The following is a 144,179-nucleotide window of genomic DNA, read 5'->3' on the forward strand; positions in this document are numbered from 1 at the left end:
TAAACAAAAATAATCAAATCGAAATGAAAAAAATGGAATCGAATCGAATCGAATCTAAGAAAATCAAATCACATCGAATCGATAGAAATCGAATGGAATGGAATCAAATCGAATCGAAAAAAATCGAATCGAAACGAAAATAATCGAATCGAAATGAAGATAATCGAATCGAATCGAAAATAATTGAATCGAAACGTAAATAATCAAATCGAAGTGAAAATAAACGAATCGATTTAAAAATTCGAATTGAAACGAAAATAATCGAATCGAATCAAAAACAATCGAGTTGAAACGAAAATAATTGAGTTGAAACAAAAATAATCCAATCGAAATGAAAATCGAATCAAAACGAAAATAATCGAATGGAATAAAAAGAATACAGTCAAAAGAAAAATAATCAAATCGAAATGAAAAAAAAATGGAATGCAATCGAATCGAATTGAAGAAAATCAAATCGCATCGAATCGATAAATATCGAATGGAATGGAATTGAATCGAAACGAAAATAATCGAATCAAAACGAAGATAATCGAATCGAATAAAAACATAATCGAAACGAAAATAAGCGAATCGAAACGAAAAAAATCGCATCAAAACGAAAATAATCGAATCGAAACCAAAATAATCAATCAAAATGAAAATAATCGAATCGAATCGAAAATAATCACATCAAAACGAAAATAAACGAATCGAATCAAAAAATTCGAATCGAAAAGAAACGAATTGAATCGAATCGAAAAAAATCAAATCGAATAGAAAATAATCGAATTGAAATGAAAAAAATCAAGTAGAAGCGAAAATAATCTAATCGAAACCAAAATAATTAAATGGAAATGAAAATAACCGAATCGAATCGAAAATAATCAAATCGAATCGAAAATAATCAAATCGAATCGGAAATAATGGAATCGAAACCAAAATAATCAAATCGATATGAAAATAATCGAATCGAAAATAATCAAATCGAAACCAAAATAATCGAATCGAAATGAAAAAAATCAAGTAGAAGCGAAAATAATTGAATCGAATCGAAAATAATCTAATCGAAATAAAAATAATCAAATCGAAACGAAAATAATCAAATAGAAACGAAAATAATTGAATCAAAAAGAAGCGAATTGAATTGAATCGAAAAAAATCAAATCGAATCGAAAATAATCAAATCGAAATGAGAAAAATCAAATCGAATCAAAAATAATTGAATCGAATCTAAAACAAATCTAACTGAAAATAATCAAATTGAATCGAAAAAATTCGAATAGAAAAGAAACGAATTGAATCGAATCGAAAAAAATCAAATCGAATAGAAAATAATCAAATCGAAACGAAAATAATCAATTGAAATGAAAATAATCGAATCGAAACCAAAATATTCAAATCCACATGAAAATAATTGATCGAATCGAAAATAATCAAGTCGAATAGAAAATAATCGAATCGAAATGAAAATAATCAATCGAAACGAAAATCGAATCAAATTAAAAATAATCAAATCGAAACGAATATAATCTAATTGAATAGAAAATAATCAAATCGAGACGAAAATAACCGAATCGAAATTAAAATAATTGAATCGAAACGAAAATAAATAATCAAAACGACAATGATCGAATTGAAACGAAAAAAAATCAAATTGAAACACAAAAATAATCGAATCGAAAAGAAAAAAATCCAATCGAATAGCATCGAATCGAAAAAATCGATTCGAATTGAATCGAAAATATCGAATCGAAACGAAAATAAATGAATCAAAACAATAATGATTGAATCGAAACGAAAATAAATGAATCGAAACGAAAAAATCATGTAGAAGCGAAAAAAATCAAATCAAAAATAATCAAATCGAAAATAATCAAATAGAAATGAAAATAATCGAATCGAGATGAGAAAAGTCAAATCGAAATGAAAATAATCGAATCGAAACGAAAATAATCGAATCGAAAAGAAAATAAACGGATCGAATCGAAAAAATTCGAATTGAAAAGAAACGAATTGAATCGACATGAAAATAATCGAATCGGATAGAAAATAATCGAATCGAAACGTAAAAATTCGAATCGAAAAGAAACGAATTAAATCGACATGAAAATAATCAAATCGAATAGAAAATAATCGAATCGAAACAAAAAAAATGAATCGAAACGAGAAAAATCGAATTGAAAAGAAAATAATCGAATCGAATCGAAAAAATTCGAATACAAAAGAAACAAATTGAATCGACATGAAAATAATCGAATCGAATAGAAAATAATCGAATCAAAACGAAAATAATCAATCGATACAAAAATAATCGAATTGAAACCAAAATAATCAAATCCACATGAAAATAATCGAATCGAATCAAAAATAATCAAATCGAAACTAAAATAATCAAATCGAATCGAAAATAATCAAATTGAATAGGAAATAATCGAATCGAAATGAAAAAAATCAAGTAGAAGCGAAAATAATCGAGTTGAAACCAAAATAATTAAATCGACATGAAAATAATCGAATCGAAATAATAAAATAGAAACGAAAATAATCGAATCAAATCGATAATAACCGAATCGAAATGAAAATTATCGAGTCGCAACCAAAATAATCGAATCGACATGAAAATAATCGAATCGAAATGAAAATAATCGAATGGAATAAAAAGAATAGAATCTAAACAAAAATAATCAAATCGAAATGAAAAAAATGGAATCGAATCGAATCGAATCTAAGAAAATCAAATCACATCGAATCGATAGAAATCGAATGGAATGGAATCAAATCGAATCGAAAAAAATCGAATCGAAACGAAAATAATCGAATCGAAATGAAGATAATCGAATCGAATCGAAAATAATTGAATCGAAACGTAAATAATCAAATCGAAGTGAAAATAAACGAATCGATTTAAAAATTCGAATTGAAACGAAAATAATCGAATCGAATCAAAAACAATCGAGTTGAAACGAAAATAATTGAGTTGAAACAAAAATAAACCAATCGAAATGAAAATCGAATCAAAACGAAAATAATCGAATGGAATAAAAAGAATACAATCAAAAGAAAAATAATCAAATCGAAATGAAAAAAAAATGGAATGGAATCGAATCGAATTGAAGAAAATCAAATCGCATCGAATCGATAAATATCGAATGGAATGGAATCGAAACGAAAATAATCGAATCAAAACGAAGATAATCGAATCGAATAAAAACATAATCGAAACGAAAATAAGCGAATCGAAACGAAAAAAATCGCATCAAAACGAAAATAATCGAATCGAAACCAAAATAATCAATCAAAATGAAAATAATCGAATCGAATCGAAAATAATCACATCAAAACGAAAATAAACGAATCGAATCAAAAAATTCGAATCGAAAAGAAACGAATTGAATCGAATCGAAAAAATCAAATCGAATAGAAAATAATCGAATTGAAATGAAAAAAATCAAGTAGAAGCGAAAATAATCTAATCGAAACCAAAATAATTAAATGGAAATGAAAATAACCGAATCGAATCGAAAATAATCAAATCGAATCGAAAATAATCAAATCGAATCGGAAATAATGGAATCGAAACCAAAATAATCAAATCGATATGAAAATAATCGAATCGAAAATAATCAAATCGAAACCAAAATAATCGAATCGAAATGAAAAAAATCAAGTAGAAGCGAAAATAATTAAATCGAATCGAAAATAATCTAATCGAAATAAAAATAATCAAATCGAAACGAAAATAATCAAATAGAAACGAAAATAATTGAATCAAAAAGAAGCGAATTGAATTGAATCGAAAAAAATCAAATCGAATCGAAAATAATCAAATCGAAATGAGAAAAATCAAATCGAATCAAAAATAATTGAATCGAATCTAAAACAAATCTAACTGAAAATAATCAAATTGAATCGAAAAAATTCGAATAGAAAAGAAACGAATTGAATCGAATCGAAAAAAATCAAATCGAATAGAAAATAATCAAATCGAAACGAAAATAATCAATTGAAATGAAAATAATCGAATCGAAACCAAAATATTCAAATCCACATGAAAATAATTGATCGAATCGAAAATAATCAAGTCGAATAGAAAATAATCGAATCGAAATGAAAATAATCAATCGAAACGAAAATCGAATCAAATTAAAAATAATCAAATCGAAACGAATATAATCTAATTGAATAGAAAATAATCAAATCGAAACGAAAATAACCGAATCGAAATTAAAATAATTGAATCGAAACGAAAATAAATAATCAAAACGACAATGATCGAATTGAAACGAAAAAAAATCAAATTGAAACACAAAAATAATCGAATCGAAAAGAAAAAAATCCAATCGAATAGCATCGAATCGAAAAAATCGATTCGAATTGAATCGAAAATATCGAATCGAAACGAAAATAAATGAATCAAAACAATAATGATTGAATCGAAACGAAAATAAATGAATCGAAACGAAAAAATCATGTAGAAGCGAAAAAAATCAAATCAAAAATAATCAAATCGAAAATAATCAAATAGAAATGAAAATAATCGAATCGAGATGAGAAAAGTCAAATCGAAATGAAAATAATCGAATCGAAACGAAAATAATCGAATCGAAAAGAAAATAAACGGATCGAATCGAAAAAATTCGAATTGAAAAGAAACGAATTGAATCGACATGAAAATAATCGAATCGGATAGAAAATAATCGAATCGAAACGTAAAAATTCGAATCGAAAAGAAACGAATTAAATCGACATGAAAATAATCAAATCGAATAGAAAATAATCGAATCGAAACAAAAAAAATGAATCGAAACGAGAAAAATCGAATTGAAAAGAAAATAATCGAATCGAATCGAAAAAATTCGAATACAAAAGAAACAAATTGAATCGACATGAAAATAATCGAATCGAATAGAAAATAATCGAATCAAAACGAAAATAATCAATCGATACAAAAATAATCGAATTGAAACCAAAATAATCAAATCCACATGAAAATAATCGAATCGAATCAAAAATAATCAAATCGAAACTAAAATAATCAAATCGAATCGAAAATAATCAAATTGAATAGGAAATAATCGAATCGAAATGAAAAAAATCAAGTAGAAGCGAAAATAATCGAGTTGAAACCAAAATAATTAAATCGACATGAAAATAATCGAATCGAAATAATAAAATAGAAACGAAAATAATCGAATCAAATCGATAATAACCGAATCGAAATGAAAATTATCGAGTCGCAACCAAAATAATCGAATCGACATGAAAATAATCGAATCGAAATGAAAATAATCGAATGGAATAAAAAGAATAGAATCTAAACAAAAATAATCAAATCGAAATGAAAAAAATGGAATCGAATCGAATCGAATCTAAGAAAATCAAATCACATCGAATCGATAGAAATCGAATGGAATGGAATCAAATCGAATCGAAAAAAATCGAATCGAAACGAAAATAATCGAATCGAAATGAAGATAATCGAATCGAATCGAAAATAATTGAATCGAAACGTAAATAATCAAATCGAAGTGAAAATAAACGAATCGATTTAAAAATTCGAATTGAAACGAAAATAATCGAATCGAATCAAAAACAATCGAGTTGAAACGAAAATAATTGAGTTGAAACAAAAATAAACCAATCGAAATGAAAATCGAATCAAAACGAAAATAATCGAATGGAATAAAAAGAATACAATCAAAAGAAAAATAATCAAATCGAAATGAAAAAAAAATGGAATGGAATCGAATCGAATTGAAGAAAATCAAATCGCATCGAATCGATAAATATCGAATGGAATGGAATCGAAACGAAAATAATCGAATCAAAACGAAGATAATCGAATCGAATAAAAACATAATCGAAACGAAAATAAGCGAATCGAAACGAAAAAATCGCATCAAAACGAAAATAATCGAATCGAAACCAAAATAATCAATCAAAATGAAAATAATCGAATCGAATCGAAAATAATCACATCAAAACGAAAATCAACGAATCGAATCAAAAAATTCGAATCGAAAAGAAACGAATTGAATCGAATCGAAAAAAATCAAATCGAATAGAAAATAATCGAATTGAAATGAAAAAAATCAAGTAGAAGCGAAAATAATCTAATCGAAACCAAAATAATTAAATGGAAATGAAAATAACCGAATCGAATCGAAAATAATCAAATCGAATCGAAAATAATCAAATCGAATCGGAAATAATGGAATCGAAACCAAAATAATCAAATCGATATGAAAATAATCGAATCGAAAATAATCAAATCGAAACCAAAATAATCGAATCGAAATGAAAAAAATCAAGTAGAAGCGAAAATAATTGAATCGAATCGAAAATAATCTAATCGAAATAAAAATAATCAAATCGAAATGAAAATAATCAAATAGAAACGAAAATAATTGAATCAAAAAGAAGCGAATTGAATTGAATCGAAAAAAATCAAATCGAATCGAAAATAATCAAATCGAAATGAGAAAAATCAAATCGAATCAAAAATAATTGAATCGAATCTAAAACAAATCTAACTGAAAATAATCAAATTGAATCGAAAAAATTCGAATAGAAAAGAAACGAATTGAATCGAATCGAAAAAAATCAAATCGAATAGAAAATAATCAAATCGAAACGAAAATAATCAATTGAAATGAAAATAATCGAATCGAAACCAAAATATTCAAATCCACATGAAAATAATTGATCGAATCGAAAATAATCAAGTCGAATAGAAAATAATCGAATCGAAATGAAAATAATCAATCGAAACGAAAATCGAATCAAATTAAAAATAATCAAATCGAAACGAATATAATCTAATTGAATAGAAAATAATCAAATCGAAACGAAAATAACCGAATCGAAATTAAAATAATTGAATCGAAACGAAAATAAATAATCAAAACGACAATGATCGAATTGAAACGAAAAAAAATCAAATTGAAACACAAAAATAATCGAATCGAAAAGAAAAAAATCCAATCGAATAGCATCGAATCGAAAAAATCGATTCGAATTGAATCGAAAATATCGAATCGAAACGAAAATAAATGAATCAAAACAATAACGATTGAATCGAAACGAAAATAAATGAATCGAAACGAAAAAATCATGTAGAAGCGAAAAAAATCAAATCAAAAATAATCAAATCGAAAATAATCAAATAGAAATGAAAATAATCGAATCGAGATGAGAAAAGTCAAATCGAAACGAAAATAATCGAATCGAAATGAAAATAATCGAATCGAAAAGAAAATAAACGGATCGAATCGAAAAAATTCGAATTGAAAAGAAACGAATTGAATCGACATGAAAATAATCGAATCGGATAGAAAATAATCGAATCGAAACGTAAAAATTCGAATCGAAAAGAAACGAATTAAATCGACATGAAAATAATCAAATCGAATAGAAAATAATCGAATCGAAACAAAAATAATGAATCGAAACGAGAAAAATCGAATTGAAAAGAAAATAATCGAATCGAATCGAAAAAATTCGAATACAAAAGAAACAAATTGAATCGACATGAAAATAATCGAATCGAATAGAAAATAATCGAATCAAAACGAAAATAATCAATCGATACAAAAATAATCGAATGGAAACCAAAATAATCAAATCCACATGAAAATAATCGAATCGAATCAAAAATAATCAAATCGAAACTAAAATAATCAAATCGAATCGAAAATAATCAAATTGAATAGGAAATAATCGAATCGAAATGAAAAAAATCAAGTAGAAGCGAAAATAATCGAGTTGAAACCAAAATAATTAAATCGACATGAAAATAATCGAATCGAAATAATAAAATAGAAACGAAAATAATCGAGTCGCAACCAAAATAATCGAATCGACATGAAAATAATCGAATCGAAACGAAAATAATCGGATGGAATAAAAAGAATAGAATCTAAACAAAAATAATCAAATCGAAATAAAAAAAAGGAATCGAATCGAATCTAAGAAAATCAAATCTCATCGAATCAATAGAAACCGAATGGAATGGAATCGAATCGAATCGAAAAAAATCGAATCGAAATGAAAATAATCGAATCGAAATGAAGATAATCGAGTTGAATAAAAACATAATCGAAACGAAAATAATCGAATCGAAACAAAAAATCGCATCAAAACGAAAATAATCGAAACCAAAATAATCACACAACATGAAAATAATCGAATTGAATCGAAAATAATCACATCGAAACGAAAATAATCAGATAGAATCAAAAGTAATCAAATTGAAACCAAAATAATCGAATCAAATCAACAATAATCGAGTCGAATCGAAAATAATCGAATCGAAATGAAAATAATCGAATCGAATCGAAAATAATTGAATCGAAATGTAAATAATCAAATCGAAGTGAAAATAAACGAATCGATTTAAAAATTCGAATTGAAACGAAAATAATCGAATCGAATCAAAAACAATCGAGTTGAAACGAAAATAATTGAGTTGAAACAAAAATAATCCAATCGAAATGAAAATCGAATCAAAACGAAAATAATCGAATGGAATAAAAAGAATACAGTCAAAAGAAAAATAATCAAATCGAAATGAAAAAAATGGAATGGAATCGAATCGAATTGAAGAAAATCAAATCGCATCGAATCGATAAATATCGAATGGAATGGAATTGAATCGAAACGAAAATAATCGAATCAAAACGAAGATAATCGAATCGAATAAAAACATAATCGAAACGAAAATAATCAATCGAAATGAAAATCAAATCGAAGCCAAAATAATCAAATCCACATGAAAAAAATCAAATCGAATCGAAAATAATCAAATCGAAACTAAAATCATATCGACATGAAAAAAATCAAATCGAATTGAAAATAATCAAATCGAAACTAAAATCAAATTGACATGAAAAAAATCAAATCGAATCAAAAATAATCAAATCGAAACAAAAATAATCAAATCGAATCAAAAATAATCAAATCGAATCGAAAATAATCAATCGAAACGAAAATAATAGAAACGAAACCAAAATAATCAAATCGACATGAAAATAATGGAATCGAATCGAAAGTAATCAAATAGTAACTAAAATAATCGAATAGAATAGAAAATGATGAAATCGAAACGAAAATAATCAATCGAAATGAAAATCAAATCGAAAACAAAATAATCAAATCGACATGAAAAAAATCAAATCGAATAGAAAATAATTGAATCAAAACAAAAATAATGAATCAAAACGAGAAAAATCGAATCGAAAAGAAAATAATCGGATCGAATCGAAAAAATTCGAATTGAAAAGAAACGAATCGACATGAAAATAATCGAATCGAATAGAAAATAATCGAATTGAAACGAAAATAATCAAATAGAAATGAAAATAATCGAATCGAAAAGAAACAAATTGAATTGAACCGAAAAAAATCAAATCGAATTGAAAATAATCAAATCGAAATGAGAAAAATCGAATCGAATCAAAAATAATTGAATCGAATCTAAAATAAACAAATCTAACTGAAAATAATCAAATCGAATCGAAAAAATTCGAATAGAAAAGAAACGAATTGAATCGACATGAAAATAATCGAATCGAATAGAAAATAATCAAATCGAAACGAAGATAATCAATCGATACAAAAATAATCGAATCGAAACCAAAATAATCAAATCCACATGAAAATAATCGGATCGAATCGAAAAAATTCGAATACAAAAGAAACAAATTGAATCGACATGAAAATAATCGAATCGAATAGAAAATAATCGAATCAAAACGAAGATAATCAATCGATACAAAAATAATCGAATCGAAACCAAAATAATCAAATCCACATGAAAATAATCGGATCGAATCGAAAAAATTCGAATTGAAAAGAAACGAATCGACATGAAAATAATCAAATCGAAACGAATATAATCTAATTGAATAGAAAATAATCAAATCGAAACGAAAATAACCGAATCGAAATTAAAATAATTGAATCGAAACGAAAATAAATAATCAAAACGACAATGATCGAATTGAAACGAAAAAAAATCAAATTGAAACACAAAAATAATCGAATCGAAAAGAAATAAATCCAATCGAATAGCATCGAATCGAAAAAATCGATTCGAATTGAATCGAAAATATCGAATCGAAACGAAAATAAATGAATCAAAACAATAATGATTGAATCGAAACGAAAATAAATGAATCGAAACGAAAAAATCATGTAGAAGCGAAAAAATCAAATCAAAAATAATCAAATCGAAAATAATCAAATAGAAATGAAAATAATCGAATCGAGATGAGAAAAGTCAAATCGAAATGAAAATAATCGAATCGAAACGAAAATAATCGAATCGAAAAGAAAATAAACGGATCGAATCGAAAAAATTCGAATTGAAAAGAAACGAATTGAATCGACATGAAAATAATCGAATCGGATAGAAAATAATCGAATCGAAACGTAAAAATTCGAATCGAAAAGAAACGAATTAAATCGACATGAAAATAATCGAATCGAATAGAAAATAATCGAATCGAAACAAAAATAATGAATCGAAACGAGAAAAATCGAATTGAAAAGAAAATAATCGAATCGAATCGAAAAAATTCGAATACAAAAGAAACAAATTGAATCGACATGAAAATAATCGAATCGAATAGAAAATAATCGAATCAAAACGAAAATAATCAATCGATACAAAAATAATCGAATCGAAACCAAAATAATCAAATCCACATGAAAATAATCGAATCGAATCAAAAATAATCAAATCGAAACTAAAATAATCAAATCGAATCGAAAATAATCAAATTGAATAGGAAATAATCGAATCGAAATGAAAAAAATCAAGTAGAAGCGAAAATAATCGAGTTGAAACCAAAATAATTAAATCGACATGAAAATAATCGAATCGAAATAATAAAATAGAAACGAAAATAATCGAGTCGCAACCAAAATAATCGAATCGACATGAAAATAATCGAATCGAAACGAAAATAATCGGATGGAATAAAAAGAATAGAATCTAAACAAAAATAATCAAATCGAAATAAAAAAAAGGAATCGAATCGAATCTAAGAAAATCAAATCTCATCGAATCAATAGAAACCGAATGGAATGGAATCGAATCGAATCGAAAAAAATCGAATCGAAATGAAAATAATCGAATCGAAATGAAGATAATCGAGTTGAATAAAAACATAATCGAAACGAAAATAATCGAATCGAAACAAAAAATCGCATCAAAACGAAAATAATCGAAACCAAAATAATCACACAACATGAAAATAATCGAATTGAATCGAAAATAATCACATCGAAACGAAAATAATCAGATAGAATCAAAAGTAATCAAATTGAAACCAAAATAATCGAATCAAATCAACAATAATCGAGTCGAATCGAAAATAATCGAATCGAAATGAAAATAATCGAATCGAATCGAAAATAATTGAATCGAAATGTAAATAATCAAATCGAAGTGAAAATAAACGAATCGATTTAAAAATTCGAATTGAAACGAAAATAATCGAATCGAATCAAAAACAATCGAGTTGAAACGAAAATAATTGAGTTGAAACAAAAATAATCCAATCGAAATGAAAATCGAATCAAAACGAAAATAATCGAATGGAATAAAAAGAATACAGTCAAAAGAAAAATAATCAAATCGAAATGAAAAAAATGGAATGGAATCGAATCGAATTGAAGAAAATCAAATCGCATCGAATCGATAAATATCGAATGGAATGGAATTGAATCGAAACGAAAATAATCGAATCAAAACGAAGATAATCGAATCGAATAAAAACATAATCGAAACGAAAATAATCAATCGAAATGAAAATCAAATCGAAGCCAAAATAATCAAATCCACATGAAAAAAATCAAATCGAATCGAAAATAATCAAATCGAAACTAAAATCATATCGACATGAAAAAAATCAAATCGAATTGAAAATAATCAAATCGAAACTAAAATCAAATTGACATGAAAAAAATCAAATCGAATCAAAAATAATCAAATCGAAACAAAAATAATCAAATCGAATCAAAAATAATCAAATCGAATCGAAAATAATCAATCGAAACGAAAATAATAGAAACGAAACCAAAATAATCAAATCGACATGAAAATAATGGAATCGAATCGAAAGTAATCAAATAGTAACTAAAATAATCGAATAGAATAGAAAATGATGAAATCGAAACGAAAATAATCAATCGAAATGAAAATCAAATCGAAAACAAAATAATCAAATCGACATGAAAAAAATCAAATCGAATAGAAAATAATCGAATCAAAACAAAAATAATGAATCAAAACGAGAAAAATCGAATCCAAAAGAAAATAATCGGATCGAATCGAAAAAATTCGAATTGAAAAGAAACGAATCGACATGAAAATAATCGAATCGAATAGAAAATAATCGAATTGAAACGAAAATAATCAAATAGAAATGAAAATAATCGAATCGAAAAGAAACAAATTGAATTGAACCGAAAAAAATCAAATCGAATTGAAAATAATCAAATCGAAATGAGAAAAATCGAATCGAATCAAAAATAATTGAATCGAATCTAAAATAAACAAATCTAACTGAAAATAATCAAATCGAATCGAAAAAATTCGAATAGAAAAGAAACGAATTGAATCGACATGAAAATAATCGAATCGAATAGAAAATAATCAAATCGAAACGAAGATAATCAATCGATACAAAAATAATCGAATCGAAACCAAAATAATCAAATCCACATGAAAATAATCGGATCGAATCGAAAAAATTCGAATACAAAAGAAACAAATTGAATCGACATGAAAATAATCGAATCGAATAGAAAATAATCGAATCAAAACGAAGATAATCAATCGATACAAAAATAATCGAATCGAAACCAAAATAATCAAATCCACATGAAAATAATCGGATCGAATCGAAAAAATTCGAATTGAAAAGAAACGAATCGACATGAAAATAATCAAATCGAAACGAATATAATCTAATTGAATAGAAAATAATCAAATCGAAACGAAAATAACCGAATCGAAATTAAAATAATTGAATCGAAACGAAAATAAATAATCAAAACGACAATGATCGAATTGAAACGAAAAAAAATCAAATTGAAACACAAAAATAATCGAATCGAAAAGAAATAAATCCAATCGAATAGCATCGAATCGAAAAAATCGATTCGAATTGAATCGAAAATATCGAATCGAAACGAAAATAAATGAATCAAAACAATAATGATTGAATCGAAACGAAAATAAATGAATCGAAACGAAAAAATCATGTAGAAGCGAAAAAATCAAATCAAAAATAATCAAATCGAAAATAATCAAATAGAAATGAAAATAATCGAATCGAGATGAGAAAAGTCAAATCGAAATGAAAATAATCGAATCGAAACGAAAATAATCGAATCGAAAAGAAAATAAACGGATCGAATCGAAAAAATTCGAATTGAAAAGAAACGAATTGAATCGACATGAAAATAATCGAATCGGATAGAAAATAATCGAATCGAAACGTAAAAATTCGAATCGAAAAGAAACGAATTAAATCGACATGAAAATAATCGAATCGAATAGAAAATAATCGAATCGAAACAAAAATAATGAATCGAAACGAGAAAAATCGAATTGAAAAGAAAATAATCGAATCGAATCGAAAAAATTCGAATACAAAAGAAACAAATTGAATCGACATGAAAATAATCGAATCGAATAGAAAATAATCGAATCAAAACGAAAATAATCAATCGATACAAAAATAATCGAATCGAAACCAAAATAATCAAATCCACATGAAAATAATCGAATCGAATCAAAAATAATCAAATCGAAACTAAAATAATCAAATCGAATCGAAAATAATCAAATTGAATAGGAAATAATCGAATCGAAATGAAAAAAATCAAGTAGAAGCGAAAATAATCGAGTTGAAACCAAAATAATTAAATCGACATGAAAATAATCGAATCGAAATAATAAAATAGAAACGAAAATAATCGAATCAAATCGATAATAACCGAATCGAAATGAAAATTATCGAGTCGCAACCAAAATAATCGAATCGACATGAAAATAATCGAATCGAAATGAAAATAACCGAACGGAATAAAAAGAATAGAATCTAAACAAAAATAATCAAATCGAAATGAAAAAAATGGAATCGAATCGAATCGAATCTAAGAAAATCAATCACATCGAATCGATAGAAATCGAATGGAATGGAATCAAATCGAATCGAAAAAAATCGAATCGAAACGAAAATAATCGAATCGAAATGAAGATAATCGAATCGAATCGAAAATAATTGAATCGAAACGTAAATAATCAAATCGAAGTGAAAATAAACGAATCGATTTAAAAATTCGAATTGAAACGAAAATAATCGAATCGAATCAAAAACAATCGAGTTGAAACGAAAATAATTGAGTTGAAACAAAAATAATCCAATCGAAATGAAAATCGAATCAAAACGAAAATAATCGAATGGAATAAAAAGAATACAGTCAAAAGAAAAATAATCAAATCGAAATGAAAAAAAAATGGAATGCAATCGAATCGAATTGAAGAAAATCAAATCGCATCGAATCGATAAATATCGAATGGAATGGAATTGAATCGAAACGAAAATAATCGAATCAAAACGAAGATAATCGAATCGAATAAAAACATAATCGAAACGAAAATAAGCGAATCGAAACGAAAAAAATCGCATCAAAACGAAAATAATCGAATCGAAACCAAAATAATCAATCAAAATGAAAATAATCGAATCGAATCGAAAATAATCACATCAAAACGAAAATAAACGAATCGAATCAAAAAATTCGAATCGAAAAGAAACGAATTGAATCGAATCGAAAAAAATCAAATCGAATAGAAAATAATCGAATTGAAATGAAAAAAATCAAGTAGAAGCGAAAATAATCTAATCGAAACCAAAATAATTAAATGGAAATGAAAATAACCGAATCGAATCGAAAATAATCAAATCGAATCGAAAATAATCAAATCGAATCGGAAATAATGGAATCGAAACCAAAATAATCAAATCGATATGAAAATAATCGAATCGAAAATAATCAAATCGAAACCAAAATAATCGAATCGAAATGAAAAAAATCAAGTAGAAGCGAAAATAATTGAATCGAATCGAAAATAATCTAATCGAAATAAAAATAATCAAATCGAAACGAAAATAATCAAATAGAAACGAAAATAATTGAATCAAAAAGAAGCGAATTGAATTGAATCGAAAAAAATCAAATCGAATCGAAAATAATCAAATCGAAATGAGAAAAATCAAATCGAATCAAAAATAATTGAATCGAATCTAAAACAAATCTAACTGAAAATAATCAAATTGAATCGAAAAAATTCGAATAGAAAAGAAACGAATTGAATCGAATCGAAAAAAATCAAATCGAATAGAAAATAATCAAATCGAAACGAAAATAATCAATTGAAATGAAAATAATCGAATCGAAACCAAAATATTCAAATCCACATGAAAATAATTGATCGAATCGAAAATAATCAAGTCGAATAGAAAATAATCGAATCGAAATGAAAATAATCAATCGAAACGAAAATCGAATCAAATTAAAAATAATCAAATCGAAACGAATATAATCTAATTGAATAGAAAATAATCAAATCGAGACGAAAATAACCGAATCGAAATTAAAATAATTGAATCGAAACGAAAATAAATAATCAAAACGACAATGATCGAATTGAAACGAAAAAAAATCAAATTGAAACACAAAAATAATCGAATCGAAAAGAAAAAAATCCAATCGAATAGCATCGAATCGAAAAAATCGATTCGAATTGAATCGAAAATATCGAATCGAAACGAAAATAAATGAATCAAAACAATAATGATTGAATCGAAACGAAAATAAATGAATCGAAACGAAAAAATCATGTAGAAGCGAAAAAAATCAAATCAAAAATAATCAAATCGAAAATAATCAAATAGAAATGAAAATAATCGAATCGAGATGAGAAAAGTCAAATCGAAATGAAAATAATCGAATCGAAACGAAAATAATCGAATCGAAAAGAAAATAAACGGATCGAATCGAAAAAATTCGAATTGAAAAGAAACGAATTGAATCGACATGAAAATAATCGAATCGGATAGAAAATAATCGAATCGAAACGTAAAAATTCGAATCGAAAAGAAACGAATTAAATCGACATGAAAATAATCGAATTGAATAGGAAATAATCGAATCGAAATGAAAAAAATCAAGTAGAAGCGAAAATAATCGAGTTGAAACCAAAATAATTAAATCGACATGAAAATAATCGAATCGAAATAATAAAATAGAAACGAAAATAATCGAGTCGCAACCAAAATAATCGAATCGACATGAAAATAATCGAATCGAAACGAAAATAATCGGATGGAATAAAAAGAATAGAATCTAAACAAAAATAATCAAATCGAAATAAAAAAAAGGAATCGAATCGAATCTAAGAAAATCAAATCTCATCGAATCAATAGAAACCGAATGGAATGGAATCGAATCGAATCGAAAAAAATCGAATCGAAATGAAAATAATCGAATCGAAATGAAGATAATCGAGTTGAATAAAAACATAATCGAAACGAAAATAATCGAATCGAAACAAAAAATCGCATCAAAACGAAAATAATCGAAACCAAAATAATCACACAACATGAAAATAATCGAATTGAATCGAAAATAATCACATCGAAACGAAAATAATCAGATAGAATCAAAAGTAATCAAATTGAAACCAAAATAATCGAATCAAATCAACAATAATCGAGTCGAATCGAAAATAATCGAATCGAAATGAAAATAATCGAATCGAATCGAAAATAATTGAATCGAAATGTAAATAATCAAATCGAAGTGAAAATAAACGAATCGATTTAAAAATTCGAATTGAAACGAAAATAATCGAATCGAATCAAAAACAATCGAGTTGAAACGAAAATAATTGAGTTGAAACAAAAATAATCCAATCGAAATGAAAATCGAATCAAAACGAAAATAATCGAATGGAATAAAAAGAATACAGTCAAAAGAAAAATAATCAAATCGAAATGAAAAAAATGGAATGGAATCGAATCGAATTGAAGAAATTCAAATCGCATCGAATTGATAAATATCGAATGGAATGGAATTGAATCGAAACGAAAATAATCGAATCAAAACGAAGATAATCGAATCGAATAAAAACATAATCGAAACGAAAATAATCAATCGAAATGAAAATCAAATCGAAGCCAAAATAATCAAATCCACATGAAAAAAATCAAATCGAATCGAAAATAATCAAATCGAAACTAAAATCATATCGACATGAAAAAAATCAAATCGAATTGAAAATAATCAAATCGAAACTAAAATCAAATTGACATGAAAAAAATCAAATCGAATCAAAAATAATCAAATCGAAACAAAAATAATCAAATCGAATCAAAAATAATCAAATCGAATCGATAATAATCAATCGAAACGAAAATAATAGAAATGAAACCAAAATAATCAAATCGACATGAAAATAATGGAATCGAATCGAAAGTAATCAAATAGTAACTAAAATAATCGAATAGAATAGAAAATGATGAAATCGAAACGAAAATAATCAATCGAAATGAAAATCAAATCGAAAACAAAATAATCAAATCGACATGAAAAAAATCAAATCGAATAGAAAATAATCGAATCAAAACAAAAATAATGAATCAAAACGAGAAAAATCGAATCGAAAAGAAAATAATCGGATCGAATCGAAAAAATTCGAATTGAAAAGAAACGAATCGACATGAAAATAATCGAATCGAATAGAAAATAATCGAATTGAAACGAAAATAATCAAATAGAAATGAAAATAATCGAATCGAAAAGAAACAAATTGAATTGAACCGAAAAAAATCAAATCGAATTGAAAATAATCAAATCGAAATGAGAAAAATCGAATCGAATCAAAAATAATTGAATCGAATCTAAAATAAACAAATCTAACTGAAAATAATCAAATCGAATCGAAAAAATTCGAATAGAAAAGAAACGAATTGAATCGACATGAAAATAATCGAATCGAATAGAAAATAATCAAATCGAAACGAAGATAATCAATCGATACAAAAATAATCGAATCGAAACCAAAATAATCAAATCCACATGAAAATAATCGGATCGAATCGAAAAAATTCGAATACAAAAGAAACAAATTGAATCGACATGAAAATAATCGAATCGAATAGAAAATAATCGAATCAAAACGAAGATAATCAATCGATACAAAAATAATCGAATCGAAACCAAAATAATCAAATCCACATGAAAATAATCGGATCGAATCGAAAAAATTCGAATTGAAAAGAAACGAATCGACATGAAAATAATCGAATCGAATAGAAAATAATCGAATTGAAACGAAAATAATCAAATAGAAATGAAAATAATCGAATCGAAAAGAAACAAATTGAATTGAATCGAAAAAAATCAAATCGAATTGAAAATAATCAAATCGAAATGAGAAAAATCGAATCGAATCAAAAATAATTGAATCGAATCTAAAATAAACAAATCTAACTGAAAATAATCAAATCGAATCGAAAAAATTCGAATAGAAAAGAAACGAATTGAATCGACATGAAAATAATCGAATCGAATAGAAAATAATCAAATCGAAACGAAGATAATCAATCGATACAAAAATAATCGAATCGAAACCAAAATAATCAAATCCACATGAAAATAATCGAATCGAATCGAAAATAATCAAATCGAAACTAAAATAATCGAATCGAATCGAAAATAATCAAATTGAATAGGAAATAATCGAATCGAAATGAAAAAAATCAAGTAGAAGCGAAAATAATCGAGTTGAAACCAAAATAATTAAATCGACATGAAAATAATCGAATCGAAATAATAAAATAGAAACGAAAATAATCGAATCAAATCGATAATAACCGAATCGAAATGAAAATTATCGAGTCGCAACCAAAATAATCGAATCGACATGAAAATAATCGAATCGAAATGAAAATAACCGAATGGAATAAAAAGAATAGAATCTAAACAAAAATAATCAAATCGAAATGAAAAAAATGGAATCGAATCGAATCGAATCTAAGAAAATCAAATCACATCGAATCGATAGAAATCGAATGGAATGGAATCAAATCGAATCGAAAAAAATCGAATCGAAACGAAAATAATCGAATCGAAATGAAGATAATCGAATCGAATCGAAAATAATTGAATCGAAACGTAAATAATCAAATCGAAGTGAAAATAAACGAATCGATTTAAAAATTCGAATTGAAACGAAAATAATCGAATCGAATCAAAAACAATCGAGTTGAAACGAAAATAATTGAGTTGAAACAAAAATAATCCAATCGAAATGAAAATCGAATCAAAACGAAAATAATCGAATGGAATAAAAAGAATACAGTCAAAAGAAAAATAATCAAATCGAAATGAAAAAAAAATGGAATGCAATCGAATCGAATTGAAGAAAATCAAATCGCATCGAATCGATAAATATCGAATGGAATGGAATTGAATCGAAACGAAAATAATCGAATCAAAACGAAGATAATCGAATCGAATAAAAACATAATCGAAACGAAAATAAGCGAATCGAAACGAAAAAAATCGCATCAAAACGAAAATAATCGAATCGAAACCAAAATAATCAATCAAAATGAAAATAATCGAATCGAATCGAAAATAATCACATCAAAACGAAAATAAACGAATCGAATCAAAAAATTCGAATCGAAAAGAAACGAATTGAATCGAATCGAAAAAAATCAAATCGAATAGAAAATAATCGAATTGAAATGAAAAAAATCAAGTAGAAGCGAAAATAATCTAATCGAAACCAAAATAATTAAATGGAAATGAAAATAACCGAATCGAATCGAAAATAATCAAATCGAATCGAAAATAATCAAATCGAATCGGAAATAATGGAATCGAAACCAAAATAATCAAATCGATATGAAAATAATCGAATCGAAAATAATCAAATCGAAACCAAAATAATCGAATCGAAATGAAAAAAATCAAGTAGAAGCGAAAATAATTGAATCGAATCGAAAATAATCTAATCGAAATAAAAATAATCAAATCGAAACGAAAATAATCAAATAGAAACGAAAATAATTGAATCAAAAAGAAGCGAATTGAATTGAATCGAAAAAAATCAAATCGAATCGAAAATAATCAAATCGAAATGAGAAAAATCAAATCGAATCAAAAATAATTGAATCGAATCTAAAACAAATCTAACTGAAAATAATCAAATTGAATCGAAAAAATTCGAATAGAAAAGAAACGAATTGAATCGAATCGAAAAAAATCAAATCGAATAGAAAATAATCAAATCGAAACGAAAATAATCAATTGAAATGAAAATAATCGAATCGAAACCAAAATATTCAAATCCACATGAAAATAATTGATCGAATCGAAAATAATCAAGTCGAATAGAAAATAATCGAATCGAAATGAAAATAATCAATCGAAACGAAAATCGAATCAAATTAAAAATAATCAAATCGAAACGAATATAATCTAATTGAATAGAAAATAATCAAATCGAGACGAAAATAACCGAATCGAAATTAAAATAATTGAATCGAAACGAAAATAAATAATCAAAACGACAATGATCGAATTGAAACGAAAAAAAATCAAATTGAAACACAAAAATAATCGAATCGAAAAGAAAAAAATCCAATCGAATAGCATCGAATCGAAAAAATCGATTCGAATTGAATCGAAAATATCGAATCGAAACGAAAATAAATGAATCAAAACAATAATGATTGAATCGAAACGAAAATAAATGAATCGAAACGAAAAAATCATGTAGAAGCGAAAAAAATCAAATCAAAAATAATCAAATCGAAAATAATCAAATAGAAATGAAAATAATCGAATCGAGATGAGAAAAGTCAAATCGAAATGAAAATAATCGAATCGAAACGAAAATAATCGAATCGAAAAGAAAATAAACGGATCGAATCGAAAAAATTCGAATTGAAAAGAAACGAATTGAATCGACATGAAAATAATCGAATCGGATAGAAAATAATCGAATCGAAACGTAAAAATTCGAATCGAAAAGAAACGAATTAAATCGACATGAAAATAATCAAATCGAATAGAAAATAATCGAATCGAAACAAAAAAAATGAATCGAAACGAGAAAAATCGAATTGAAAAGAAAATAATCGAATCGAATCGAAAAAATTCGAATACAAAAGAAACAAATTGAATCGACATGAAAATAATCGAATCGAATAGAAAATAATCGAATCAAAACGAAAATAATCAATCGATACAAAAATAATCGAATTGAAACCAAAATAATCAAATCCACATGAAAATAATCGAATCGAATCAAAAATAATCAAATCGAAACTAAAATAATCAAATCGAATCGAAAATAATCAAATTGAATAGGAAATAATCGAATCGAAATGAAAAAAATCAAGTAGAAGCGAAAATAATCGAGTTGAAACCAAAATAATTAAATCGACATGAAAATAATCGAATCGAAATAATAAAATAGAAACGAAAATAATCGAATCAAATCGATAATAACCGAATCGAAATGAAAATTATCGAGTCGCAACCAAAATAATCGAATCGACATGAAAATAATCGAATCGAAATGAAAATAATCGAATGGAATAAAAAGAATAGAATCTAAACAAAAATAATCAAATCGAAATGAAAAAAATGGAATCGAATCGAATCGAATCTAAGAAAATCAAATCACATCGAATCGATAGAAATCGAATGGAATGGAATCAAATCGAATCGAAAAAAATCGAATCGAAACGAAAATAATCGAATCGAAATGAAGATAATCGAATCGAATCGAAAATAATTGAATCGAAACGTAAATAATCAAATCGAAGTGAAAATAAACGAATCGATTTAAAAATTCGAATTGAAACGAAAATAATCGAATCGAATCAAAAACAATCGAGTTGAAACGAAAATAATTGAGTTGAAACAAAAATAAACCAATCGAAATGAAAATCGAATCAAAACGAAAATAATCGAATGGAATAAAAAGAATACAATCAAAAGAAAAATAATCAAATCGAAATGAAAAAAAAATGGAATGGAATCGAATCGAATTGAAGAAAATCAAATCGCATCGAATCGATAAATATCGAATGGAATGGAATCGAAACGAAAATAATCGAATCAAAACGAAGATAATCGAATCGAATAAAAACATAATCGAAACGAAAATAAGCGAATCGAAACGAAAAAAATCGCATCAAAACGAAAATAATCGAATCGAAACCAAAATAATCAATCAAAATGAAAATAATCGAATCGAATCGAAAATAATCACATCAAAACGAAAATAAACGAATCGAATCAAAAAATTCGAATCGAAAAGAAACGAATTGAATCGAATCGAAAAAATCAAATCGAATAGAAAATAATCGAATTGAAATGAAAAAAATCAAGTAGAAGCGAAAATAATCTAATCGAAACCAAAATAATTAAATGGAAATGAAAATAACCGAATCGAATCGAAAATAATCAAATCGAATCGAAAATAATCAAATCGAATCGGAAATAATGGAATCGAAACCAAAATAATCAAATCGATATGAAAATAATCGAATCGAAAATAATCAAATCGAAACCAAAATAATCGAATCGAAATGAAAAAAATCAAGTAGAAGCGAAAATAATTAAATCGAATCGAAAATAATCTAATCGAAATAAAAATAATCAAATCGAAACGAAAATAATCAAATAGAAACGAAAATAATTGAATCAAAAAGAAGCGAATTGAATTGAATCGAAAAAAATCAAATCGAATCGAAAATAATCAAATCGAAATGAGAAAAATCAAATCGAATCAAAAATAATTGAATCGAATCTAAAACAAATCTAACTGAAAATAATCAAATTGAATCGAAAAAATTCGAATAGAAAAGAAACGAATTGAATCGAATCGAAAAAAATCAAATCGAATAGAAAATAATCAAATCGAAACGAAAATAATCAATTGAAATGAAAATAATCGAATCGAAACCAAAATATTCAAATCCACATGAAAATAATTGATCGAATCGAAAATAATCAAGTCGAATAGAAAATAATCGAATCGAAATGAAAATAATCAATCGAAACGAAAATCGAATCAAATTAAAAATAATCAAATCGAAACGAATATAATCTAATTGAATAGAAAATAATCAAATCGAAACGAAAATAACCGAATCGAAATTAAAATAATTGAATCGAAACGAAAATAAATAATCAAAACGACAATGATCGAATTGAAACGAAAAAAAATCAAATTGAAACACAAAAATAATCGAATCGAAAAGAAAAAAATCCAATCGAATAGCATCGAATCGAAAAAATCGATTCGAATTGAATCGAAAATATCGAATCGAAACGAAAATAAATGAATCAAAACAATAATGATTGAATCGAAACGAAAATAAATGAATCGAAACGAAAAAATCATGTAGAAGCGAAAAAAATCAAATCAAAAATAATCAAATCGAAAATAATCAAATAGAAATGAAAATAATCGAATCGAGATGAGAAAAGTCAAATCGAAATGAAAATAATCGAATCGAAACGAAAATAATCGAATCGAAAAGAAAATAAACGGATCGAATCGAAAAAATTCGAATTGAAAAGAAACGAATTGAATCGACATGAAAATAATCGAATCGGATAGAAAATAATCGAATCGAAACGTAAAAATTCGAATCGAAAAGAAACGAATTAAATCGACATGAAAATAATCAAATCGAATAGAAAATAATCGAATCGAAACAAAAAAAATGAATCGAAACGAGAAAAATCGAATTGAAAAGAAAATAATCGAATCGAATCGAAAAAATTCGAATACAAAAGAAACAAATTGAATCGACATGAAAATAATCGAATCGAATAGAAAATAATCGAATCAAAACGAAAATAATCAATCGATACAAAAATAATCGAATTGAAACCAAAATAATCAAATCCACATGAAAATAATCGAATCGAATCAAAAATAATCAAATCGAAACTAAAATAATCAAATCGAATCGAAAATAATCAAATTGAATAGGAAATAATCGAATCGAAATGAAAAAAATCAAGTAGAAGCGAAAATAATCGAGTTGAAACCAAAATAATTAAATCGACATGAAAATAATCGAATCGAAATAATAAAATAGAAACGAAAATAATCGAATCAAATCGATAATAACCGAATCGAAATGAAAATTATCGAGTCGCAACCAAAATAATCGAATCGACATGAAAATAATCGAATCGAAATGAAAATAATCGAATGGAATAAAAAGAATAGAATCTAAACAAAAATAATCAAATCGAAATGAAAAAAATGGAATCGAATCGAATCGAATCTAAGAAAATCAAATCACATCGAATCGATAGAAATCGAATGGAATGGAATCAAATCGAATCGAAAAAAATCGAATCGAAACGAAAATAATCGAATCGAAATGAAGATAATCGAATCGAATCGAAAATAATTGAATCGAAACGTAAATAATCAAATCGAAGTGAAAATAAACGAATCGATTTAAAAATTCGAATTGAAACGAAAATAATCGAATCGAATCAAAAACAATCGAGTTGAAACGAAAATAATTGAGTTGAAACAAAAATAAACCAATCGAAATGAAAATCGAATCAAAACGAAAATAATCGAATGGAATAAAAAGAATACAATCAAAAGAAAAATAATCAAATCGAAATGAAAAAAAAATGGAATGGAATCGAATCGAATTGAAGAAAATCAAATCGCATCGAATCGATAAATATCGAATGGAATGGAATCGAAACGAAAATAATCGAATCAAAACGAAGATAATCGAATCGAATAAAAACATAATCGAAACGAAAATAAGCGAATCGAAACGAAAAAAATCGCATCAAAACGAAAATAATCGAATCGAAACCAAAATAATCAATCAAAATGAAAATAATCGAATCGAATCGAAAATAATCACATCAAAACGAAAATAAACGAATCGAATCAAAAAATTCGAATCGAAAAGAAACGAATTGAATCGAATCGAAAAAAATCAAATCGAATAGAAAATAATCGAATTGAAATGAAAAAAATCAAGTAGAAGCGAAAATAATCTAATCGAAACCAAAATAATTAAATGGAAATGAAAATAACCGAATCGAATCGAAAATAATCAAATCGAATCGAAAATAATCAAATCGAATCGGAAATAATGGAATCGAAACCAAAATAATCAAATCGATATGAAAATAATCGAATCGAAAATAATCGAATCGAAACCAAAATAATCGAATCGAAATGAAAAAAATCAAGTAGAAGCGAAAATAATTAAATCGAATCGAAAATAATCTAATCGAAATAAAAATAATCAAATCGAAACGAAAATAATCAAATAGAAACGAAAATAATTGAATCAAAAAGAAGCGAATTGAATTGAATCGAAAAAAATCAAATCGAATCGAAAATAATCAAATCGAAATGAGAAAAATCAAATCGAATCAAAAATAATTGAATCGAATCTAAAACAAATCTAACTGAAAATAATCAAATTGAATCGAAAAAATTCGAATAGAAAAGAAACGAATTGAATCGAATCGAAAAAAATCAAATCGAATAGAAAATAATCAAATCGAAACGAAAATAATCAATTGAAATGAAAATAATCGAATCGAAACCAAAATATTCAAATCCACATGAAAATAATTGATCGAATCGAAAATAATCAAGTCGAATAGAAAATAATCGAATCGAAATGAAAATAATCAATCGAAACGAAAATCGAATCAAATTAAAAATAATCAAATCGAAACGAATATAATCTAATTGAATAGAAAATAATCAAATCGAAACGAAAATAACCGAATCGAAATTAAAATAATTGAATCGAAACGAAAATAAATAATCAAAACGACAATGATCGAATTGAAACGAAAAAAAATCAAATTGAAACACAAAAATAATCGAATCGAAAAGAAAAAAATCCAATCGAATAGCATCGAATCGAAAAAATCGATTCGAATTGAATCGAAAATATCGAATCGAAACGAAAATAAATGAATCAAAACAATAATGATTGAATCGAAACGAAAATAAATGAATCGAAACGAAAAAATCATGTAGAAGCGAAAAAAATCAAATCAAAAATAATCAAATCGAAAATAATCAAATAGAAATGAAAATAATCGAATCGAGATGAGAAAAGTCAAATCGAAATGAAAATAATCGAATCGAAACGAAAATAATCGAATCGAAAAGAAAATAAACGGATCGAATCGAAAAAATTCGAATTGAAAAGAAACGAATTGAATCGACATGAAAATAATCGAATCGGATAGAAAATAATCGAATCGAAACGTAAAAATTCGAATCGAAAAGAAACGAATTAAATCGACATGAAAATAATCAAATCGAATAGAAAATAATCGAATCGAAACAAAAATAATGAATCGAAACGAGAAAAATCGAATTGAAAAGAAAATAATCGAATCGAATCGAAAAAATTCGAATACAAAAGAAACAAATTGAATCGACATGAAAATAATCGAATCGAATAGAAAATAATCGAATCAAAACGAAAATAATCAATCGATACAAAAATAATCGAATTGAAACCAAAATAATCAAATCCACATGAAAATAATCGAATCGAATCAAAAATAATCAAATCGAAACTAAAATAATCAAATCGAATCGAAAATAATCAAATTGAATAGGAAATAATCGAATCGAAATGAAAAAAATCAAGTAGAAGCGAAAATAATCGAGTTGAAACCAAAATAATTAAATCGACATGAAAATAATCGAATCGAAATAATAAAATAGAAACGAAAATAATCGAATCAAATCGATAATAACCGAATCGAAATGAAAATTATCGAGTCGCAACCAAAATAATCGAATCGACATGAAAATAATCGAATCGAAATGAAAATAATCGAATGGAATAAAAAGAATAGAATCTAAACAAAAATAATCAAATCGAAATGAAAAAAATGGAATCGAATCGAATCCAATCTAAGAAAATCAAATCACATCGAATCGATAGAAATCGAATGGAATGGAATCAAATCGAATCGAAAAAAATCGAATCGAAACGAAAATAATCGAATCGAAATGAAGATAATCGAATCGAATCGAAAATAATTGAATCGAAACGTAAATAATCAAATCGAAGTGAAAATAAACGAATCGATTTAAAAATTCGAATTGAAACGAAAATAATCGAATCGAATCAAAAACAATCGAGTTGAAACGAAAATAATTGAGTTGAAACAAAAATAATCCAATCGAAATGAAAATCGAATCAAAACGAAAATAATCGAATGGAATAAAAAGAATACAATCAAAAGAAAAATAATCAAATCGAAATGAAAAAAATGGAATGGAATCGAATCGAATTGAAGAAAATCAAATCGCATCGAATCGATAAATATCGAATGGAATGGAATTGAATCGAAACGAAAATAATCGAATCAAAACGAAGATAATCGAATCGAATAAAAACATAATCGAAACGAAAATAAGCGAATCGAAACGAAAAAATCGCATCAAAACGAAAATAATCGAATCGAAACCAAAATAATCAATCAAAATGAAAATAATCGAATCGAATCGAAAATAATCACATGAAAACGAAAATAAACGAATCGAATCAAAAAATTCGAATCGAAAAGAAACGAATTGAATCGAATCGAAAAAAATCAAATCGAATAGAAAATAATCGAATTGAAATGAAAAAAATCAAGTAGAAGCGAAAATAATCTAATCGAAACCAAAATAATTAAATGGAAATGAAAATAACCGAATCGAATCGAAAATAATCAAATCGAATCGAAAATAATCAAATCGAATCGGAAATAATGGAATCGAAACCAAAATAATCAAATCGATATGAAAATAATCGAATCGAAAATAATCGAATCGAAACCAAAATAATCGAATCGAAATGAAAAAAATCAAGTAGAAGCGAAAATAATTAAATCGAATCGAAAATAATCTAATCGAAATAAAAATAATCAAATCGAAACGAAAATAATCAAATAGAAACGAAAATAATTGAATCAAAAAGAAGCGAATTGAATTGAATCGAAAAAAATCAAATCGAATCGAAAATAATCAAATCGAAATGAGAAAAATCAAATCGAATCAAAAATAATTGAATCGAATCTAAAACAAATCTAACTGAAAATAATCAGATTGAATCGAAAAAATTCGAATAGAAAAGAAACGAATTGAATCGAATCGAAAAAAATCAAATCGAATAGAAAATAATCAAATCGAAACGAAAATAATCAATTGAAATGAAAATAATCGAATCGAAACCAAAATATTCAAATCCACATGAAAATAATTGATCGAATCGAAAATAATCAAGTCGAATAGAAAATAATCGAATTGAAATGAAAAAAATCAAGTAGAAGCGAAAATAATCTAATCGAAACCAAAATAATTAAATGGAAATGAAAATAACCGAATCGAATCGAAAATAATCAAATCGAATCGAAAATAATCAAATCGAATCGGAAATAATGGAATCGAAACCAAAATAATCAAATCGATATGAAAATAATCGAATCGAAAATAATCGAATCGAAACCAAAATAATCGAATCGAAATGAAAAAAATCAAGTAGAAGCGAAAATAATTAAATCGAATCGAAAATAATCTAATCGAAATAAAAATAATCAAATCGAAACGAAAATAATCAAATAGAAACGAAAATAATTGAATCAAAAAGAAGCGAATTGAATTGAATCGAAAAAAATCAAATCGAATCGAAAATAATCAAATCGAAATGAGAAAAATCAAATCGAATCAAAAATAATTGAATCGAATCTAAAACAAATCTAACTGAAAATAATCAGATTGAATCGAAAAAATTCGAATAGAAAAGAAACGAATTGAATCGAATCGAAAAAAATCAAATCGAATAGAAAATAATCAAATCGAAACGAAAATAATCAATTGAAATGAAAATAATCGAATCGAAACCAAAATATTCAAATCCACATGAAAATAATTGATCGAATCGAAAATAATCAAGTCGAATAGAAAATAATCGAATCGAAATGAAAATAATCAATCGAAACGAAAATCGAATCAAATTAAAAATAATCAAATCGAAACGAATATAATCTAATTGAATAGAAAATAATCAAATCGAAACGAAAATAACCGAATCGAAATTAAAATAATTGAATCGAAACGAAAATAAATAATCAAAACGACAATGATCGAATTGAAACGAAAAAAAATCAAATTGAAACACAAAAATAATCGAATCGAAAAGAAAAAAATCCAATCGAATAGCATCGAATCGAAAAAATCGATTCGAATTGAATCGAAAATATCGAATCGAAACGAAAATAAATGAATCAAAACAATAACGATTGAATCGAAACGAAAATAAATGAATCGAAACGAAAAAATCATGTAGAAGCGAAAAAAATCAAATCAAAAATAATCAAATCGAAAATAATCAAATAGAAATGAAAATAATCGAATCGAGATGAGAAAAGTCAAATCGAAATGAAAATAATCGAATCGAAACGAAAATAATCGAATCGAAAAGAAAATAAACGGATCGAATCGAAAAAATTCGAATTGAAAAGAAACGAATTGAATCGACATGAAAATAATCGAATCGGATAGAAAATAATCGAATCGAAACGTAAAAATTCGAATCGAAAAGAAACGAATTAAATCGACATGAAAATAATCAAATCGAATAGAAAATAATCGAATCGAAACAAAAAAAATGAATCGAAACGAGAAAAATCGAATTGAAAAGAAAATAATCGAATCGAATCGAAAAAATTCGAATACAAAAGAAACAAATTGAATCGACATGAAAATAATCGAATCGAATAGAAAATAATCGAATCAAAACGAAAATAATCAATCGATACAAAAATAATCGAATTGAAACCAAAATAATCAAATCCACATGAAAATAATCGGATCGAATCGAAAAAATTCGAATTGAAAAGAAACGAATCGACATGAAAATAATCGAATCGAATAGAAAATAATCGAATTGAAACGAAAATAATCAAATAGAAATGAAAATAATCGAATCGAAAAGAAACAAATTGAATTGAATCGAAAAAAATCAAATCGAATTGAAAATAATCAAATCGAAATGAGAAAAATCGAATCGAATCAAAAATAATTGAATCGAATCTAAAATAAACAAATCTAACTGAAAATAATCAAATCGAATCGAAAAAATTCGAATAGAAAAGAAACGAATTGAATCGACATGAAAATAATCGAATCGAATAGAAAATAATCAAATCGAAACGAAGATAATCAATCGATACAAAAATAATCGAATCGAAACCAAAATAATCAAATCCACATGAAAATAATCGAATCGAATCGAAAATAATCAAATCGAAACTAAAATAATCGAATCGAATCGAAAATAATCAAATTGAATAGGAAATAATCGAATCGAAATGAAAAAAATCAAGTAGAAGCGAAAATAATCGAGTTGAAACCAAAATAATTAAATCGACATGAAAATAATCGAATCGAAATAATAAAATAGAAACGAAAATAATCGAATCAAATCGATAATAACCGAATCGAAATGAAAATTATCGAGTCGCAACCAAAATAATCGAATCGACATGAAAATAATCGAATCGAAATGAAAATAACCGAATGGAATAAAAAGAATAGAATCTAAACAAAAATAATCAAATCGAAATGAAAAAAATGGAATCGAATCGAATCCAATCTAAGAAAATCAAATCACATCGAATCGATAGAAATCGAATGGAATGGAATCAAATCGAATCGAAAAAAATCGAATCGAAACGAAAATAATCGAATCGAAAATAATTGAATCGAAACGTAAATAATCAAATCGAAGTGAAAATAAACGAATCGATTTAAAAATTCGAATTGAAACGAAAATAATCGAATCGAATCAAAAACAATCGAGTTGAAACGAAAATAATTGAGTTGAAACAAAAATAATCCAATCGAAATGAAAATCGAATCAAAATGAAAATAATCAAATGGAATAAAAAGAATACAATCAAAAGAAAAATAATCAAATCGAAATGAAAAAAATGGAATGGAATCGAATCGAATTGAAGAAAATCAAATCGCATCGAATCGATAAATATCGAATGGAATGGAATTGAATCGAAACGAAAATAATCGAATCAAAACGAAGATAATCGAATCGAATAAAAACATAATCGAAACGAAAATAAGCGAATCGAAACGAAAAAAATCGCATCAAAACGAAAATAATCAAATCGAAACCAAAATAATCAATCAAAATGAAAATAATCGAATCGAATCGAAAATAATCACATCAAAACGAAAATAAACGAATCGAATCAAAAAATTCGAATCGAAAAGAAACGAATTGAATCGAATCGAAAAAAATCAAATCGAATAGAAAATAATCGAATTGAAATGAAAAAAATCAAGTAGAAGCGAAAATAATCTAATCGAAACCAAAATAATTAAATGGAAATGAAAATAACCGAATCGAATCGAAAATAATCAAATCGAATCGAAAATAATCAAATCGAATCGGAAATAATGGAATCGAAACCAAAATAATCAAATCGATATGAAAATAATCGAATCGAAAATAATCGAATCGAAACCAAAATAATCGAATCGAAATGAAAAAAATCAAGTAGAAGCGAAAATAATTAAATCGAATCGAAAATAATCTAATCGAAATAAAAATAATCAAATCGAAACGAAAATAATCAAATAGAAACGAAAATAATTGAATCAAAAAGAAGCGAATTGAATTGAATCGAAAAAAATCAAATCGAATCGAAAATAATCAAATCGAAATGAGAAAAATCAAATCGAATCAAAAATAATTGAATCGAATCTAAAACAAATCTAACTGAAAATAATCAGATTGAATCGAAAAAATTCGAATAGAAAAGAAACGAATTGAATCGAATCGAAAAAAATCAAATCGAATAGAAAATAATCAAATCGAAACGAAAATAATCAATTGAAATGAAAATAATCGAATCGAAACCAAAATATTCAAATCCACATGAAAATAATTGATCGAATCGAAAATAATCAAGTCGAATAGAAAATAATCGAATCGAAATGAAAATAATCAATCGAAACGAAAATCGAATCAAATTAAAAATAATCAAATCGAAACGAATATAATCTAATTGAATAGAAAATAATCAAATCGAGACGAAAATAACCGAATCGAAATTAAAATAATTGAATCGAAACGAAAATAAATAATCAAAACGACAATGATCGAATTGAAACGAAAAAAAATCAAATTGAAACACAAAAATAATCGAATCGAAAAGAAAAAAATCCAATCGAATAGCATCGAATCGAAAAAATCGATTCGAATTGAATCGAAAATATCGAATCGAAACGAAAATAAATGAATCAAAACAATAATGATTGAATCGAAACGAAAATAAATGAATCGAAACGAAAAAATCATGTAGAAGCGAAAAAAATCAAATCAAAAATAATCAAATCGAAAATAATCAAATAGAAATGAAAATAATCGAATCGAGATGAGAAAAGTCAAATCGAAATGAAAATAATCGAATCGAAACGAAAATAATCGAATCGAAAAGAAAATAAACGGATCGAATCGAAAAAATTCGAATTGAAAAGAAACGAATTGAATCGACATGAAAATAATCGAATCGGATAGAAAATAATCGAATCGAAACGTAAAAATTCGAATCGAAAAGAAACGAATTAAATCGACATGAAAATAATCGAATCGAAACAAAAATAATGAATCGAAACGAGAAAAATCGAATTGAAAGGAAATAATCGAATCGAATCGAAAAAATTCGAATACAAAAGAAACAAATTGAATCGACATGAAAATAATCGAATCGAATAGAAAATAATCGAATCAAAACGAAAATAATCAATCGATACAAAAATAATCGAATCGAAACCAAAATAATCAAATCCACATGAAAATAATCGAATCGAATCAAAAATAATCAAATCGAAACTAAAATAATCAAATCGAATCGAAAATAATCAAATTGAATAGGAAATAATCGAATCGAAATGAAAAAAATCAAGTGGAAGCGAAAATAATCGAGTTGAAACCAAAATAATTAAATCGACATGAAAATAATCGAATCGAAATAATAAAATAGAAACGAAAATAATCGAGTCGCAACCAAAATAATCGAATCGACATGAAAATAATCGAATCGAAACGAAAATAATCGGATGGAATAAAAAGAATAGAATCTAAACAAAAATAATCAAATCGAAATAAAAAAAAGGAATCGAATCGAATCTAAGAAAATCAAATCTCATCGAATCAATAGAAACCGAATGGAATGGAATCGAATCGAATCGAAAAAAATCGAATCGAAATGAAAATAATCGAATCGAAATGAAGATAATCGAGTTGAATAAAAACATAATCGAAACGAAAATAATCGAATCGAAACAAAAAATCGCATCAAAACGAAAATAATCGAAACCAAAATAATCACACAACATGAAAATAATCGAATTGAATCGAAAATAATCACATCGAAACGAAAATAATCAGATAGAATCAAAAGTAATCAAATTGAAACCAAAATAATCGAATCAAATCAACAATAATCGAGTCGAATCGAAAATAATCGAATCGAAATGAAAATAATCGAATCGAATCGAAAATAATTGAATCGAAACGTAAATAATCAAATCGAAGTGAAAATAAACGAATCAATTTAAAAATTCGAATTGAAACGAAAATAATCGAATCGAATCAAAAACAATCGAGTTGAAACGAAAATAATTGAGTTGAAACAAAAATAATCCAATCGAAATGAAAATCGAATCAAAACGAAAATAATCGAATGGAATAAAAAGAATACAGTCAAAAGAAAAATAATCAAATCGAAATGAAAAAAATGGAATGGAATCGAATCGAATTGAAGAAAATCAAATCGCATCGAATTGATAAATATCGAATGGAATGGAATTGAATCGAAACGAAAATAATCGAATCAAAACGAAGATAATCGAATCGAATAAAAACATAATCGAAACGAAAATAATCAATCGAAATGAAAATCAAATCGAAGCCAAAATAATCAAATCCACATGAAAAAAATCAAATCGAATCGAAAATAATCAAATCGAAACTAAAATCATATCGACATGAAAAAAATCAAATCGAATTGAAAATAATCAAATCGAAACTAAAATCAAATTGACATAAAAAAATCAAATCGAATCAAAAATAATCAAATCGAAACAAAAATAATCAAATTGAATCAAAAATAATCAAATCGAATCGAAAATAATCAATCGAAACGAAAATAATAGAAACGAAACCAAAATAATCAAATCGACATGAAAATAATGGAATCGAATCGAAAGTAATCAAATAGTAACTAAAATAATCGAATAGAATAGAAAATGATGAAATCGAAACGAAAATAATCAATCGAAATGAAAATCAAATCGAAAACAAAATAATCAAATCGACGTGAAAAAAATCAAATCGAATAGAAAATAATCGAATCAAAACAAAAATAATGAATCAAAACGAGAAAAATCGAATCGAAAAGAAAATAATCGGATCGAATCGAAAAAATTCGAATTGAAAAGAAACGAATTGAATCGACATGAAAATAATCGAATCGAATAGAAAATAATCGAATTGAAACGAAAATAATCAAATAGAAATGAAAATAATCGAATCGAAAAGAAACAAATTGAATTGAATCGAAAAAAATCAAATCGAATTGAAAATAATCAAATCGAAATGAGAAAAATCGAATCGAATCAAAAATAATTGAATCGAATCTAAAATAAACAAATCTAACTGAAAATAATCAAATCGAATCGAAAAAATTCGAATAGAAAAGAAACGAATTGAATCGACATGAAAATAATCGAATCAAATAGAAAATAATCAAATCGAAACGAAGATAATCAATCGATACAAAAATAATCGAATCGAAACCAAAATAATCAAATCCACATGAAAATAATCGAATCGAATCGAAAATAATCAAATCGAAACTAAAATAATCGAATCGAATCGAAAATAATCAAATTGAATAGGAAATAATCGAATCGAAATGAAAAAAATCAAGTAGAAGCGAAAATAATCGAGTTGAAACCAAAATAATTAAATCGACATGAAAATAATCGAATCGAAATAATAAAATAGAAACGAAAATAATCGAATCAAATCGATAATAACCGAATCGAAATGAAAATTATCGAGTCGCAACCAAAATAATCGAATCGACATGAAAATAATCGAATCGAAATGAAAATAATCGAATGGAATAAAAAGAATAGAATCTAAACAAAAATAATCAAATCGAAATGAAAAAAATGGAATCGAATCGAATCGAATCTAAGAAAATCAAATCACATCGAATCGATAGAAATCGAATGGAATGGAATCAAATCGAATCGAAAAAAATCGAATCGAAACGAAAATAATCGAATCGAAATGAAGATAATCGAATCGAATCAAAAATAATTGAATCGAAACGTAAATAAATCGAAGTGAAAATAAACGAATCGATTTAAAAATTCGAATTGAAACGAAAATAATCGAATCGAATCAAAAACAATCGAGTTGAAACGAAAATAATTGAGTTGAAACAAAAATAATCCAATCGAAATGAAAATCGAATCAAAACGAAAATAATCGAATGGAATAAAAAGAATACAGTCAAAAGAAAAATAATCAAATCGAAATGAAAAAAATGGAATGGAATCGAATCGAATTGAAGAAAATCAAATCGCATCGAATCGATAAATATCGAATGGAATGGAATTGAATCGAAACGAAAATAATCGAATCAAAACGAAGATAATCGAATCGAATAAAACATAATCGAAACGAAAAAAAGCGAATCGAAACGAAAAAAATCGCATCAAAACGAAAATAATCGAATCGAAACCAAAATAATCAATCAAAATGAAAATAATCGAATCGAATCGAAAATAATCACATCAAAACGAAAATAAACGAATCGAATCAAAAAATTCGAATCGAAAAGAAACGAATTGAATCGAATCGAAAAAAATCAAATCGAATAGAAAATAATCGAATTGAAATGAAAAAAATCAAGTAGAAGCGAAAATAATCTAATCGAAACCAAAATAATTAAATGGAAATGAAAATAACCGAATCGAATCGAAAATAATCAAATCGAATCGAAAATAATCAAATCGAATCGGAAATAATGGAATCGAAACCAAAATAATCAAATCGATATGAAAATAATCGAATCGAAAATAATCAAATCGAAACCAAAATAATCGAATCGAAATGAAAAAAATCAAGTAGAAGCGAAAATAATTAAATCGAATCGAAAATAATCTAATCGAAATAAAAATAATCAAATCGAAACGAAAATAATCAAATAGAAACGAAAATAATTGAATCAAAAAGAAGCGAATTGAATTGAATCGAAAAAAATCAAATCGAATCGAAAATAATCAAATCGAAATGAGAAAAATCAAATCGAATCAAAAATAATTGAATCGAATCTAAAACAAATCTAACTGAAAATAATCAAATTGAATCGAAAAAATTCGAATAGAAAAGAAACGAATTGAATCGAATCGAAAAAAATCAAATCGAATAGAAAATAATCAAATCGAAACGAAAATAATCAATTGAAATGAAAATAATCGAATCGAAACCAAAATATTCAAATCCACATGAAAATAATTGATCGAATCGAAAATAATCAAGTCGAATAGAAAATAATCGAATCGAAATGAAAATAATCAATCGAAACGAAAATCGAATCAAATTAAAAATAATCAAATCGAAACGAATATAATCTAATTGAATAGAAAATAATCAAATCGAAACGAAAATAACCGAATCGAAATTAAAATAATTGAATCGAAACGAAAATAAATAATCAAAACGACAATGATCGAATTGAAACGAAAAAAAATCAAATTGAAACACAAAAATAATCGAATCGAAAAGAAAAAAATCCAATCGAATAGCATCGAATCGAAAAAATCGATTCGAATTGAATCGAAAATATCGAATCGAAACGAAAATAAATGAATCAAAACAATAACGATTGAATCGAAACGAAAATAAATGAATCGAAACGAAAAAATCATGTAGAAGCGAAAAAAATCAAATCAAAAATAATCAAATCGAAAATAATCAAATAGAAATGAAAATAATCGAATCGAGATGAGAAAAGTCAAATCGAAACGAAAATAATCGAATCGAAATGAAAATAATCGAATCGAAAAGAAAATAAACGGATCGAATCGAAAAAATTCGAATTGAAAAGAAACGAATTGAATCGACATGAAAATAATCGAATCGGATAGAAAATAATCGAATCGAAACGTAAAAATTCGAATCGAAAAGAAACGAATTAAATCGACATGAAAATAATCAAATCGAATAGAAAATAATCGAATCGAAACAAAAATAATGAATCGAAACGAGAAAAATCGAATTGAAAAGAAAATAATCGAATCGAATCGAAAAAATTCGAATACAAAAGAAACAAATTGAATCGACATGAAAATAATCGAATCGAATAGAAAATAATCGAATCAAAACGAAAATAATCAATCGATACAAAAATAATCGAATGGAAACCAAAATAATCAAATCCACATGAAAATAATCGAATCGAATCAAAAATAATCAAATCGAAACTAAAATAATCAAATCGAATCGAAAATAATCAAATTGAATAGGAAATAATCGAATCGAAATGAAAAAAATCAAGTAGAAGCGAAAATAATCGAGTTGAAACCAAAATAATTAAATCGACATGAAAATAATCGAATCGAAATAATAAAATAGAAACGAAAATAATCGAGTCGCAACCAAAATAATCGAATCGACATGAAAATAATCGAATCGAAACGAAAATAATCGGATGGAATAAAAAGAATAGAATCTAAACAAAAATAATCAAATCGAAATAAAAAAAAGGAATCGAATCGAATCTAAGAAAATCAAATCTCATCGAATCAATAGAAACCGAATGGAATGGAATCGAATCGAATCGAAAAAAATCGAATCGAAATGAAAATAATCGAATCGAAATGAAGATAATCGAGTTGAATAAAAACATAATCGAAACGAAAATAATCGAATCGAAACAAAAAATCGCATCAAAACGAAAATAATCGAAACCAAAATAATCACACAACATGAAAATAATCGAATTGAATCGAAAATAATCACATCGAAACGAAAATAATCAGATAGAATCAAAAGTAATCAAATTGAAACCAAAATAATCGAATCAAATCAACAATAATCGAGTCGAATCGAAAATAATCGAATCGAAATGAAAATAATCGAATCGAATCGAAAATAATTGAATCGAAATGTAAATAATCAAATCGAAGTGAAAATAAACGAATCGATTTAAAAATTCGAATTGAAACGAAAATAATCGAATCGAATCAAAAACAATCGAGTTGAAACGAAAATAATTGAGTTGAAACAAAAATAATCCAATCGAAATGAAAATCGAATCAAAACGAAAATAATCGAATGGAATAAAAAGAATACAGTCAAAAGAAAAATAATCAAATCGAAATGAAAAAAATGGAATGGAATCGAATCGAATTGAAGAAAATCAAATCGCATCGAATCGATAAATATCGAATGGAATGGAATTGAATCGAAACGAAAATAATCGAATCAAAACGAAGATAATCGAATCGAATAAAAACATAATCGAAACGAAAATAATCAATCGAAATGAAAATCAAATCGAAGCCAAAATAATCAAATCCACATGAAAAAAATCAAATCGAATCGAAAATAATCAAATCGAAACTAAAATCATATCGACATGAAAAAAATCAAATCGAATTGAAAATAATCAAATCGAAACTAAAATCAAATTGACATGAAAAAAATCAAATCGAATCAAAAATAATCAAATCGAAACAAAAATAATCAAATTGAATCAAAAATAATCAAATCGAATCGAAAATAATCAATCGAAACGAAAATAATAGAAACGAAACCAAAATAATCAAATCGACATGAAAATAATGGAATCGAATCGAAAGTAATCAAATAGTAACTAAAATAATCGAATAGAATAGAAAATGATGAAATCGAAACGAAAATAATCAATCGAAATGAAAATCAAATCGAAAACAAAATAATCAAATCGACGTGAAAAAAATCAAATCGAATAGAAAATAATCGAATCAAAACAAAAATAATGAATCAAAACGAGAAAAATCGAATCGAAAAGAAAATAATCGGATCGAATCGAAAAAATTCGAATTGAAAAGAAGCGAATTGAATCGACATGAAAATAATCGAATCGAATAGAAAATAATCGAATTGAAACGAAAATAATCAAATAGAAATGAAAATAATCGAATCGAAAAGAAACAAATTGAATTGAATCGAAAAAAATCAAATCGAATTGAAAATAATAAAATCGAAATGAGAAAAATCGAATCGAATCAAAAATAATTGAATCGAATCTAAAATAAACAAATCTAACTGAAAATAATCAAATCGAATCGAAAAAATTCGAATAGAAAAGAAACGAATTGAATCGACATGAAAATAATCGAATCGAATAGAAAATAATCAAATCGAAACGAAGATAATCAATCGATACAAAAATAATCGAATCGAAACCAAAATAATCAAATCCACATGAAAATAATCGAATCGAATCGAAAATAATCAAATCGAAACTAAAATAATCGAATCGAATCGAAAATAATCAAATTGAATAGGAAATAATCGAATCGAAATGAAAAAAATCAAGTAGAAGCGAAAATAATCGAGTTGAAACCAAAATAATTAAATCGACATGAAAATAATCGAATCGAAATAATAAAATAGAAACGAAAATAATCGAATCAAATCGATAATAACCGAATCGAAATGAAAATTATCGAGTCGCAACCAAAATAATCGAATCGACATGAAAATAATCGAATCGAAATGAAAATAACCGAATGGAATAAAAAGAATAGAATCTAAACAAAAATAATCAAATCGAAATGAAAAAAATGGAATCGAATCGAATCCAATCTAAGAAAATCAAATCACATCGAATCGATAGAAATCGAATGGAATGGAATCAAATCGAATCGAAAAAAATCGAATCGAAACGAAAATAATCGAATCGAAATGAAGATAATCGAATCGAATCGAAAATAATTGAATCGAAACGTAAATAATCAAATCGAAGTGAAAATAAACGAATCGATTTAAAAATTCGAATTGAAACGAAAATAATCGAATCGAATCAAAAACAATCGAGTTGAAACGAAAATAATTGAGTTGAAACAAAAATAATCCAATCGAAATGAAAATCGAATCAAAACGAAAATAATCGAATGGAATAAAAAGAATACAATCAAAAGAAAAATAATCAAATCGAAATGAAAAAAATGGAATGGAATCGAATCGAATTGAAGAAAATCAAATCGCATCGAATCGATAAATATCGAATGGAATGGAATTGAATCGAAACGAAAATAATCGAATCAAAACGAAGATAATCGAATCGAATAAAAACATAATCGAAACGAAAATAAGCGAATCGAAACGAAAAAATCGCATCAAAACGAAAATAATCGAATCGAAACCAAAATAATCAATCAAAATGAAAATAATCGAATCGAATCGAAAATAATCACATGAAAACGAAAATAAACGAATCGAATCAAAAAATTCGAATCGAAAAGAAACGAATTGAATCGAATCGAAAAAAATCAAATCGAATAGAAAATAATCGAATTGAAATGAAAAAAATCAAGTAGAAGCGAAAATAATCTAATCGAAACCAAAATAATTAAATGGAAATGAAAATAACCGAATCGAATCGAAAATAATCAAATCGAATCGAAAATAATCAAATCGAATCGGAAATAATGGAATCGAAACCAAAATAATCAAATCGATATGAAAATAATCGAATCGAAAATAATCAAATCGAAACCAAAATAATCGAATCGAAATGAAAAAAATCAAGTAGAAGCGAAAATAATTAAATCGAATCGAAAATAATCTAATCGAAATAAAAATAATCAAATCGAAACGAAAATAATCAAATAGAAACGAAAATAATTGAATCAAAAAGAAGCGAATTGAATTGAATCGAAAAAAATCAAATCGAATCGAAAATAATCAAATCGAAATGAGAAAAATCAAATCGAATCAAAAATAATTGAATCGAATCTAAAACAAATCTAACTGAAAATAATCAGATTGAATCGAAAAAATTCGAATAGAAAAGAAACGAATTGAATCGAATCGAAAAAAATCAAATCGAATAGAAAATAATCAAATCGAAACGAAAATAATCAATTGAAATGAAAATAATCGAATCGAAACCAAAATATTCAAATCCACATGAAAATAATTGATCGAATCGAAAATAATCAAGTCGAATAGAAAATAATCGAATCGAAATGAAAATAATCAATCGAAACGAAAATCGAATCAAATTAAAAATAATCAAATCGAAACGAATATAATCTAATTGAATAGAAAATAATCAAATCGAAACGAAAATAACCGAATCGAAATTAAAATAATTGAATCGAAACGAAAATAAATAATCAAAACGACAATGATCGAATTGAAACGAAAAAAAATCAAATTGAAACACAAAAATAATCGAATCGAAAAGAAAAAAATCCAATCGAATAGCATCGAATCGAAAAAATCGATTCGAATTGAATCGAAAATATCGAATCGAAACGAAAATAAATGAATCAAAACAATAACGATTGAATCGAAACGAAAATAAATGAATCGAAACGAAAAAATCATGTAGAAGCGAAAAAAATCAAATCAAAAATAATCAAATCGAAAATAATCAAATAGAAATGAAAATAATCGAATCGAGATGAGAAAAGTCAAATCGAAATGAAAATAATCGAATCGAAACGAAAATAATCGAATCGAAAAGAAAATAAACGGATCGAATCGAAAAAATTCGAATTGAAAAGAAACGAATTGAATCGACATGAAAATAATCGAATCGGATAGAAAATAATCGAATCGAAACGTAAAAATTCGAATCGAAAAGAAACGAATTAAATCGACATGAAAATAATCGAATCGAAACAAAAATAATGAATCGAAACGAGAAAAATCGAATTGAAAAGAAAATAATCGAATCGAATCGAAAAAATTCGAATACAAAAGAAACAAATTGAATCGACATGAAAATAATCGAATCGAATAGAAAATAATCGAATCAAAACGAAAATAATCAATCGATACAAAAATAATCGAATTGAAACCAAAATAATCAAATCCACATGAAAATAATCGAATCGAATCAAAAATAATCAAATCGAAACTAAAATAATCAAATCGAATCGAAAATAATCAAATTGAATAGGAAATAATCGAATCGAAATGAAAAAAATCAAGTAGAAGCGAAAATAATCGAGTTGAAACCAAAATAATTAAATCGACATGAAAATAATCGAATCGAAATAATAAAATAGAAACGAAAATAATCGAGTCGCAACCAAAATAATCGAATCGACATGAAAATAATCGAATCGAAACGAAAATAATCGGATGGAATAAAAAGAATAGAATCTAAACAAAAATAATCAAATCGAAATAAAAAAAAGGAATCGAATCGAATCTAAGAAAATCAAATCTCATCGAATCAATAGAAACCGAATGGAATGGAATCGAATCGAATCGAAAAAAATCGAATCGAAATGAAAATAATCGAATCGAAATGAAGATAATCGAGTTGAATAAAAACATAATCGAAACGAAAATAATCGAATCGAAACAAAAAATCGCATCAAAACGAAAATAATCGAAACCAAAATAATCACACAACATGAAAATAATCGAATTGAATCGAAAATAATCACATCGAAACGAAAATAATCAGATAGAATCAAAAGTAATCAAATTGAAACCAAAATAATCGAATCAAATCAACAATAATCGAGTCGAATCGAAAATAATCGAATCGAAATGAAAATAATCGAATCGAATCGAAAATAATTGAATCGAAATGTAAATAATCAAATCGAAGTGAAAATAAACGAATCGATTTAAAAATTCGAATTGAAACGAAAATAATCGAATCGAATCAAAAACAATCGAGTTGAAACGAAAATAATTGAGTTGAAACAAAAATAATCCAATCGAAATGAAAATCGAATCAAAACGAAAATAATCGAATGGAATAAAAAGAATACAGTCAAAAGAAAAATAATCAAATCGAAATGAAAAAAATGGAATGGAATCGAATCGAATTGAAGAAAATCAAATCGCATCGAATCGATAAATATCGAATGGAATGGAATTGAATCGAAACGAAAATAATCGAATCAAAACGAAGATAATCGAATCGAATAAAAACATAATCGAAACGAAAATAATCAATCGAAATGAAAATCAAATCGAAGCCAAAATAATCAAATCCACATGAAAAAAATCAAATCGAATCGAAAATAATCAAATCGAAACTAAAATCATATCGACATGAAAAAAATCAAATCGAATTGAAAATAATCAAATCGAAACTAAAATCAAATTGACATGAAAAAAATCAAATCGAATCAAAAATAATCAAATCGAAACAAAAATAATCAAATTGAATCAAAAATAATCAAATCGAATCGAAAATAATCAATCGAAACGAAAATAATAGAAACGAAACCAAAATAATCAAATCGACATGAAAATAATGGAATCGAATCGAAAGTAATCAAATAGTAACTAAAATAATCGAATAGAATAGAAAATGATGAAATCGAAACGAAAATAATCAATCGAAATGAAAATCAAATCGAAAACAAAATAATCAAATCGACGTGAAAAAAATCAAATCGAATAGAAAATAATCGAATCAAAACAAAAATAATGAATCAAAACGAGAAAAATCGAATCGAAAAGAAAATAATCGGATCGAATCGAAAAAATTCGAATTGAAAAGAAGCGAATTGAATCGACATGAAAATAATCGAATCGAATAGAAAATAATCGAATTGAAACGAAAATAATCAAATAGAAATGAAAATAATCGAATCGAAAAGAAACAAATTGAATTGAATCGAAAAAAATCAAATCGAATTGAAAATAATAAAATCGAAATGAGAAAAATCGAATCGAATCAAAAATAATTGAATCGAATCTAAAATAAACAAATCTAACTGAAAATAATCAAATCGAATCGAAAAAATTCGAATAGAAAAGAAACGAATTGAATCGACATGAAAATAATCGAATAGAATAGAAAATAATCAAATCGAAACGAAGATAATCAATCGATACAAAAATAATCGAATCGAAACCAAAATAATCAAATCCACATGAAAATAATCGAATCGAATCGAAAATAATCAAATCGAAACTAAAATAATCGAATCGAATCGAAAATAATCAAATTGAATAGGAAATAATCGAATCGAAATGAAAAAAATCAAGTAGAAGCGAAAATAATCGAGTTGAAACCAAAATAATTAAATCGACATGAAAATAATCGAATCGAAATAATAAAATAGAAACGAAAATAATCGAATCAAATCGATAATAACCGAATCGAAATGAAAATTATCGAGTCGCAACCAAAATAATCGAATCGACATGAAAATAATCGAATCGAAATGAAAATAATCGAATGGAATAAAAAGAATAGAATCTAAACAAAAATAATCAAATCGAAATGAAAAAAATGGAATCGAATCGAATCGAATCTAAGAAAATCAAATCACATCGAATCGATAGAAATCGAATGGAATGGAATCAAATCGAATCGAAAAAAATCGAATCGAAACGAAAATAATCGAATCGAAATGAAGATAATCGAATCGAATCGAAAATAATTGAATCGAAACGTAAATAATCAAATCGAAGTGAAAATAAACGAATCGATTTAAAAATTCGAATTGAAACGAAAATAATCGAATCGAATCAAAAACAATCGAGTTGAAACGAAAATAATTGAGTTGAAACAAAAATAATCCAATCGAAATGAAAATCGAATCAAAACGAAAATAATCGAATGGAATAAAAAGAATACAATCAAAAGAAAAATAATCAAATCGAAATGAAAAAAATGGAATGGAATCGAATCGAATTGAAGAAAATCAAATCGCATCGAATCGATAAATATCGAATGGAATGGAATTGAATCGAAACGAAAATAATCGAATCAAAACGAAGATAATCGAATCGAATAAAAACATAATCGAAACGAAAATAAGCGAATCGAAACGAAAAAATCGCATCAAAACGAAAATAATCGAATCGAAACCAAAATAATCAATCAAAATGAAAATAATCGAATCGAATCGAAAATAATCACATCAAAACGAAAATAAACGAATCGAATCAAAAAATTCGAATCGAAAAGAAACGAATTGAATCGAATCGAAAAAATCAAATCGAATAGAAAATAATCGAATTGAAATGAAAAAAATCAAGTAGAAGCGAAAATAATCTAATCGAAACCAAAATAATTAAATGGAAATGAAAATAACCGAATCGAATCGAAAATAATCAAATCGAATCGAAAATAATCAAATCGAATCGGAAATAATGGAATCGAAACCAAAATAATCAAATCGATATGAAAATAATCGAATCGAAAATAATCAAATCGAAACCAAAATAATCGAATCGAAATGAAAAAAATCAAGTAGAAGCGAAAATAATTAAATCGAATCGAAAATAATCTAATCGAAATAAAAATAATCAAATCGAAACGAAAATAATCAAATAGAAACGAAAATAATTGAATCAAAAAGAAGCGAATTGAATTGAATCGAAAAAAATCAAATCGAATCGAAAATAATCAAATCGAAATGAGAAAAATCAAATCGAATCAAAAATAATTGAATCGAATCTAAAACAAATCTAACTGAAAATAATCAGATTGAATCGAAAAAATTCGAATAGAAAAGAAACGAATTGAATCGAATCGAAAAAAATCAAATCGAATAGAAAATAATCAAATCGAAACGAAAATAATCAATTGAAATGAAAATAATCGAATCGAAACCAAAATATTCAAATCCACATGAAAATAATTGATCGAATCGAAAATAATCAAGTCGAATAGAAAATAATCGAATCGAAATGAAAATAATCAATCGAAACGAAAATCGAATCAAATTAAAAATAATCAAATCGAAACGAATATAATCTAATTGAATAGAAAATAATCAAATCGAAACGAAAATAACCGAATCGAAATTAAAATAATTGAATCGAAACGAAAATAAATAATCAAAACGACAATGATCGAATTGAAACGAAAAAAAATCAAATTGAAACACAAAAATAATCGAATCGAAAAGAAAAAAATCCAATCGAATAGCATCGAATCGAAAAAATCGATTCGAATTGAATCGAAAATATCGAATCGAAACGAAAATAAATGAATCAAAACAATAATGATTGAATCGAAACGAAAATAAATGAATCGAAACGAAAAAATCATGTAGAAGCGAAAAAAATCAAATCAAAAATAATCAAATCGAAAATAATCAAATAGAAATGAAAATAATCGAATCAAGATGAGAAAAGTCAAATCGAAATGAAAATAATCGAATCGAAACGAAAATAATCGAATCGAAAAGAAAATAAACGGATCGAATCGAAAAAATTCGAATTGAAAAGAAACGAATTGAATCGACATGAAAATAATCGAATCGGATAGAAAATAATCGAATCGAAACGTAAAAATTCGAATCGAAAAGAAACGAATTAAATCGACATGAAAATAATCAAATCGAATAGAAAATAATCGAATCGAAACAAAAATAATGAATCGAAACGAGAAAAATCGAATTGAAAAGAAAATAATCGAATCGAATCGAAAAAATTCGAATACAAAAGAAACAAATTGAATCGACATGAAAATAATCGAATCGAATAGAAAATAATCGAATCAAAACGAAAATAATCAATCGATACAAAAATAATCGAATCGAAACCAAAATAATCAAATCCACATGAAAATAATCGAATCGAATCAAAAATAATCAAATCGAAACTAAAATAATCAAATCGAATCGAAAATAATCAAATTGAATAGGAAATAATCGAATCGAAATGAAAAAAATCAAGTAGAAGCGAAAATAATCGAGTTGAAACCAAAATAATTAAATCGACATGAAAATAATCGAATCGAAATAATAAAATAGAAACGAAAATAATCGAGTCGCAACCAAAATAATCGAATCGACATGAAAATAATCGAATCGAAACGAAAATAATCGGATGGAATAAAAAGAATAGAATCTAAACAAAAATAATCAAATCGAAATAAAAAAAAGGAATCGAATCGAATCTAAGAAAATCAAATCTCATCGAATCAATAGAAACCGAATGGAATGGAATCGAATCGAATCGAAAAAAATCGAATCGAAATGAAAATAATCGAATCGAAATGAAGATAATCGAGTTGAATAAAAACATAATCGAAACGAAAATAATCGAATCGAAACAAAAAATCGCATCAAAACGAAAATAATCGAAACCAAAATAATCACACAACATGAAAATAATCGAATTGAATCGAAAATAATCACATCGAAACGAAAATAATCAGATAGAATCAAAAGTAATCAAATTGAAACCAAAATAATTGAATCAAATCAACAATAATCGAGTCGAATCGAAAATAATCGAATCGAAATGAAAATAATCGAATCGAATCGAAAATAATTGAATCGAAATGTAAATAATCAAATCGAAGTGAAAATAAACGAATCGATTTAAAAATTCGAATTGAAACGAAAATAATCGAATCAAAAACAATCGAGTTGAAACGAAAATAATTGAGTTGAAACAAAAATAATCCAATCGAAATGAAAATCGAATCAAAACGAAAATAATCGAATGGAATAAAAAGAATACAGTCAAAAGAAAAATAATCAAATCGAAATGAAAAAAATGGAATGGAATCGAATCGAATTGAAGAAAATCAAATCGCATCGAATCGATAAATATCGAATGGAATGGAATTGAATCGAAACGAAAATAATCGAATCAAAACGAAGATAATCGAATCGAATAAAAACATAATCGAAACGAAAATAATCAATCGAAATGAAAATCAAATCGAAGCCAAAATAATCAAATCCACATGAAAAAAATCAAATCGAATCGAAAATAATCAAATCGAAACTAAAATCATATCGACATGAAAAAAATCAAATCGAATTGAAAATAATCAAATCGAAACTAAAATCAAATTGACATGAAAAAAATCAAATCGAATCAAAAATAATCAAATCGAAACAAAAATAATCAAATCGAATCAAAAATAATCAAATCGAATCGAAAATAATCAATCGAAACGAAAATAATAGAAACGAAACCAAAATAATCAAATCGACATGAAAATAATGGAATCGAATCGAAAGTAATCAAATAGTAACTAAAATAATCGAATAGAATAGAAAATGATGAAATCGAAACGAAAATAATCAATCGAAATGAAAATCAAATCGAAAACAAAATAATCAAATCGACATGAAAAAAATCAAATCGAATAGAAAATAATCGAATCAAAACAAAAATAATGAATCAAAACGAGAAAAATCGAATCGAAAAGAAAATAATCGGATCGAATCGAAAAAATTCGAATTGAAAAGAAACGAATCGACATGAAAATAATCGAATCGAATAGAAAATAATCGAATTGAAACGAAAATAATCAAATAGAAATGAAAATAATCGAATCGAAAAGAAACAAATTGAATTGAATCGAAAAAATCAAATCGAATTGAAAATAATCAAATCGAAATGAGAAAAATCGAATCGAATCAAAAATAATTGAATCGAATCTAAAATAAACAAATCCAACTGAAAATAATCAAATCGAATCGAAAAAATTCGAATAGAAAAGAAACGAATTGAATCGACATGAAAATAATCGAATCGAATAGAAAATAATCAAATCGAAACGAAGATAATCAATCGATACAAAAATAATCGAATCGAAACCAAAATAATCAAATCCACATGAAAATAATCGAATCGAATCGAAAATAATCAAATCGAAACTAAAATAATCGAATCGAATCGAAAATAACCAAATTGAATAGGAAATAATCGAATCGAAATGAAAAAAATCAAGTAGAAGCGAAAATAATCGAGTTGAAACCAAAATAATTAAATCGACATGAAAATAATCGAATCGAAATAATAAAATAGAAACGAAAATAATCGAATCAAATCGATAATAACCGAATCGAAATGAAAATTATCGAGTCGCAACCAAAATAATCGAATCGACATGAAAATAATCGAATCGAAATGAGAAAAATCGAATCGAATCAAAAATAATTGAATCGAATCTAAAATAAACAAATCTAACTGAAAATAATCAAATCGAATCGAAAAAATTCGAATAGAAAAGAAACGAATTGAATCGACATGAAAATAATCGAATCGAATAGAAAATAATCAAATCGAAACGAAGATAATCAATCGATACAAAAATAATCGAATCGAAACCAAAATAATCAAATCCACATGAAAATAATCGGATCGAATCGAAAAAATTCGAATACAAAAGAAACAAATTGAATCGACATGAAAATAATCGAATCGAATAGAAAATAATCGAATCAAAACGAAGATAATCAATCGATACAAAAATAATCGAATCGAAACCAAAATAATCAAATCCACATGAAAATAATCGGATCGAATCGAAAAAATTCGAATTGAAAAGAAACGAATCGACATGAAAATAATCGAATCGAATAGAAAATAATCGAATTGAAACGAAAATAATCAAATAGAAATGAAAATAATCGAATCGAAAAGAAACAAATTGAATTGAATCGAAAAAAATCAAATCGAATTGAAAATAATCAAATCGAAATGAGAAAAATCGAATCGAATCAAAAATAATTGAATCGAATCTAAAATAAACAAATCTAACTGAAAATAATCAAATCGAATCGAAAAAATTCGAATAGAAAAGAAACGAATTGAATCGACATGAAAATAATCGAATCGAATAGAAAATAATCAAATCGAAACGAAGATAATCAATCGATACAAAAATAATCGAATCGAAACCAAAATAATCAAATCCACATGAAAATAATCGAATCGAATCGAAAATAATCAAATCGAAACTAAAATAATCGAATCGAATCGAAAATAATCAAATTGAATAGGAAATAATCGAATCGAAATGAAAAAAATCAAGTAGAAGCGAAAATAATCGAGTTGAAACCAAAATAATTAAATCGACATGAAAATAATCGAATCGAAATAATAAAATAGAAACGAAAATAATCGAATCAAATCGATAATAACCGAATCGAAATGAAAATTATCGAGTCGCAACCAAAATAATCGAATCGACATGAAAATAATCGAATCGAAATGAAAATAACCGAATGGAATAAAAAGAATAGAATCTAAACAAAAATAATCAAATCGAAATGAAAAAAATGGAATCGAATCGAATCCAATCTAAGAAAATCAAATCACATCGAATCGATAGAAATCGAATGGAATGGAATCAAATCGAATCGAAAAAAATCGAATCGAAACGAAAATAATCGAATCGAAATGAAGATAATCGAATCGAATCGAAAATAATTGAATCGAAACGTAAATAATCAAATCGAAGTGAAAATAAACGAATCGATTTAAAAATTCGAATTGAAACGAAAATAATCGAATCGAATCAAAAACAATCGAGTTGAAACGAAAATAATTGAGTTGAAACAAAAATAATCCAATCGAAATGAAAATCGAATCAAAATGAAAATAATCAAATGGAATAAAAAGAATACAATCAAAAGAAAAATAATCAAATCGAAATGAAAAAAATGGAATGGAATCGAATCGAATTGAAGAAAATCAAATCGCATCGAATCGATAAATATCGAATGGAATGGAATTGAATCGAAACGAAAATAATCGAATCAAAACGAAGATAATCGAATCGAATAAAAACATAATCGAAACGAAAATAAGCGAATCGAAACGAAAAAAATCGCATCAAAACGAAAATAATCAAATCGAAACCAAAATAATCAATCAAAATGAAAATAATCGAATCGAATCGAAAATAATCACATCAAAACGAAAATAAACGAATCGAATCAAAAAATTCGAATCGAAAAGAAACGAATTGAATCGAATCGAAAAAAATCAAATCGAATAGAAAATAATCGAATTGAAATGAAAAAAATCAAGTAGAAGCGAAAATAATCTAATCGAAACCAAAATAATTAAATGGAAATGAAAATAACCGAATCGAATCGAAAATAATCAAATCGAATCGAAAATAATCAAATCGAATCGGAAATAATGGAATCGAAACCAAAATAATCAAATCGATATGAAAATAATCGAATCGAAAATAATCGAATCGAAACCAAAATAATCGAATCGAAATGAAAAAAATCAAGTAGAAGCGAAAATAATTAAATCGAATCGAAAATAATCTAATCGAAATAAAAATAATCAAATCGAAACGAAAATAATCAAATAGAAACGAAAATAATTGAATCAAAAAGAAGCGAATTGAATTGAATCGAAAAAAATCAAATCGAATCGAAAATAATCAAATCGAAATGAGAAAAATCAAATCGAATCAAAAATAATCAAATCGAAACGAAAATAATCAATTGAAATGAAAATAATCGAATCGAAACCAAAATATTCAAATCCACATGAAAATAATTGATCGAATCGAAAATAATCAAGTCGAATAGAAAATAATCGAATCGAAATGAAAATAATCAATCGAAACGAAAATCGAATCAAATTAAAAATAATCAAATCGAAACGAATATAATCTAATTGAATAGAAAATAATCAAATCGAGACGAAAATAACCGAATCGAAATTAAAATAATTGAATCGAAACGAAAATAAATAATCAAAACGACAATGATCGAATTGAAACGAAAAAAAATCAAATTGAAACACAAAAATAATCGAATCGAAAAGAAAAAAATCCAATCGAATAGCATCGAATCGAAAAAATCGATTCGAATTGAATCGAAAATATCGAATCGAAACGAAAATAAATGAATCAAAACAATAATGATTGAATCGAAACGAAAATAAATGAATCGAAACGAAAAAATCATGTAGAAGCGAAAAAAATCAAATCAAAAATAATCAAATCGAAAATAATCAAATAGAAATGAAAATAATCGAATCGAGATGAGAAAAGTCAAATCGAAATGAAAATAATCGAATCGAAACGAAAATAATCGAATCGAAAAGAAAATAAACGGATCGAATCGAAAAAATTCGAATTGAAAAGAAACGAATTGAATCGACATGAAAATAATCGAATCGGATAGAAAATAATCGAATCGAAACGTAAAAATTCGAATCGAAAAGAAACGAATTAAATCGACATGAAAATAATCAAATCGAATAGAAAATAATCGAATCGAAACAAAAAAAATGAATCGAAACGAGAAAAATCGAATTGAAAAGAAAATAATCGAATCGAATCGAAAAAATTCGAATACAAAAGAAACAAATTGAATCGACATGAAAATAATCGAATCGAATAGAAAATAATCGAATCAAAACGAAAATAATCAATCGATACAAAAATAATCGAATTGAAACCAAAATAATCAAATCCACATGAAAATAATCGAATCGAATCAAAAATAATCAAATCGAAACTAAAATAATCAAATCGAATCGAAAATAATCAAATTGAATAGGAAATAATCGAATCGAAATGAAAAAAATCAAGTAGAAGCGAAAATAATCGAGTTGAAACCAAAATAATTAAATCGACATGAAAATAATCGAATCGAAATAATAAAATAGAAACGAAAATAATCGAATCAAATCGATAATAACCGAATCGAAATGAAAATTATCGAGTCGCAACCAAAATAATCGAATCGACATGAAAATAATCGAATCGAAATGAAAATAATCGAATGGAATAAAAAGAATAGAATCTAAACAAAAATAATCAAATCGAAATGAAAAAAATGGAATCGAATCGAATCGAATCTAAGAAAATCAAATCACATCGAATCGATAGAAATCGAATGGAATGGAATCAAATCGAATCGAAAAAAATCGAATCGAAACGAAAATAATCGAATCGAAATGAAGATAATCGAATCGAATCGAAAATAATTGAATCGAAACGTAAATAATCAAATCGAAGTGAAAATAAACGAATCGATTTAAAAATTCGAATTGAAACGAAAATAATCGAATCGAATCAAAAACAATCGAGTTGAAACGAAAATAATTGAGTTGAAACAAAAATAATCCAATCGAAATGAAAATCGAATCAAAACGAAAATAATCGAATGGAATAAAAAGAATACAATCAAAAGAAAAATAATCAAATCGAAATGAAAAAAAAATGGAATGGAATCGAATCGAATTGAAGAAAATCAAATCGCATCGAATCGATAAATATCGAATGGAATGGAATCGAAACGAAAATAATCGAATCAAAACGAAGATAATCGAATCGAATAAAAACATAATCGAAACGAAAATAAGCGAATCGAAACGAAAAAAATCGCATCAAAACGAAAATAATCGAATCGAAACCAAAATAATCAATCAAAATGAAAATAATCGAATCGAATCGAAAATAATCACATCAAAACGAAAATAAACGAATCGAATCAAAAAATTCGAATCGAAAAGAAACGAATTGAATCGAATCGAAAAAAATCAAATCGAATAGAAAATAATCGAATTGAAATGAAAAAAATCAAGTAGAAGCGAAAATAATCTAATCGAAACCAAAATAATTAAATGGAAATGAAAATAACCGAATCGAATCGAAAATAATCAAATCGAATCGAAAATAATCAAATCGAATCGGAAATAATGGAATCGAAACCAAAATAATCAAATCGATATGAAAATAATCGAATCGAAAATAATCAAATCGAAACCAAAATAATCGAATCGAAATGAAAAAAATCAAGTAGAAGCGAAAATAATTAAATCGAATCGAAAATAATCTAATCGAAATAAAAATAATCAAATCGAAACGAAAATAATCAAATAGAAACGAAAATAATTGAATCAAAAAGAAGCGAATTGAATTGAATCGAAAAAAATCAAATCGAATCGAAAATAATCAAATCGAAATGAGAAAAATCAAATCGAATCAAAAATAATTGAATCGAATCTAAAACAAATCTAACTGAAAATAATCAAATTGAATCGAAAAAATTCGAATAGAAAAGAAACGAATTGAATCGAATCGAAAAAAATCAAATCGAATAGAAAATAATCAAATCGAAACGAAAATAATCAATTGAAATGAAAATAATCGAATCGAAACCAAAATATTCAAATCCACATGAAAATAATTGATCGAATCGAAAATAATCAAGTCGAATAGAAAATAATCGAATCGAAATGAAAATAATCAATCGAAACGAAAATCGAATCAAATTAAAAATAATCAAATCGAAACGAATATAATCTAATTGAATAGAAAATAATCAAATCGAAACGAAAATAACCGAATCGAAATTAAAATAATTGAATCGAAACGAAAATAAATAATCAAAACGACAATGATCGAATTGAAACGAAAAAAAATCAAATTGAAACACAAAAATAATCGAATCGAAAAGAAAAAAATCCAATCGAATAGCATCGAATCGAAAAAATCGATTCGAATTGAATCGAAAATATCGAATCGAAACGAAAATAAATGAATCAAAACAATAACGATTGAATCGAAACGAAAATAAATGAATCGAAACGAAAAAATCATGTAGAAGCGAAAAAAATCAAATCAAAAATAATCAAATCGAAAATAATCAAATAGAAATGAAAATAATCGAATCGAGATGAGAAAAGTCAAATCGAAATGAAAATAATCGAATCGAAACGAAAATAATCGAATCGAAAAGAAAATAAACGGATCGAATCGAAAAAATTCGAATTGAAAAGAAACGAATTGAATCGACATGAAAATAATCGAATCGGATAGAAAATAATCGAATCGAAACGTAAAAATTCGAATCGAAAAGAAACGAATTAAATCGACATGAAAATAATCAAATCGAATAGAAAATAATCGAATCGAAACAAAAATAATGAATCGAAACGAGAAAAATCGAATTGAAAAGAAAATAATCGAATCGAATCGAAAAAATTCGAATACAAAAGAAACAAATTGAATCGACATGAAAATAATCGAATCGAATAGAAAATAATCGAATCAAAACGAAAATAATCAATCGATACAAAAATAATCGAATTGAAACCAAAATAATCAAATCCACATGAAAATAATCGAATCGAATCAAAAATAATCAAATCGAAACTAAAATAATCAAATCGAATCGAAAATAATCAAATTGAATAGGAAATAATCGAATCGAAATGAAAAAAATCAAGTAGAAGCGAAAATAATCGAGTTGAAACCAAAATAATTAAATCGACATGAAAATAATCGAATCGAAATAATAAAATAGAAACGAAAATAATCGAGTCGCAACCAAAATAATCGAATCGACATGAAAATAATCGAATCGAAACGAAAATAATCGGATGGAATAAAAAGAATAGAATCTAAACAAAAATAATCAAATCGAAATAAAAAAAAGGAATCGAATCGAATCTAAGAAAATCAAATCTCATCGAATCAATAGAAACCGAATGGAATGGAATCGAATCGAATCGAAAAAAATCGAATCGAAATGAAAATAATCGAATCGAAATGAAGATAATCGAGTTGAATAAAAACATAATCGAAACGAAAATAATCGAATCGAAACAAAAAATCGCATCAAAACGAAAATAATCGAAACCAAAATAATCACACAACATGAAAATAATCGAATTGAATCGAAAATAATCACATCGAAACGAAAATAATCAGATAGAATCAAAAGTAATCAAATTGAAACCAAAATAATCGAATCAAATCAACAATAATCGAGTCGAATCGAAAATAATCGAATCGAAATGAAAATAATCGAATCAAAACGAAGATAATCGAATCGAATAAAAACATAATCGAAACGAAAAAAAGCGAATCGAAACGAAAAAAATCGCATCAAAACGAAAATAATCGAATCGAAACCAAAATAATCAATCAAAATGAAAATAATCGAATCGAATCGAAAATAATCACATCAAAACGAAAATAAACGAATCGAATCAAAAAATTCGAATCGAAAAGAAACGAATTGAATCGAATCGAAAAAAATCAAATCGAATAGAAAATAATCGAATTGAAATGAAAAAAATCAAGTAGAAGCGAAAATAATCTAATCGAAACCAAAATAATTAAATGGAAATGAAAATAACCGAATCGAATCGAAAATAATCAAATCGAATCGAAAATAATCAAATCGAATCGGAAATAATGGAATCGAAACCAAAATAATCAAATCGATATGAAAATAATCGAATCGAAAATAATCAAATCGAAACCAAAATAATCGAATCGAAATGAAAAAAATCAAGTAGAAGCGAAAATAATTAAATCGAATCGAAAATAATCTAATCGAAATAAAAATAATCAAATCGAAACGAAAATAATCAAATAGAAACGAAAATAATTGAATCAAAAAGAAGCGAATTGAATTGAATCGAAAAAAATCAAATCGAATTGAAAATAATCAAATCGAAATGAGAAAAATCGAATCGAATCAAAAATAATTGAATCGAATCTAAAATAAACAAATCTAACTGAAAATAATCAAATCGAATCGAAAAAATTCGAATAGAAAAGAAACGAATTGAATCGACATGAAAATAATCGAATCGAATAGAAAATAATCAAATCGAAACGAAGATAATCAATCGATACAAAAATAATCGAATCGAAACCAAAATAATCAAATCCACATGAAAATAATCGAATCGAATCGAAAATAATCAAATCGAAACTAAAATAATCGAATCGAATCGAAAATAATCAAATTGAATAGGAAATAATCGAATCGAAATGAAAAAAATCAAGTAGAAGCGAAAAAAATAATCGAGTTGAAACCAAAATAATTAAATCGACATGAAAATAATCGAATCGAAATAATAAAATAGAAACGAAAATAATCGAATCAAATCGATAATAACCGAATCGAAATGAAAATTATCGAGTCGCAACCAAAATAATCGAATCGACATGAAAATAATCGAATCGAAATGAAAATAATCGAATGGAATAAAAAGAATAGAATCTAAACAAAAATAATCAAATCGAAATGAAAAAAATGGAATCGAATCGAATCCAATCTAAGAAAATCAAATCACATCGAATCGATAGAAATCGAATGGAATGGAATCAAATCGAATCGAAAAAAATCGAATCGAAACGAAAATAATCGAATCGAAATGAAGATAATCGAATCGAATCGAAAATAATTGAATCGAAACGTAAATAATCAAATCGAAGTGAAAATAAACGAATCGATTTAAAAATTCGAATTGAAACGAAAATAATCGAATCGAATCAAAAACAATCGAGTTGAAACGAAAATAATTGAGTTGAAACAAAAATAATCCAATCGAAATGAAAATCGAATCAAAACGAAAATAATCGAATGGAATAAAAAGAATACAATCAAAAGAAAAATAATCAAATCGAAATGAAAAAAATGGAATGGAATCGAATCGAATTGAAGAAAATCAAATCGCATCGAATCGATAAATATCGAATGGAATGGAATTGAATCGAAACGAAAATAATCGAATCAAAACGAAGATAATCGAATCGAATAAAAACATAATCGAAACGAAAATAAGCGAATCGAAACGAAAAAATCGCATCAAAACGAAAATAATCGAATCGAAACCAAAATAATCAATCAAAATGAAAATAATCGAATCGAATCGAAAATAATCACATCAAAACGAAAATAAACGAATCGAATCAAAAAATTCGAATCGAAAAGAAACGAATTGAATCGAATCGAAAAAAATCAAATCGAATAGAAAATAATCGAATTGAAATGAAAAAAATCAAGTAGAAGCGAAAATAATCTAATCGAAACCAAAATAATTAAATGGAAATGAAAATAACCGAATCGAATCGAAAATAATCAAATCGAATCGAAAATAATCAAATCGAATCGGAAATAATGGAATCGAAACCAAAATAATCAAATCGATATGAAAATAATCGAATCGAAAATAATCAAATCGAAACCAAAATAATCGAATCGAAATGAAAAAAATCAAGTAGAAGCGAAAATAATTAAATCGAATCGAAAATAATCTAATCGAAATAAAAATAATCAAATCGAAACGAAAATAATCAAATAGAAACGAAAATAATTGAATCAAAAAGAAGCGAATTGAATTGAATCGAAAAAAATCAAATCGAATCGAAAATAATCAAATCGAAATGAGAAAAATCAAATCGAATCAAAAATAATTGAATCGAATCTAAAACAAATCTAACTGAAAATAATCAAATTGAATCGAAAAAATTCGAATAGAAAAGAAACGAATTGAATCGAATCGAAAAAAATCAAATCGAATAGAAAATAATCAAATCGAAACGAAAATAATCAATTGAAATGAAAATAATCGAATCGAAACCAAAATATTCAAATCCACATGAAAATAATTGATCGAATCGAAAATAATCAAGTCGAATAGAAAATAATCGAATCGAAATGAAAATAATCAATCGAAACGAAAATCGAATCAAATTAAAAATAATCAAATCGAAACGAATATAATCTAATTGAATAGAAAATAATCAAATCGAAACGAAACTAACCGAATCGAAATTAAAATAATTGAATCGAAACGAAAATAAATAATCAAAACGACAATGATCGAATTGAAACGAAAAAAAATCAAATTGAAACACAAAAATAATCGAATCGAAAAGAAAAAAATCCAATCGAATAGCATCGAATCGAAAAAATCGATTCGAATTGAATCGAAAATATCGAATCGAAACGAAAATAAATGAATCAAAACAATAACGATTGAATCGAAACGAAAATAAATGAATCGAAACGAAAAAATCATGTAGAAGCGAAAAAAATCAAATCAAAAATAATCAAATCGAAAATAATCAAATAGAAATGAAAATAATCGAATCGAGATGAGAAAAGTCAAATCGAAATGAAAATAATCGAATCGAAACGAAAATAATCGAATCGAAAAGAAAATAAACGGATCGAATCGAAAAAATTCGAATTGAAAAGAAACGAATTGAATCGACATGAAAATAATCGAATCGGATAGAAAATAATCGAATCGAAACGTAAAAATTCGAATCGAAAAGAAACGAATTAAATCGACATGAAAATAATCAAATCGAATAGAAAATAATCGAATCGAAACAAAAATAATGAATCGAAACGAGAAAAATCGAATTGAAAAGAAAATAATCGAATCGAAAAAATTCGAATACAAAAGAAACAAATTGAATCGACATGAAAATAATCGAATCGAATAGAAAATAATCGAATCAAAACGAAAATAATCAATCGATACAAAAATAATCGAATTGAAACCAAAATAATCAAATCCACATGAAAATAATCGAATCGAATCAAAAATAATCAAATCGAAACTAAAATAATCAAATCGAATCGAAAATAATCAAATTGAATAGGAAATAATCGAATCGAAATGAAAAAAATCAAGTAGAAGCGAAAATAATCGAGTTGAAACCAAAATAATTAAATCGACATGAAAATAATCGAATCGAAATAATAAAATAGAAACGAAAATAATCGAGTCGCAACCAAAATAATCGAATCGACATGAAAATAATCGAATCGAAACGAAAATAATCGGATGGAATAAAAAGAATAGAATCTAAACAAAAATAATCAAATCGAAATAAAAAAAAGGAATCGAATCGAATCTAAGAAAATCAAATCTCATCGAATCAATAGAAACCGAATGGAATGGAATCGAATCGAATCGAAAAAAATCGAATCGAAATGAAAATAATCGAATCGAAATGAAGATAATCGAGTTGAATAAAAACATAATCGAAACGAAAATAATCGAATCGAAACAAAAAATCGCATCAAAACGAAAATAATCGAAACCAAAATAATCACACAACATGAAAATAATCGAATTGAATCGAAAATAATCACATCGAAACGAAAATAATCAGATAGAATCAAAAGTAATCAAATTGAAACCAAAATAATCGAATCAAATCAACAATAATCGAGTCGAATCGAAAATAATCGAATCGAAATGAAAATAATCGAATCAAAACGAAGATAATCGAATCGAATAAAAACATAATCGAAACGAAAAAAAGCGAATCGAAACGAAAAAAATCGCATCAAAACGAAAATAATCGAATCGAAACCAAAATAATCAATCAAAATGAAAATAATCGAATCGAATCGAAAATAATCACATCAAAACGAAAATAAACGAATCGAATCAAAAAATTCGAATCGAAAAGAAACGAATTGAATCGAATCGAAAAAAATCAAATCGAATAGAAAATAATCGAATTGAAATGAAAAAAATCAAGTAGAAGCGAAAATAATCTAATCGAAACCAAAATAATTAAATGGAAATGAAAATAACCGAATCGAATCGAAAATAATCAAATCGAATCGAAAATAATCAAATCGAATCGGAAATAATGGAATCGAAACCAAAATAATCAAATCGATATGAAAATAATCGAATCGAAAATAATCAAATCGAAACCAAAATAATCGAATCGAAATGAAAAAAATCAAGTAGAAGCGAAAATAATTAAATCGAATCGAAAATAATCTAATCGAAATAAAAATAATCAAATCGAAACGAAAATAATCAAATAGAAACGAAAATAATTGAATCAAAAAGAAGCGAATTGAATTGAATCGAAAAAAATCAAATCGAATTGAAAATAATCAAATCGAAATGAGAAAAATCGAATCGAATCAAAAATAATTGAATCGAATCTAAAATAAACAAATCTAACTGAAAATAATCAAATCGAATCGAAAAAATTCGAATAGAAAAGAAACGAATTGAATCGACATGAAAATAATCGAATCAAATAGAAAATAATCAAATCGAAACGAAGATAATCAATCGATACAAAAATAATCGAATCGAAACCAAAATAATCAAATCCACATGAAAATAATCGAATCGAATCGAAAATAATCAAATCGAAACTAAAATAATCGAATCGAATCGAAAATAATCAAATTGAATAGGAAATAATCGAATCGAAATGAAAAAAATCAAGTAGAAGCGAAAAAAATAATCGAGTTGAAACCAAAATAATTAAATCGACATGAAAATAATCGAATCGAAATAATAAAATAGAAACGAAAATAATCGAATCAAATCGATAATAACCGAATCGAAATGAAAATTATCGAGTCGCAACCAAAATAATCGAATCGACATGAAAATAATCGAATCGAAATGAAAATAATCGAATGGAATAAAAAGAATAGAATCTAAACAAAAATAATCAAATCGAAATGAAAAAAATGGAATCGAATCGAATCCAATCTAAGAAAATCAAATCACATCGAATCGATAGAAATCGAATGGAATGGAATCAAATCGAATCGAAAAAAATCGAATCGAAACGAAAATAATCGAATCGAAATGAAGATAATCGAATCGAATCGAAAATAATTGAATCGAAACGTAAATAATCAAATCGAAGTGAAAATAAACGAATCGATTTAAAAATTCGAATTGAAACGAAAATAATCGAATCGAATCAAAAACAATCGAGTTGAAACGAAAATAATTGAGTTGAAACAAAAATAATCCAATCGAAATGAAAATCGAATCAAAACGAAAATAATCGAATGGAATAAAAAGAATACAATCAAAAGAAAAATAATCAAATCGAAATGAAAAAAATGGAATGGAATCGAATCGAATTGAAGAAAATCAAATCGCATCGAATCGATAAATATCGAATGGAATGGAATTGAATCGAAACGAAAATAATCGAATCAAAACGAAGATAATCGAATCGAATAAAAACATAATCGAAACGAAAATAAGCGAATCGAAACGAAAAAATCGCATCAAAACGAAAATAATCGAATCGAAACCAAAATAATCAATCAAAATGAAAATAATCGAATCGAATCGAAAATAATCACATCAAAACGAAAATAAACGAATCGAATCAAAAAATTCGAATCGAAAAGAAACGAATTGAATCGAATCGAAAAAAATCAAATCGAATAGAAAATAATCGAATTGAAATGAAAAAAATCAAGTAGAAGCGAAAATAATCTAATCGAAACCAAAATAATTAAATGGAAATGAAAATAACCGAATCGAATCGAAAATAATCAAATCGAATCGAAAATAATCAAATCGAATCGGAAATAATGGAATCGAAACCAAAATAATCAAATCGATATGAAAATAATCGAATCGAAAATAATCAAATCGAAACCAAAATAATCGAATCGAAATGAAAAAAATCAAGTAGAAGCGAAAATAATTAAATCGAATCGAAAATAATCTAATCGAAATAAAAATAATCAAATCGAAACGAAAATAATCAAATAGAAACGAAAATAATTGAATCAAAAAGAAGCGAATTGAATTGAATCGAAAAAAATCAAATCGAATCGAAAATAATCAAATCGAAATGAGAAAAATCAAATCGAATCAAAAATAATTGAATCGAATCTAAAACAAATCTAACTGAAAATAATCAAATTGAATCGAAAAAATTCGAATAGAAAAGAAACGAATTGAATCGAATCGAAAAAAATCAAATCGAATAGAAAATAATCAAATCGAAACGAAAATAATCAATTGAAATGAAAATAATCGAATCGAAACCAAAATATTCAAATCCACATGAAAATAATTGATCGAATCGAAAATAATCAAGTCGAATAGAAAATAATCGAATCGAAATGAAAATAATCAATCGAAACGAAAATCGAATCAAATTAAAAATAATCAAATCGAAACGAATATAATCTAATTGAATAGAAAATAATCAAATCGAAACGAAACTAACCGAATCGAAATTAAAATAATTGAATCGAAACGAAAATAAATAATCAAAACGACAATGATCGAATTGAAACGAAAAAAAATCAAATTGAAACACAAAAATAATCGAATCGAAAAGAAAAAAATCCAATCGAATAGCATCGAATCGAAAAAATCGATTCGAATTGAATCGAAAATATCGAATCGAAACGAAAATAAATGAATCAAAACAATAACGATTGAATCGAAACGAAAATAAATGAATCGAAACGAAAAAATCATGTAGAAGCGAAAAAAATCAAATCAAAAATAATCAAATCGAAAATAATCAAATAGAAATGAAAATAATCGAATCGAGATGAGAAAAGTCAAATCGAAACGAAAATAATCGAATCGAAATGAAAATAATCGAATCGAAAAGAAAATAAACGGATCGAATCGAAAAAATTCGAATTGAAAAGAAACGAATTGAATCGACATGAAAATAATCGAATCGGATAGAAAATAATCGAATCGAAACGTAAAAATTCGAATCGAAAAGAAACGAATTAAATCGACATGAAAATAATCAAATCGAATAGAAAATAATCGAATCGAAACAAAAATAATGAATCGAAACGAGAAAAATCGAATTGAAAAGAAAATAATCGAATCGAATCGAAAAAATTCGAATACAAAAGAAACAAATTGAATCGACATGAAAATAATCGAATCGAATAGAAAATAATCGAATCAAAACGAAAATAATCAATCGATACAAAAATAATCGAATGGAAACCAAAATAATCAAATCCACATGAAAATAATCGAATCGAATCAAAAATAATCAAATCGAAACTAAAATAATCAAATCGAATCGAAAATAATCAAATTGAATAGGAAATAATCGAATCGAAATGAAAAAAATCAAGTAGAAGCGAAAATAATCGAGTTGAAACCAAAATAATTAAATCGACATGAAAATAATCGAATCGAAATAATAAAATAGAAACGAAAATAATCGAGTCGCAACCAAAATAATCGAATCGACATGAAAATAATCGAATCGAAACGAAAATAATCGGATGGAATAAAAAGAATAGAATCTAAACAAAAATAATCAAATCGAAATAAAAAAAGGAATCGAATCGAATCTAAGAAAATCAAATCTCATCGAATCAATAGAAACCGAATGGAATGGAATCGAATCGAATCGAAAAAAATCGAATCGAAATGAAAATAATCGAATCGAAATGAAGATAATCGAGTTGAATAAAAACATAATCGAAACGAAAATAATCGAATCGAAACAAAAAATCGCATCAAAACGAAAATAATCGAAACCAAAATAATCACACAACATGAAAATAATCGAATTGAATCGAAAATAATCACATCGAAACGAAAATAATCAGATAGAATCAAAAGTAATCAAATTGAAACCAAAATAATCGAATCAAATCAACAATAATCGAGTCGAATCGAAAATAATCGAATCGAAATGAAAAAAATCGAATCGAATCGAAAATAATTGAATCGAAATGTAAATAATCAAATCGAAGTGAAAATAAACGAATCGATTTAAAAATTCGAATTGAAACGAAAATAATCGAATTGAATCAAAAACAATCGAGTTGAAACGAAAATAATTGAGTTGAAACAAAAATAATCCAATCGAAATGAAAATCGAATCAAAACGAAAATAATCGAATGGAATAAAAAGAATACAGTCAAAAGAAAAATAATCAAATCGAAATGAAAAAAATGGAATGGAATCGAATCGAATTGAAGAAAATCAAATCGCATCGAATCGATAAATATCGAATGGAATGGAATTGAATCGAAACGAAAATAATCGAATCAAAACGAAGATAATCGAATCGAATAAAAACATAATCGAAACGAAAATAATCAATCGAAATGAAAATCAAATCGAAGCCAAAATAATCAAATCCACATGAAAAAAATCAAATCGAATCGAAAATAATCAAATCGAAACTAAAATCATATCGACATGAAAAAAATCAAATCGAATTGAAAATAATCAAATCGAAACTAAAATCAAATTGACATGAAAAAAATCAAATCGAATCAAAAATAATCAAATCGAAACAAAAATAATCAAATCGAATCAAAAATAATCAAATCGAATCGAAAATAATCAATCGAAACGAAAATAATAGAAACGAAACCAAAATAATCAAATCGACATGAAAATAATGGAATCGAATCGAAAGTAATCAAATAGTAACTAAAATAATCGAATAGAATAGAAAATGATGAAATCGAAACGAAAATAATCAATCGAAATGAAAATCAAATCGAAAACAAAATAATCAAATCGACATGAAAAAAATCAAATCGAATAGAAAATAATTGAATCAAAACAAAAATAATGAATCAAAACGAGAAAAATCGAATCGAAAAGAAAATAATCGGATCGAATCGAAAAAATTCGAATTGAAAAGAAACGAATCGACATGAAAATAATCGAATCGAATAGAAAATAATCGAATTGAAACGAAAATAATCAAATAGAAATGAAAATAATCGAATCGAAAAGAAACAAATTGAATTGAACCGAAAAAAATCAAATCGAATTGAAAATAATCAAATCGAAATGAGAAAAATCGAATCGAATCAAAAATAATTGAATCGAATCTAAAATAAACAAATCTAACTGAAAATAATCAAATCGAATCGAAAAAATTCGAATAGAAAAGAAACGAATTGAATCGACATGAAAATAATCGAATCGAATAGAAAATAATCAAATCGAAACGAAGATAATCAATCGATACAAAAATAATCGAATCGAAACCAAAATAATCAAATCCACATGAAAATAATCGGATCGAATCGAAAAAATTCGAATACAAAAGAAACAAATTGAATCGACATGAAAATAATCGAATCGAATAGAAAATAATCGAATCAAAACGAAGATAATCAATCGATACAAAAATAATCGAATCGAAACCAAAATAATCAAATCCACATGAAAATAATCGGATCGAATCGAAAAAATTCGAATTGAAAAGAAACGAATCGACATGAAAATAATCAAATCGAAACGAATATAATCTAATTGAATAGAAAATAATCAAATCGAAACGAAAATAACCGAATCGAAATTAAAATAATTGAATCGAAACGAAAATAAATAATCAAAACGACAATGATCGAATTGAAACGAAAAAAAATCAAATTGAAACACAAAAATAATCGAATCGAAAAGAAAAAAATCCAATCGAATAGCATCGAATCGAAAAAATCGATTCGAATTGAATCGAAAATATCGAATCGAAACGAAAATAAATGAATCAAAACAATAACGATTGAATCGAAACGAAAATAAATGAATCGAAACGAAAAAATCATGTAGAAGCGAAAAAAATCAAATCAAAAATAATCAAATCGAAAATAATCAAAAAGAAATGAAAATAATCGAATCGAGATGAGAAAAGTCAAATCGAAATGAAAATAATCGAATCGAAACGAAAATAATCGAATCGAAAAGAAAATAAACGGATCGAATCGAAAAAATTCGAATTGAAAAGAAACGAATTGAATCGACATGAAAATAATCGAATCGGATAGAAAATAATCGAATCGAAACGTAAAAATTCGAATCGAAAAGAAACGAATTAAATCGACATGAAAATAATCGAATCGAAACAAAAATAATGAATCGAAACGAGAAAAATCGAATTGAAAAGAAAATAATCGAATCGAATCGAAAAAATTCGAATACAAAAGAAACAAATTGAATCGACATGAAAATAATCGAATCGAATAGAAAATAATCGAATCAAAACGAAAATAATCAATCGATACAAAAATAATCGAATTGAAACCAAAATAATCAAATCCACATGAAAATAATCGAATCGAATCAAAAATAATCAAATCGAAACTAAAATAATCAAATCGAATCGAAAATAATCAAATTGAATAGGAAATAATCGAATCGAAATGAAAAAATCAAGTAGAAGCGAAAATAATCGAGTTGAAACCAAAATAATTAAATCGACATGAAAATAATCGAATCGAAATAATAAAATAGAAACGAAAATAATCGAGTCGCAACCAAAATAATCGAATCGACATGAAAATAATCGAATCGAAACGAAAATAATCGGATGGAATAAAAAGAATAGAATCTAAACAAAAATAATCAAATCGAAATAAAAAAAAGGAATCGAATCGAATCTAAGAAAATCAAATCTCATCGAATCAATAGAAACCGAATGGAATGGAATCGAATCGAATCGAAAAAAATCGAATCGAAATGAAAATAATCGAATCGAAATGAAGATAATCGAGTTGAATAAAAACATAATCGAAACGAAAATAATCGAATCGAAACAAAAAATCGCATCAAAACGAAAATAATCGAAACCAAAATAATCACACAACATGAAAATAATCGAATTGAATCGAAAATAATCACATCGAAACGAAAATAATCAGATAGAATCAAAAGTAATCAAATTGAAACCAAAATAATCGAATCAAATCAACAATAATCGAGTCGAATCGAAAATAATCGAATCGAAATGAAAATAATCGAATCGAATCGAAAATAATTGAATCGAAATGTAAATAATCAAATCGAAGTGAAAATAAACGAATCGATTTAAAAATTCGAATTGAAACGAAAATAATCGAATCGAATCAAAAACAATCGAGTTGAAACGAAAATAATTGAGTTGAAACAAAAATAATCCAATCGAAATGAAAATCGAATCAAAACGAAAATAATCGAATGGAATAAAAAGAATACAGTCAAAAGAAAAATAATCAAATCGAAATGAAAAAAATGGAATGGAATCGAATCGAATTGAAGAAAATCAAATCGCATCGAATTGATAAATATCGAATGGAATGGAATTGAATCGAAACGAAAATAATCGAATCAAAACGAAGATAATCGAATCGAATAAAAACATAATCGAAACGAAAATAATCAATCGAAATGAAAATCAAATCGAAGCCAAAATAATCAAATCCACATGAAAAAAATCAAATCGAATCGAAAATAATCAAATCGAAACTAAAATCATATCGACATGAAAAAAATCAAATCGAATTGAAAATAATCAAATCGAAACTAAAATCAAATTGACATGAAAAAAATCAAATCGAATCAAAAATAATCAAATCGAAACAAAAATAATCAAATTGAATCAAAAATAATCAAATCGAATCGAAAATAATCAATCGAAACGAAAATAATAGAAACGAAACCAAAATAATCAAATCGACATGAAAATAATGGAATCGAATCGAAAGTAATCAAATAGTAACTAAAATAATCGAATAGAATAGAAAATGATGAAATCGAAACGAAAATAATCAATCGAAATGAAAATCAAATCGAAAACAAAATAATCAAATCGACGTGAAAAAAATCAAATCGAATAGAAAATAATCGAATCAAAACAAAAATAATGAATCAAAACGAGAAAAATCGAATCGAAAAGAAAATAATCGGATCGAATCGAAAAAATTCGAATTGAAAAGAAGCGAATTGAATCGACATGAAAATAATCGAATCGAATAGAAAATAATCGAATTGAAACGAAAATAATCAAATAGAAATGAAAATAATCGAATCGAAAAGAAACAAATTGAATTGAATCGAAAAAAATCAAATCGAATTGAAAATAATCAAATCGAAATGAGAAAAATCGAATCGAATCAAAAATAATTGAATCGAATCTAAAATAAACAAATCTAACTGAAAATAATCAAATCGAATCGAAAAAATTCGAATAGAAAAGAAACGAATTGAATCGACATGAAAATAATCGAATCGAATAGAAAATAATCAAATCGAAACGAAGATAATCAATCGATACAAAAATAATCGAATCGAAACCAAAATAATCAAATCCACATGAAAATAATCGAATCGAATCGAAAATAATCAAATCGAAACTAAAATAATCGAATCGAATCGAAAATAATCAAATTGAATAGGAAATAATCGAATCGAAATGAAAAAAATCAAGTAGAAGCGAAAATAATCGAGTTGAAACCAAAATAATTAAATCGACATGAAAATAATCGAATCGAAATAATAAAATAGAAACGAAAATAATCGAATCAAATCGATAATAACCGAATCGAAATGAAAATTATCGAGTCGCAACCAAAATAATCGAATCGACATGAAAATAATCGAATCGAAATGAAAATAATCGAATGGAATAAAAAGAATAGAATCTAAACAAAAATAATCAAATCGAAATGAAAAAAATGGAATCGAATCGAATCGAATCTAAGAAAATCAAATCACATCGAATCGATAGAAATCGAATGGAATGGAATCAAATCGAATCGAAAAAAATCGAATCGAAACGAAAATAATCGAATCGAAATGAAGATAATCGAATCGAATCGAAAATAATTGAATCGAAACGTAAATAATCAAATCGAAGTGAAAATAAACGAATCGATTTAAAAATTCGAATTGAAACGAAAATAATCGAATCGAATCAAAAACAATCGAGTTGAAACGAAAATAATTGAGTTGAAACAAAAATAATCCAATCGAAATGAAAATCGAATCAAAACGAAAATAATCGAATGGAATAAAAAGAATACAGTCAAAAGAAAAATAATCAAATCGAAATGAAAAAAAAATGGAATGGAATCGAATCGAATTGAAGAAAATCAAATCGCATCGAATCGATAAATATCGAATGGAATGGAATTGAATCGAAACGAAAATAATCGAATCAAAACGAAGATAATCGAATCGAATAAAAACATAATCGAAACGAAAATAAGCGAATCGAAACGAAAAAAATCGCATCAAAACGAAAATAATCGAATCGAAACCAAAATAATCAATCAAAATGAAAATAATCGAATCGAATCGAAAATAATCACATCAAAACGAAAATAAACGAATCGAATCAAAAAATTCGAATCGAAAAGAAACGAATTGAATCGAATCGAAAAAAATCAAATCGAATAGAAAATAATCGAATTGAAATGAAAAAAATCAAGTAGAAGCGAAAATAATCTAATCGAAACCAAAATAATTAAATGGAAATGAAAATAACCGAATCGAATCGAAAATAATCAAATCGAATCGAAAATAATCAAATCGAATCGGAAATAATGGAATCGAAACCAAAATAATCAAATCGATATGAAAATAATCGAATCGAAAATAATCAAATCGAAACCAAAATAATCGAATCGAAATGAAAAAAATCAAGTAGAAGCGAAAATAATTGAATCGAATCGAAAATAATCTAATCGAAATAAAAATAATCAAATCGAAACGAAAATAATCAAATAGAAACGAAAATAATTGAATCAAAAAGAAGCGAATTGAATTGAATCGAAAAAAATCAAATCGAATCGAAAATAATCAAATCGAAATGAGAAAAATCAAATCGAATCAAAAATAATTGAATCGAATCTAAAACAAATCTAACTGAAAATAATCAGATTGAATCGAAAAAATTCGAATAGAAAAGAAACGAATTGAATCGAATCGAAAAAAATCAAATCGAATAGAAAATAATCAAATCGAAACGAAAATAATCAATTGAAATGAAAATAATCGAATCGAAACCAAAATATTCAAATCCACATGAAAATAATTGATCGAATCGAAAATAATCAAGTCGAATAGAAAATAATCGAATCGAAATGAAAATAATCAATCGAAACGAAAATCGAATCAAATTAAAAATAATCAAATCGAAACGAATATAATCTAATTGAATAGAAAATAATCAAATCGAGACGAAAATAACCGAATCGAAATTAAAATAATTGAATCGAAACGAAAATAAATAATCAAAACGACAATGATCGAATTGAAACGAAAAAAAATCAAATTGAAACACAAAAATAATCGAATCGAAAAGAAAAAAATCCAATCGAATAGCATCGAATCGAAAAAATCGATTCGAATTGAATCGAAAATATCGAATCGAAACGAAAATAAATGAATCAAAACAATAATGATTGAATCGAAACGAAAATAAATGAATCGAAACGAAAAAATCATGTAGAAGCGAAAAAAATCAAATCAAAAATAATCAAATCGAAAATAATCAAATAGAAATGAAAATAATCGAATCAAGATGAGAAAAGTCAAATCGAAATGAAAATAATCGAATCGAAACGAAAATAATCGAATCGAAAAGAAAATAAACGGATCGAATCGAAAAAATTCGAATTGAAAAGAAACGAATTGAATCGACATGAAAATAATCGAATCGGATAGAAAATAATCGAATCGAAACGTAAAAATTCGAATCGAAAAGAAACGAATTAAATCGACATGAAAATAATCAAATCGAATAGAAAATAATCGAATCGAAACAAAAATAATGAATCGAAACGAGAAAAATCGAATTGAAAAGAAAATAATCGAATCGAATCGAAAAAATTCGAATACAAAAGAAACAAATTGAATCGACATGAAAATAATCGAATCGAATAGAAAATAATCGAATCAAAACGAAAATAATCAATCGATACAAAAATAATCGAATCGAAACCAAAATAATCAAATCCACATGAAAATAATCGAATCGAATCAAAAATAATCAAATCGAAACTAAAATAATCAAATCGAATCGAAAATAATCAAATTGAATAGGAAATAATCGAATCGAAATGAAAAAAATCAAGTAGAAGCGAAAATAATCGAGTTGAAACCAAAATAATTAAATCGACATGAAAATAATCGAATCGAAATAATAAAATAGAAACGAAAATAATCGAGTCGCAACCAAAATAATCGAATCGACATGAAAATAATCGAATCGAAACGAAAATAATCGGATGGAATAAAAAGAATAGAATCTAAACAAAAATAATCAAATCGAAATAAAAAAAAGGAATCGAATCGAATCTAAGAAAATCAAATCTCATCGAATCAATAGAAACCGAATGGAATGGAATCGAATCGAATCGAAAAAAATCGAATCGAAATGAAAATAATCGAATCGAAATGAAGATAATCGAGTTGAATAAAAACATAATCGAAACGAAAATAATCGAATCGAAACAAAAAATCGCATCAAAACGAAAATAATCGAAACCAAAATAATCACACAACATGAAAATAATCGAATTGAATCGAAAATAATCACATCGAAACGAAAATAATCAGATAGAATCAAAAGTAATCAAATTGAAACCAAAATAATTGAATCAAATCAACAATAATCGAGTCGAATCGAAAATAATCGAATCGAAATGAAAATAATCGAATCGAATCGAAAATAATTGAATCGAAATGTAAATAATCAAATCGAAGTGAAAATAAACGAATCGATTTAAAAATTCGAATTGAAACGAAAATAATCGAATCAAAAACAATCGAGTTGAAACGAAAATAATTGAGTTGAAACAAAAATAATCCAATCGAAATGAAAATCGAATCAAAACGAAAATAATCGAATGGAATAAAAAGAATACAGTCAAAAGAAAAATAATCAAATCGAAATGAAAAAAATGGAATGGAATCGAATCGAATTGAAGAAAATCAAATCGCATCGAATCGATAAATATCGAATGGAATGGAATTGAATCGAAACGAAAATAATCGAATCAAAACGAAGATAATCGAATCGAATAAAAACATAATCGAAACGAAAATAATCAATCGAAATGAAAATCAAATCGAAGCCAAAATAATCAAATCCACATGAAAAAAATCAAATCGAATCGAAAATAATCAAATCGAAACTAAAATCATATCGACATGAAAAAAATCAAATCGAATTGAAAATAATCAAATCGAAACTAAAATCAAATTGACATGAAAAAAATCAAATCGAATCAAAAATAATCAAATCGAAACAAAAATAATCAAATCGAATCAAAAATAATCAAATCGAATCGAAAATAATCAATCGAAACGAAAATAATAGAAACGAAACCAAAATAATCAAATCGACATGAAAATAATGGAATCGAATCGAAAGTAATCAAATAGTAACTAAAATAATCGAATAGAATAGAAAATGATGAAATCGAAACGAAAATAATCAATCGAAATGAAAATCAAATCGAAAACAAAATAATCAAATCGACATGAAAAAAATCAAATCGAATAGAAAATAATCGAATCAAAACAAAAATAATGAATCAAAACGAGAAAAATCGAATCGAAAAGAAAATAATCGGATCGAATCGAAAAAATTCGAATTGAAAAGAAACGAATCGACATGAAAATAATCGAATCGAATAGAAAATAATCGAATTGAAACGAAAATAATCAAATAGAAATGAAAATAATCGAATCGAAAAGAAACAAATTGAATTGAATCGAAAAAATCAAATCGAATTGAAAATAATCAAATCGAAATGAGAAAAATCGAATCGAATCAAAAATAATTGAATCGAATCTAAAATAAACAAATCCAACTGAAAATAATCAAATCGAATCGAAAAAATTCGAATAGAAAAGAAACGAATTGAATCGACATGAAAATAATCGAATCGAATAGAAAATAATCAAATCGAAACGAAGATAATCAATCGATACAAAAATAATCGAATCGAAACCAAAATAATCAAATCCACATGAAAATAATCGAATCGAATCGAAAATAATCAAATCGAAACTAAAATAATCGAATCGAATCGAAAATAACCAAATTGAATAGGAAATAATCGAATCGAAATGAAAAAAATCAAGTAGAAGCGAAAATAATCGAGTTGAAACCAAAATAATTAAATCGACATGAAAATAATCGAATCGAAATAATAAAATAGAAACGAAAATAATCGAATCAAATCGATAATAACCGAATCGAAATGAAAATTATCGAGTCGCAACCAAAATAATCGAATCGACATGAAAATAATCGAATCGAAATGAGAAAAATCGAATCGAATCAAAAATAATTGAATCGAATCTAAAATAAACAAATCTAACTGAAAATAATCAAATCGAATCGAAAAAATTCGAATAGAAAAGAAACGAATTGAATCGACATGAAAATAATCGAATCGAATAGAAAATAATCAAATCGAAACGAAGATAATCAATCGATACAAAAATAATCGAATCGAAACCAAAATAATCAAATCCACATGAAAATAATCGGATCGAATCGAAAACATTCGAATACAAAAGAAACAAATTGAATCGACATGAAAATAATCGAATCGAATAGAAAATAATCGAATCAAAACGAAGATAATCAATCGATACAAAAATAATCGAATCGAAACCAAAATAATCAAATCCACATGAAAATAATCGGATCGAATCGAAAAAATTCGAATTGAAAAGAAACGAATCGACATGAAAATAATCGAATCGAATAGAAAATAATCGAATTGAAACGAAAATAATCAAATAGAAATGAAAATAATCGAATCGAAAAGAAACAAATTGAATTGAATCGAAAAAAATCAAATCGAATTGAAAATAATCAAATCGAAATGAGAAAAATCGAATCGAATCAAAAATAATTGAATCGAATCTAAAATAAACAAATCTAACTGAAAATAATCAAATCGAATCGAAAAAATTCGAATAGAAAAGAAACGAATTGAATCGACATGAAAATAATCGAATCGAATAGAAAATAATCAAATCGAAACGAAGATAATCAATCGATACAAAAATAATCGAATCGAAACCAAAATAATCAAATCCACATGAAAATAATCGAATCGAATCGAAAATAATCAAATCGAAACTAAAATAATCGAATCGAATCGAAAATAATCAAATTGAATAGGAAATAATCGAATCGAAATGAAAAAAATCAAGTAGAAGCGAAAATAATCGAGTTGAAACCAAAATAATTAAATCGACATGAAAATAATCGAATCGAAATAATAAAATAGAAACGAAAATAATCGAATCAAATCGATAATAACCGAATCGAAATGAAAATTATCGAGTCGCAACCAAAATAATCGAATCGACATGAAAATAATCGAATCGAAATGAAAATAACCGAATGGAATAAAAAGAATAGAATCTAAACAAAAATAATCAAATCGAAATGAAAAAAATGGAATCGAATCGAATCCAATCTAAGAAAATCAAATCACATCGAATCGATAGAAATCGAATGGAATGGAATCAAATCGAATCGAAAAAAATCGAATCGAAACGAAAATAATCGAATCGAAATGAAGATAATCGAATCGAATCGAAAATAATTGAATCGAAACGTAAATAATCAAATCGAAGTGAAAATAAACGAATCGATTTAAAAATTCGAATTGAAACGAAAATAATCGAATCGAATCAAAAACAATCGAGTTGAAACGAAAATAATTGAGTTGAAACAAAAATAATCCAATCGAAATGAAAATCGAATCAAAATGAAAATAATCAAATGGAATAAAAAGAATACAATCAAAAGAAAAATAATCAAATCGAAATGAAAAAAATGGAATGGAATCGAATCGAATTGAAGAAAATCAAATCGCATCGAATCGATAAATATCGAATGGAATGGAATTGAATCGAAACGAAAATAATCGAATCAAAACGAAGATAATCGAATCGAATAAAAACATAATCGAAACGAAAATAAGCGAATCGAAACGAAAAAAATCGCATCAAAACGAAAATAATCAAATCGAAACCAAAATAATCAATCAAAATGAAAATAATCGAATCGAATCGAAAATAATCACATCAAAACGAAAATAAACGAATCGAATCAAAAAATTCGAATCGAAAAGAAACGAATTGAATCGAATCGAAAAAAATCAAATCGAATAGAAAATAATCGAATTGAAATGAAAAAAATCAAGTAGAAGCGAAAATAATCTAATCGAAACCAAAATAATTAAATGGAAATGAAAATAACCGAATCGAATCGAAAATAATCAAATCGAATCGAAAATAATCAAATCGAATCGGAAATAATGGAATCGAAACCAAAATAATCAAATCGATATGAAAATAATCGAATCGAAAATAATCGAATCGAAACCAAAATAATCGAATCGAAATGAAAAAAATCAAGTAGAAGCGAAAATAATTAAATCGAATCGAAAATAATCTAATCGAAATAAAAATAATCAAATCGAAACGAAAATAATCAAATAGAAACGAAAATAATTGAATCAAAAAGAAGCGAATTGAATTGAATCGAAAAAAATCAAATCGAATCGAAAATAATCAAATCGAAATGAGAAAAATCAAATCGAATCAAAAATAATCAAATCGAAACGAAAATAATCAATTGAAATGAAAATAATCGAATCGAAACCAAAATATTCAAATCCACATGAAAATAATTGATCGAATCGAAAATAATCAAGTCGAATAGAAAATAATCGAATCGAAATGAAAATAATCAATCGAAACGAAAATCGAATCAAATTAAAAATAATCAAATCGAAACGAATATAATCTAATTGAATAGAAAATAATCAAATCGAGACGAAAATAACCGAATCGAAATTAAAATAATTGAATCGAAACGAAAATAAATAATCAAAACGACAATGATCGAATTGAAACGAAAAAAAATCAAATTGAAACACAAAAATAATCGAATCGAAAAGAAAAAAATCCAATCGAATAGCATCGAATCGAAAAAATCGATTCGAATTGAATCGAAAATATCGAATCGAAACGAAAATAAATGAATCAAAACAATAATGATTGAATCGAAACGAAAATAAATGAATCGAAACGAAAAAATCATGTAGAAGCGAAAAAAATCAAATCAAAAATAATCAAATCGAAAATAATCAAATAGAAATGAAAATAATCGAATCGAGATGAGAAAAGTCAAATCGAAATGAAAATAATCGAATCGAAACGAAAATAATCGAATCGAAAAGAAAATAAACGGATCGAATCGAAAAAATTCGAATTGAAAAGAAACGAATTGAATCGACATGAAAATAATCGAATCGGATAGAAAATAATCGAATCGAAACGTAAAAATTCGAATCGAAAAGAAACGAATTAAATCGACATGAAAATAATCAAATCGAATAGAAAATAATCGAATCGAAACAAAAAAAATGAATCGAAACGAGAAAAATCGAATTGAAAAGAAAATAATCGAATCGAATCGAAAAAATTCGAATACAAAAGAAACAAATTGAATCGACATGAAAATAATCGAATCGAATAGAAAATAATCGAATCAAAACGAAAATAATCAATCGATACAAAAATAATCGAATTGAAACCAAAATAATCAAATCCACATGAAAATAATCGAATCGAATCAAAAATAATCAAATCGAAACTAAAATAATCAAATCGAATCGAAAATAATCAAATTGAATAGGAAATAATCGAATCGAAATGAAAAAAATCAAGTAGAAGCGAAAATAATCGAGTTGAAACCAAAATAATTAAATCGACATGAAAATAATCGAATCGAAATAATAAAATAGAAACGAAAATAATCGAATCAAATCGATAATAACCGAATCGAAATGAAAATTATCGAGTCGCAACCAAAATAATCGAATCGACATGAAAATAATCGAATCGAAATGAAAATAATCGAATGGAATAAAAAGAATAGAATCTAAACAAAAATAATCAAATCGAAATGAAAAAAATGGAATCGAATCGAATCGAATCTAAGAAAATCAAATCACATCGAATCGATAGAAATCGAATGGAATGGAATCAAATCGAATCGAAAAAAATCGAATCGAAACGAAAATAATCGAATCGAAATGAAGATAATCGAATCGAATCGAAAATAATTGAATCGAAACGTAAATAATCAAATCGAAGTGAAAATAAACGAATCGATTTAAAAATTCGAATTGAAACGAAAATAATCGAATCGAATCAAAAACAATCGAGTTGAAACGAAAATAATTGAGTTGAAACAAAAATAATCCAATCGAAATGAAAATCGAATCAAAACGAAAATAATCGAATGGAATAAAAAGAATACAATCAAAAGAAAAATAATCAAATCGAAATGAAAAAAAAATGGAATGGAATCGAATCGAATTGAAGAAAATCAAATCGCATCGAATCGATAAATATCGAATGGAATGGAATCGAAACGAAAATAATCGAATCAAAACGAAGATAATCGAATCGAATAAAAACATAATCGAAACGAAAATAAGCGAATCGAAACGAAAAAAATCGCATCAAAACGAAAATAATCGAATCGAAACCAAAATAATCAATCAAAATGAAAATAATCGAATCGAATCGAAAATAATCACATCAAAACGAAAATCAACGAATCGAATCAAAAAATTCGAATCGAAAAGAAACGAATTGAATCGAATCGAAAAAAATCAAATCGAATAGAAAATAATCGAATTGAAATGAAAAAAATCAAGTAGAAGCGAAAATAATCTAATCGAAACCAAAATAATTAAATGGAAATGAAAATAACCGAATCGAATCGAAAATAATCAAATCGAATCGAAAATAATCAAATCGAATCGGAAATAATGGAATCGAAACCAAAATAATCAAATCGATATGAAAATAATCGAATCGAAAATAATCAAATCGAAACCAAAATAATCGAATCGAAATGAAAAAAATCAAGTAGAAGCGAAAATAATTAAATCGAATCGAAAATAATCTAATCGAAATAAAAATAATCAAATCGAAACGAAAATAATCAAATAGAAACGAAAATAATTGAATCAAAAAGAAGCGAATTGAATTGAATCGAAAAAAATCAAATCGAATCGAAAATAATCAAATCGAAATGAGAAAAATCAAATCGAATCAAAAATAATTGAATCGAATCTAAAACAAATCTAACTGAAAATAATCAAATTGAATCGAAAAAATTCGAATAGAAAAGAAACGAATTGAATCGAATCGAAAAAAATCAAATCGAATAGAAAATAATCAAATCGAAACGAAAATAATCAATTGAAATGAAAATAATCGAATCGAAACCAAAATATTCAAATCCACATGAAAATAATTGATCGAATCGAAAATAATCAAGTCGAATAGAAAATAATCGAATCGAAATGAAAATAATCAATCGAAACGAAAATCGAATCAAATTAAAAATAATCAAATCGAAACGAATATAATCTAATTGAATAGAAAATAATCAAATCGAAACGAAAATAACCGAATCGAAATTAAAATAATTGAATCGAAACGAAAATAAATAATCAAAACGACAATGATCGAATTGAAACGAAAAAAAATCAAATTGAAACACAAAAATAATCGAATCGAAAAGAAAAAAATCCAATCGAATAGCATCGAATCGAAAAAATCGATTCGAATTGAATCGAAAATATCGAATCGAAACGAAAATAAATGAATCAAAACAATAACGATTGAATCGAAACGAAAATAAATGAATCGAAACGAAAAAATCATGTAGAAGCGAAAAAAATCAAATCAAAAATAATCAAATCGAAAATAATCAAATAGAAATGAAAATAATCGAATCGAGATGAGAAAAGTCAAATCGAAACGAAAATAATCGAATCGAAATGAAAATAATCGAATCGAAAAGAAAATAAACGGATCGAATCGAAAAAATTCGAATTGAAAAGAAACGAATTGAATCGACATGAAAATAATCGAATCGGATAGAAAATAATCGAATCGAAACGTAAAAATTCGAATCGAAAAGAAACGAATTAAATCGACATGAAAATAATCAAATCGAATAGAAAATAATCGAATCGAAACAAAAATAATGAATCGAAACGAGAAAAATCGAATTGAAAAGAAAATAATCGAATCGAATCGAAAAAATTCGAATACAAAAGAAACAAATTGAATCGACATGAAAATAATCGAATCGAATAGAAAATAATCGAATCAAAACGAAAATAATCAATCGATACAAAAATAATCGAATGGAAACCAAAATAATCAAATCCACATGAAAATAATCGAATCGAATCAAAAATAATCAAATCGAAACTAAAATAATCAAATCGAATCGAAAATAATCAAATTGAATAGGAAATAATCGAATCGAAATGAAAAAAATCAAGTAGAAGCGAAAATAATCGAGTTGAAACCAAAATAATTAAATCGACATGAAAATAATCGAATCGAAATAATAAAATAGAAACGAAAATAATCGAGTCGCAACCAAAATAATCGAATCGACATGAAAATAATCGAATCGAAACGAAAATAATCGGATGGAATAAAAAGAATAGAATCTAAACAAAAATAATCAAATCGAAATAAAAAAAAGGAATCGAATCGAATCTAAGAAAATCAAATCTCATCGAATCAATAGAAACCGAATGGAATGGAATCGAATCGAATCGAAAAAAATCGAATCGAAATGAAAATAATCGAATCGAAATGAAGATAATCGAGTTGAATAAAAACATAATCGAAACGAAAATAATCGAATCGAAACAAAAAATCGCATCAAAACGAAAATAATCGAAACCAAAATAATCACACAACATGAAAATAATCGAATTGAATCGAAAATAATCACATCGAAACGAAAATAATCAGATAGAATCAAAAGTAATCAAATTGAAACCAAAATAATCGAATCAAATCAACAATAATCGAGTCGAATCGAAAATAATCGAATCGAAATGAAAAAAATCGAATCGAATCGAAAATAATTGAATCGAAATGTAAATAATCAAATCGAAGTGAAAATAAACGAATCGATTTAAAAATTCGAATTGAAACGAAAATAATCGAATCGAATCAAAAACAATCGAGTTGAAACGAAAATAATTGAGTTGAAACAAAAATAATCCAATCGAAATGAAAATCGAATCAAAACGAAAATAATCGAATGGAATAAAAAGAATACAGTCAAAAGAAAAATAATCAAATCGAAATGAAAAAAATGGAATGGAATCGAATCGAATTGAAGAAAATCAAATCGCATCGAATCGATAAATATCGAATGGAATGGAATTGAATCGAAACGAAAATAATCGAATCAAAACGAAGATAATCGAATCGAATAAAAACATAATCGAAACGAAAATAATCAATCGAAATGAAAATCAAATCGAAGCCAAAATAATCAAATCCACATGAAAAAAATCAAATCGAATCGAAAATAATCAAATCGAAACTAAAATCATATCGACATGAAAAAAATCAAATCGAATTGAAAATAATCAAATCGAAACTAAAATCAAATTGACATGAAAAAAATCAAATCGAATCAAAAATAATCAAATCGAAACAAAAATAATCAAATCGAATCAAAAATAATCAAATCGAATCGAAAATAATCAATCGAAACGAAAATAATAGAAACGAAACCAAAATAATCAAATCGACATGAAAATAATGGAATCGAATCGAAAGTAATCAAATAGTAACTAAAATAATCGAATAGAATAGAAAATGATGAAATCGAAACGAAAATAATCAATCGAAATGAAAATCAAATCGAAAACAAAATAATCAAATCGACATGAAAAAAATCAAATCGAATAGAAAATAATTGAATCAAAACAAAAATAATGAATCAAAACGAGAAAAATCGAATCGAAAAGAAAATAATCGGATCGAATCGAAAAAATTCGAATTGAAAAGAAACGAATCGACATGAAAATAATCGAATCGAATAGAAAATAATCGAATTGAAACGAAAATAATCAAATAGAAATGAAAATAATCGAATCGAAAAGAAACAAATTGAATTGAACCGAAAAAAATCAAATCGAATTGAAAATAATCAAATCGAAATGAGAAAAATCGAATCGAATCAAAAATAATTGAATCGAATCTAAAATAAACAAATCTAACTGAAAATAATCAAATCGAATCGAAAAAATTCGAATAGAAAAGAAACGAATTGAATCGACATGAAAATAATCGAATCGAATAGAAAATAATCAAATCGAAACGAAGATAATCAATCGATACAAAAATAATCGAATCGAAACCAAAATAATCAAATCCACATGAAAATAATCGGATCGAATCGAAAAAATTCGAATACAAAAGAAACAAATTGAATCGACATGAAAATAATCGAATCGAATAGAAAATAATCGAATCAAAACGAAGATAATCAATCGATACAAAAATAATCGAATCGAAACCAAAATAATCAAATCCACATGAAAATAATCGGATCGAATCGAAAAAATTCGAATTGAAAAGAAACGAATCGACATGAAAATAATCAAATCGAAACGAATATAATCTAATTGAATAGAAAATAATCAAATCGAAACGAAAATAACCGAATCGAAATTAAAATAATTGAATCGAAACGAAAATAAATAATCAAAACGACAATGATCGAATTGAAACGAAAAAAAATCAAATTGAAACACAAAAATAATCGAATCGAAAAGAAATAAATCCAATCGAATAGCATCGAATCGAAAAAATCGATTCGAATTGAATCGAAAATATCGAATCGAAACGAAAATAAATGAATCAAAACAATAATGATTGAATCGAAACGAAAATAAATGAATCGAAACGAAAAAATCATGTAGAAGCGAAAAAATCAAATCAAAAATAATCAAATCGAAAATAATCAAATAGAAATGAAAATAATCGAATCGAGATGAGAAAAGTCAAATCGAAATGAAAATAATCGAATCGAAACGAAAATAATCGAATCGAAAAGAAAATAAACGGATCGAATCGAAAAAATTCGAATTGAAAAGAAACGAATTGAATCGACATGAAAATAATCGAATCGGATAGAAAATAATCGAATCGAAACGTAAAAATTCGAATCGAAAAGAAACGAATTAAATCGACATAAAAATAATCGAATCGAATAGAAAATAATCGAATCGAAACAAAAATAATGAATCGAAACGAGAAAAATCGAATTGAAAAGAAAATAATCGAATCGAATCGAAAAAATTCGAATACAAAAGAAACAAATTGAATCGACATGAAAATAATCGAATCGAATAGAAAATAATCGAATCAAAACGAAAATAATCAATCGATACAAAAATAATCGAATCGAAACCAAAATAATCAAATCCACATGAAAATAATCGAATCGAATCAAAAATAATCAAATCGAAACTAAAATAATCAAATCGAATCGAAAATAATCAAATTGAATAGGAAATAATCGAATCGAAATGAAAAAAATCAAGTAGAAGCGAAAATAATCGAGTTGAAACCAAAATAATTAAATCGACATGAAAATAATCGAATCGAAATAATAAAATAGAAACGAAAATAATCGAGTCGCAACCAAAATAATCGAATCGACATGAAAATAATCGAATCGAAACGAAAATAATCGGATGGAATAAAAAGAATAGAATCTAAACAAAAATAATCAAATCGAAATAAAAAAAAGGAATCGAATCGAATCTAAGAAAATCAAATCTCATCGAATCAATAGAAACCGAATGGAATGGAATCGAATCGAATCGAAAAAAATCGAATCGAAATGAAAATAATCGAATCGAAATGAAGATAATCGAGTTGAATAAAAACATAATCGAAACGAAAATAATCGAATCGAAACAAAAAATCGCATCAAAACGAAAATAATCGAAACCAAAATAATCACACAACATGAAAATAATCGAATTGAATCGAAAATAATCACATCGAAACGAAAATAATCAGATAGAATCAAAAGTAATCAAATTGAAACCAAAATAATCGAATCAAATCAACAATAATCGAGTCGAATCGAAAATAATCGAATCGAAATGAAAATAATCGAATCGAATCGAAAATAATTGAATCGAAATGTAAATAATCAAATCGAAGTGAAAATAAACGAATCGATTTAAAAATTCGAATTGAAACGAAAATAATCGAATCGAATCAAAAACAATCGAGTTGGGGATCCCTGGGTGGCGCAGCGGTTTGGCGCCTGCCTTTGGCTCAGGGCGCGATCCTGGAGACCCGGGATCGAATCCCACGTCGGGCTCCCGGTGCATGGAGCCTGCTTCTCCCTCTGCCTGTGTCTCTGCCTCTCTCTCTCTCTCTCTCTGTGACTATCATAAATAAATTAAAAAAAAAAAAAAAAAAAAAAACAAAAACAATCGAGTTGAAACGAAAATAATTGAGTTGAAACAAAAATAATCCAATCGAAATGAAAATCGAATCAAAACGAAAATAATCGAATGGAATAAAAAGAATACAGTCAAAAGAAAAATAATCAAATCGAAATGAAAAAAATGGAATGGAATCGAATCGAATTGAAGAAAATCAAATCGCATCGAATCGATAAATATCGAATGGAATGGAATTGAATCGAAACGAAAATAATCGAATCAAAACGAAGATAATCGAATCGAATAAAAACATAATCGAAACGAAAATAATCAATCGAAATGAAAATCAAATCGAAGCCAAAATAATCAAATCCACATGAAAAAAATCAAATCGAATCGAAAATAATCAAATCGAAACTAAAATCATATCGACATGAAAAAAATCAAATCGAATTGAAAATAATCAAATCGAAACTAAAATCAAATTGACATGAAAAAAATCAAATCGAATCAAAAATAATCAAATCGAAACAAAAATAATCAAATCGAATCAAAAATAATCAAATCGAATCGAAAATAATCAATCGAAACGAAAATAATAGAAACGAAACCAAAATAATCAAATCGACATGAAAATAATGGAATCGAATCGAAAGTAATCAAATAGTAACTAAAATAATCGAATAGAATAGAAAATGATGAAATCGAAACGAAAATAATCAATCGAAATGAAAATCAAATCGAAAACAAAATAATCAAATCGACATGAAAAAAATCAAATCGAATAGAAAATAATCGAATCAAAACAAAAATAATGAATCAAAACGAGAAAAATCGAATCGAAAAGAAAATAATCGGATCGAATCGAAAAAATTCGAATTGAAAAGAAACGAATCGACATGAAAATAATCGAATCGAATAGAAAATAATCGAATTGAAACGAAAATAATCAAATAGAAATGAAAATAATCGAATCGAAAAGAAACAAATTGAATTGAATCGAAAAAAATCAAATCGAATTGAAAATAATCAAATCGAAATGAGAAAAATCGAATCGAATCAAAAATAATTGAATCGAATCTAAAATAAACAAATCTAACTGAAAATAATCAAATCGAATCGAAAAAATTCGAATAGAAAAGAAACGAATTGAATCGACATGAAAATAATCGAATCGAATAGAAAATAATCAAATCGAAACGAAGATAATCAATCGATACAAAAATAATCGAATCGAAACCAAAATAATCAAATCCACATGAAAATAATCGGATCGAATCGAAAAAATTCGAATACAAAAGAAACAAATTGAATCGACATGAAAATAATCGAATCGAATAGAAAATAATCGAATCAAAACGAAGATAATCAATCGATACAAAAATAATCGAATCGAAACCAAAATAATCAAATCCACATGAAAATAATCGGATCGAATCGAAAAAATTCGAATTGAAAAGAAACGAATCGACATGAAAATAATCGAATCGAATAGAAAATAATCGAATTGAAACGAAAATAATCAAATAGAAATGAAAATAATCGAATCGAAAAGAAACAAATTGAATTGAATCGAAAAAAATCAAATCGAATTGAAAATAATCAAATCGAAATGAGAAAAATCGAATCGAATCAAAAATAATTGAATCGAATCTAAAATAAACAAATCTAACTGAAAATAATCAAATCGAATCGAAAAAATTCGAATAGAAAAGAAACGAATTGAATCGACATGAAAATAATCGAATCGAATAGAAAATAATCAAATCGAAACGAAGATAATCAATCGATACAAAAATAATCGAATCGAAACCAAAATAATCAAATCCACATGAAAATAATCGAATCGAATCGAAAATAATCAAATCGAAACTAAAATAATCGAATCGAATCGAAAATAATCAAATTGAATAGGAAATAATCGAATCGAAATGAAAAAAATCAAGTAGAAGCGAAAATAATCGAGTTGAAACCAAAATAATTAAATCGACATGAAAATAATCGAATCGAAATAATAAAATAGAAACGAAAATAATCGAATCAAATCGATAATAACCGAATCGAAATGAAAATTATCGAGTCGCAACCAAAATAATCGAATCGACATGAAAATAATCGAATCGAAATGAAAATAACCGAATGGAATAAAAAGAATAGAATCTAAACAAAAATAATCAAATCGAAATGAAAAAAATGGAATCGAATCGAATCCAATCTAAGAAAATCAAATCACATCGAATCGATAGAAATCGAATGGAATGGAATCAAATCGAATCGAAAAAAATCGAATCGAAACGAAAATAATCGAATCGAAATGAAGATAATCGAATCGAATCGAAAATAATTGAATCGAAACGTAAATAATCAAATCGAAGTGAAAATAAACGAATCGATTTAAAAATTCGAATTGAAACGAAAATAATCGAATCGAATCAAAAACAATCGAGTTGAAACGAAAATAATTGAGTTGAAACAAAAATAATCCAATCGAAATGAAAATCGAATCAAAATGAAAATAATCAAATGGAATAAAAAGAATACAATCAAAAGAAAAATAATCAAATCGAAATGAAAAAAATGGAATGGAATCGAATCGAATTGAAGAAAATCAAATCGCATCGAATCGATAAATATCGAATGGAATGGAATTGAATCGAAACGAAAATAATCGAATCAAAACGAAGATAATCGAATCGAATAAAAACATAATCGAAACGAAAATAAGCGAATCGAAACGAAAAAAATCGCATCAAAACGAAAATAATCAAATCGAAACCAAAATAATCAATCAAAATGAAAATAATCGAATCGAATCGAAAATAATCACATCAAAACGAAAATAAACGAATCGAATCAAAAAATTCGAATCGAAAAGAAACGAATTGAATCGAATCGAAAAAAATCAAATCGAATAGAAAATAATCGAATTGAAATGAAAAAAATCAAGTAGAAGCGAAAATAATCTAATCGAAACCAAAATAATTAAATGGAAATGAAAATAACCGAATCGAATCGAAAATAATCAAATCGAATCGAAAATAATCAAATCGAATCGGAAATAATGGAATCGAAACCAAAATAATCAAATCGATATGAAAATAATCGAATCGAAAATAATCGAATCGAAACCAAAATAATCGAATCGAAATGAAAAAAATCAAGTAGAAGCGAAAATAATTAAATCGAATCGTAAAAAATCTAATCGAAATAAAAATAATCAAATCGAAACGAAAATAATCAAATAGAAACGAAAATAATTGAATCAAAAAGAAGCGAATTGAATTGAATCGAAAAAAATCAAATCGAATAGAAAATAATCAAATCGAAATGAGAAAAATCAAATCGAATCAAAAATAATTGAATCGAATCTAAAACAAATCTAACTGAAAATAATCAGATTGAATCGAAAAAATTCGAATAGAAAAGAAACGAATTGAATCGAATCGAAAAAAATCAAATCGAATAGAAAATAATCAAATCGAAACGAAAATAATCAATTGAAATGAAAATAATCGAATCGAAACCAAAATATTCAAATCCACATGAAAATAATTGATCGAATCGAAAATAATCAAGTCGAATAGAAAATAATCGAATCGAAATGAAAATAATCAATCGAAACGAAAATCGAATCAAATTAAAAATAATCAAATCGAAACGAATATAATCTAATTGAATAGAAAATAATCAAATCGAGACGAAAATAACCGAATCGAAATTAAAATAATTGAATCGAAACGAAAATAAATAATCAAAACGACAATGATCGAATTGAAACGAAAAAAAATCAAATTGAAACACAAAAATAATCGAATCGAAAAGAAAAAAATCCAATCGAATAGCATCGAATCGAAAAAATCGATTCGAATTGAATCGAAAATATCGAATCGAAACGAAAATAAATGAATCAAAACAATAATGATTGAATCGAAACGAAAATAAATGAATCGAAACGAAAAAATCATGTAGAAGCGAAAAAAATCAAATCAAAAATAATCAAATCGAAAATAATCAAATAGAAATGAAAATAATCGAATCGAGATGAGAAAAGTCAAATCGAAATGAAAATAATCGAATCGAAACGAAAATAATCGAATCGAAAAGAAAATAAACGGATCGAATCGAAAAAATTCGAATTGAAAAGAAACGAATTGAATCGACATGAAAATAATCGAATCGGATAGAAAATAATCGAATCGAAACGTAAAAATTCGAATCGAAAAGAAACGAATTAAATCGACATGAAAATAATCAAATCGAATAGAAAATAATCGAATCGAAACAAAAAAAATGAATCGAAACGAGAAAAATCGAATTGAAAAGAAAATAATCGAATCGAATCGAAAAAATTCGAATACAAAAGAAACAAATTGAATCGACATGAAAATAATCGAATCGAATAGAAAATAATCGAATCAAAACGAAAATAATCAATCGATACAAAAATAATCGAATTGAAACCAAAATAATCAAATCCACATGAAAATAATCGAATCGAATCAAAAATAATCAAATCGAAACTAAAATAATCAAATCGAATCGAAAATAATCAAATTGAATAGGAAATAATCGAATCGAAATGAAAAAAATCAAGTAGAAGCGAAAATAATCGAGTTGAAACCAAAATAATTAAATCGACATGAAAATAATCGAATCGAAATAATAAAATAGAAACGAAAATAATCGAATCAAATCGATAATAACCGAATCGAAATGAAAATTATCGAGTCGCAACCAAAATAATCGAATCGACATGAAAATAATCGAATCGAAATGAAAATAATCGAATGGAATAAAAAGAATAGAATCTAAACAAAAATAATCAAATCGAAATGAAAAAAATGGAATCGAATCGAATCGAATCTAAGAAAATCAAATCACATCGAATCGATAGAAATCGAATGGAATGGAATCAAATCGAATCGAAAAAAATCGAATCGAAACGAAAATAATCGAATCGAAATGAAGATAATCGAATCGAATCGAAAATAATTGAATCGAAACGTAAATAATCAAATCGAAGTGAAAATAAACGAATCGATTTAAAAATTCGAATTGAAACGAAAATAATCGAATCGAATCAAAAACAATCGAGTTGAAACGAAAATAATTGAGTTGAAACAAAAATAATCCAATCGAAATGAAAATCGAATCAAAACGAAAATAATCGAATGGAATAAAAAGAATACAATCAAAAGAAAAATAATCAAATCGAAATGAAAAAAAAATGGAATGGAATCGAATCGAATTGAAGAAAATCAAATCGCATCGAATCGATAAATATCGAATGGAATGGAATCGAAACGAAAATAATCGAATCAAAACGAAGATAATCGAATCGAATAAAAACATAATCGAAACGAAAATAAGCGAATCGAAACGAAAAAAATCGCATCAAAACGAAAATAATCGAATCGAAACCAAAATAATCAATCAAAATGAAAATAATCGAATCGAATCGAAAATAATCACATCAAAACGAAAATAAACGAATCGAATCAAAAAATTCGAATCGAAAAGAAACGAATTGAATCGAATCGAAAAAAATCAAATCGAATAGAAAATAATCGAATTGAAATGAAAAAAATCAAGTAGAAGCGAAAATAATCTAATCGAAACCAAAATAATTAAATGGAAATGAAAATAACCGAATCGAATCGAAAATAATCAAATCGAATCGAAAATAATCAAATCGAATCGGAAATAATGGAATCGAAACCAAAATAATCAAATCGATATGAAAATAATCGAATCGAAAATAATCGAATCGAAACCAAAATAATCGAATCGAAATGAAAAAAATCAAGTAGAAGCGAAAATAATTAAATCGAATCGAAAATAATCTAATCGAAATAAAAATAATCAAATCGAAACGAAAATAATCAAATAGAAACGAAAATAATTGAATCAAAAAGAAGCGAATTGAATTGAATCGAAAAAAATCAAATCGAATCGAAAATAATCAAATCGAAATGAGAAAAATCAAATCGAATCAAAAATAATTGAATCGAATCTAAAACAAATCTAACTGAAAATAATCAAATTGAATCGAAAAAATTCGAATAGAAAAGAAACGAATTGAATCGAATCGAAAAAAATCAAATCGAATAGAAAATAATCAAATCGAAACGAAAATAATCAATTGAAATGAAAATAATCGAATCGAAACCAAAATATTCAAATCCACATGAAAATAATTGATCGAATCGAAAATAATCAAGTCGAATAGAAAATAATCGAATCGAAATGAAAATAATCAATCGAAACGAAAATCGAATCAAATTAAAAATAATCAAATCGAAACGAATATAATCTAATTGAATAGAAAATAATCAAATCGAAACGAAAATAACCGAATCGAAATTAAAATAATTGAATCGAAACGAAAATAAATAATCAAAACGACAATGATCGAATTGAAACGAAAAAAAATCAAATTGAAACACAAAAATAATCGAATCGAAAAGAAAAAAATCCAATCGAATAGCATCGAATCGAAAAAATCGATTCGAATTGAATCGAAAATATCGAATCGAAACGAAAATAAATGAATCAAAACAATAACGATTGAATCGAAACGAAAATAAATGAATCGAAACGAAAAAATCATGTAGAAGCGAAAAAAATCAAATCAAAAATAATCAAATCGAAAATAATCAAATAGAAATGAAAATAATCGAATCGAGATGAGAAAAGTCAAATCGAAATGAAAATAATCGAATCGAAACGAAAATAATCGAATCGAAAAGAAAATAAACGGATCGAATCGAAAAAATTCGAATTGAAAAGAAACGAATTGAATCGACATGAAAATAATCGAATCGGATAGAAAATAATCGAATCGAAACGTAAAAATTCGAATCGAAAAGAAACGAATTAAATCGACATGAAAATAATCAAATCGAATAGAAAATAATCGAATCGAAACAAAAATAATGAATCGAAACGAGAAAAATCGAATTGAAAAGAAAATAATCGAATCGAATCGAAAAAATTCGAATACAAAAGAAACAAATTGAATCGACATGAAAATAATCGAATCGAATAGAAAATAATCGAATCAAAACGAAAATAATCAATCGATACAAAAATAATCGAATTGAAACCAAAATAATCAAATCCACATGAAAATAATCGAATCGAATCAAAAATAATCAAATCGAAACTAAAATAATCAAATCGAATCGAAAATAATCAAATTGAATAGGAAATAATCGAATCGAAATGAAAAAAATCAAGTAGAAGCGAAAATAATCGAGTTGAAACCAAAATAATTAAATCGACATGAAAATAATCGAATCGAAATAATAAAATAGAAACGAAAATAATCGAGTCGCAACCAAAATAATCGAATCGACATGAAAATAATCGAATCGAAACGAAAATAATCGGATGGAATAAAAAGAATAGAATCTAAACAAAAATAATCAAATCGAAATAAAAAAAAGGAATCGAATCGAATCTAAGAAAATCAAATCTCATCGAATCAATAGAAACCGAATGGAATGGAATCGAATCGAATCGAAAAAAATCGAATCGAAATGAAAATAATCGAATCGAAATGAAGATAATCGAGTTGAATAAAAACATAATCGAAACGAAAATAATCGAATCGAAACAAAAAATCGCATCAAAACGAAAATAATCGAAACCAAAATAATCACACAACATGAAAATAATCGAATTGAATCGAAAATAATCACATCGAAACGAAAATAATCAGATAGAATCAAAAGTAATCAAATTGAAACCAAAATAATCGAATCAAATCAACAATAATCGAGTCGAATCGAAAATAATCGAATCGAAATGAAAATAATCGAATCGAATCGAAAATAATTGAATCGAAATGTAAATAATCAAATCGAAGTGAAAATAAACGAATCGATTTAAAAATTCGAATTGAAACGAAAATAATCGAATCGAATCAAAAACAATCGAGTTGAAACGAAAATAATTGAGTTGAAACAAAAATAATCCAATCGAAATGAAAATCGAATCAAAACGAAAATAATCGAATGGAATAAAAAGAATACAGTCAAAAGAAAAATAATCAAATCGAAATGAAAAAAATGGAATGGAATCGAATCGAATTGAAGAAAATCAAATCGCATCGAATCGATAAATATCGAATGGAATGGAATTGAATCGAAACGAAAATAATCGAATCAAAACGAAGATAATCGAATCGAATAAAAACATAATCGAAACGAAAATAATCAATCGAAATGAAAATCAAATCGAAGCCAAAATAATCAAATCCACATGAAAAAAATCAAATCGAATCGAAAATAATCAAATCGAAACTAAAATCATATCGACATGAAAAAAATCAAATCGAATTGAAAATAATCAAATCGAAACTAAAATCAAATTGACATGAAAAAAATCAAATCGAATCAAAAATAATCAAATCGAAACAAAAATAATCAAATTGAATCAAAAATAATCAAATCGAATCGAAAATAATCAATCGAAACGAAAATAATAGAAACGAAACCAAAATAATCAAATCGACATGAAAATAATGGAATCGAATCGAAAGTAATCAAATAGTAACTAAAATAATCGAATAGAATAGAAAATGATGAAATCGAAACGAAAATAATCAATCGAAATGAAAATCAAATCGAAAACAAAATAATCAAATCGACGTGAAAAAAATCAAATCGAATAGAAAATAATCGAATCAAAACAAAAATAATGAATCAAAACGAGAAAAATCGAATCGAAAAGAAAATAATCGGATCGAATCGAAAAAATTCGAATTGAAAATAAGCGAATTGAATCGACATGAAAATAATCGAATCGAATAGAAAATAATCGAATTGAAACGAAAATAATCAAATAGAAATGAAAATAATCGAATCGAAAAGAAACAAATTGAATTGAATCGAAAAAAATCAAATCGAATTGAAAATAATAAAATCGAAATGAGAAAAATCGAATCGAATCAAAAATAATTGAATCGAATCTAAAATAAACAAATCTAACTGAAAATAATCAAATCGAATCGAAAAAATTCGAATAGAAAAGAAACGAATTGAATCGACATGAAAATAATCGAATCGAATAGAAAATAATCAAATCGAAACGAAGATAATCAATCGATACAAAAATAATCGAATCGAAACCAAAATAATCAAATCCACATGAAAATAATCGAATCGAATCGAAAATAATCAAATCGAAACTAAAATAATCGAATCGAATCGAAAATAATCAAATTGAATAGGAAATAATCGAATCGAAATGAAAAAAATCAAGTAGAAGCGAAAATAATCGAGTTGAAACCAAAATAATTAAATCGACATGAAAATAATCGAATCGAAATAATAAAATAGAAACGAAAATAATCGAATCAAATCGATAATAACCGAATCGAAATGAAAATTATCGAGTCGCAACCAAAATAATCGAATCGACATGAAAATAATCGAATCGAAATGAAAATAATCGAATGGAATAAAAAGAATAGAATCTAAACAAAAATAATCAAATCGAAATGAAAAAAATGGAATCGAATCGAATCGAATCTAAGAAAATCAAATCACATCGAATCGATAGAAATCGAATGGAATGGAATCAAATCGAATCGAAAAAAATCGAATCGAAACGAAAATAATCGAATCGAAATGAAGATAATCGAATCGAATCGAAAATAATTGAATCGAAACGTAAATAATCAAATCGAAGTGAAAATAAACGAATCGATTTAAAAATTCGAATTGAAACGAAAATAATCGAATCGAATCAAAAACAATCGAGTTGAAACGAAAATAATTGAGTTGAAACAAAAATAATCCAATCGAAATGAAAATCGAATCAAAACGAAAATAATCGAATGGAATAAAAAGAATACAGTCAAAAGAAAAATAATCAAATCGAAATGAAAAAAAAATGGAATGGAATCGAATCGAATTGAAGAAAATCAAATCGCATCGAATCGATAAATATCGAATGGAATGGAATTGAATCGAAACGAAAATAATCGAATCAAAACGAAGATAATCGAATCGAATAAAAACATAATCGAAACGAAAATAAGCGAATCGAAACGAAAAAAATCGCATCAAAACGAAAATAATCGAATCGAAACCAAAATAATCAATCAAAATGAAAATAATCGAATCGAATCGAAAATAATCACATCAAAACGAAAATAAACGAATCGAATCAAAAAATTCGAATCGAAAAGAAACGAATTGAATCGAATCGAAAAAAATCAAATCGAATAGAAAATAATCGAATTGAAATGAAAAAAATCAAGTAGAAGCGAAAATAATCTAATCGAAACCAAAATAATTAAATGGAAATGAAAATAACCGAATCGAATCGAAAATAATCAAATCGAATCGAAAATAATCAAATCGAATCGGAAATAATGGAATCGAAACCAAAATAATCAAATCGATATGAAAATAATCGAATCGAAAATAATCAAATCGAAACCAAAATAATCGAATCGAAATGAAAAAAATCAAGTAGAAGCGAAAATAATTGAATCGAATCGAAAATAATCTAATCGAAATAAAAATAATCAAATCGAAACGAAAATAATCAAATAGAAACGAAAATAATTGAATCAAAAAGAAGCGAATTGAATTGAATCGAAAAAAATCAAATCGAATCGAAAATAATCAAATCGAAATGAGAAAAATCAAATCGAATCAAAAATAATTGAATCGAATCTAAAACAAATCTAACTGAAAATAATCAGATTGAATCGAAAAAATTCGAATAGAAAAGAAACGAATTGAATCGAATCGAAAAAAATCAAATCGAATAGAAAATAATCAAATCGAAACGAAAATAATCAATTGAAATGAAAATAATCGAATCGAAACCAAAATATTCAAATCCACATGAAAATAATTGATCGAATCGAAAATAATCAAGTCGAATAGAAAATAATCGAATCGAAATGAAAATAATCAATCGAAACGAAAATCGAATCAAATTAAAAATAATCAAATCGAAACGAATATAATCTAATTGAATAGAAAATAATCAAATCGAGACGAAAATAACCGAATCGAAATTAAAATAATTGAATCGAAACGAAAATAAATAATCAAAACGACAATGATCGAATTGAAACGAAAAAAAATCAAATTGAAACACAAAAATAATCGAATCGAAAAGAAAAAAATCCAATCGAATAGCATCGAATCGAAAAAATCGATTCGAATTGAATCGAAAATATCGAATCGAAACGAAAATAAATGAATCAAAACAATAATGATTGAATCGAAACGAAAATAAATGAATCGAAACGAAAAAATCATGTAGAAGCGAAAAAAATCAAATCAAAAATAATCAAATCGAAAATAATCAAATAGAAATGAAAATAATCGAATCGAGATGAGAAAAGTCAAATCGAAATGAAAATAATCGAATCGAAACGAAAATAATCGAATCGAAAAGAAAATAAACGGATCGAATCGAAAAAATTCGAATTGAAAAGAAACGAATTGAATCGACATGAAAATAATCGAATCGGATAGAAAATAATCGAATCGAAACGTAAAAATTCGAATCGAAAAGAAACGAATTAAATCGACATGAAAATAATCAAATCGAATAGAAAATAATCGAATCGAAACAAAAATAATGAATCGAAACGAGAAAAATCGAATTGAAAAGAAAATAATCGAATCGAATCGAAAAAATTCGAATACAAAAGAAACAAATTGAATCGACATGAAAATAATCGAATCGAATAGAAAATAATCGAATCAAAACGAAAATAATCAATCGATACAAAAATAATCGAATTGAAACCAAAATAATCAAATCCACATGAAAATAATCGAATCGAATCAAAAATAATCAAATCGAAACTAAAATAATCAAATCGAATCGAAAATAATCAAATTGAATAGGAAATAATCGAATCGAAATGAAAAAAATCAAGTAGAAGCGAAAATAATCGAGTTGAAACCAAAATAATTAAATCGACATGAAAATAATCGAATCGAAATAATAAAATAGAAACGAAAATAATCGAGTCGCAACCAAAATAATCGAATCGACATGAAAATAATCGAATCGAAACGAAAATAATCGGATGGAATAAAAAGAATAGAATCTAAACAAAAATAATCAAATCGAAATAAAAAAAAGGAATCGAATCGAATCTAAGAAAATCAAATCTCATCGAATCAATAGAAACCGAATGGAATGGAATCGAATCGAATCGAAAAAAATCGAATCGAAATGAAAATAATCGAATCGAAATGAAGATAATCGAGTTGAATAAAAACATAATCGAAACGAAAATAATCGAATCGAAACAAAAAATCGCATCAAAACGAAAATAATCGAAACCAAAATAATCACACAACATGAAAATAATCGAATTGAATCGAAAATAATCACATCGAAACGAAAATAATCAGATAGAATCAAAAGTAATCAAATTGAAACCAAAATAATCGAATCAAATCAACAATAATCGAGTCGAATCGAAAATAATCGAATCGAAATGAAAATAATCGAATCGAATCGAAAATAATTGAATCGAAATGTAAATAATCAAATCGAAGTGAAAATAAACGAATCGATTTAAAAATTCGAATTGAAACGAAAATAATCGAATCGAATCAAAAACAATCGAGTTGAAACGAAAATAATTGAGTTGAAACAAAAATAATCCAATCGAAATGAAAATCGAATCAAAACGAAAATAATCGAATGGAATAAAAAGAATACAGTCAAAAGAAAAATAATCAAATCGAAATGAAAAAAATGGAATGGAATCGAATCGAATTGAAGAAAATCAAATCGCATCGAATCGATAAATATCGAATGGAATGGAATTGAATCGAAACGAAAATAATCGAATCAAAACGAAGATAATCGAATCGAATAAAAACATAATCGAAACGAAAATAATCAATCGAAATGAAAATCAAATCGAAGCCAAAATAATCAAATCCACATGAAAAAAATCAAATCGAATCGAAAATAATCAAATCGAAACTAAAATCATATCGACATGAAAAAAATCAAATCGAATTGAAAATAATCAAATCGAAACTAAAATCAAATTGACATGAAAAAAATCAAATCGAATCAAAAATAATCAAATCGAAACAAAAATAATCAAATTGAATCAAAAATAATCAAATCGAATCGAAAATAATCAATCGAAACGAAAATAATAGAAACGAAACCAAAATAATCAAATCGACATGAAAATAATGGAATCGAATCGAAAGTAATCAAATAGTAACTAAAATAATCGAATAGAATAGAAAATGATGAAATCGAAACGAAAATAATCAATCGAAATGAAAATCAAATCGAAAACAAAATAATCAAATCGACGTGAAAAAAATCAAATCGAATAGAAAATAATCGAATCAAAACAAAAATAATGAATCAAAACGAGAAAAATCGAATCGAAAAGAAAATAATCGGATCGAATCGAAAAAATTCGAATTGAAAAGAAGCGAATTGAATCGACATGAAAATAATCGAATCGAATAGAAAATAATCGAATTGAAACGAAAATAATCAAATAGAAATGAAAATAATCGAATCGAAAAGAAACAAATTGAATTGAATCGAAAAAAATCAAATCGAATTGAAAATAATAAAATCGAAATGAGAAAAATCGAATCGAATCAAAAATAATTGAATCGAATCTAAAATAAACAAATCTAACTGAAAATAATCAAATCGAATCGAAAAAATTCGAATAGAAAAGAAACGAATTGAATCGACATGAAAATAATCGAATAGAATAGAAAATAATCAAATCGAAACGAAGATAATCAATCGATACAAAAATAATCGAATCGAAACCAAAATAATCAAATCCACATGAAAATAATCGAATCGAATCGAAAATAATCAAATCGAAACTAAAATAATCGAATCGAATCGAAAATAATCAAATTGAATAGGAAATAATCGAATCGAAATGAAAAAAATCAAGTAGAAGCGAAAATAATCGAGTTGAAACCAAAATAATTAAATCGACATGAAAATAATCGAATCGAAATAATAAAATAGAAACGAAAATAATCGAATCAAATCGATAATAACCGAATCGAAATGAAAATTATCGAGTCGCAACCAAAATAATCGAATCGACATGAAAATAATCGAATCGAAATGAAAATAATCGAATGGAATAAAAAGAATAGAATCTAAACAAAAATAATCAAATCGAAATGAAAAAAATGGAATCGAATCGAATCGAATCTAAGAAAATCAAATCACATCGAATCGATAGAAATCGAATGGAATGGAATCAAATCGAATCGAAAAAAATCGAATCGAAACGAAAATAATCGAATCGAAATGAAGATAATCGAATCGAATCGAAAATAATTGAATCGAAACGTAAATAATCAAATCGAAGTGAAAATAAACGAATCGATTTAAAAATTCGAATTGAAACGAAAATAATCGAATCGAATCAAAAACAATCGAGTTGAAACGAAAATAATTGAGTTGAAACAAAAATAATCCAATCGAAATGAAAATCGAATCAAAACGAAAATAATCGAATGGAATAAAAAGAATACAATCAAAAGAAAAATAATCAAATCGAAATGAAAAAAATGGAATGGAATCGAATCGAATTGAAGAAAATCAAATCGCATCGAATCGATAAATATCGAATGGAATGGAATTGAATCGAAACGAAAATAATCGAATCAAAACGAAGATAATCGAATCGAATAAAAACATAATCGAAACGAAAATAAGCGAATCGAAACGAAAAAATCGCATCAAAACGAAAATAATCGAATCGAAACCAAAATAATCAATCAAAATGAAAATAATCGAATCGAATCGAAAATAATCACATCAAAACGAAAATAAACGAATCGAATCAAAAAATTCGAATCGAAAAGAAACGAATTGAATCGAATCGAAAAAAATCAAATCGAATAGAAAATAATCGAATTGAAATGAAAAAAATCAAGTAGAAGCGAAAATAATCTAATCGAAACCAAAATAATTAAATGGAAATGAAAATAACCGAATCGAATCGAAAATAATCAAATCGAATCGAAAATAATCAAATCGAATCGGAAATAATGGAATCGAAACCAAAATAATCAAATCGATATGAAAATAATCGAATCGAAAATAATCAAATCGAAACCAAAATAATCGAATCGAAATGAAAAAAATCAAGTAGAAGCGAAAATAATTAAATCGAATCGAAAATAATCTAATCGAAATAAAAATAATCAAATCGAAACGAAAATAATCAAATAGAAACGAAAATAATTGAATCAAAAAGAAGCGAATTGAATTGAATCGAAAAAAATCAAATCGAATCGAAAATAATCAAATCGAAATGAGAAAAATCAAATCGAATCAAAAATAATTGAATCGAATCTAAAACAAATCTAACTGAAAATAATCAGATTGAATCGAAAAAATTCGAATAGAAAAGAAACGAATTGAATCGAATCGAAAAAAATCAAATCGAATAGAAAATAATCAAATCGAAACGAAAATAATCAATTGAAATGAAAATAATCGAATCGAAACCAAAATATTCAAATCCACATGAAAATAATTGATCGAATCGAAAATAATCAAGTCGAATAGAAAATAATCGAATCGAAATGAAAATAATCAATCGAAACGAAAATCGAATCAAATTAAAAATAATCAAATCGAAACGAATATAATCTAATTGAATAGAAAATAATCAAATCGAAACGAAAATAACCGAATCGAAATTAAAATAATTGAATCGAAACGAAAATAAATAATCAAAACGACAATGATCGAATTGAAACGAAAAAAAATCAAATTGAAACACAAAAATAATCGAATCGAAAAGAAAAAAATCCAATCGAATAGCATCGAATCGAAAAAATCGATTCGAATTGAATCGAAAATATCGAATCGAAACGAAAATAAATGAATCAAAACAATAACGATTGAATCGAAACGAAAATAAATGAATCGAAACGAAAAAATCATGTAGAAGCGAAAAAAATCAAATCAAAAATAATCAAATCGAAAATAATCAAATAGAAATGAAAATAATCGAATCGAGATGAGAAAAGTCAAATCGAAATGAAAATAATCGAATCGAAACGAAAATAATCGAATCGAAAAGAAAATAAACGGATCGAATCGAAAAAATTCGAATTGAAAAGAAACGAATTGAATCGACATGAAAATAATCGAATCGGATAGAAAATAATCGAATCGAAACGTAAAAATTCGAATCGAAAAGAAACGAATTAAATCGACATGAAAATAATCGAATCGAAACAAAAATAATGAATCGAAACGAGAAAAATCGAATTGAAAAGAAAATAATCGAATCGAATCGAAAAAATTCGAATACAAAAGAAACAAATTGAATCGACATGAAAATAATCGAATCGAATAGAAAATAATCGAATCAAAACGAAAATAATCAATCGATACAAAAATAATCGAATTGAAACCAAAATAATCAAATCCACATGAAAATAATCGAATCGAATCAAAAATAATCAAATCGAAACTAAAATAATCAAATCGAATCGAAAATAATCAAATTGAATAGGAAATAATCGAATCGAAATGAAAAAAATCAAGTAGAAGCGAAAATAATCGAGTTGAAACCAAAATAATTAAATCGACATGAAAATAATCGAATCGAAATAATAAAATAGAAACGAAAATAATCGAGTCGCAACCAAAATAATCGAATCGACATGAAAATAATCGAATCGAAACGAAAATAATCGGATGGAATAAAAAGAATAGAATCTAAACAAAAATAATCAAATCGAAATAAAAAAACGGAATCGAATCGAATCTAAGAAAATCAAATCTCATCGAATCAATAGAAACCGAATGGAATGGAATCGAATCGAATCGAAAAAAATCGAATCGAAATGAAAATAATCGAATCGAAATGAAGATAATCGAGTTGAATAAAAACATAATCGAAACGAAAATAATCGAATCGAAACAAAAAATCGCATCAAAACGAAAATAATCGAAACCAAAATAATCACACAACATGAAAATAATCGAATTGAATCGAAAATAATCACATCGAAACGAAAATAATCAGATAGAATCAAAAGTAATCAAATTGAAACCAAAATAATCGAATCAAATCAACAATAATCGAGTCGAATCGAAAATAATCGAATCGAAATGAAAATAATCGAATCGAATCGAAAATAATTGAATCGAAATGTAAATAATCAAATCGAAGTGAAAATAAACGAATCGATTTAAAAATTCGAATTGAAACGAAAATAATCGAATCAAAAACAATCGAGTTGAAACGAAAATAATTGAGTTGAAACAAAAATAATCCAATCGAAATGAAAATCGAATCAAAACGAAAATAATCGAATGGAATAAAAAGAATACAGTCAAAAGAAAAATAATCAAATCGAAATGAAAAAAATGGAATGGAATCGAATCGAATTGAAGAAAATCAAATCGCATCGAATCGATAAATATCGAATGGAATGGAATTGAATCGAAACGAAAATAATCGAATCAAAACGAAGATAATCGAATCGAATAAAAACATAATCGAAACGAAAATAATCAATCGAAATGAAAATCAAATCGAAGCCAAAATAATCAAATCCACATGAAAAAAATCAAATCGAATCGAAAATAATCAAATCGAAACTAAAATCATATCGACATGAAAAAAATCAAATCGAATTGAAAATAATCAAATCGAAACTAAAATCAAATTGACATGAAAAAAATCAAATCGAATCAAAAATAATCAAATCGAAACAAAAATAATCAAATCGAATCAAAAATAATCAAATCGAATCGAAAATAATCAATCGAAACGAAAATAATAGAAACGAAACCAAAATAATCAAATCGACATGAAAATAATGGAATCGAATCGAAAGTAATCAAATAGTAACTAAAATAATCGAATAGAATAGAAAATGATGAAATCGAAACGAAAATAATCAATCGAAATGAAAATCAAATCGAAAACAAAATAATCAAATCGACATGAAAAAAATCAAATCGAATAGAAAATAATCGAATCAAAACAAAAATAATGAATCAAAACGAGAAAAATCGAATCGAAAAGAAAATAATCGGATCGAATCGAAAAAATTCGAATTGAAAAGAAACGAATCGACATGAAAATAATCGAATCGAATAGAAAATAATCAAATTGAAACGAAAATAATCAAATAGAAATGAAAATAATCGAATCGAAAAGAAACAAATTGAATTGAATCGAAAAAATCAAATCGAATTGAAAATAATCAAATCGAAATGAGAAAAATCGAATCGAATCAAAAATAATTGAATCGAATCTAAAATAAACAAATCCAACTGAAAATAATCAAATCGAATCGAAAAAATTCGAATAGAAAAGAAACGAATTGAATCGACATGAAAATAATCGAATCGAATAGAAAATAATCAAATCGAAACGAAGATAATCAATCGATACAAAAATAATCGAATCGAAACCAAAATAATCAAATCCACATGAAAATAATCGAATCGAATCGAAAATAATCAAATCGAAACTAAAATAATCGAATCGAATCGAAAATAACCAAATTGAATAGGAAATAATCGAATCGAAATGAAAAAAATCAAGTAGAAGCGAAAATAATCGAGTTGAAACCAAAATAATTAAATCGACATGAAAATAATCGAATCGAAATAATAAAATAGAAACGAAAATAATCGAATCAAATCGATAATAACCGAATCGAAATGAAAATTATCGAGTCGCAACCAAAATAATCGAATCGACATGAAAATAATCGAATCGAAATGAGAAAAATCGAATCGAATCAAAAATAATTGAATCGAATCTAAAATAAACAAATCTAACTGAAAATAATCAAATCGAATCGAAAAAATTCGAATAGAAAAGAAACGAATTGAATCGACATGAAAATAATCGAATCGAATAGAAAATAATCAAATCGAAACGAAGATAATCAATCGATACAAAAATAATCGAATCGAAACCAAAATAATCAAATCCACATGAAAATAATCGGATCGAATCGAAAAAATTCGAATACAAAAGAAACAAATTGAATCGACATGAAAATAATCGAATCGAATAGAAAATAATCGAATCAAAACGAAGATAATCAATCGATACAAAAATAATCGAATCGAAACCAAAATAATCAAATCCACATGAAAATAATCGGATCGAATCGAAAAAATTCGAATTGAAAAGAAACGAATCGACATGAAAATAATCGAATCGAATAGAAAATAATCGAATTGAAACGAAAATAATCAAATAGAAATGAAAATAATCGAATCGAAAAGAAACAAATTGAATTGAATCGAAAAAAATCAAATCGAATTGAAAATAATCAAATCGAAATGAGAAAAATCGAATCGAATCAAAAATAATTGAATCGAATCTAAAATAAACAAATCTAACTGAAAATAATCAAATCGAATCGAAAAAATTCGAATAGAAAAGAAACGAATTGAATCGACATGAAAATAATCGAATCGAATAGAAAATAATCAAATCGAAACGAAGATAATCAATCGATACAAAAATAATCGAATCGAAACCAAAATAATCAAATCCACATGAAAATAATCGAATCGAATCGAAAATAATCAAATCGAAACTAAAATAATCGAATCGAATCGAAAATAATCAAATTGAATAGGAAATAATCGAATCGAAATGAAAAAAATCAAGTAGAAGCGAAAATAATCGAGTTGAAACCAAAATAATTAAATCGACATGAAAATAATCGAATCGAAATAATAAAATAGAAACGAAAATAATCGAATCAAATCGATAATAACCGAATCGAAATGAAAATTATCGAGTCGCAACCAAAATAATCGAATCGACATGAAAATAATCGAATCGAAATGAAAATAACCGAATGGAATAAAAAGAATAGAATCTAAACAAAAATAATCAAATCGAAATGAAAAAAATGGAATCGAATCGAATCGAATCTAAGAAAATCAAATCACATCGAATCGATAGAAATCGAATGGAATGGAATCAAATCGAATCGAAAAAAATCGAATCGAAACGAAAATAATCGAATCGAAATGAAGATAATCGAATCGAATCGAAAATAATTGAATCGAAACGTAAATAATCAAATCGAAGTGAAAATAAACGAATCGATTTAAAAATTCGAATTGAAACGAAAATAATCGAATCGAATCAAAAACAATCGAGTTGAAACGAAAATAATTGAGTTGAAACAAAAATAATCCAATCGAAATGAAAACCGAATCAAAACGAAAATAATCGAATGGAATAAAAAGAATACAATCAAAAGAAAAATAATCAAATCGAAATGAAAAAAATGGAATGGAATCGAATCGAATTGAAGAAAATCAAATCGCATCGAATCGATAAATATCGAATGGAATGGAATTGAATCGAAACGAAAATAATCGAATCAAAACGAAGATAATCGAATCGAATAAAAACATAATCGAAACGAAAATAAGCGAATCGAAACGAAAAAAATCGCATCAAAACGAAAATAATCGAATCGAAACCAAAATAATCAATCAAAATGAAAATAATCGAATCGAATCGAAAATAATCACATCAAAACGAAAATAAACGAATCGAATCAAAAAATTCGAATCGAAAAGAAACGAATCGAATCGAAAAAATCAAATCGAATAGAAAATAATCGAATTGAAATGAAAAAAATCAAGTAGAAGTGAAAATAATCTAATCGAAACCAAAATAATTAAATGGAAATGAAAATAACCGAATCGAATCGAAAATAATCAAATCGAATCGAAAATAATCAAATCGAATCGGAAATAATGGAATCGAAACCAAAATAATCAAATCGATATGAAAATAATCGAATCGAAAATAATCAAATCGAAACCAAAATAATCGAATCGAAATGAAAAAAATCAAGTAGAAGCGAAAATAATTAAATCGAATCAAAAATGATCTAATCGAAATAAAAATAATCAAATCGAAACGAAAATAATCAAATAGAAACGAAAATAATTGAATCAAAAAGAAGCGAATTGAATTGAATCGAAAAAAATCAAATCGAATCGAAAATAATCAAATCGAAATGAGAAAAATCAAATCGAATCAAAAATAATTGAATCGAATCTAAAACAAATCTAACTGAAAATAATCATATTGAATCGAAAAAATTCGAATAGAAAAGAAACGAATTGAATCGAATCAAAAAAATCAAATCGAATAGAAAATAATCAAATCGAAACGAAAATAATCAATTGAAATGAAAATAATCGAATCGAAACCAAAATATTCAAATCCACATGAAAATAATTGATCGAATCGAAAATAATCAAGTCGAATAGAAAATAATCGAATCAAAATGAAAATAATCAATCGAAACGAAAATCGAATCAAATTAAAAATAATCAAATCGAAACGAATATAATCTAATTGAATAGAAAATAATCAAATCGAAACGAAAATAACCGAATCGAAATTAAAATAATTGAATCGAAACGAAAATAAATAATCAAAACGACAATGATCGAATTGAAACGAAAAAAAATCAAATTGAAACACAAAAATAATCGAATCGAAAAGAAAAAAATCCAATCGAATAGCATCGAATCGAAAAAATCGATTCGAATTGAATCGAAAATATCGAATCGAAACGAAAATAAATGAATCAAAACAATAATGATTGAATCGAAACGAAAATAAATGAATCGAAACGAAAAAATCATGTAGAAGCGAAAAAAATCAAATCAAAAATAATCAAATCGAAAATAATCAAATAGAAATGAAAATAATCGAATCGAGATGAGAAAAGTCAAATCGAAATGAAAATAATCGAATCGAAACGAAAATAATCGAATCGAATCAAAAACAATCGAGTTGAAACGAAAATAATTGAGTTGAAACAAAAATAATCCAATCGAAATGAAAATCGAATCAAAACGAAAATAATCGAATGGAATAAAAAGAATACAGTCAAAAGAAAAATAATCAAATCGAAATGAAAAAAATGGAATGGAATCGAATCGAATTGAAGAAAATCAAATCGCATCGAATTGATAAATATCGAATGGAATGGAATTGAATCGAAACGAAAATAATCGAATCAAAACGAAGATAATCGAATCGAATAAAAACATAATCGAAACGAAAATAATCAATCGAAATGAAAATCAAATCGAAGCCAAAATAATCAAATCCACATGAAAAAAATCAAATCGAATCGAAAATAATCAAATCGAAACTAAAATCATATCGACATGAAAAAAATCAAATCGAATTGAAAATAATCAAATCGAAACTAAAATCAAATTGACATGAAAAAAATCAAATCGAATCAAAAATAATCAAATCGAAACAAAAATAATCAAATTGAATCAAAAATAATCAAATCGAATCGAAAATAATCAATTGAAACGAAAATAATAGAAACGAAACCAAAATAATCAAATCGACATGAAAATAATGGAATCGAATCGAAAGTAATCAAATAGTAACTAAAATAATCGAATAGAATAGAAAATGATGAAATCGAAACGAAAATAATCAATCGAAATGAAAATCAAATCGAAAACAAAATAATCAAATCGACATGAAAAAAATCAAATCGAATAGAAAATAATCGAATCAAAACAAAAATAATGAATCAAAACGAGAAAAATCGAATCGAAAAGAAAATAATCGGATCGAATCGAAAAAATTCGAATTGAAAAGAAATGAATCGACATGAAAATAATCGAATCGAATAGAAAATAATCGAATTGAAACGAAAATAATCAAATAGAAATGAAAATAATCGAATCGAAAAGAAACAAATTGAATTGAATCGAAAAAAATCAAATCGAATTGAAAATAATCAAATCGAAATGAGAAAAATCGAATCGAATCAAAAATAATTGAATCGAATCTAAAATAAACAAATCTAACTGAAAATAATCAAATCGAATCGAAAAAATTCGAATAGAAAAGAAACGAATTGAATCGACATGAAAATAATCGAATCAAATAGAAAATAATCAAATCGAAACGAAGATAATCAATCGATACAAAAATAATCGAATCGAAACCAAAATAATCAAATCCACATGAAAATAATCGAATCGAATCGAAAATAATCAAATCGAAACTAAAATAATCGAATCGAATCGAAAATAATCAAATTGAATAGGAAATAATCGAATCGAAATGAAAAAAATCAAGTAGAAGCGAAAATAATCGAGTTGAAACCAAAATAATTAAATCGACATGAAAATAATCGAATCGAAATAATAAAATAGAAACGAAAATAATCGAATCAAATCGATAATAACCGAATCGAAATGAAAATTATCGAGTCGCAACCAAAATAATCGAATCGACATGAAAATAATCGAATCGAAATGAAAATAACCGAATGGAATAAAAAGAATAGAATCTCAACAAAAATAATCAAATCGAAATGAAAAAAATGGAATCGAATCGAATCCAATCTAAGAAAATCAAATCACATCGAATCGATAGAAATCGAATGGAATGGAATCAAATCGAATCGAAAAAAATCGAATCGAAACGAAAATAATCGAATCAAAATGAAGATAATCGAATCGAATCGAAAATAATTGAATCGAAACGTAAATAATCAAATCGAAGTGAAAATAAACGAATCGATTTAAAAATTCGAATTGAAACGAAAATAATCGAATCGAATCAAAAACAATCGAGTTGAAACGAAAATAATTGAGTTGAAACAAAAATAATCCAATCGAAATGAAAATCGAATCAAAACGAAAATAATCGAATGGAATAAAAAGAATACAGTCAAAAGAAAAATAATCAAATTGAAATGAAAAAAATGGAATGGAATCGAATCGAATTGAAGAAAATCAAATCGCATCGAATCGATAAATATCGAATGGAATGGAATTGAATCGAAACGAAAATAATCGAATCAAAACGAAGATAATCGAATCGAATAAAAACATAATCGAAACGAAAATAAGCGAATCGAAACGAAAAAAATCGCATCAAAACGAAAATAATCGAATCGAAACCAAAATAATCAATCAAAATGAAAATAATCGAATCGAATCGAAAATAATCACATCAAAACGAAAATAAACGAATCGAATCAAAAAATTCGAATCGAAAAGAAACGAATTGAATCGAATCGAAAAAAATCAAATCGAATAGAAAATAATCGAATTGAAATGAAAAAAATCAAGTAGAAGCGAAAATAATCTAATCGAAACCAAAATAATTAAATGGAAATGAAAATAACCGAATCGAATCGAAAATAATCAAATCGAATCGAAAATAATCAAATCGAATCGGAAATAATGGAATCGAAACCAAAATAATCAAATCGATATGAAAATAATCGAATCGAAAATAATCAAATCGAAACCAAAATAATCGAATCGAAATGAAAAAAATCAAGTAGAAGCGAAAATAATTAAATCGAATCGAAAATAATCTAATCGAAATAAAAATAATCAAATCGAAACGAAAATAATCAAATCGAAATGAGAAAAATCAAATCGAATCAAAAATAATTGAATCGAATCTAAAACAAATCTAACTGAAAATAATCAAATTGAATCGAAAAAATTCGAATAGAAAAGAAACGAATTGAATCGAATCGAAAAAAATCAAATCGAATCGAAAAAAATCAAATCGAAACGAAAATAATCAATTGAAATGAAAATAATCGAATCGAATCGAAAATAATCACATCAAAACGAAAATAAACGAATCGAATCAAAAAATTCGAATCGAAAAGAAACGAATCGAATCGAAAAAATCAAATCGAATAGAAAATAATCGAATTGAAATGAAAAAAATCAAGTAGAAGCGAAAATAATCTAATCGAAACCAAAATAATTAAATGGAAATGAAAATAACCGAATCGAATCGAAAATAATCAAATCGAATCGAAAATAATCAAATCGAATCGGAAATAATGGAATCGAAACCAAAATAATCAAATCGATATGAAAATAATCGAATCGAAAATAATCAAATCGAAACCAAAATAATCGAATCGAAATGAAAAAAATCAAGTAGAAGCGAAAATAATTAAATCGAATCAAAAATGATCTAATCGAAATAAAAATAATCAAATCGAAACGAAAATAATCAAATAGAAACGAAAATAATTGAATCAAAAAGAAGCGAATTGAATTGAATCGAAAAAAATCAAATCGAATCGAAAATAATCAAATCGAAATGAGAAAAATCAAATCGAATCAAAAATAATTGAATCGAATCTAAAACAAATCTAACTGAAAATAATCATATTGAATCGAAAAAATTCGAATAGAAAAGAAACGAATTGAATCGAATCAAAAAAATCAAATCGAATAGAAAATAATCAAATCGAAACGAAAATAATCAATTGAAATGAAAATAATCGAATCGAAACCAAAATATTCAAATCCACATGAAAATAATTGATCGAATCGAAAATAATCAAGTCGAATAGAAAATAATCGAATCAAAATGAAAATAATCAATCGAAACGAAAATCGAATCAAATTAAAAATAATCAAATCGAAACGAATATAATCTAATTGAATAGAAAATAATCAAATCGAAACGAAAATAACCGAATCGAAATTAAAATAATTGAATCGAAACGAAAATAAATAATCAAAACGACAATGATCGAATTGAAACGAAAAAAAATCAAATTGAAACACAAAAATAATCGAATCGAAAAGAAAAAAATCCAATCGAATAGCATCGAATCGAAAAAATCGATTCGAATTGAATCGAAAATATCGAATCGAAACGAAAATAAATGAATCAAAACAATAATGATTGAATCGAAACGAAAATAAATGAATCGAAACGAAAAAATCATGTAGAAGCGAAAAAAATCAAATCAAAAATAATCAAATCGAAAATAATCAAATAGAAATGAAAATAATCGAATCGAGATGAGAAAAGTCAAATCGAAATGAAAATAATCGAATCGAAACGAAAATAATCGAATCGAATCAAAAACAATCGAGTTGAAACGAAAATAATTGAGTTGAAACAAAAATAATCCAATCGAAATGAAAATCGAATCAAAACGAAAATAATCGAATGGAATAAAAAGAATACAGTCAAAAGAAAAATAATCAAATCGAAATGAAAAAAATGGAATGGAATCGAATCGAATTGAAGAAAATCAAATCGCATCGAATTGATAAATATCGAATGGAATGGAATTGAATCGAAACGAAAATAATCGAATCAAAACGAAGATAATCGAATCGAATAAAAACATAATCGAAACGAAAATAATCAATCGAAATGAAAATCAAATCGAAGCCAAAATAATCAAATCCACATGAAAAAAATCAAATCGAATCGAAAATAATCAAATCGAAACTAAAATCATATCGACATGAAAAAAATCAAATCGAATTGAAAATAATCAAATCGAAACTAAAATCAAATTGACATGAAAAAAATCAAATCGAATCAAAAATAATCAAATCGAAACAAAAATAATCAAATTGAATCAAAAATAATCAAATCGAATCGAAAATAATCAATTGAAACGAAAATAATAGAAACGAAACCAAAATAATCAAATCGACATGAAAATAATGGAATCGAATCGAAAGTAATCAAATAGTAACTAAAATAATCGAATAGAATAGAAAATGATGAAATCGAAACGAAAATAATCAATCGAAATGAAAATCAAATCGAAAACAAAATAATCAAATCGACATGAAAAAAATCAAATCGAATAGAAAATAATCGAATCAAAACAAAAATAATGAATCAAAACGAGAAAAATCGAATCGAAAAGAAAATAATCGGATCGAATCGAAAAAATTCGAATTGAAAAGAAATGAATCGACATGAAAATAATCGAATCGAATAGAAAATAATCGAATTGAAACGAAAATAATCAAATAGAAATGAAAATAATCGAATCGAAAAGAAACAAATTGAATTGAATCGAAAAAAATCAAATCGAATTGAAAATAATCAAATCGAAATGAGAAAAATCGAATCGAATCAAAAATAATTGAATCGAATCTAAAATAAACAAATCTAACTGAAAATAATCAAATCGAATCGAAAAAATTCGAATAGAAAAGAAACGAATTGAATCGACATGAAAATAATCGAATCAAATAGAAAATAATCAAATCGAAACGAAGATAATCAATCGATACAAAAATAATCGAATCGAAACCAAAATAATCAAATCCACATGAAAATAATCGAATCGAATCGAAAATAATCAAATCGAAACTAAAATAATCGAATCGAATCGAAAATAATCAAATTGAATAGGAAATAATCGAATCGAAATGAAAAAAATCAAGTAGAAGCGAAAATAATCGAGTTGAAACCAAAATAATTAAATCGACATGAAAATAATCGAATCGAAATAATAAAATAGAAACGAAAATAATCGAATCAAATCGATAATAACCGAATCGAAATGAAAATTATCGAGTCGCAACCAAAATAATCGAATCGACATGAAAATAATCGAATCGAAATGAAAATAATCGAATGGAATAAAAAGAATAGAATCTAAACAAAAATAATCAAATCGAAATGAAAAAAATGGAATCGAATCGAATCGAATCTAAGAAAATCAAATCACATCGAATCGATAGAAATCGAATGGAATGGAATCAAATCGAATCGAAAAAAATCGAATCGAAACGAAAATAATCGAATCGAAATGAAGATAATCGAATCGAATCGAAAATAATTGAATCGAAACGTAAATAATCAAATCGAAGTGAAAATAAACGAATCGATTTAAAAATTCGAATTGAAACGAAAATAATCGAATCGAATCAAAAACAATCGAGTTGAAACGAAAATAATTGAGTTGAAACAAAAATAATCCAATCGAAATGAAAATCGAATCAAAACGAAAATAATCGAATGGAATAAAAAGAATACAATCAAAAGAAAAATAATCAAATCGAAATGAAAAAAATGGAATGGAATCGAATCGAATTGAAGAAAATCAAATCGCATCGAATCGATAAATATCGAATGGAATGGAATTGAATCGAAACGAAAATAATCGAATCAAAACGAAGATAATCGAATCGAATAAAAACATAATCGAAACGAAAATAAGCGAATCGAAACGAAAAAATCGCATCAAAACGAAAATAATCGAATCGAAACCAAAATAATCAATCAAAATGAAAATAATCGAATCGAATCGAAAATAATCACATCAAAACGAAAATAAACGAATCGAATCAAAAAATTCGAATCGAAAAGAAACGAATTGAATCGAATCGAAAAAAATCAAATCGAATAGAAAATAATCGAATTGAAATGAAAAAAATCAAGTAGAAGCGAAAATAATCTAATCGAAACCAAAATAATTAAATGGAAATGAAAATAACCGAATCGAATCGAAAATAATCAAATCGAATCGAAAATAATCAAATCGAATCGGAAATAATGGAATCGAAACCAAAATAATCAAATCGATATGAAAATAATCGAATCGAAAATAATCAAATCGAAACCAAAATAATCGAATCGAAATGAAAAAAATCAAGTAGAAGCGAAAATAATTAAATCGAATCGAAAATAATCTAATCGAAATAAAAATAATCAAATCGAAACGAAAATAATCAAATAGAAACGAAAATAATTGAATCAAAAAGAAGCGAATTGAATTGAATCGAAAAAAATCAAATCGAATCGAAAATAATCAAATCGAAATGAGAAAAATCAAATCGAATCAAAAATAATTGAATCGAATCTAAAACAAATCTAACTGAAAATAATCAGATTGAATCGAAAAAATTCGAATAGAAAAGAAACGAATTGAATCGAATCGAAAAAAATCAAATCGAATAGAAAATAATCAAATCGAAACGAAAATAATCAATTGAAATGAAAATAATCGAATCGAAACCAAAATATTCAAATCCACATGAAAATAATTGATCGAATCGAAAATAATCAAGTCGAATAGAAAATAATCGAATCGAAATGAAAATAATCAATCGAAACGAAAATCGAATCAAATTAAAAATAATCAAATCGAAACGAATATAATCTAATTGAATAGAAAATAATCAAATCGAAACGAAAATAACCGAATCGAAATTAAAATAATTGAATCGAAACGAAAATAAATAATCAAAACGACAATGATCGAATTGAAACGAAAAAAAATCAAATTGAAACACAAAAATAATCGAATCGAAAAGAAAAAAATCCAATCGAATAGCATCGAATCGAAAAAATCGATTCGAATTGAATCGAAAATATCGAATCGAAACGAAAATAAATGAATCAAAACAATAACGATTGAATCGAAACGAAAATAAATGAATCGAAACGAAAAAATCATGTAGAAGCGAAAAAAATCAAATCAAAAATAATCAAATCGAAAATAATCAAATAGAAATGAAAATAATCGAATCGAGATGAGAAAAGTCAAATCGAAATGAAAATAATCGAATCGAAACGAAAATAATCGAATCGAAAAGAAAATAAACGGATCGAATCGAAAAAATTCGAATTGAAAAGAAACGAATTGAATCGACATGAAAATAATCGAATCGGATAGAAAATAATCGAATCGAAACGTAAAAATTCGAATCGAAAAGAAACGAATTAAATCGACATGAAAATAATCGAATCGAAACAAAAATAATGAATCGAAACGAGAAAAATCGAATTGAAAAGAAAATAATCGAATCGAATCGAAAAAATTCGAATACAAAAGAAACAAATTGAATCGACATGAAAATAATCGAATCGAATAGAAAATAATCGAATCAAAACGAAAATAATCAATCGATACAAAAATAATCGAATTGAAACCAAAATAATCAAATCCACATGAAAATAATCGAATCGAATCAAAAATAATCAAATCGAAACTAAAATAATCAAATCGAATCGAAAATAATCAAATTGAATAGGAAATAATCGAATCGAAATGAAAAAAATCAAGTAGAAGCGAAAATAATCGAGTTGAAACCAAAATAATTAAATCGACATGAAAATAATCGAATCGAAATAATAAAATAGAAACGAAAATAATCGAGTCGCAACCAAAATAATCGAATCGACATGAAAATAATCGAATCGAAACGAAAATAATCGGATGGAATAAAAAGAATAGAATCTAAACAAAAATAATCAAATCGAAATAAAAAAACGGAATCGAATCGAATCTAAGAAAATCAAATCTCATCGAATCAATAGAAACCGAATGGAATGGAATCGAATCGAATCGAAAAAAATCGAATCGAAATGAAAATAATCGAATCGAAATGAAGATAATCGAGTTGAATAAAAACATAATCGAAACGAAAATAATCGAATCGAAACAAAAAATCGCATCAAAACGAAAATAATCGAAACCAAAATAATCACACAACATGAAAATAATCGAATTGAATCGAAAATAATCACATCGAAACGAAAATAATCAGATAGAATCAAAAGTAATCAAATTGAAACCAAAATAATCGAATCAAATCAACAATAATCGAGTCGAATCGAAAATAATCGAATCGAAATGAAAATAATCGAATCGAATCGAAAATAATTGAATCGAAATGTAAATAATCAAATCGAAGTGAAAATAAACGAATCGATTTAAAAATTCGAATTGAAACGAAAATAATCGAATCAAAAACAATCGAGTTGAAACGAAAATAATTGAGTTGAAACAAAAATAATCCAATCGAAATGAAAATCGAATCAAAACGAAAATAATCGAATGGAATAAAAAGAATACAGTCAAAAGAAAAATAATCAAATCGAAATGAAAAAAATGGAATGGAATCGAATCGAATTGAAGAAAATCAAATCGCATCGAATCGATAAATATCGAATGGAATGGAATTGAATCGAAACGAAAATAATCGAATCAAAACGAAGATAATCGAATCGAATAAAAACATAATCGAAACGAAAATAATCAATCGAAATGAAAATCAAATCGAAGCCAAAATAATCAAATCCACATGAAAAAAATCAAATCGAATCGAAAATAATCAAATCGAAACTAAAATCATATCGACATGAAAAAAATCAAATCGAATTGAAAATAATCAAATCGAAACTAAAATCAAATTGACATGAAAAAAATCAAATCGAATCAAAAATAATCAAATCGAAACAAAAATAATCAAATCGAATCAAAAATAATCAAATCGAATCGAAAATAATCAATCGAAACGAAAATAATAGAAACGAAACCAAAATAATCAAATCGACATGAAAATAATGGAATCGAATCGAAAGTAATCAAATAGTAACTAAAATAATCGAATAGAATAGAAAATGATGAAATCGAAACGAAAATAATCAATCGAAATGAAAATCAAATCGAAAACAAAATAATCAAATCGACATGAAAAAAATCAAATCGAATAGAAAATAATCGAATCAAAACAAAAATAATGAATCAAAACGAGAAAAATCGAATCGAAAAGAAAATAATCGGATCGAATCGAAAAAATTCGAATTGAAAAGAAACGAATCGACATGAAAATAATCGAATCGAATAGAAAATAATCGAATTGAAACGAAAATAATCAAATAGAAATGAAAATAATCGAATCGAAAAGAAACAAATTGAATTGAATCGAAAAAATCAAATCGAATTGAAAATAATCAAATCGAAATGAGAAAAATCGAATCGAATCAAAAATAATTGAATCGAATCTAAAATAAACAAATCCAACTGAAAATAATCAAATCGAATCGAAAAAATTCGAATAGAAAAGAAACGAATTGAATCGACATGAAAATAATCGAATCGAATAGAAAATAATCAAATCGAAACGAAGATAATCAATCGATACAAAAATAATCGAATCGAAACCAAAATAATCAAATCCACATGAAAATAATCGAATCGAATCGAAAATAATCAAATCGAAACTAAAATAATCGAATCGAATCGAAAATAACCAAATTGAATAGGAAATAATCGAATCGAAATGAAAAAAATCAAGTAGAAGCGAAAATAATCGAGTTGAAACCAAAATAATTAAATCGACATGAAAATAATCGAATCGAAATAATAAAATAGAAACGAAAATAATCGAATCAAATCGATAATAACCGAATCGAAATGAAAATTATCGAGTCGCAACCAAAATAATCGAATCGACATGAAAATAATCGAATCGAAATGAGAAAAATCGAATCGAATCAAAAATAATTGAATCGAATCTAAAATAAACAAATCTAACTGAAAATAATCAAATCGAATCGAAAAAATTCGAATAGAAAAGAAACGAATTGAATCGACATGAAAATAATCGAATCGAATAGAAAATAATCAAATCGAAACGAAGATAATCAATCGATACAAAAATAATCGAATCGAAACCAAAATAATCAAATCCACATGAAAATAATCGGATCGAATCGAAAAAATTCGAATACAAAAGAAACAAATTGAATCGACATGAAAATAATCGAATCGAATAGAAAATAATCGAATCAAAACGAAGATAATCAATCGATACAAAAATAATCGAATCGAAACCAAAATAATCAAATCCACATGAAAATAATCGGATCGAATCGAAAAAATTCGAATTGAAAAGAAACGAATCGACATGAAAATAATCGAATCGAATAGAAAATAATCGAATTGAAACGAAAATAATCAAATAGAAATGAAAATAATCGAATCGAAAAGAAACAAATTGAATTGAATCGAAAAAAATCAAATCGAATTGAAAATAATCAAATCGAAATGAGAAAAATCGAATCGAATCAAAAATAATTGAATCGAATCTAAAATAAACAAATCTAACTGAAAATAATCAAATCGAATCGAAAAAATTCGAATAGAAAAGAAACGAATTGAATCGACATGAAAATAATCGAATCGAATAGAAAATAATCAAATCGAAACGAAGATAATCAATCGATACAAAAATAATCGAATCGAAACCAAAATAATCAAATCCACATGAAAATAATCGAATCGAATCGAAAATAATCAAATCGAAACTAAAATAATCGAATCGAATCGAAAATAATCAAATTGAATAGGAAATAATCGAATCGAAATGAAAAAAATCAAGTAGAAGCGAAAATAATCGAGTTGAAACCAAAATAATTAAATCGACATGAAAATAATCGAATCGAAATAATAAAATAGAAACGAAAATAATCGAATCAAATCGATAATAACCGAATCGAAATGAAAATTATCGAGTCGCAACCAAAATAATCGAATCGACATGAAAATAATCGAATCGAAATGAAAATAACCGAATGGAATAAAAAGAATAGAATCTAAACAAAAATAATCAAATCGAAATGAAAAAAATGGAATCGAATCGAATCGAATCTAAGAAAATCAAATCACATCGAATCGATAGAAATCGAATGGAATGGAATCAAATCGAATCGAAAAAAATCGAATCGAAACGAAAATAATCGAATCGAAATGAAGATAATCGAATCGAATCGAAAATAATTGAATCGAAACGTAAATAATCAAATCGAAGTGAAAATAAACGAATCGATTTAAAAATTCGAATTGAAACGAAAATAATCGAATCGAATCAAAAACAATCGAGTTGAAACGAAAATAATTGAGTTGAAACAAAAATAATCCAATCGAAATGAAAACCGAATCAAAACGAAAATAATCGAATGGAATAAAAAGAATACAATCAAAAGAAAAATAATCAAATCGAAATGAAAAAAATGGAATGGAATCGAATCGAATTGAAGAAAATCAAATCGCATCGAATCGATAAATATCGAATGGAATGGAATTGAATCGAAACGAAAATAATCGAATCAAAACGAAGATAATCGAATCGAATAAAAACATAATCGAAACGAAAATAAGCGAATCGAAACGAAAAAAATCGCATCAAAACGAAAATAATCGAATCGAAACCAAAATAATCAATCAAAATGAAAATAATCGAATCGAATCGAAAATAATCACATCAAAACGAAAATAAACGAATCGAATCAAAAAATTCGAATCGAAAAGAAACGAATCGAATCGAAAAAATCAAATCGAATAGAAAATAATCGAATTGAAATGAAAAAAATCAAGTAGAAGCGAAAATAATCTAATCGAAACCAAAATAATTAAATGGAAATGAAAATAACCGAATCGAATCGAAAATAATCAAATCGAATCGAAAATAATCAAATCGAATCGGAAATAATGGAATCGAAACCAAAATAATCAAATCGATATGAAAATAATCGAATCGAAAATAATCAAATCGAAACCAAAATAATCGAATCGAAATGAAAAAAATCAAGTAGAAGCGAAAATAATTAAATCGAATCAAAAATGATCTAATCGAAATAAAAATAATCAAATCGAAACGAAAATAATCAAATAGAAACGAAAATAATTGAATCAAAAAGAAGCGAATTGAATTGAATCGAAAAAAATCAAATCGAATCGAAAATAATCAAATCGAAATGAGAAAAATCAAATCGAATCAAAAATAATTGAATCGAATCTAAAACAAATCTAACTGAAAATAATCATATTGAATCGAAAAAATTCGAATAGAAAAGAAACGAATTGAATCGAATCAAAAAAATCAAATCGAATAGAAAATAATCAAATCGAAACGAAAATAATCAATTGAAATGAAAATAATCGAATCGAAACCAAAATATTCAAATCCACATGAAAATAATTGATCGAATCGAAAATAATCAAGTCGAATAGAAAATAATCGAATCAAAATGAAAATAATCAATCGAAACGAAAATCGAATCAAATTAAAAATAATCAAATCGAAACGAATATAATCTAATTGAATAGAAAATAATCAAATCGAAACGAAAATAACCGAATCGAAATTAAAATAATTGAATCGAAACGAAAATAAATAATCAAAACGACAATGATCGAATTGAAACGAAAAAAAATCAAATTGAAACACAAAAATAATCGAATCGAAAAGAAAAAAATCCAATCGAATAGCATCGAATCGAAAAAATCGATTCGAATTGAATCGAAAATATCGAATCGAAACGAAAATAAATGAATCAAAACAATAATGATTGAATCGAAACGAAAATAAATGAATCGAAACGAAAAAATCATGTAGAAGCGAAAAAAATCAAATCAAAAATAATCAAATCGAAAATAATCAAATAGAAATGAAAATAATCGAATCGAGATGAGAAAAGTCAAATCGAAATGAAAATAATCGAATCGAAACGAAAATAATCGAATCGAATCAAAAACAATCGAGTTGAAACGAAAATAATTGAGTTGAAACAAAAATAATCCAATCGAAATGAAAATCGAATCAAAACGAAAATAATCGAATGGAATAAAAAGAATACAGTCAAAAGAAAAATAATCAAATCGAAATGAAAAAAATGGAATGGAATCGAATCGAATTGAAGAAAATCAAATCGCATCGAATTGATAAATATCGAATGGAATGGAATTGAATCGAAACGAAAATAATCGAATCAAAACGAAGATAATCGAATCGAATAAAAACATAATCGAAACGAAAATAATCAATCGAAATGAAAATCAAATCGAAGCCAAAATAATCAAATCCACATGAAAAAAATCAAATCGAATCGAAAATAATCAAATCGAAACTAAAATCATATCGACATGAAAAAAATCAAATCGAATTGAAAATAATCAAATCGAAACTAAAATCAAATTGACATGAAAAAAATCAAATCGAATCAAAAATAATCAAATCGAAACAAAAATAATCAAATTGAATCAAAAATAATCAAATCGAATCGAAAATAATCAATTGAAACGAAAATAATAGAAACGAAACCAAAATAATCAAATCGACATGAAAATAATGGAATCGAATCGAAAGTAATCAAATAGTAACTAAAATAATCGAATAGAATAGAAAATGATGAAATCGAAACGAAAATAATCAATCGAAATGAAAATCAAATCGAAAACAAAATAATCAAATCGACATGAAAAAAATCAAATCGAATAGAAAATAATCGAATCAAAACAAAAATAATGAATCAAAACGAGAAAAATCGAATCGAAAAGAAAATAATCGGATCGAATCGAAAAAATTCGAATTGAAAAGAAATGAATCGACATGAAAATAATCGAATCGAATAGAAAATAATCGAATTGAAACGAAAATAATCAAATAGAAATGAAAATAATCGAATCGAAAAGAAACAAATTGAATTGAATCGAAAAAAATCAAATCGAATTGAAAATAATCAAATCGAAATGAGAAAAATCGAATCGAATCAAAAATAATTGAATCGAATCTAAAATAAACAAATCTAACTGAAAATAATCAAATCGAATCGAAAAAATTCGAATAGAAAAGAAACGAATTGAATCGACATGAAAATAATCGAATCAAATAGAAAATAATCAAATCGAAACGAAGATAATCAATCGATACAAAAATAATCGAATCGAAACCAAAATAATCAAATCCACATGAAAATAATCGAATCGAATCGAAAATAATCAAATCGAAACTAAAATAATCGAATCGAATCGAAAATAATCAAATTGAATAGGAAATAATCGAATCGAAATGAAAAAAATCAAGTAGAAGCGAAAATAATCGAGTTGAAACCAAAATAATTAAATCGACATGAAAATAATCGAATCGAAATAATAAAATAGAAACGAAAATAATCGAATCAAATCGATAATAACCGAATCGAAATGAAAATTATCGAGTCGCAACCAAAATAATCGAATCGACATGAAAATAATCGAATCGAAATGAAAATAACCGAATGGAATAAAAAGAATAGAATCTCAACAAAAATAATCAAATCGAAATGAAAAAAATGGAATCGAATCGAATCCAATCTAAGAAAATCAAATCACATCGAATCGATAGAAATCGAATGGAATGGAATCAAATCGAATCGAAAAAAATCGAATCGAAACGAAAATAATCGAATCGAAATGAAGATAATCGAATCGAATCGAAAATAATTGAATCGAAACGTAAATAATCAAATCGAAGTGAAAATAAACGAATCGATTTAAAAATTCGAATTGAAACGAAAATAATCGAATCGAATCAAAAACAATCGAGTTGAAACGAAAATAATTGAGTTGAAACAAAAATAATCCAATCGAAATGAAAATCGAATCAAAACGAAAATAATCGAATGGAATAAAAAGAATACAGTCAAAAGAAAAATAATCAAATTGAAATGAAAAAAATGGAATGGAATCGAATCGAATTGAAGAAAATCAAATCGCATCGAATCGATAAATATCGAATGGAATGGAATTGAATCGAAACGAAAATAATCGAATCAAAACGAAGATAATCGAATCGAATAAAAACATAATCGAAACGAAAATAAGCGAATCGAAACGAAAAAAATCGCATCAAAACGAAAATAATCGAATCGAAACCAAAATAATCAATCAAAATGAAAATAATCGAATCGAATCGAAAATAATCACATCAAAACGAAAATAAACGAATCGAATCAAAAAATTCGAATCGAAAAGAAACGAATTGAATCGAATCGAAAAAAATCAAATCGAATAGAAAATAATCGAATTGAAATGAAAAAAATCAAGTAGAAGCGAAAATAATCTAATCGAAACCAAAATAATTAAATGGAAATGAAAATAACCGAATCGAATCGAAAATAATCAAATCGAATCGAAAATAATCAAATCGAATCGGAAATAATGGAATCGAAACCAAAATAATCAAATCGATATGAAAATAATCGAATCGAAAATAATCAAATCGAAACCAAAATAATCGAATCGAAATGAAAAAAATCAAGTAGAAGCGAAAATAATTAAATCGAATCGAAAATAATCTAATCGAAATAAAAATAATCAAATCGAAACGAAAATAATCAAATCGAAATGAGAAAAATCAAATCGAATCAAAAATAATTGAATCGAATCTAAAACAAATCTAACTGAAAATAATCAAATTGAATCGAAAAAATTCGAATAGAAAAGAAACGAATTGAATCGAATCGAAAAAAATCAAATCGAATCGAAAAAAATCAAATCGAAACGAAAATAATCAATTGAAATGAAAATAATCGAATCGAATCGAAAATAATCACATCAAAACGAAAATAAACGAATCGAATCAAAAAATTCGAATCGAAAAGAAACGAATCGAATCGAAAAAATCAAATCGAATAGAAAATAATCGAATTGAAATGAAAAAAATCAAGTAGAAGCGAAAATAATCTAATCGAAACCAAAATAATTAAATGGAAATGAAAATAACCGAATCGAATCGAAAATAATCAAATCGAATCGAAAATAATCAAATCGAATCGGAAATAATGGAATCGAAACCAAAATAATCAAATCGATATGAAAATAATCGAATCGAAAATAATCAAATCGAAACCAAAATAATCGAATCGAAATGAAAAAAATCAAGTAGAAGCGAAAATAATTAAATCGAATCAAAAATGATCTAATCGAAATAAAAATAATCAAATCGAAACGAAAATAATCAAATAGAAACGAAAATAATTGAATCAAAAAGAAGCGAATTGAATTGAATCGAAAAAAATCAAATCGAATCGAAAATAATCAAATCGAAATGAGAAAAATCAAATCGAATCAAAAATAATTGAATCGAATCTAAAACAAATCTAACTGAAAATAATCATATTGAATCGAAAAAATTCGAATAGAAAAGAAACGAATTGAATCGAATCAAAAAAATCAAATCGAATAGAAAATAATCAAATCGAAACGAAAATAATCAATTGAAATGAAAATAATCGAATCGAAACCAAAATATTCAAATCCACATGAAAATAATTGATCGAATCGAAAATAATCAAGTCGAATAGAAAATAATCGAATCAAAATGAAAATAATCAATCGAAACGAAAATCGAATCAAATTAAAAATAATCAAATCGAAACGAATATAATCTAATTGAATAGAAAATAATCAAATCGAAACGAAAATAACCGAATCGAAATTAAAATAATTGAATCGAAACGAAAATAAATAATCAAAACGACAATGATCGAATTGAAACGAAAAAAAATCAAATTGAAACACAAAAATAATCGAATCGAAAAGAAAAAAATCCAATCGAATAGCATCGAATCGAAAAAATCGATTCGAATTGAATCGAAAATATCGAATCGAAACGAAAATAAATGAATCAAAACAATAATGATTGAATCGAAACGAAAATAAATGAATCGAAACGAAAAAATCATGTAGAAGCGAAAAAAATCAAATCAAAAATAATCAAATCGAAAATAATCAAATAGAAATGAAAATAATCGAATCGAGATGAGAAAAGTCAAATCGAAATGAAAATAATCGAATCGAAACGAAAATAATCGAATCGAAAAGAAAATAAACGGATCGAATCGAAAAAATTCGAATTGAAAAGAAACGAATTGAATCGACATGAAAATAATCGAATCGGATAGAAAATAATCGAATCGAAACGTAAAAATTCGAATCGAAAAGAAACGAATTAAATCGACATGAAAATAATCGAATCGAAACAAAAATAATGAATCGAAACGAGAAAAATCGAATTGAAAAGAAAATAATCGAATCGAATCGAAAAAATTCGAATACAAAAGAAACAAATTGAATCGACATGAAAATAATCGAATCGAATAGAAAATAATCGAATCAAAACGAAAATAATCAATCGATACAAAAATAATCGAATTGAAACCAAAATAATCAAATCCACATGAAAATAATCGAATCGAATCAAAAATAATCAAATCGAAACTAAAATAATCAAATCGAATCGAAAATAATCAAATTGAATAGGAAATAATCGAATCGAAATGAAAAAAATCAAGTAGAAGCGAAAATAATCGAGTTGAAACCAAAATAATTAAATCGACATGAAAATAATCGAATCGAAATAATAAAATAGAAACGAAAATAATCGAATCAAATCGATAATAACCGAATCGAAATGAAAATTATCGAGTCGCAACCAAAATAATCGAATCGACATGAAAATAATCGAATCGAAATGAAAATAATCGAATGGAATAAAAAGAATAGAATCTAAACAAAAATAATCAAATCGAAATGAAAAAAATGGAATCGAATCGAATCGAATCTAAGAAAATCAAATCACATCGAATCGATAGAAATCGAATGGAATGGAATCAAATCGAATCGAAAAAAATCGAATCGAAACGAAAATAATCGAATCGAAATGAAGATAATCGAATCGAATCGAAAATAATTGAATCGAAACGTAAATAATCAAATCGAAGTGAAAATAAACGAATCGATTTAAAAATTCGAATTGAAACGAAAATAATCGAATCGAATCAAAAACAATCGAGTTGAAACGAAAATAATTGAGTTGAAACAAAAATAATCCAATCGAAATGAAAATCGAATCAAAACGAAAATAATCGAATGGAATAAAAAGAATACAGTCAAAAGAAAAATAATCAAATCGAAATGAAAAAAATGGAATGGAATCGAATCGAATTGAAGAAAATCAAATCGCATCGAATCGATAAATATCGAATGGAATGGAATTGAATCGAAACGAAAATAATCGAATCAAAACGAAGATAACCGAATCGAATAAAAACATAATCGAAACGAAAATAAGCGAATCGAAACGAAAAAAATCGCATCAAAACGAAAATAATCGAATCGAAACCAAAATAATCAATCAAAATGAAAATAATCGAATCGAATCGAAAATAATCACATCAAAACGAAAATAAACGAATCGAATCAAAAAATTCGAATCGAAAAGAAACGAATTGAATCGAATCGAAAAAAATCAAATCGAATAGAAAATAATCGAATTGAAATGAAAAAAATCAAGTAGAAGCGAAAATAATCTAATCGAAACCAAAATAATTAAATGGAAATGAAAATAACCGAATCGAATCGAAAATAATCAAATCGAATCGAAAATAATCAAATCGAATCGGAAATAATGGAATCGAAACCAAAATAATCAAATCGATATGAAAATAATCGAATCGAAAATAATCAAATCGAAACCAAAATAATCGAATCGAAATGAAAAAAATCAAGTAGAAGCGAAAATAATTAAATCGAATCGAAAATAATCTAATCGAAATAAAAATAATCAAATCGAAACGAAAATAATCAAATAGAAACGAAAATAATTGAATCAAAAAGAAGCGAATTGAATTGAATCGAAAAAAATCAAATCGAATCGAAAATAATCAAATCAAAATGAGAAAAATCAAATCGAATCAAAAATAATTGAATCGAATCTAAAACAAATCTAACTGAAAATAATCAGATTGAATCGAAAAAATTCGAATAGAAAAGAAACGAATTGAATCGAATCGAAAAATATCAAATCGAATCGAAAATAATCAAATCGAAACGAAAATAATCAATTGAAATGAAAATAATCGAATCGAAACCAAAATATTCAAATCCACATGAAAATAATTGATCGAATCGAAAATAATCAAGTCGAATAGAAAATAATCGAATCGAAATGAAAATAATCAATCGAAACGAAAATCGAATCAAATTAAAAATAATCAAATCGAAACGAATATAATCTAATTGAATAGAAAATAATCAAATCGAAACGAAAATAACCGAATCGAAATTAAAATAATTGAATCGAAACGAAAATAAATAATCAAAACGACAATGATCGAATTGAAACGAAAAAAAATCAAATTGAAACACAAAAATAATCGAATCGAAAAGAAAAAAATCCAATCGAATAGCATCGAATCGAAAAAATCGATTCGAATTGAATCGAAAATATCGAATCGAAACGAAAATAAATGAATCAAAACAATAATGATTGAATCGAAACGAAAATAAATGAATCGAAACGAAAAAATCATGTAGAAGCGAAAAAAATCAAATCAAAAATAATCAAATCGAAAATAATCAAATAGAAATGAAAATAATCGAATCGAGATGAGAAAAGTCAAATCGAAATGAAAATAATCGAATCGAAACGAAAATAATCGAATCGAATCAAAAACAATCGAGTTGAAACGAAAATAATTGAGTTGAAACAAAAATAATCCAATCGAAATGAAAATCGAATCAAAACGAAAATAATCGAATGGAATAAAAAGAATACAGTCAAAAGAAAAATAATCAAATCGAAATGAAAAAAATGGAATGGAATCGAATCGAATTGAAGAAAATCAAATCGCATCGAATTGATAAATATCGAATGGAATGGAATTGAATCGAAACGAAAATAATCGAATCAAAACGAAGATAATCGAATCGAATAAAAACATAATCGAAACGAAAATAATCAATCGAAATGAAAATCAAATCGAAGCCAAAATAATCAAATCCACATGAAAAAAATCAAATCGAATCGAAAATAATCAAATCGAAACTAAAATCATATCGACATGAAAAAAATCAAATCGAATTGAAAATAATCAAATCGAAACTAAAATCAAATTGACATGAAAAAAATCAAATCGAATCAAAAATAATCAAATCGAAACAAAAATAATCAAATTGAATCAAAAATAATCAAATCGAATCGAAAATAATCAATTGAAACGAAAATAATAGAAACGAAACCAAAATAATCAAATCGACATGAAAATAATGGAATCGAATCGAAAGTAATCAAATAGTAACTAAAATAATCGAATAGAATAGAAAATGATGAAATCGAAACGAAAATAATCAATCGAAATGAAAATCAAATCGAAAACAAAATAATCAAATCGACATGAAAAAAATCAAATCGAATAGAAAATAATCGAATCAAAACAAAAATAATGAATCAAAACGAGAAAAATCGAATCGAAAAGAAAATAATCGGATCGAATCGAAAAAATTCGAATTGAAAAGAAATGAATCGACATGAAAATAATCGAATCGAATAGAAAATAATCGAATTGAAACGAAAATAATCAAATAGAAATGAAAATAATCGAATCGAAAAGAAACAAATTGAATTGAATCGAAAAAAATCAAATCGAATTGAAAATAATCAAATCGAAATGAGAAAAATCGAATCGAATCAAAAATAATTGAATCGAATCTAAAATAAACAAAGCTAACTGAAAATAATCAAATCGAATCGAAAAAATTCGAATAGAAAAGAAACGAATTGAATCGACATGAAAATAATCGAATCAAATAGAAAATAATCAAATCGAAACGAAGATAATCAATCGATACAAAAATAATCGAATCGAAACCAAAATAATCAAATCCACATGAAAATAATCGAATCGAATCGAAAATAATCAAATCGAAACTAAAATAATCGAATCGAATCGAAAATAATCAAATTGAATAGGAAATAATCGAATCGAAATGAAAAAAATCAAGTAGAAGCGAAAATAATCGAGTTGAAACCAAAATAATTAAATCGACATGAAAATAATCGAATCGAAATAATAAAATAGAAACGAAAATAATCGAATCAAATCGATAATAACCGAATCGAAATGAAAATTATCGAGTCGCAACCAAAATAATCGAATCGACATGAAAATAATCGAATCGAAATGAAAATAACCGAATGGAATAAAAAGAATAGAATCTCAACAAAAATAATCAAATCGAAATGAAAAAAATGGAATCGAATCGAATCCAATCTAAGAAAATCAAATCACATCGAATCGATAGAAATCGAATGGAATGGAATCAAATCGAATCGAAAAAAATCGAATCGAAACGAAAATAATCGAATCGAAATGAAGATAATCGAATCGAATCGAAAATAATTGAATCGAAACGTAAATAATCAAATCGAAGTGAAAATAAACGAATCGATTTAAAAATTCGAATTGAAACGAAAATAATCGAATCGAATCAAAAACAATCGAGTTGAAACGAAAATAATTGAGTTGAAACAAAAATAATCCAATCGAAATGAAAATCGAATCAAAACGAAAATAATCGAATGGAATAAAAAGAATACAGTCAAAAGAAAAATAATCAAATCGAAATGAAAAAAATGGAATGGAATCGAATCGAATTGAAGAAAATCAAATCGCATCGAATCGATAAATATCGAATGGAATGGAATTGAATCGAAACGAAAATAATCGAATCAAAACGAAGATAATCGAATCGAATAAAAACATAATCGAAACGAAAATAAGCGAATCGAAACGAAAAAAATCGCATCAAAACGAAAATAATCGAATCGAAACCAAAATAATCAATCAAAATGAAAATAATCGAATCGAATCGAAAATAATCACATCAAAACGAAAATAAACGAATCGAATCAAAAAATTCGAATCGAAAAGAAACGAATTGAATCGAATCGAAAAAAATCAAATCGAATAGAAAATAATCGAATTGAAATGAAAAAAATCAAGTAGAAGCGAAAATAATCTAATCGAAACCAAAATAATTAAATGGAAATGAAAATAACCGAATCGAATCGAAAATAATCAAATCGAATCGAAAATAATCAAATCGAATCGGAAATAATGGAATCGAAACCAAAATAATCAAATCGATATGAAAATAATCGAATCGAAAATAATCAAATCGAAACCAAAATAATCGAATCGAAATGAAAAAAATCAAGTAGAAGCGAAAATAATTAAATCGAATCGAAAATAATCTAATCGAAATAAAAATAATCAAATCGAAACGAAAATAATCAAATCGAAATGAGAAAAATCAAATCGAATCAAAAATAATTGAATCGAATCTAAAACAAATCTAACTGAAAATAATCAAATTGAATCGAAAAAATTCGAATAGAAAAGAAACGAATTGAATCGAATCGAAAAAAATCAAATCGAATCGAAAAAAATCAAATCGAAACGAAAATAATCAATTGAAATGAAAATAATCGAATCGAAACCAAAATATTCAAATCCACATGAAAATAATTGATCGAATCGAAAATAATCAAGTCGAATAGAAAATAATCGAATCGAAATGAAAATAATCAATCGAAACGAAAATCGAATCAAATTAAAAATAATCAAATCGAAACGAATATAATCTAATTGAATAGAAAATAATCAAATCGAAACGAAAATAACCGAATCGAAATTAAAATAATTGAATCGAAACGAAAATAAATAATCAAAACGACAATGATCGAATTGAAACGAAAAAAAATCAAATTGAAACACAAAAATAATCGAATCGAAAAGAAAAAAATCCAATCGAATAGCATCGAATCGAAAAAATCGATTCGAATTGAATCGAAAATATCGAATCGAAACGAAAATAAATGAATCAAAACAATAATGATTGAATCGAAACGAAAATAAATGAATCGAAACGAAAAAATCATGTAGAAGCGAAAAAAATCAAATCAAAAATAATCAAATCGAAAATAATCAAATAGAAATGAAAATAATCGAATCGAGATGAGAAAAGTCAAATCGAAATGAAAATAATCGAATCGAAACGAAAATAATCGAATCGAATCAAAAACAATCGAGTTGAAACGAAAATAATTGAGTTGAAACAAAAATAATCCAATCGAAATGAAAATCGAATCAAAACGAAAATAATCGAATGGAATAAAAAGAATACAGTCAAAAGAAAAATAATCAAATCGAAATGAAAAAAATGGAATGGAATCGAATCGAATTGAAGAAAATCAAATCGCATCGAATTGATAAATATCGAATGGAATGGAATTGAATCGAAACGAAAATAATCGAATCAAAACGAAGATAATCGAATCGAATAAAAACATAATCGAAACGAAAATAATCAATCGAAATGAAAATCAAATCGAAGCCAAAATAATCAAATCCACATGAAAAAAATCAAATCGAATCGAAAATAATCAAATCGAAACTAAAATCATATCGACATGAAAAAAATCAAATCGAATTGAAAATAATCAAATCGAAACTAAAATAAAATTGACATGAAAAAAATCAAATCGAATCAAAAATAATCAAATCGAAACAAAAATAATCAAATTGAATCAAAAATAATCAAATCGAATCGAAAATAATCAATTGAAACGAAAATAATAGAAACGAAACCAAAATAATCAAATCGACATGAAAATAATGGAATCGAATCGAAAGTAATCAAATAGTAACTAAAATAATCGAATAGAATAGAAAATGATGAAATCGAAACGAAAATAATCAATCGAAATGAAAATCAAATCGAAAACAAAATAATCAAATCGACATGAAAAAAATCAAATCGAATAGAAAATAATCGAATCAAAACAAAAATAATGAATCAAAACGAGAAAAATCGAATCGAAAAGAAAATAATCGGATCGAATCGAAAAAATTCGAATTGAAAAGAAATGAATCGACATGAAAATAATCGAATCGAATAGAAAATAATCGAATTGAAACGAAAATAATCAAATAGAAATGAAAATAATCGAATCGAAAAGAAACAAATTGAATTGAATCGAAAAAAATCAAATCGAATTGAAAATAATCAAATCGAAATGAGAAAAATCGAATCGAATCAAAAATAATTGAATCGAATCTAAAATAAACAAATCTAACTGAAAATAATCAAATCGAATCGAAAAAATTCGAATAGAAAAGAAACGAATTGAATCGACATGAAAATAATCGAATCAAATAGAAAATAATCAAATCGAAACGAAGATAATCAATCGATACAAAAATAATCGAATCGAAACCAAAATAATCAAATCCACATGAAAATAATCGAATCGAATCGAAAATAATCAAATCGAAACTAAAATAATCGAATCGAATCGAAAATAATCAAATTGAATAGGAAATAATCGAATCGAAATGAAAAAAATCAAGTAGAAGCGAAAATAATCGAGTTGAAACCAAAATAATTAAATCGACATGAAAATAATCGAATCGAAATAATAAAATAGAAACGAAAATAATCGAATCAAATCGATAATAACCGAATCGAAATGAAAATTATCGAGTCGCAACCAAAATAATCGAATCGACATGAAAATAATCGAATCGAAATGAAAATAACCGAATGGAATAAAAAGAATAGAATCTCAACAAAAATAATCAAATCGAAATGAAAAAAATGGAATCGAATCGAATCCAATCTAAGAAAATCAAATCACATCGAATCGATAGAAATCGAATGGAATGGAATCAAATCGAATCGAAAAAAATCGAATCGAAACGAAAATAATCGAATCGAAATGAAGATAATCGAATCGAATTGAAAATAATTGAATCGAAACGTAAATAATCAAATCGAAGTGAAAATAAACGAATCGATTTAAAAATTCGAATTGAAACGAAAATAATCGAATCGAATCAAAAACAATCGAGTTGAAACGAAAATAATTGAGTTGAAACAAAAATAATCCAATCGAAATGAAAATCGAATCAAAACGAAAATAATCGAATGGAATAAAAAGAATACAATCAAAAGAAAAATAATCAAATCGAAATGAAAAAAAAATGGAATGGAATCGAATCGAATTGAAGAAAATCAAATCGCATCGAATCGATAAATATCGAATGGAATGGAATTGAATCGAAACGAAAATAATCGAATCAAAACGAAGATAATCGAATCGAATAAAAACATAATCGAAACGAAAATAAGCGAATCGAAACGAAAAAAATCGCATCAAAACGAAAATAATCGAATCGAAACCAAAATAATCAATCAAAATGAAAATAATCGAATCGAATCGAAAATAATCACATCAAAACGAAAATAAACGAATCGAATCAAAAAATTCGAATCGAAAAGAAACGAATTGAATCGAATCGAAAAAAATCAAATCGAATAGAAAATAATCGAATTGAAATGAAAAAAATCAAGTAGAAGCGAAAATAATCTAATCGAAACCAAAATAATTAAATGGAAATGAAAATAACCGAATCGAATCGATAATAATCAAATCGAAACGAAAATAATCAAATCGAAATGAGAAAAATCAAATCGAATCAAAAATAATTGAATCGAATCTAAAACAAATCTAACTGAAAATAATCAAATTGAATCGAAAAAATTCGAATAGAAAAGAAACGAATTGAATCGAATCGAAAAAAATCAAATCGAATCGAAAAAAATCAAATCGAAACGAAAATAATCAATTGAAATGAAAATAATCGAATCGAAACCAAAATATTCAAATCCACATGAAAATAATTGATCGAATCGAAAATAATCAAGTCGAATAGAAAATAATCGAATCGAAATGAAAATAATCAATCGAAACGAAAATCGAATCAAATTAAAAATAATCAAATCGAAACGAATATAATCTAATTGAATAGAAAATAATCAAATCGAAACGAAAATAACCGAATCGAAATTAAAATAATTGAATCGAAACGAAAATAAATAATCAAAACGACAATGATCGAATTGAAACGAAAAAAAATCAAATTGAAACACAAAAATAATCGAATCGAAAAGAAAAAAATCCAATCGAATAGCATCGAATCGAAAAAATCGATTCGAATTGAATCGAAAATATCGAATCGAAACGAAAATAAATGAATCAAAACAATAATGATTGAATCGAAACGAAAATAAATGAATCGAAACGAAAAAATCATGTAGAAGCGAAAAAAATCAAATCAAAAATAATCAAATCGAAAATAATCAAATAGAAATGAAAATAATCGAATCGAGATGAGAAAAGTCAAATCGAAATGAAAATAATCGAATCGAAACGAAAATAATCGAATCGAATCAAAAACAATCGAGTTGAAACGAAAATAATTGAGTTGAAACAAAAATAATCCAATCGAAATGAAAATCGAATCAAAACGAAAATAATCGAATGGAATAAAAAGAATACAGTCAAAAGAAAAATAATCAAATCGAAATGAAAAAAATGGAATGGAATCGAATCGAATTGAAGAAAATCAAATCGCATCGAATTGATAAATATCGAATGGAATGGAATTGAATCGAAACGAAAATAATCGAATCAAAACGAAGATAATCGAATCGAATAAAAACATAATCGAAACGAAAATAATCAATCGAAATGAAAATCAAATCGAAGCCAAAATAATCAAATCCACATGAAAAAAATCAAATCGAATCGAAAATAATCAAATCGAAACTAAAATCATATCGACATGAAAAAAATCAAATCGAATTGAAAATAATCAAATCGAAACTAAAATAAAATTGACATGAAAAAAATCAAATCGAATCAAAAATAATCAAATCGAAACAAAAATAATCAAATTGAATCAAAAATAATCAAATCGAATCGAAAATAATCAATTGAAACGAAAATAATAGAAACGAAACCAAAATAATCAAATCGACATGAAAATAATGGAATCGAATCGAAAGTAATCAAATAGTAACTAAAATAATCGAATAGAATAGAAAATGATGAAATCGAAACGAAAATAATCAATCGAAATGAAAATCAAATCGAAAACAAAATAATCAAATCGACATGAAAAAAATCAAATCGAATAGAAAATAATCGAATCAAAACAAAAATAATGAATCAAAACGAGAAAAATCGAATCGAAAAGAAAATAATCGGATCGAATCGAAAAAATTCGAATTGAAAAGAAATGAATCGACATGAAAATAATCGAATCGAATAGAAAATAATCGAATTGAAACGAAAATAATCAAATAGAAATGAAAATAATCGAATCGAAAAGAAACAAATTGAATTGAATCGAAAAAAATCAAATCGAATTGAAAATAATCAAATCGAAATGAGAAAAATCGAATCGAATCAAAAATAATTGAATCGAATCTAAAATAAACAAATCTAACTGAAAATAATCAAATCGAATCGAAAAAATTCGAATAGAAAAGAAACGAATTGAATCGACATGAAAATAATCGAATCAAATAGAAAATAATCAAATCGAAACGAAGATAATCAATCGATACAAAAATAATCGAATCGAAACCAAAATAATCAAATCCACATGAAAATAATCGAATCGAATCGAAAATAATCAAATCGAAACTAAAATAATCGAATCGAATCGAAAATAATCAAATTGAATAGGAAATAATCGAATCGAAATGAAAAAAATCAAGTAGAAGCGAAAATAATCGAGTTGAAACCAAAATAATTAAATCGACATGAAAATAATCGAATCGAAATAATAAAATAGAAACGAAAATAATCGAATCAAATCGATAATAACCGAATCGAAATGAAAATTATCGAGTCGCAACCAAAATAATCGAATCGACATGAAAATAATCGAATCGAAATGAAAATAACCGAATGGAATAAAAAGAATAGAATCTCAACAAAAATAATCAAATCGAAATGAAAAAAATGGAATCGAATCGAATCCAATCTAAGAAAATCAAATCACATCGAATCGATAGAAATCGAATGGAATGGAATCAAATCGAATCGAAAAAAATCGAATCGAAACGAAAATAATCGAATCGAAATGAAGATAATCGAATCGAATCGAAAATAATTGAATCGAAACGTAAATAATCAAATCGAAGTGAAAATAAACGAATCGATTTAAAAATTCGAATTGAAACGAAAATAATCGAATCGAATCAAAAACAATCGAGTTGAAACGAAAATAATTGAGTTGAAACAAAAATAATCCAATCGAAATGAAAATCGAATCAAAACGAAAATAATCGAATGGAATAAAAAGAATACAGTCAAAAGAAAAATAATCAAATCGAAATGAAAAAAATGGAATGGAATCGAATCGAATTGAAGAAAATCAAATCGCATCGAATCGATAAATATCGAATGGAATGGAATTGAATCGAAACGAAAATAATCGAATCAAAACGAAGATAATCGAATCGAATAAAAACATAATCGAAACGAAAATAAGCGAATCGAAACGAAAAAAATCGCATCAAAACGAAAATAATCGAATCGAAACCAAAATAATCAATCAAAATGAAAATAATCGAATCGAATCGAAAATAATCACATCAAAACGAAAATAAACGAATCGAATCAAAAAATTCGAATCGAAAAGAAACGAATTGAATCGAATCGAAAAAAATCAAATCGAATAGAAAATAATCGAATTGAAATGAAAAAAATCAAGTAGAAGCGAAAATAATCTAATCGAAACCAAAATAATTAAATGGAAATGAAAATAACCGAATCGAATCGAAAATAATCAAATCGAATCGAAAATAATCAAATCGAATCGGAAATAATGGAATCGAAACCAAAATAATCAAATCGATATGAAAATAATCGAATCGAAAATAATCAAATCGAAACCAAAATAATCGAATCGAAATGAAAAAAATCAAGTAGAAGCGAAAATAATTAAATCGAATCGAAAATAATCTAATCGAAATAAAAATAATCAAATCGAAACGAAAATAATCAAATCGAAATGAGAAAAATCAAATCGAATCAAAAATAATTGAATCGAATCTAAAACAAATCTAACTGAAAATAATCAAATTGAATCGAAAAAATTCGAATAGAAAAGAAACGAATTGAATCGAATCGAAAAAAATCAAATCGAATCGAAAAAAATCAAATCGAAACGAAAATAATCAATTGAAATGAAAATAATCGAATCGAAACCAAAATATTCAAATCCACATGAAAATAATTGATCGAATCGAAAATAATCAAGTCGAATAGAAAATAATCGAATCGAAATGAAAATAATCAATCGAAACGAAAATCGAATCAAATTAAAAATAATCAAATCGAAACGAATATAATCTAATTGAATAGAAAATAATCAAATCGAAACGAAAATAACCGAATCGAAATTAAAATAATTGAATCGAAACGAAAATAAATAATCAAAACGACAATGATCGAATTGAAACGAAAAAAAATCAAATTGAAACACAAAAATAATCGAATCGAAAAGAAAAAAATCCAATCGAATAGCATCGAATCGAAAAAATCGATTCGAATTGAATCGAAAATATCGAATCGAAACGAAAATAAATGAATCAAAACAATAATGATTGAATCGAAACGAAAATAAATGAATCGAAACGAAAAAATCATGTAGAAGCGAAAAAAATCAAATCAAAAATAATCAAATCGAAAATAATCAAATAGAAATGAAAATAATCGAATCGAGATGAGAAAAGTCAAATCGAAATGAAAATAATCGAATCGAAACGAAAATAATCGAATCGAATCAAAAACAATCGAGTTGAAACGAAAATAATTGAGTTGAAACAAAAATAATCCAATCGAAATGAAAATCGAATCAAAACGAAAATAATCGAATGGAATAAAAAGAATACAGTCAAAAGAAAAATAATCAAATCGAAATGAAAAAAATGGAATGGAATCGAATCGAATTGAAGAAAATCAAATCGCATCGAATTGATAAATATCGAATGGAATGGAATTGAATCGAAACGAAAATAATCGAATCAAAACGAAGATAATCGAATCGAATAAAAACATAATCGAAACGAAAATAATCAATCGAAATGAAAATCAAATCGAAGCCAAAATAATCAAATCCACATGAAAAAAATCAAATCGAATCGAAAATAATCAAATCGAAACTAAAATCATATCGACATGAAAAAAATCAAATCGAATTGAAAATAATCAAATCGAAACTAAAATAAAATTGACATGAAAAAAATCAAATCGAATCAAAAATAATCAAATCGAAACAAAAATAATCAAATTGAATCAAAAATAATCAAATCGAATCGAAAATAATCAATTGAAACGAAAATAATAGAAACGAAACCAAAATAATCAAATCGACATGAAAATAATGGAATCGAATCGAAAGTAATCAAATAGTAACTAAAATAATCGAATAGAATAGAAAATGATGAAATCGAAACGAAAATAATCAATCGAAATGAAAATCAAATCGAAAACAAAATAATCAAATCGACATGAAAAAAATCAAATCGAATAGAAAATAATCGAATCAAAACAAAAATAATGAATCAAAACGAGAAAAATCGAATCGAAAAGAAAATAATCGGATCGAATCGAAAAAATTCGAATTGAAAAGAAATGAATCGACATGAAAATAATCGAATCGAATAGAAAATAATCGAATTGAAACGAAAATAATCAAATAGAAATGAAAATAATCGAATCGAAAAGAAACAAATTGAATTGAATCGAAAAAAATCAAATCGAATTGAAAATAATCAAATCGAAATGAGAAAAATCGAATCGAATCAAAAATAATTGAATCGAATCTAAAATAAACAAATCTAACTGAAAATAATCAAATCGAATCGAAAAAATTCGAATAGAAAAGAAACGAATTGAATCGACATGAAAATAATCGAATCAAATAGAAAATAATCAAATCGAAACGAAGATAATCAATCGATACAAAAATAATCGAATCGAAACCAAAATAATCAAATCCACATGAAAATAATCGAATCGAATCGAAAATAATCAAATCGAAACTAAAATAATCGAATCGAATCGAAAATAATCAAATTGAATAGGAAATAATCGAATCGAAATGAAAAAAATCAAGTAGAAGCGAAAATAATCGAGTTGAAACCAAAATAATTAAATCGACATGAAAATAATCGAATCGAAATAATAAAATAGAAACGAAAATAATCGAATCAAATCGATAATAACCGAATCGAAATGAAAATTATCGAGTCGCAACCAAAATAATCGAATCGACATGAAAATAATCGAATCGAAATGAAAATAACCGAATGGAATAAAAAGAATAGAATCTCAACAAAAATAATCAAATCGAAATGAAAAAAATGGAATCGAATCGAATCCAATCTAAGAAAATCAAATCACATCGAATCGATAGAAATCGAATGGAATGGAATCAAATCGAATCGAAAAAAATCGAATCGAAACGAAAATAATCGAATCGAAATGAAGATAATCGAATCGAATCGAAAATAATTGAATCGAAACGTAAATAATCAAATCGAAGTGAAAATAAACGAATCGATTTAAAAATTCGAATTGAAACGAAAATAATCGAATCGAATCAAAAACAATCGAGTTGAAACGAAAATAATTGAGTTGAAACAAAAATAATCCAATCGAAATGAAAATCGAATCAAAACGAAAATAATCGAATGGAATAAAAAGAATACAATCAAAAGAAAAATAATCAAATCGAAATGAAAAAAAAATGGAATGGAATCGAATCGAATTGAAGAAAATCAAATCGCATCGAATCGATAAATATCGAATGGAATGGAATTGAATCGAAACGAAAATAATCGAATCAAAACGAAGATAATCGAATCGAATAAAAACATAATCGAAACGAAAATAAGCGAATCGAAACGAAAAAAATCGCATCAAAACGAAAATAATCGAATCGAAACCAAAATAATCAATCAAAATGAAAATAATCGAATCGAATCGAAAATAATCACATCAAAACGAAAATAAACGAATCGAATCAAAAAATTCGAATCGAAAAGAAACGAATTGAATCGAATCGAAAAAAATCAAATCGAATAGAAAATAATCGAATTGAAATGAAAAAAATCAAGTAGAAGCGAAAATAATCTAATCGAAACCAAAATAATTAAATGGAAATGAAAATAACCGAATCGAATCGATAATAATCAAATCGAAACGAAAATAATCAAATCGAAATGAGAAAAATCAAATCGAATCAAAAATAATTGAATCGAATCTAAAACAAATCTAACTGAAAATAATCAAATTGAATCGAAAAAATTCGAATAGAAAAGAAACGAATTGAATCGAATCGAAAAAAATCAAATCGAATCGAAAAAAATCAAATCGAAACGAAAATAATCAATTGAAATGAAAATAATCGAATCGAAACCAAAATATTCAAATCCACATGAAAATAATTGATCGAATCGAAAATAATCAAGTCGAATAGAAAATAATCGAATCGAAATGAAAATAATCAATCGAAACGAAAATCGAATCAAATTAAAAATAATCAAATCGAAACGAATATAATCTAATTGAATAGAAAATAATCAAATCGAAACGAAAATAACCGAATCGAAATTAAAATAATTGAATCGAAACGAAAATAAATAATCAAAACGACAATGATCGAATTGAAACGAAAAAAAATCAAATTGAAACACAAAAATAATCGAATCGAAAAGAAAAAAATCCAATCGAATAGCATCGAATCGAAAAAATCGATTCGAATTGAATCGAAAATATCGAATCGAAACGAAAATAAATGAATCAAAACAATAATGATTGAATCGAAACGAAAATAAATGAATCGAAACGAAAAAATCATGTAGAAGCGAAAAAAATCAAATCAAAAATAATCAAATCGAAAATAATCAAATAGAAATGAAAATAATCGAATCGAGATGAGAAAAGTCAAATCGAAATGAAAATAATCGAATCGAAACGAAAATAATCGAATCGAAAAGAAAATAAACGGATCGAATCGAAAAAATTCGAATTGAAAAGAAACGAATTAAATCGACATGAAAATAATCGAATCGAATAGAAAATAATCGAATCAAAACGAAAATAATCAATCGATACAAAAATAATCGAATTGAAACCAAAATAATCAAATCCACATGAAAATAATCGAATCGAATCAAAAATAATCAAATCGAAACTAAAATAATCGAATCGAATCGAAAATAATCAAATTGAATAGGAAATAATCGAATCGAAATGAAAAAAATCAAGTAGAAGCGAAAATAATCGAGTTGAAACCAAAATAATTAAATCGACATGAAAATAATCGAATCGGATAGAAAATAATCGAATCGAAACGTAAAAATTCGAATCGAAAAGAAACGAATTAAATCGACATGAAAATAATCAAATCGAATAGAAAATAATCGAATCGAAACAAAAATAATGAATCGAAACGAGAAAAATCGAATTGAAAAGAAAATAATCGAATCGAATCGAAAAAATTCGAATACAAAAGAAACAAATTGAATCGACATGAAAATAATCGAATCGAATAGAAAATAATCGAATCAAAACGAAAATAATCAATCGATACAAAAATAATCGAATTGAAACCAAAATAATCAAATCCACATGAAAATAATCGAATCGAATCAAAAATAATCAAATCGAAACTAAAATAATCGAATCGAATCGAAAATAATCAAATTGAATAGGAAATAATCGAATCGAAATGAAAAAAATCAAGTAGAAGCGAAAATAATCGAGTTGAAACCAAAATAATTAAATCGACATGAAAATAATCGAATCGAAATAATAAAATAGAAACGAAAATAATCGAATCAAATCGATAATAACCGAATCGAAATGAAAATTATCGAGTCGCAACCAAAATAATCGAATCGACATGAAAATAATCGAATCGAAATGAAAATAATCGAATGGAATAAAAAGAATAGAATCTAAACAAAAATAATCAAATCGAAATGAAAAAAATGGAATCGAATCGAATCCAATCTAAGAAAATCAAATCACATCGAATCGATAGAAATCGAATGGAATGGAATCAAATCGAATCGAAAAAAATCGAATCGAAACGAAAATAATCGAATCGAAATGAAGATAATCGAATCGAATCGAAAATAATTGAATCGAAACGTAAATAATCAAATCGAAGTGAAAATAAACGAATCGATTTAAAAATTCGAATTGAAACAAAAATAATCGAATCGAATCAAAAACAATCGAGTTGAAACGAAAATAATTGAGTTGAAACAAAAATAATCCAATCGAAATGAAAATCGAATCAAAACGAAAATAATCGAATGGAATAAAAAGAATACAGTCAAAAGAAAAATAATCAAATCGAAATGAAAAAAATGGAATGGAATCGAATCGAATTGAAGAAAATCAAATCGCATCGAATCGATAAATATCGAATGGAATGGAATTGAATCGAAACGAAAATAATCGAATCAAAACGAAGATAATCGAATCGAATAAAAACATAATCGAAACGAAAATAAGCGAATCGAAACGAAAAAAATCGCATCAAAATGAAAATAATCGAATCGAAACCAAAATAATCAATCAAAATGAAAATAATCGAATCGAATCGAAAATAATCACATCAAAACGAAAATAAACGAATCGAATCAAAAAATTCGAATCGAAAAGAAACGAATTGAATCGAATCGAAAAAAATCAAATCGAATAGAAAATAATCGAATTGAAATGAAAAAAATCAAGTAGAAGCGAAAATAATCTAATCGAAACCAAAATAATTAAATGGAAATGAAAATAACCGAATCGAATCGAAAATAATCAAATCGAATCGAAAATAATCAAATCGAATCGGAAATAATGGAATCGAAACCAAAATAATCAAATCGATATGAAAATAATCGAATCGAAAATAATCAAATCGAAACCAAAATAATCGAATCGAAATGAAAAAAATCAAGTAGAAGCGAAAATAATTAAATCGAATCGAAAATAATCTAATCGAAATAAAAATAATCAAATCGAAACGAAAATAATCAAATCGAAATGAGAAAAATCAAATCGAATCAAAAATAATTGAATCGAATCTAAAACAAATCTAACTGAAAATAATCAAATTGAATCGAAAAAATTCGAATAGAAAAGAAACGAATTGAATCGAATCGAAAAAAATCAAATCGAATCGAAAAAAATCAAATCGAAACGAAAATAATCAATTGAAATGAAAATAATCGAATCGAAACCAAAATATTCAAATCCACATGAAAATAATTGATCGAATCGAAAATAATCAAGTCGAATAGAAAATAATCGAATCGAAATGAAAATAATCAATCGAAACGAAAATCGAATCAAATTAAAAATAATCAAATCGAAACGAATATAATCTAATTGAATAGAAAATAATCAAATCGAAACGAAAATAACCGAATCGAAATTAAAATAATTGAATCGAAACGAAAATAAATAATCAAAACGACAATGATCGAATTGAAACGAAAAAAAATCAAATTGAAACACAAAAATAATCGAATCGAAAAGAAAAAAATCCAATCGAATAGCATCGAATCGAAAAAATCGATTCGAATTGAATCGAAAATATCGAATCGAAATGAAAATAAATGAATCAAAACAATAATGATTGAATCGAAACGAAAATAAATGAATCGAAACGAAAAAATCATGTAGAAGCGAAAAAAATCAAATCAAAAATAATCAAATCGAAAATAATCAAATAGAAATGAAAATAATCGAATCGAGATGAGAAAAGTCAAATCGAAATGAAAATAATCGAATCGAAACGAAAACAATCGAATCGAAAAGAAAATAAACGGATCGAATCGAAAAAATTCGAATTGAAAAGAAACGAATTGAATCGACATGAAAATAATCGAATCGGATAGAAAATAATCGAATCGAAACGTAAAAATTCGAATCGAAAAGAAACGAATTAAATCGACATGAAAATAATCAAATCGAATAGAAAATAATCGAATCGAAACAAAAATAATGAATCGAAACGAGAAAAATCGAATTGAAAAGAAAATAATCGAATCGAATCGAAAAAATTCGAATACAAAAGAAACAAATTGAATCGACATGAAAATAATCGAATCGAATAGAAAATAATCGAATCAAAACGAAAATAATCAATCGATACAAAAATAATCGAATTGAAACCAAAATAATCAAATCCACATGAAAATAATCGAATCGAATCAAAAATAATCAAATCGAAACTAAAATAATCAAATCGAATCGAAAATAATCAAATTGAATAGGAAATAATCGAATCGAAATGAAAAAAATCAAGTAGAAGCGAAAATAATCGAGTTGAAACCAAAATAATTAAATCGACATGAAAATAATCGAATCGAAATAATAAAATAGAAACGAAAATAATCGAATCAAATCGATAATAACCGAATCGAAATGAAAATTATCGAGTCGCAACCAAAATAATCGAATCGACATGAAAATAATCGAATCGAAATGAAAATAATCGAATGGAATAAAAAGAATAGAATCTAAACAAAAATAATCAAATCGAAATGAAAAAAATGGAATCGAATCGAATCCAATCTAAGAAAATCAAATCACATCGAATCGATAGAAATCGAATGGAATGGAATCAAATCGAATCGAAAAAAATCGAATCGAAACGAAAATAATCGAATCGAAATGAAGATAATCGAATCGAATCGAAAATAATTGAATCGAAACGTAAATAATCAAATCGAAGTGAAAATAAACGAATCGATTTAAAAATTCGAATTGAAACGAAAATAATCGAATCGAATCAAAAACAATCGAGTTGAAACGAAAATAATTGAGTTGAAACAAAAATAATCCAATCGAAATGAAAATCGAATCAAAACGAAAATAATCGAATGGAATAAAAAGAATACAGTCAAAAGAAAAATAATCAAATCGAAATGAAAAAAATGGAATGGAATCGAATCGAATTGAAGAAAATCAAATCGCATCGAATCGATAAATATCGAATGGAATGGAATTGAATCGAAACGAAAATAATCGAATCAAAACGAAGATAATTGAATCGAATAAAAACATAATCGAAACGAAAATAAGCGAATCGAAACGAAAAAAATCGCATCAAAACGAAAATAATCGAATCGAAACCAAAATAATCAATCAAAATGAAAATAATCGAATCGAATCGAAAATAATCACATCAAAACGAAAATAAACGAATCGAATCAAAAAATTCGAATCGAAAAGAAACGAATTGAATCGAATCGAAAAAAATCAAATCGAATAGAAAATAATCGAATTGAAATGAAAAAAATCAAGTAGAAGCGAAAATAATCTAATCGAAACCAAAATAATTAAATGGAAATGAAAATAACCGAATCGAATCGAAAATAATCAAATCGAATCGAAAATAATCAAATCGAATCGGAAATAATGGAATCGAAACCAAAATAATCAAATCGATATGAAAATAATCGAATCGAAAATAATCAAATCGAAACCAAAATAATCGAATCGAAATGAAAAAAATCAAGTAGAAGCGAAAATAATTAAATCGAATCGAAAATAATCTAATCGAAATAAAAATAATCAAATCGAAACGAAAATAATCAAATCGAAATGAGAAAAATCAAATCGAATCAAAAATAATTGAATCGAATCTAAAACAAATCTAACTGAAAATAATCAAATTGAATCGAAAAAATTCGAATAGAAAAGAAACGAATTGAATCGAATCGAAAAAAATCAAATCGAATAGAAAAAAATCAAATCGAAACGAAAATAATCAATTGAAATGAAAATAATCGAATCGAAACCAAAATATTCAAATCCACATGAAAATAATTGATCGAATCGAAAATAATCAAGTCGAATAGAAAATAATCGAATCGAAATGAAAATAATCAATCGAAACGAAAATCGAATCAAATTAAAAATAATCAAATCGAAACGAATATAATCTAATTGAATAGAAAATAATCAAATCGAAACGAAAATAACCGAATCGAAATTAAAATAATTGAATCGAAACGAAAATAAATAATCAAAACGACAATGATCGAATTGAAACGAAAAAAAAATCAAATTGAAACACAAAAATAATCGAATCGAAAAGAAAAAAATCCAATCGAATAGCATCGAATCGAAAAAATCGATTCGAATTGAATCGAAAATATCGAATCGAAACGAAAATAAATGAATCAAAACAATAATGATTGAATCGAAATGAAAATAAATGAATCGAAACGAAAAAATCATGTAGAA

This window comes from Vulpes vulpes, unplaced genomic scaffold (assembly GCF_048418805.1).
Source record: "Vulpes vulpes isolate BD-2025 unplaced genomic scaffold, VulVul3 Bu000000666, whole genome shotgun sequence".
In the NCBI taxonomy this organism is placed as follows: domain Eukaryota; kingdom Metazoa; phylum Chordata; class Mammalia; order Carnivora; family Canidae; genus Vulpes; species Vulpes vulpes.